Genomic DNA, 144,179 nt, shown 5'->3' with positions numbered 1-144,179 from the left:
TTGCTCAGGAGATGCAAGCACCCAGATCAACCCAGAAATATCACCTAACTTAGGAGACAGCTCCCTGTCTTTTCAAGACAATGGAGATCTACCTGGATTCTCACATAGCTTCACCAATGGACTTTTGCCACAGAGCACTTTTCGCTCCCCTCCCTTCCTGTCCTGTCCAGCTAGTCACAACCAACCACCTCCGCATTCTGGTTTACCACCCAGAGTTCATTCAACTTTGCAGCCACCTTGTTTAACCAGACCCGCGCCTTTTCCAGGTCATACGGGAACAAATGGCAGCAGACCCTCTCAGGAAGGCACCTTCTCATCCACCCATCCAGCTCCAGATTCCAGTTCCAAAAGCAAAGCTTCACCACAGTCCCAACTTAAAGCACCTACAAAGCCCATGTGGGTAGATGTCTCAGTGCTTCCTAAAATACCAAAAATTAAAAGGGAGAATTGCAATTTCACAAATGATCACACTAATCAAAGTAGCAGTAATCCAATTATTAGTAGTAGGAGAAGAGGTAGTAATTCTTCTACTAGTAGTAGTGGTTACAGCATGCCTGAAACCGGCATAAACAACCTTGCTGGGGACAAGAGTAGGAAGCAAAGTGTAGACCAGCAGAAGGGCACAGCTGGCGGGCAGCCTCATAGGTCTGATGGGGCAGGCTCCTCATCAGGCTTCTCCAACTCGTTCTCCTCTTCCTCCACTGCTGGTTCTTCTGCCAGTCAACCGCGTTATTCCTCATCTTCGTCAGCTGTCAGCTTCCGCATTAACTCCAGTGGGAACTCCTGGCAGTCAAGGCGGCTGAGCACCCCATCATTTGCAGCAAGTGGAGGCAGCATGCAAGAACACTGGAGAGAAAGGGAAGATGAGGCAAGAAAAAGACAGTTACGCAAGGATAAACAAATGCTACTTGCATCACGGACACTGGTCAGTAAAGAACATGAAAGTAATAATATTTATGATCCCTTTAATCCCACTTTGTCAGACTCAAGCAGTTCAGATGGTGAAGTTGAAAGCTCAAGTCTGGATAGCAGCTCCCAACATGGCACTCATGAGGGAAAAGCACCTAGTTTAGAAAACGACAGGTTACTGAAAAGTAATCTGGACCTGGATCAGGTGAAAACTGAGAGACAGGAGGTGAAGGTCTCGCAGGAAGAACCAAAGAGAGACAGTGCTCGGGAAACTGTATCACATGAGGTCAGATGCACAGAGGAATTTATTAAACTTGAAAAAGGATCAAGATTAGAAATTAAGGTAGAGAAACAAACAGAAACAATTGAAACTAAAGTTAAGAAAGAACGAGATTTAGATGAAGCAAAAGAAGATGAAAGAGGTTGGCACAACATGAAAGATTATATGAATTCAGAGACTGATGACACCACAATACCTGCTCCTCAAGACCTGGAAGTTTTAATAATTGACAAAGATGCTCTTGAAGAGGAAAGTGGACAGAGTGTTGGAACTTCCAGTGCTGCTCCCCTTAACTGTAAATCCTCTAATTCTGCTCACACAAAGAAGAAACAAAAAGCAGAACCCAAATCCGATTCAGTATTGTGTTCAAAGTCCCCATCAATGGATTTGCTCCTTAAGAAAAAAACCTCCAAAACCTTGAAGGATAAACGCTCTAGTAGTTCAGACACAGAGAGGGGCAGAAAAGGGAACCATCGTACCTCAGGCCAGGGAGAGAGGCAGAAAGAAAAGGAAAGTGAAAGAAAAAGGATTTTCAGGAGGTCAAGGTCTAGAGAAAGGAGGAATGTGCGCTCAACTTCAGGAAGTTCTCAGTCTAATTCTCCCGATAGGACTCGCAGAAAGAGACAGTGGTCCCGGTCACGATCAAAAGACAAGAGACGATCAAGGTAAGTATGTAACAATCTGTGTATCATGTCCAATAAATTGATCTTGGACATAATACAATGAGATCAATTGTCCAAGATCAAATATGACTGTTAAGAGTTTATTTTCAGTTTAGGGTTTGCATGTAATTGCTGATTTTTGTTTTAAGGTCTGGTTCTAGCTCTAGCAGCAGAGAGTTTTCAAGGAGGAAGAAGCATAAACAAAAGAGCAAGGAGAGAATTTATGGCAAAGAGAGAGACTGTGAGAAAGTGTCAAAGGACAGATGTGTTAGGTCTCGCTCAGAGTCTCAGTCGAGATCACGTTCCAGGTCCAGCTCTCGATCAAAAGATCGAAAACGTGGTCGATCTACTTCAAAATCGCGGTCCAGATCCAGGGAAAGGAGGAAAGATCCCACTCAACTACAACAACCATCTTTCTCTAGAGACAAGTTTGAGTCACAATTTAAAGACAAGAATAAACATAGATCTAGATCAAGTTCTAGAGAGAAGAAGAAAGATGATGGGTCATCCAGAGGTTTAAAGAAAACTTCACGGCCCTGTGTTTCGTCCTCTAAAGATACAAAGCAGTTACCGGAGAAGAGAAATGAGAAGGATAAATTTCAAAACTCCCAGAAGGAGGAATCATTTGCCAAAGCGAAAAAGCAGTCTTCCTCTCCATCCACCTCTAGAGTTCTAAAGGAAGACAAAAACCTGAGAACGGACAACCAGGCCACAGCAGCAGGAACAACACAAGAGATGGAAATTGTAAAAGAAATAAAAAAAGAAAAACAAATATCGTTTGATATGTTTGAGGATTCTTCTGTAACTACACCGTTTAACAAAGAAGAAATCGATGCATCTTCTTTAACCAAACAAATAGACGAGGAGGGAATCAAAGAAGATTCCATCGAGACTGTGATGTGTCAAATCAAGAGTGAGACTTTTGAAATCACCCCAATCAAATCCGAGCCAGGTTCTCCAGAACTTAGCCACTTAGCCCCTCTCACCTTGTGTTCTACATTAATTACACCTGTTAAAGGGTTGATGGCATCAGCAGAACAACCAACCAATGATGTGTTGACTGTAAAGCAAGAAGTTCATCAGCCCTCAGACTCTGATGATGACTTCTGTGTCGATGTCATGCTTGATAATCTGGCATACGTGAAGTCTGAAGACACAGAGGGAATTGGTGCATCTGTCCAATTGGAGAAAGAAGTAGAGGAGGGGAAGAGTGAAAGAGAGCCGCTAACAGATGCTGTGGGAGCCAAATCCAAGTCTCAAGTGAAAAGGGTTACCTGGAACATAAAGGAGCCTGAGGGGCCTCAAACAGAGAAATGTCCAAGCAGTAAGTGATAGTGATCGATTGTTCCTCATCAGTAATATTAAAGTCAAGTGATCCTGTTGGCTAGCAATTTTTAGATTATTAAAGGAGACGACAACAAATACTCTTGAATGTGGTATTCAGCTATTTTCTGAATTCTTTGGTACACAGAGGTGGCTTTGTATAAACTGAAGCTAAAACAGGAAGGACTCCGGAGACCTTCTTCAGCAGTTCAGACATTCAATCAGGTAGGACTGAGTTTCTTGCATCATATACTTTTAGAAATGCATGATCAAGCATACAATTTGAATAAGGGCCAGAGGGTGGCAATGTTAACCTAGAAGAAACAAGTGTATAAAAGGTTATTTGGTAGAAACTGAAACTGGGCTATTTTCGAGTAAATGAAAGTAAAAGCCAAACTCTGAGTACAATTTCTGTTGTCTAAGCTTTCACTGTATTCAAACTTTACATTCGAAATCTAATATACTGTATACATCTATATAAAATGCATTAAAATAATTTTTTAGTTATTAGCCAAATAATAATTTGCATTTATAATGATCTGTATCCTAATATTTTCACATTTAATTAACAGACCGAGGAGCCAGTTAGTTGACATCTCTTAAGATGAATGCCTGTAATGTTTTTGTCTAGTAATTTGCTTATTCTCCATGTAACATCTACTGAGTTTCACAGGACATTGCTGGAGCTGTCAGTGACCCCTCCAAGAAGGGTGCTGTTCGCAGTTCCTCTAAAATTGATGGTTTATCGACCACTGGGCATGGAGAGGCAGAGGAAGGGGATTTGTCGAGGAAAGACAGGGTGAATAGTTTTTTTTTGTTTGTTTTTTTGTTATTTTCAATATTTGAAGTAGCCATAACTCCTTTTGATTTTAAAGAAATGCATGAAAATTGGTTGTGAAATTTGAGATGTGTGTGATGTTTTACTCCTGTCAGCAGTATTTGAAAAAGCTGCACATGCAGGAGAGAGCTATAGAAGAGGTGAAGCTAGCTATCAAGCCTTTCTACCAGAGAAGGGACATCAACAAGGATGAATACAAAGAGATCCTACGTAAGGCTGTCCAAAAGGTGGGTACTAATGTTTGCAGAGATGGATGAAAGAATGACCAGCAACTTGAAACCTAATGAGCTTTTGAGTAAGAACCTCAAAATGGGTTTTTCTTTAGAATTTTGTCTGTAATTATTTTATGTTATTGTTGTCAGGTTTGCCACAGCAAGAGTGGTGAGATCAATCCAGTGAAGGTGGGCAATCTGGTCAAGGCATATGTGGACAAATACAAACATGCTAGGAAACACAGGAAAGGAGAGGACATAAATAAGGCACCAGAGGTAAAGACTAAGACCATTAAAACCTCTGACAGCTCATGAGGAGGTTGTGAACTACAAGCAAGAACAGCCACATCCACTGCAAACACTCATTTACAGTATATGTTCTACAGTTTTATGTTGTGACATATCTCAAAGACTCTCTGATACTCTCAATTTGAACGTTGACTAAAATCTGCTTATATGTTCAAGATGGAATATTTTTTTCATGACGACAAGCTTTCTAACGTTTTGAGGACAAGTTTTGCATTGATCAATTGAGCTGCACCTCTAGGGGTCTTGTGTGTGGACTCTCACTGTCAAGAACTGGTCTTTTTGTGTAGTACAGCTCAAACACTTCTTGGAACTCTTTGAGGTAGTGCCTTGAAGAGGCAAATCTCAAAGAGATTCCTATGGCGTGATAAATCAGGAAGCTTGTTCCACAGGGATATCACTGCGAGGGTGCAACTTCTTTTATTTGCATGCTTTTGTTATGGGAGGGACAGGGTATTTATCAGTAATAACTCATTTTGTTGGATAAGAAGTGGTTTAAAAGTATGCATAATAGGAAGTTGACATTTGGGTAAGACACTGTTATGCATTTTTTGTAGAAAACCTGTCAGAATAATTAAACAATTTTAGATTTGCTTGTAAATATTATAGATTTGATATATCCACTTATATGTCCCTGTCATCTGTGTTGCCTGTTGCAAACAATTGACAAATAGTTAGATTTTTTTAGAGTTGATTGGTTTATGTGTTGCCTCTGTTTGTCTTCCATATTTGGAATATCCATGTTTAATGAACTAAATCTAGTCCAGCATACCGCAGGTATATTCTGGCTCATTAGTTGCAAATTAATTAAGGAGTCACTCTTCTTATTAGGCATATTTTCTTTCTTATGTTCAGGAAACTACTTCTTAGCATTGTGACGTGTAGAAAAAACATTATTTACAGAATGAGGCAATACTTTTGTGCCAAACTAGTGATAATAAAAAAATGCGTCATTTCCTGGAATAAACGAGAGATTTGTTTGTATTTGTATTTGTTGATAGACATGTTTTCGAACGGTGAACACTACTGTGCCACAGAAGGTATAGGAGATATTTCCTTAGAATGAAAAGAGTTCTAGTACAAACATTGCGTTTCAGTAGCTGGGTTGTATCATCCATTAATTTTGTAAAATGAATAATATCTAAGTATAACTCCAGTCCAGTGTTTTCATTTTCACAAATATTTTACCTAGAAACATTTTAGGGTTTATAGTTAAATATTAAGTAAATTGTCCTGACATAGCCTCATGCTTTAGATCAGTTTACTGTCAATACATTAGAAACTCCATGGAACATCTTATAAGCCACAGCATTTTCTTAATTGGGAACATTAAAAGATATTTTTTTAGTTTTGACTAAAAGCTTCTGCAGTATTTCATTACAACTTGACACTGACTTTGTCTGAGTGTTTAGCTTAAGTCTTACCTCGGTGTTACTCTGTATTACGCATTGCTTTCTTTGAAAAAAAATGTTTATCAAAAGCTGGAATCTGCTAGTTCACTATGTTTTTTTTTTCTGTGTTGGTTATTTTGCCTGCTGTAAAAACTCATTACATGTGTGGATTTTCTTTAATTGTCCTTTGCTACGGCACCTAATTTTTAAAAGGCCAAGGAAGCAGTGTGACAGCATTTTAAAATCACGTTTATCTGAATGTGTTGGACTTATCATGCATTAACTTAATCAAACAGCCCAGGGTGGAAACACAATAACGTCACTGATTATCTGTCCTGTTGTAGTTTGTATATTTTTACAGATTTGGTATTTGAAGTGTTCACACCTATCACTAGGAGTACAGGTGTTGCTACATGCCCTTTTTATACTGAGTCACCAACAACAAAGGCAGCCTCTCGGGCTATTTTTAATAAAATAAGATGTTTTTGGGTTGTTGCCTACAAAAATTAAGCTTCAGAAAAAGAAAAAGTCCTTATCATTTAGAGCTATGGCAGTGGGTTGCAAAATAATACTTGATCATGCATTGAAGTTCATACATTAGTAACAAATTGAGAGGACCTTCAAGTTTAAACAGTTTATTTGGAATCCAAGTAAATTCTACGTCAGTTTTATCAATATAAAAAGTGCAAGATGACTAAGTATAAAAATGGTTACCAAACTCTTAGGTTTGCAGTTGGTTGTATGACACATTATGAGATTAGACACATCCAAACTCTTTTTTTGTGATCAGTAAGCAAAAAACATTACATGTTAGAATGCATTTACCACAATTATAGACAACATTTGGTTATTACATAAATAATGTTGAACCATAAATTAATTTGACATTTACAATAATTGCATAAAGGTTTCTTAAGGCAGACACTCCTATTGTTGAGAGATGCATTTCTGCTTGTGTAGTGCTTAAAAGGTCAGATTTTTGTCAGTGGTTTGTGACTAATGTGAAGATGAAGTCAACAGGAGATGAGTCCAAGCAGGAGGGTGGAATTCCAGTTGATAGTTTAGTCCTGCTTTACTTACTGTAAGACATTAAACACATTAGTGGACCGGCTACATATACATAAAAAGTGAGGTGAGGGCGAGATCAAATTTCACATGTGATGAAAGAAAGCTGCAGCTGCCCGTGCTGGCTCTTCAGATGTTGGCAGGCTAAAGACAGAATTAATAAGATCATAGAGGCTGTTGTGTGAGATCTGTAGGCTGACGTTGGCGCTGTGAAGAGATGAGGCCCCCTCCATTTGGGCCATCTCATGGAAGTGTTGACAGATCAAAGGTACCACCTACAGGGACAAAGGGACAGTAATGTTACAGCACCTTAAAAATTCCTCTGTGTCTTTGAAACAATGCTCAGGATAAAATAGGAAATGGGGTTACCTTGACAACAATAAGTTTCTTCTCCAGAGGTTTTCCATCAGGAAATTTCTCTCCAAAGCACATGTTAATGGTGTACTCAGGGGAGGCACCATTGTTCTCCTTAAACTGTTTTAGTTCTGAAATGATTTATTTTACAATGTTCAAAAAACAAGAACTTTATGCTGGGGTAAAACAAAATCTAGCAGTATTAATACTGTAAATAGGAAGACATTTTGTTCTCATAAATGAGAAACACAAGATCTACACCTACCATTTACATACTTCTCAAAGCTGAGGAGCTGCACTAACATGTTTTGAGGCAGTGTTTTAGGGTCTGGATGAGCCAAACTCGGATCACTGGTGCTGGCAAACACATGGCATCTGTCTTGCCTCAATGCATAGATACCAGTATCTCGAACCTCCAGGAGTAGACCTTTCTGTATGCTGTTTAGGATGCGGTTGGTGTAATCAATCTGAGGTATAAAAGGGTTGTGATTAGAAAAAGACATGAAACTTCATACTGTATAAAAACTTAAAGGAAACATTAAGAGATGTTATTTTGAATGCATTATAATAGTTAATAAAAGATTTATATGAATAAACAGATTTTTTTTCCATGAACTTGGTTTAAGTTTGTTTTTTGTTGTGTTTTGTTCCACTTTGAAAAAAAGGGAGGCTCAGGAGAAGCTCTTGCTTTAACACTAAACCAATGAGATCATACTCAAAGGGGAGCCAAATGAAAGGGTTTTACAGCCCTGTTTTAGAAGAAAAGAAATTTGACTGGTAAGTCTTATACACATGGACTTACCTCTGAACTTTGACCACTAGTTCTGCTATGGTGTATTTTTTGTTTTTGTGCATGTGCAGAAGCATGAAAAGCATTCAACGTATTTCTTTCAAAGCCTTTGGAAACACTCGAGTGTATAAACACACGTGGGTTGTGTCTGTGTTACCCCTTGTGTTTTTGTGCAAGTTAACAGCGGGAACATTGGCTCTGAGATGTGATAAAAAATAATACGCATGTTTATTATACACAGCACGACAATGACGTAAGCTCTACCTGTTTGTGGTCCAGCAGGCCACCAGTGGAGGGGAAGCAGAGATGATGCGCGTTGAGCCCAGGAACCTCGTGCTGATAGTGGAGCTGGAGACGACCCGTTGTAACTCTGACATTTAACATTTCTCTTTTCCTGTAGTGGATGGAGATGTCTAGCTCATATATAGATGGCTGCAGTGGTGAGCTGAGGACTGGTGGAGGGTTTACTTTAAAAACAAAAACACAGAACAACATCATATAAATCACTTCTTCCCAGATAATCATTTGGACGTCCTTTGCTCTCAAAGCATTCAATTTCACTACAGGAATCTTTACTTTATGGTGGTGAACCTACCCTCACAGTAAGACGGCTGATCTGGTAAAAGCTGTGAGTAGTCCTCATCTGCAGCAAGATAGTTTCCAGGGACAACTGGAATGGGCTGGGCATAGGTTTCTGTCCATGGTTGCTCCTCTGTCAAAAACAAACCCGATTGCATCACCTTTAACTTAAATTACAAACACAAACCAATGGACAGAAAATGATTAACTTATATGACAATATTTTTCTTTGCATAAGAAACTGTACCTGTTGGATGGTTTCCAAGATCTAAGGCCATGAAATTGTTAAGTAGATTGTTCTGTTTGAAAGGGTGGGAAGCATAGTTGTTATATAAAGGCAGTGAGAAGCAGTCCCAAGTAAATTACGAAAAAACAAATCAGGACAAACTGACCAACACTAAACAAATTAGCTTCAACAAGAAGTGAAACTCACCTCATTTCCTGTGGGGAGGTATTCTGTGGGGGAGCTGTAGATATCTGAAATCATGGCAAAATCCTCCTGGGAGTCTTGCGTTGGCAGTTCTTCGTTGTTGTCTGCAAATAATTACAGGTAACCAATGTTAATTTGCATTTAACCTCAAAATGGCTCCACAATAGAATGTCTGGCGTAAGTATCGTCTTACGCTCAGTGTTGACGATCTCATAGATTTTATGAGGGTCATCAGAATTCTTGGAATTATCCTTTATCATCTTGAAGCGCTCAGAGAGGTTGTTGAGAGCGCAGCGGAAGTTGGTTTTCCACCTGGCCTTGTCATTGGGGAACTCCTTAATTTTACCACTTGCCACTGCCCATGACTGTGGACCAAAGACAGGAGATTTGACAGTTTCTGTATTACCCACAGGTGGAAATTAAATATATTTACGTACTGGAAATGTACATTTAGCAAGGCTTTCTATTTCTCCTGCTGTAAATGTGATATGAAAATATTGCACTTTTTATTCCATTACATTCCAGGTAACTTTACAGATTTTACTTATATGACTGTCAGATTCATCTTCACCTGCATCATTTTCCACAGAAATGAAGGAACCTGCTGTCACACTAAATCGAATAGCACTTCCTTCAATATAGGAACTGATTTGCCTTTATTTTACTTTACCATTTTAACAATTTAAACTGTCATCATTGCTAATTTGATTTTACTTTGACTTAAGGAAAGTGAAAAGGCCACCACTGGTGCTGCAATGCTATATTTGCCCCTGGCATCCCTGTGTGTGCTGCCTTACAAGTGCAGTGTGACAATAATAAAAACGAATAAATGATAAGCAGCCCCTAACTTTTTCTGCAGAACCAGTCTGTGAAGACTGCTTATAGCACAACTTTCATCACTGTAAACTCAGATGCACTCGTTTTGTAATTACAGTGTTATTACAATTGCCTCAGACTGATGTCAACAAAGTCATCAACACTTTATCTAATCACCCTGGTCCAGATATGTATGTATGGGAGTGACAAGACGCGACTAAACCTACCCGGAATATTTTACTGTCTTCATCATTGCAGTCCTTCCTGGAGTTGTGTTTCCATGGGACTCTGAACTTGTTTTGGCCCACATAGCACAGGCCCGGGTACTGGCCGGTCTTGACCTGCTCTATGAGCCAGCTGGCAAACTGAGGCTTCGGAGAGCTGAGAGGAAACATGAGCAGTGAAAGGCTACAGTCAGCCAAGTCAACACACTGTCTGGCAATTCAGAAAGACGGAAGAGAGGAAGGCAGCAAACTGTATCCTAACTATTAAAGTGCTCAAGCAACATGCCTTATCGACTAGAAATTCTCGTTATATTATAGATTTTTTTTACATTAAACAAAATTACCTCAATGGATGTTTAGCGAAGCTACTAAACTTAACAAAAACATAGTGACGATCTTGCAGATGTGCGAGAAAGAAGAGGAATCCTCGTCTTTTTGTGTTTTTCCTACCTTTGCATTTTTGAGTAGATGTCCCTCTTTCTTTAGAGTTGTCGGACTTGTTCTCCTGAAAAGTCATGCAGCATTTATATCCAATCCACCCCCACTGACATCATGTGAGGTTTTGGTGCCTCCTCCTTCTCACAGGCAAAAGGGTGCATTTGATTCATGTAAGACGCTTTGCCCATGCAAATGGCGTCTTGCATTAATCGCGCAGTTGAGGTGCTGACGGTTGATAAATTGAACACACCCAGGTGCAGTCCAGGTGGGGGTATTTGTGGGTTGGACGATAAAGTGGAAACTATTTATTTCCTTCTTAGATTATGAGAGAAACTGAAAGTCGGAATCTCTTGCCTCATCACATCGTTTAGCATTTCATCATCCTAGAAAACGTCCACTCCAAATAGTTTGCGCCCATTTACGCACTGCGTCATGAATTAGATTTAGCATTAACATTACAGAGGCCAATAAGACCATACTGTGTCCTATTATAATGTTACCCTCCCTCCTGTATTTTACGTGGTTTTCATTACACAGTGATGTCATCTCCTTTGTGTAAGCTTGCATTGTTAAAACACCATTTTATCTGTAGCTGGAGCACTATTTCTAAAGTAAATGTGGTAAGGGATTTGTAGCTTCTATAAAATATACAGCTGTCACACCTTCTAAATAAAACATTATTAATGTTTAAAATAAGTAATAATTAATGTTTAACATTTATTTCATTCATAAAATGCAAGGTGCTCGTTTACAAATTTGAATTTTACGATTTTAAGAAATTGGGGCCCGTGGGCTCAGGCAGGTAAAAGACCCCACGCTCCCTTAATGCTTGACCCTAATCGTTCATTGATGCCACCGATGACGACATCCCTTAATCAGCAGCCATTCTCTGTCAGTGAAAACAAAGCTTAAATGGTAAATGGTCTGCACTTATGAGCAGAATCAATGTCCTTGAAAGAAAAACCCTGGGATTGGTGGACGACTGCTCTACCTCCTGCACCACAGTCACCCTAACCCTAACCCTTCACATCTTGTAATGTAGAGTCACAGATTTTCCTAACATGCATGTCTATGGACTGCAGGAGGAAACTGAACACAACATCTAAACTCCAAACAGAACGGCCCCAGTCAGAGATGTGTACATGCAACCACTCATTTCGTTACTATTATGGGGGTTGTTGTTGTTTTTTGTTCTTCCAGGCAACTTTGTGTCTGCTTTTTCTGTGTTTTTTGTTTGTTTGTTTGTTTGTTTTGTCTTTTTGGGATAGTTTTGAATCCTTTTTGGGTCATTTTGTTTATTACTTGAGCTCTGTGACTTTCAAATAAGACAGTAAGATGTTATTACTCAGTAGCCCCAGAAGTCAGAGGACACCTGTGCCTGGTCGGCCTCTTCAGTAACTCACCTTGAATGCAGACCTAAACAACTTAATAAAGAGTATTTAACTGTACGTCCAAATGAAAATATTCCTAAAAGGTGGTTTTAATATAAAAGTTCTAGGCTTCACTTCAACACTACCCAATAGCCAACACATGGTATGTTAATAATAAGGTTGAAGACCAACCAAACATTTTGTAAGTAGTTTTGGGTCAGATGACATTTGAATTAACTCCACCTGCTCTAATGTGAAGAAAGCTGTTGCTCACTAAAATAGCATCCCATGAAACCACCCATTTTCAGTGAATTTTGACACATTACATTAGTGAATGTACTGTAGTTTATACTTATGACTGTGGGGTGTATTCAAGTGTTTTGTGGGACTTTCAGAGTCAGAATCCTGCAGGTGTGTGGTTGTGTCATGTGTTTAAACAAGAAAGAATATTTCTAACCGCAAAGTGGGTGAGAGTGCAGTGAGCTTTCTCCCTTATTCTCCATGACATAGATTTTAGATAAAGATATTTTATAGATTCCCAGAAATACAGTGATTAGCTCTGAATGATTCTTCCCTTCCTCTTCTTCCCATGTTTTGTGATTTATAACTTTACAGCACATGAACACAACTGCAAAACATATTTTTCCTCTAGTCCTCTGAGGCCATATCTGACCTTTTACCATATAAAATGAGTCCTCACTATTGCATGAAGGTGCATGCTGATGGTGAGTAAACCTACTTCTTTTTATTAGTGTCTAGGGAAGAACTGCTTTCTGTGGTCTGACTGTGTCCTCACCTCAGCCCAGGATATATATCAAGAATAGAGAAGCGATACAGGCTGTAATGGAGCACTTCCCCTTCATGCACAGTGGAAGTACTGCTCAGGCATCTTAGATGGCCTCTGTATAAATCTAATGCTTCGTTAAAAAACGGATGTAGCCTGATTTCTAAAAAAAAACCACATGGAAGGTTTACATCCTATTTCACACTTATATTCACAAGGAAAAGGCAATATTAGTATCCACCGTGGATATAATAATATCAAATCATGTTTTGCAGAGCATGTAGCGGATCGTTTTTGCATGTGACAGAAAAGTCTGTTGCTTGACTCTGACTGCAGTATGTTAGCATGATGCCACAATGGCCTGCAAAAATATGGGTGAGATAATAGTGCCTTAGCTTGCCAGCCAAACACACAGAGGATGAGTCTTTGGAGGGAGATCATGTATTAAGTAACCACAGTTCACGTTGAACACTCTCTACTTTTTAAAGGATTGTTAGAGGGAAGTCTATTCCGGATTTTTCCTCTTCATTCATCTCTCTGTCTTATCACGTTCTCATCTGTGTCACGTGTGAAGCATTATGGACTCAGTACATTGTTTACTTCAAAAGCTGTGGGTGTCTGGGAGCTGAAGAGTAAAGATATGTTTTTTAAGGCTGCTACCGGTTCCAATAGACAGAAACACCTTTTGTTTGATCAAGACCTGGGCAGGCTTTAACTTTAATCGTTGTGTGGATTTGTTAGGCACAGAGAGAAAATAATGACCAAAGATGTGATGTTTACTCATAAGACCATAATCCTCTGTCAGGGTATATAGTCTTATTCTAGCCAAATACATTTTCACAAAGTGCAATCAACTATTGCCTTTTAGGTATAGCATAAGACATTTTTGAGACTACTGAAACTGTTTTTAATTTTCCATTATTGTAGGTCTAACAGATGTTTGTTTACCATACTCCAGATTCATTTCACCAACCACAGCCTTCACATCTCTCTGTGTGGTATTAAAGACTGTCCATGACTCACTGCCGAGAAGATTTTCCTGTGAGTGCTTCCTGCAACTGAAACATTTTGATTTGTCTAGAGTGTTTCTACAAATAATTCAATAATTGGCACAAAATCAAGATATGAAAAAGTATCTTCCTCAAAAAAGAAGTGTTAAGTGTCCCTCATATGCATGTGTTAGGACTATTTTGTATCAGATGCTAACTAAATTGTAGCATTGATGCAAGTGCTATTTCCAAATAAAGACACAATAAATACTCTAAAATAATGCACTGAATGGTATGTGACCAAATGTTTTCTCTCAGCACCCTCTGGTGTTGACAGAGGAAGCCCTAGCAGAGGTCAGAGAGATAGGGGAAAGATGAAGAAGATGAAAGTGGGGATTCCCACACAAAGCACTGCCATTTACTGAAGCATGAAAAGTACACAGCACTTTCTATACAGACACATGCAAACACACAGGAAAGGGCAATCTCAAAGTATGTGATTCACCCTTAAACCTCACAGAAATCAAAAATAATGGAGATATCCTCTGTAGGAGACTAATGTTTCTTGCTTATGATGGCCGTAGTCTTTTCATGACATTTATCAAATGTAACCTCCTACATTTGTAGTGAAATTATTTAAAATCCTTTGGGCATGTAAAATGTTTGAACAGCAAGATTAGTAGGAAGTGAAAAGTGACTCCCATTTTCTTTTTAATTGTATATGTACAATGATCTATTTATGTCAACACACCTCTGGGGTAAATTGGAGGGTAAGCCTGCCGCAAAAGGCATATTGTTTTTTCCTAATATTACAGTAAAGGTTTATGTCAGTGATTTGTACCTTTTGTAGTGGTCATTGAAAGTCTGAAAGGTGTTTTTTTTTTCACTCATCGTTGAGCTTTTTTGCTTAAATTAATTTGTGGTGTCTTTTATACCCACACATACTATAGTTAAAAGCTCAACTAGCCCAGTGGAAAATCGCACTGACTAATCACAGCAAAATTTTCAAATCGTTTTTAAAACTAAATAGTGGTCATGACTGACCAAACATACCCCAAAGAATAAAAAACACCCTGTATACTGTATTGACTGAGTATTATCACATTACGTCGAAATAGGATTTATTGCAGGACTGTTGTAATAAACTACGTGAGCTTGGAGTATTTAATAAACTAACAATTACTGTATAATTTTGTGAAGCGGACAACAACAACAAAAAAAACTATAAAATCCTTTAATTTATGGGACAAATAAGCATTACATACGCACAGTATATGTGGTTATGTAATGCAAAAAAGGGAAGGTATGTCTAATATTTTACCTTGTGGGTAAAAAAAGAAAAAAAAAGTAAAGTTACCACCGGTAACTGTCAGGGAATCCCCCTCTTCTGAATTTCATAAAATGCAAGACCTGAGTTGCAGGACGTAATGACACTGCATTGCCACCAGAGGCCGCACGTGTCCAATTCTTCTTTTACGGCTCTTCATCTCTTAACACAATCACTGCCAGAATTTGCTGATAACAAGACTTTTCAACAAGACAAGAGTTGCTATGGCTTTTGGCAACAATATTGAATGTATCATAGTCAGAATAAAACTAAATGTGTGTGAATTCATTCCGCTAAATTGGGAAACGAGATGATGGCGATTTGCATTTAACTGTCCAGTCTCGTGTGGTGCTGAAATCTTACTTCCACAGTGTGGTCTGCGTGAGTGGAAAAAAAGAGCACAAATCTATAACATCTGAGAGACTGTCTGCCACTCAAATATGAAATGACCTTTTCGGGGACAACTCTTCAAGCGCAGAGTGCTGCGTTGACAGGCAGCTGTGAACTGCTCTTATTCGGACGCCTGCTTGTCATAAACATGATATTTACTTTTAAATTAATCGCGTCCCTACGCGAGCTTTTTAATTGCCAATTATTCTGCACAGAGACACGCTTGCAATTTATTTAGCTCTGTAAAGCTGTAGCCTGGATACAGGAGAGAGCGTCCTTGGTATTTGTGATTGTAAAGAACTGGAGGAGAAAGATGGCCGAGGGGGGAAGACCGATAATTTGAAGACTAGCCAGGGGTACATTGTCAAATTCAAAAGGCATTTTAAAGAACCAAACCATTCACTTTTTCATTCTCTCTTCTTTTTCTTCTTTCTCTGTCTTTTTTCTACTTTCTTTCTTTTCGCACGGTTGCAGGCCGTTTGAATCCACCAATGGGCCTTCAAGTTAGAGACATTGGAATGTAAATGAGCCCAGCGCGTGCTCCCGGCGCAGTGAAAGCTCGGGATTGTTTATTGAGCTCCCGGAGCCACGCGCCTGGCCCGGGGGAGTCGGCGTGCAGAAGAATCACACAGCGGGGGCGGGGCCTCGCCGCGAAGCGTGCGTCTCCAAAAAGGGGTGGGTGGGGTGTGTGTTGGGGCGCGTGTTGAAAAAGAGGAGTGCTGCCAAAGTTTGGGTCAGATCGGCTCGTGGAGTAAGCAGTCAAGAGAGACTTGGACTAGAGTTAGCCACACGGTCCCCACGCGAAGGACACGAGAGCTGTACACTGCCAGCCCTTTTTTCCTGTCCATCCTCCTCGTCTTCCACTGTTCGAGGCCGAGCTCGCCCTCTCCATCCATCATTTCACAAGAACTGTCAGCGAGATGGAAACTACAACCATTACCACCGCGCAAACTGCATTCACCTTTGGACTTAACGAGAGACGCGCAAGTATCAGCCTGCACGCCCCGGCCCACGACTGCGCTGTCCCCGTGGCGCACGCCAATACCGGCGCTGCTGGCTACCAAAGCAAAACCAAGGTGCTGAAGAGACAGCGCTCCAGCTCACCGGAGCTCCTGCGCTGCAAGCGGCGCCTGAGCTTCAACGGCCTCGGCTACTCCATCCCTCAACAGCAGCCCGTGGCCGTGGCCCGGCGGAACGAAAGAGAGAGGAACCGGGTCAAACAAGTCAACATGGGTTTCCAGACGCTGCGTCAGCATGTGCCCAACGGCGCCGCCAACAAGAAGATGAGCAAAGTGGAGACGCTGAGGTCGGCGGTGGAGTATATCAGAGCGTTACAGCAACTCCTGGACGAGCACGACGCTGTGTCTGCAGCTTTCCAGTGCGGGCTGCCATCACCGACTCTTTCCAACAGCTACTCCGCAGACCCGGAGTCGCCTCACTCCACCTACTCATCAGACGAAGGTGGCTACGAGCCTCTGAGCTCCGAGGAGCAGGAGCTGTTGGACTTTACAACCTGGTTCGACAGGTACTGAGTCTGACAGCAGCGAACTCACACTGCAGCGTCTGTGCGTAATATCAGCTGACTTCCAGAAATGCCGACAAAGACTTGATAAAGGCATCGGATCAGTCTTGCCCGCCGTGCTTTTGGAAGTGATCTGTTGCCTCCCTCCCTCACCCGGGCTGCTTCTGAAGGAGCAAAGCAATAGTGACAACGAGAGAGAGAGAGCGAGAGGGAGTGAGAGAGAGAGAGAGCGGGAGAGAGAGTGTGTGTGTGTGTTTGTGCGTAAGAGAGAGACGGAGCATCTTGGCGCATAAGTAGTCGTCCTGAAGTCGCCACTGGAAGGAGGGTGTCCCGTTGACGCGTGGAAGTAAAGAACTCGATGTCATGATTAAATAAGTGCAATTAATACGCGATACAGCAGCGGGCTCTGCAGAGACGATGCTGTAGCTCCATGGGACTTGTTTTTATGAGGGTTTCATCAGAGCAGTGCTGCCTCCTCTGCTGCCACTTCTGTTGGAAGACACAACAAAGGTGATGCGTCAATAGACTTTTGTGCTGTACATTTTTCATAACAACATTGTATCATACGACCAGTGGTTTAAACACGAAGACATATTTTTGTATTTTAAGTCAAACAAAACAAAACGTTCTTGAACAAGACACTGCCACTTTTCCTGACGGGTGTAAAGTGTCAGAACCTGTTGTCAGTGAAACAGTGAGTTAGCATGTATGGGTTGTGTGACTGGAGAGCAATATCAAGGCTACTACCTGTGACAGATTGTAGTTGTTTTCTTGTTTTGTTTTAATATGTGGTATGGAGATCTTTATTAATGTATGCACTTCCGTTTCCCGTAGCCTAAAATGTAAATATTCGATTTTAACAGATATATTTTGTGTAAAACAAGTTTTATAAATAAAGATGAATCTATTTATATTATGTTTTTTGCATTGGTTTGGTTCTTCAGCTGGTAATGACTCAAACATGTGTGTGAGAGAGCGGTGTGTGTGTGTGTGTGTTGTGTGAGTGTTATTGGCGGCGGTAATTGAGCAAACTAGGGAGCTTCTCTTCTATTCAAAGGCCCTACATGACCTTTTCCCGACTTGGTTGGGCACACGGGGGAAAATTGCGCAGCTGGGTGAGCACTCAATAACCATTATAGAAGAGCACCTTCTACAGCGCTTTGTTTGCATTGAGGACGTGGAGATTAATATTACGTTTCATGCATTGCATTGTTTCTTTTGCATACTCTGCCTTTACCCAGAGGGCCTGTGGCGGAGGGAGGGGGAGACGGGGTGCAATTCACTCCACTCAAAGAGTATAGACACTTTGAAATATGGCCTGGGGAAAGTCAGCAAGACAATGAGTCGGGTCAAAATTCTTATTACCCGATTGAGATCAATCTAAATAAAACGTAGGGTTGTAGACTTGTTGCATCCCCGACTGCGTTTTTCACGGCGCACACAGCCCAATCAAAAAGCCCATCTCCTGCGAAATGGGGAGCACAACACCCCATTGTGAGTACTATTGTGTGCGCCTTAGCGCCTCATTATGCGACTTATGGAAGAACCTCTATTGTAAATAAACACTGACGCCAAATTCAGCGAGGCAGAGGAGAAATAATGAGTTTAATTTCACCTGGTGCTCTCTGTGGGAGTGGAAAATTGGGAACAAGAGAGGCTGATTGGAACTGGTCTTTAAGTCCTTTTATTTTTACTAGAAGATATCGTCAGAGCTTTATATGAGCCAACATAGGCCAAAATAAGTTAACAGGTAAAAATTACCTAACTTGCACTTATAGAGTTTTGAAATGTTATCAAACCGTAACTGGCTGAGAGATGATATACTTTTGCACCCGTGTGTGCCACATGCAAATGCAAATGCTTTCTTTCTCTCTCTAAAAGAGAGAGTTGAAAGAAACACACACACACACACACACACACACACACACACACACACACACACACACACACACACACACACACACACACACACACACACGCTGCAGCCTGCAGGTGTAAGCCACGTGCCTGTACTCGGTGACAAAGGCTCTGGTGCCCCCACCGGTTAATGGCATGTGAGCCCTGTCCACGAAGAAAATGACAAAATCAAACAAGTGATAAATGACGTTAATTACGCTCTGCTTTATAACGTCATACGTCACCAGGGCTCAAAAAGAGAAATCAACGTAGGGCTGAAAATACCCCGCTGCTCTATTATTACAGGAATGAAATGGGGTTTCTGATGTCCTTCAGTGTCAGGCAGAGGCCAGGGCACAAGGTGAAAATAAACGCTTGTCTCTTGTCCTCCTAAGATGGATATGGTATTTTCTCCTCAGCCATACAGGGAGAGAAAGTCGATTTATTCATGTCATTGTGTCCGTGGGTAATTTTCACTTTGACAATACATTCGGGAGATGTTAATGTTGGCCTAATCCTTCCTGAATAATCCATCACTCAGCTCATTTATGCATGAGTTTACTGTGCTATGTTTACATAAACTATGTAAGATGGATCCAAACTGGCTAATAGTGAGGAGGTGAGAGGTCATTTGTTGCTCTGGATGCTTTCTGGGTCAGTTTTGAATGAGCAAAAACTAGTTTTGGTATCCAACCTTCATTGCACTTTTATATTGAGCCCCTGGCAAAAACGTTTAAAAGACAATATTTACATGAATACAGTTTTACTGCCACTGTGTACAAAACTGTTTTCTCTCTCATTGCCTTGCCTTTCAGTTTGATTCCTTCGGAAACAAAACCGTTAAGGTATTAAAATCCAAATTGCCAAGATGCACTACAATGTGAGACAACTGAATCAATGGATAGTTTGTTTGTCCTTCATTTGTTGTCCTGCCTTAATTTGTTCTAAAAATACAGCTGTCCTGCAAATGACCTGAACTCGGGAAAACAGACTGGATTCAGTTTTTTTTACCAACAGCATTAAATATTTCAAAGAGGGAAGGTGGCTGAGGTGCGATTTGCATTGCACAATACATTTGGGTATAAAATTTGCAACTGTTTGTCCCCACTTGTTTGGGATATGTTATCATAGTTGATCTTGTATATTTTATTGCCCTTGAAAGTGACATATAAAAAGAAACAGTTCATCAGGGGTTCTGCTACGAACACTTGTTCACTTGTACCTGAGCCCCTAATTATAACATTTGGAATCATTTAACTGCATAGTTCAAGTTGACTTAACGCAACATAGATTGTTTTAGTGAAATCAATTATTATTTAATGAACTGAGATAAGAGGGTCACCGGGTTAAATCCCCAGTCTTCTGTGGACTCCTGTTTCCTCCCACAGTCCAAAGACATGCATGTTAGATTAACTGGTGACTCTAAATTGCCTGTAGGTGTTAATGTGAGTGGGAATTGTTGTCTATCTGTATGTGTCTCTCTCTCTCTCTGTTAGCCCTGAGACAGACTGGTGACCTGTCCAGTGTGTACCCTGCTTCTCTTCCAATGAAAGCTGGGAAAAGCTCTAGCCCTCCAAGACCCTAAATAGGATAACAGGTTACAGATAACGAATGGATGTGTTAAGATAAAAGTAATTGAAAAAAATCTAAATGGCTGCAGAAAGGCTGAGATGTTTTAGGTGAAGTTACCGGACGATGTTAGTTTCTGGCTCATTACATCTCTCCACAGTCATGTATAATGCAACAGGTGCACCAGAAACCACAAAGCAAAGTATCGGTCTGACACTGAGTTTAGAATATGGGAAAACCTGATTTGGTCTTAATTTGGATTAATTTAAACTTTTACATTAATTAATGTAAAGTTGCGCTGTTAAGTTGCTATAGATTACCAATCATTTTACCTTCTCAAAAACATACAACGCTATAGTACATAAATATGATAACAAGCAGCTGAGACAAAGCAAGGATGACAGCGATGTAGCTGAAAGAAGAGATTGCACACAACCTTGAGCGATGCTTACTGAGGTGTTAATGTTTAAGCAGAAGCACAGACATGTTTGACATAGACATAGACTGATTTGGTGTACCCCGCCATACAAACACACACACACACACACACACACACACACACACACACACACACACACACACACACACACACACACACATGCACAGGTCCATGCAGCTGTTCACAGACAAATCTGTTGACCCCTTGGTTATTGATCGAGTAAGGTCCTGCTGAAGCACTGTAGACACATTATTATTTGCACTTATTGCTATAGGCCTTTTGTGGTCTCATCAAAAATATTGCCACCTCAGTATGCAATGGAATACTACTATTTGCTATGGTGAATGACACTTGTAATTTGAAAGTAATGTATCATATGTTATCATATTTAAAAACTTGGAATGTATTTGGGAATTTATTAATGAAATGTCTGAGTTATCCAATGCACCAAAGTGCTGCTAAGTTGAATTCAGCATTCTATTTGAAGCAGTTATTGATCACTGTGTTTAAGGAACAGACATGTCCTTTAGTTGGGCCACTATGAGCCCATCGAATTAGACACATTAGATGTTTTTCTCAATACAAGGAAACATCATGGGGCCACTCCAGAGTGCTGAAAAACCTCTTCCTCTCACCAGAAGTCTTACTAAAGACTAGGAGTGTTGTCCAAGTCACTCTTACTTTCTGACAAAAAGTCAGTCATTCAACTCATGTTGTTCTTCTATCTTTCTAAAAAAAAACATTCTCTTTACAAATGAACAAAAATAAAGGAGTTTGAATTCATGCAGCTCAGCACTTATAACTGACACCTCTGTATGTGTGTGAATAGGCTCCAAACTTCAGACAACCCAGCAGAGGAGGAACCAAGCTCAGGCCTGGAGGGTGGAGAGATGGAAGAGGTGGGGATGTGTGGTAGGGTGGAGGTGGCGGGGTGCATGATTTGCATGGGCCATTGTGCTGCACAAGTTTGGGTGCTTTTTTTGGCCTGGGCCCTTTGGGCCATTTACTTCCACTCTGGCTGGCTGTGGCGGGCTGTGAATAGTCTCTGCTCGGAGGACACACAAAGGTGCTTTTGTGCTACGGCTGCACCATATTCATCATGTAATGCCTGTAAGACAAATCTGATTGGACGTCTCTGTCACTTTGATGTGGGTCCAGAGTGCGAGTGGCCCTGAGATTGCTAACTTCACTCTCTATTGCCTATTCTGCAGCATTGATATGGGGTGGAGGCAGGGGAGGGTGTAGAGAGGCTGCTTGGGGGGAGAAGGGGGAGGGAAGAGAGAGAGCAGGCAGGGGGTATTCCTCATTATTTGCAGGAGCAAATTCATAATAAATTTCCCCATTCTACAAAACCGGGTCGAGATGATTGACACTACTTCACGCCAGACTGAACAAAAGCCCTGATTTGAGCAGAATACCAAATGAATGGGGCGAGCGTGGACTCAATTCAAACAATTTTAATCTCCCCCTGTCCTCCCTTATTTCTCCTCTCCTCCTCTCTCCCCCTTTCCCTCACACTTACCCTCGTTTTTCAACTCCAACTCTCCTGCCGCTTTTGTCCAGAGCATTCTCATTTTACAGGGTAATTCTACTCCAACGGATGTGCTAATTGTGCTGGGTTAAACTGGATGCTGGTGGACTCCTGTGACACAGAGCTTATTCTTGCCTAATGACTGTAATGATGGTTCAGAGAGACTGCAGCCAGCAGCCTGGAGTGGACTGCTTGTACAGTGCTTTTTTTTTTTTTACTACTGTGAGCGGATGTCAATTATTAGGTGATGGTAAGACGACTGGCGAACATGATGGTGTGATCATAAGTTGCTGTAAGTTCCTGTAAAAGTGGCATGGAATTATATATTTAAATGCAGGAAATGTAATTGCAGGTTGATTTGATCTGGAGTCATTAAAGAGAGACTAAAACTGGATTATGGGAATAGTACTTGGTAATGGCTATTACAGTGAGACCAGGCAGGAGAAACATGCATGATACAAGTTTTCGCATACAAATAAATCCTGAAAGATTCTATGGTTTTCTTGTGTTCCCATTTAGAGCCAGGATTAAAGCTGGACCTGCATTTACTGTAAGTATAGTGCCAGGAATTTATTACTCTGACCATTTCACCAGATCATGATCCTGATCAACTTTGAATTCAAAACAAAAAAAAATTGAGCTACGGTTTCACTTTTAGTTATGAAAGCCATTAAAAAACAAGTTTGGGCAATTTTATGAAACGCTGGACAGGGCCCTGATGGAACAACCAAGAAGAACATCCCAGGTGACAAGCGGTAAACAGACACCTGTTATATGTCAGACATCCCTCAAATATGCCAGTCTTTTAAGCCCTAAAAGCCATTTCATGGAAGAATATGTTCAGGATACACACATATAAAATTAGCCCCAAACTTGGGTTTGATATAAGCTTGTTTGGAAACTTGAAAGACATGATATGAAGTAAAGTGCCAGGTACCAAGCACTATCCAAAACCTTTGACCAACAGAAATACAAAAAATAGGTGTAGCTGAGCTGAGTCGAGTTGAATCGGTACTAAGCCGTATAACAACACTGTATATAAAGTTGTGAGTTAGTCCACTCCCCTTGAATGAGTCAAAGTTCTGTTTGGCTCAGCATCTAGTGGCCAACGGGGGAACTGCACTTTCAGACCAGCGGAGGCAGTGGTGACTGCTCCATTCAAACTTAACCCATTTTATTTATGGACCATGTGCAAAATTACACTTCCTGATACACATCCTGATTCTAAACATTATTCATTATCACTGATTGCTGTTCTGTCAGGACCTCACCCATGCTATCTTGTCCTGTCCTCACTTGTGCAGTGATGACACATGTAAAAAAATGTAACTCCCTTTTGACTGTCTCTCTAAAAACATGTTATGTGTGGGCTCACTGTTTGTGTGTATGTGTTTTTGTCTTTTAGTGTGTTTAAATAGCTTTGATCCATTCTTCTGTTGAGATCAGGTGCATTCCTTCACTCAACAATACGCTGTAATCACTTAGTTTGTGTGTGTGTGGGTCGGTTTATGATTGTCTGCATGTCAGAGATCAGTGTGCAAACCCTGAAACCACTTTCCTACTCTCTTTTTGTTCAGTGCTGTTCCTCCCTGCGCACACACACACACATGCACACACAGAGAATCATGTCCCAGGGTCCTCAGCAGGTTGGAGCTTGCCCCTGAAGAACCTGTTCAGAGTGATACACCATAGCTTCATCGGCCTCTGACACGCATTGCGCTCAGCTTCAAATCACACGCTTCATTCTCCTATTGTTTGATTCTGAAGGTCGGACACTTAGATATTTTCTTTTATATGTCTTGTGAATATCTTTGTGAGGCGCCATAGAAGTGCCTTATTTATGCTATCAAAGCTTAGTGTACACTTGCTCTTGGTCATGAAAGGGCTGTGTGTAAGAACTCAGAATGGAAACATGAAAGCACATGCAGGATCAGAACTTAAAATAGGCTTTTTATGTAAAGTTGGTCAAAACAATGCTAAGTTTTGTCTGATTTTTGTGGTTTCATGGCACGGATGGCCACATTTTCTGTAGATATTTGAATAACATCAATGATATTTCTATTTTCGTATTCTTTACATGCATTTAATTAACACATTTAGCACATTTGCAATTATAATATTTAATACAGGCAATTTTATGTACAACTGTCTATAAAATACCGTACTGTACCAACCAAATCAAAAAATTAAATGTTGGGTAAGCAATTATGTAAAATACTGTACATAATAGAGCACCATCTTGCCCGCCTAATCAAAACTTTCATTTTTAACACAAAGTATATTTTTGTTATGATACTAGTGAAAAATATACTTACTACTCTCATCTTTTTACTCTCATCTGTTAGAAACAGTTACCAATAACTAGAGGACTGCTTCACCTCACTTCACTCCTAAATGATGGAAGATTACGTAGAGCTAATTTGCATTGGAGCAACTGAAAAGATCTTGCAAGCCACAGTTTCACTTGTTCTTTGAAAAATACTTTCATGACTCAGAATGTGACCAAATTAGAGGTTGAAATTGAACACATCTGCCACTCTTTCACTCTCTTTCAGACACACACACACACACACTCACACACTCACATACGCACATATACATACAGACACAAAAATCCATAGTCCAGGTCCCCCTGCACCCCACAACCTATTATCAGTAGAAATGCCCTGGCTTATAAAGTCCTGCCCCCTCCCTAAAACAAGGTAAAGGGAGGATTAGTGAGCACCATTCAGTCCTCCATTTCATTACATTAGCTTGTGACCTCTGCAGTTAATTATTTTGATCTGGCCAAAGGCTTGGCCTGTCTTTAATGATCCTGACTGACTCACCGCCCCCATCACAACACACAATACTTAACACACCCATTGAAGGCAAGGAAAAGGAGGAGTGAAAAGGGAAGAGTGGAAAAAAAAGAAAGATTGAAAGTGGCATTTACCAGTCACCAGGAGAGGTATTATGGAAGGCAACCCAGTGATGGCAAGGTAGCATAATTCCCTCACAATTTTTGTCAGAATAGACATTTGTCCCTCACTGATGGAGTGGCTTTCCTTTTTTTAAAGGGTGAATTTGGTTTGCTGCTTTAAGGGGATTTCAGAGAGCAAAAAATAAGAAACCTTACATCTCAAGTGCCATGTCCCTGAGGATTTGTTCAGATATTATAGTGGCGTTAGCAATACAGTTTTATGATGAATGTTATATGCAAGGCTTATTTGATAGACAGCATACACACGACAGATGATAGAACTAATGAAACACAAAACAAATTCCTTTCATGGAAATCTTCACACTGGCTGCAACATCTCTTCTTCGGTCACTTTTTGACCACATAAAAGTAACTCTACAGACATCAAAGTATAATCTTATTTGTTTTACTGGTTTTATTAACCAAATCTCTCCTCTCCCATCCTCTCTTCCCAGGCCAAAGGGATAGCTTAGATTTACCTATGGCCACACAGCTCCACATTGAATGCAAACACAACTAAATCTTGTGCTATTTAACACCTACGAATGCCACCCGATACATTTCTCGTTTGCTCTAAATTGAAAAATTTTAAGTTTTAGAAGTGGAGCATGCGGATGGTTCGGTGAGTCTGATATTTCTGTTTTCTCTTTTTTTTCGCTTCTCTCTAAGTCTGTTTTTGTGCCTTGTATTTACTGGCAGTGCTGCTGGGCAGTTTACTCTGTCTGGCTATGCATGTAAAGAGTGTCCCCTCTTTGTTCCAGCCTTGGGCTCACAGCCAAGCTCCCCCTTCAAAACTTAAGCTACATGCGCGCGCGCACACACACACACACAAACACACACACACACACATACGCACACGCACACGCACACACACACACACACACACACACACACACACACACACACACACACACACACACACACACACACACACACACACACACACACAGAGACACAGTACCCTGCACACCCCTTTTTACTCTCTCAAACAACTCTCTCCCTCTCCCCTGTGCTGCCCTTAAATTGCAAATAACAAAAAAGGAGGATAAAACTGCAGAGACAAGCATCACTTTAAAAAGCAGGTGTCCAGAACTTTTCAGCGCTCGTCGATTGCAAATGGACACCCTTTAACCTCTGTGCTTTTCTAGCTGGTGGCTGAGGTAGCCAGTCAGAAGCCTAATCAGTCTCATCTGACAATACTGGGAGGTTGAGGGCTGTCAGTCCTTCTTTCAGACAGGGGCTCAAATGAAGCCATGGCAGGGGAACCTCTGATTGATTAGTGCCTCTTTATTGAAGTGCATGTGTGTGTGTGTGTGTGTGTGTGTGTGTGTGTGTGTGTGTGAGTAAGAGAGAGTGTGTTTCTATAGGGGCCCAGCCAGAAACCTTTATTTAAAACCATCCAGAGAGAGTACTATAATTATGACTTTTTCTTTCTGCTGGCCGGTTAAAGCTGACACAGAGGGTTCTTATGACTCACTTCACCCTCTCAGTCTCCTAAAGAGGGAGAGATTATTACAGGCCCCAAGAGCTCGGGCCAGTCAGCCTCATCAGTGTGGCTTTATAGACCTGAGAGAAGGGCCAAGTCCAGAGCAGGACTCCAAAAAGGCAGAAAAAAGGGTGGAGAACTGAAATGAAGACAAGTCACTGTGTAATCCTATTTCAGCGTTATTCATGATGCCAGGGGGGCCGAACAATTTGTGTGCCCAGTATTTCAAATAAACAAAACCAGACAAACGTCTTACCGAGAACAGAGTGCCAGTTCGCTGCTATCACAGGCAACAAACAAACAAACTCAAACAGAAGCTGACTGGGGGTCAGATAAATTAGTAAAATGTGAGTGATCCTGTGTGGCCTTGTTAGTAGGAGGTCTTCCTTCTCTCACTCTGTCTTTGTTTTTATCAGCTTCCTCACTATCAGTATGCGTCTGTGCCCCCTCTGCTGTCCCTTCTGTGAATCCCTGTGGTTGCAGCACTGGCTGAGCCTCCATTGTTCAGTGACAGCTCCTATCTACTGACTATTTCGAGTTATGTGTGTGTGTGTGTGTGTGTGTGTGTGTGTACTCACCTGCTCTGTAGGTGGGCTGGCTCATAATTTGGACATTTTACTTCACGTTCACCTTTATTGCAGATAACCAAGTAAACAATTACTGGCACTGAAAAACGAGGCAGAGGGGTCACATGTGGGTAAAGGGAATAAAGCGGCTGCAGTGGCTTAATTAATAAATGCTACGAGAGATTACATAGAAACATTGTAAGACTGTAATTTTTGACAGAATAATGTTAATAATTGAATGAATAATGGAGAGTGATTGAATTTTGGAATACCTGTAATAACATTAATGATAAGGTGGGGTATTCAGCATGTACTTTGTACCATTACTTATGTATTGGTACATGCTGAGTAGAACTATATGTGACTAAGACTGGGATAAAAGTATTTAAATTGTTTTCACCTTTAGGTAAAAGCAGTACCCACATAAACGACATAAAATAAATAAAAATCTGGTACTGTTGAAATGTAATTTGTCACGTGCAAGTATCTTACTGATGTAGTTGGAGATTTATCTCATTTCAAAGCTGCCACAATTCATCATATGTTTATGTGAAAAATATCAATTCCTAGAGTAAATACTGTAAGTACAGTATTTTCCTCTTAAATGTAATTAAAGCTGCAGTGCACAGAGAATCAGCCCTCTCTGTTCTGCAACAGAGCTGCTTTGCTCTTCACACTCCACTATGCACCGCACAGCCGTTCAACTAGTCGTCATTATGAAATAACAATAAATAAAAATGCTTCAAAACTTGCTGAAATGGTTGCTCCTCTCAGATTTTTTGAAAGGTGGGCCTCAGCCAACAAACTTCTGTGCACAGCTGCCGGTGATGTTGAATAAGTCTGTTTCAAAGGAGGCACTGACAACACCGCTGCACAATAAGATTAAAATTAAGTTATGGAGTGTCTTTCTCTTTGTGTAGTTATTGAAAAAAAATACTGCAGTTTGTAGTTGTAAGTTTAAAGCAGCATAAATAAAAACACTCAAGTAAATTACACATCCAGAACTCTAAAACTGTAGTAGGGTAAATGTACATTGTTAATATTCCCAATTTGTAGAGGTCTTTTCAGTTTAGCTTTTCCATCTGGTCACTGAGTGTACATCCATATGTGTGTTTCTTTGGATTTTATTATGTCTGTTCACATTGTATTTGGACCATTATAACACACACCTCTGGGCGTGGTGAGACTTTAGCTTTACTGACAGTGTCGTTGCTTGCATGCTCAGACCTATAACACAGCCACCCCTTCAGGTTATCCTCGAGTCCTTGAACCACATTGTGCTGCCGTCCTCCTGTGGTACAGACACAACACATCACAATTACTGTCACTGCCTGCACCTGACCACTTTATTGTGAGTTGCTACACATTGATGTGCACCTCTGTGAAGAGTTTCGGGATGATCTTTGCTCTCCTGGTATTGTGAGAGAAAATGACATTTACCAGTTTTCCCAGATTCAACAGTTTCTTGCTTGTGCTTTTGTAATAAAGCTCCCTTACAATTGTAGTGCTTTTATCTTGAATCACCTTATTTTCGTGTGAATAGGAGTCAAGCAAAATTTAATGCAGTCACAGACCTCAGTGTCAATATTTAGATTCAGGTAGAGAGTGCTTGGCTTTCGCCCTTCTGTGTTTTTGTTGCTGGCAGTAGCAGTTTTTGGCCCATGCTGTCGTTGTGAACGAACAGGACAAGCAGCTCTTGTCATTTGACTCCTGGGATTAACAGAAGCAAAGAGTGTAATCCCAACACTTTGAAGTGTGTAAGATCTTATTATCACACATCACACCGAGCAGCCGAAAAGCCTCTCATTGTAACTGAGCTAAAGAGACAGTCCAGCCTTTCAGCTTTGAACATCACTTGATTTCTTTTCTGCTTTTTACTCATTGAGAGGAATGTCAGAGGCATTTCTTGGAGTAATACAAAGAAAGACAGACAGACAAAAGTGACTCACCACATTCATTCAATTTAATTATCTGCCTCATAATAAGAATAAACAAAATTTCTGTCTTTGAATTTTTGTGTGCTTTTGTTTTCATTTATTTTCAGTGGCATGTGTCTGCAGGTCTACTCCATTTACAATTAATCACAGTTTGTTAGATAGCAACATCATTCTCTTTCTTTCCTCATTATGCCCTGTCCAGGTTCATGGCCACCCCGGGTATAGAGGATCCTCTGGTAAACACATAGACACCATTACACACATCTACACCTGCTTAAGCATTAACCATGTCACCCATAAGTGAATAAATGCACAGGTCCTTACATATAGTCTATCTCTCAAACACACACACACACACACCTGTGTTTAGCAAGCCTTTTAGTTAGAGGGGGAAAATTCCAACATGAGCCCATTTATCAGGGGGAGAAGGCAAGCGATTAGATATTGGTGATAAAGTCAACATCCTGGCAGGTGTTAAGCGCTTTTTACTGCACATGAATGACTCCACTCTTGGATCTTTATGAGCAATAAACGATGTAACTCTTCTTAGTCCTTCCATCCACTCCCATTTCTCTTCTCTGAGTAGAGTCCAGGCTGGGGAATTACCACCCTGCCAACACCAACTGTCACGATCCCAGACTTTTGTTTGTTTTCATTTTGTGCTTCCTGTTTTGTACTTTTATTTTGTAGCACCTTACTTCCATTTCCTGTTTGTCCTTTTGGTTGCTTTACCAACCTAATTAGTTCTAATTGTTGTCTAATTGTCCCCTGGTTATTTAAACATAGCTATTCCCACTGTTTGTCCTGTTTTGTTTTGACTCGCACCCCTTGTTCAGGTTGTTCGATCTCTGAGTTTTGGTTTCCCGTGTCTTTAAAAGCTGTGTTTAGTCAATTGTTTGATCCTTTTTTAGTATTGAAGATTTATTATTTGCCTGTCCCGGTCTGTTCACTTCTGTTTTAGTTTTGAAGTTTGGTCCTTGGTTTGTTACTTGCTAAGTCATGTTTAGCATTTGATTCTTTGTTTTGTCTCTATTAGTTGGTCTCTGTATGATCACTAGTTTTAGTTTTGTGTGTGATTTATCCTGTCAGATTTTCTGTTCGCCCTTGTTAGCTGGTTTTTGTTATCCCTATTTTATCCCTGTACGTTCCCCTTCATAGTTTATTACTAATTATTTGTTTTTTCACATTGGTAGTTCTGTTATCATTTGCCTAGTTTGTTTTCCCCTCGGTTAGTCTGAGTTGTCTTTGGAGCGAGTTTTTGTTTGCCCTCTGTTGTCTTTCGTTAATTAATAAAATCCTTTCTTTCAATTAACTCTTTTTGCTGTCACCTTTCCTGGGTCCTTTAATATATACAACCTCATTAAACCAACCTGAGGTTGTGGTCCAATCAGCCTACACACCACTGTCCCTGTTTTTGCAGAGTTGTTTGCGACTCAACCCGTTTGTCTACTTAAGATTCACACTGGTTGTAACTTTCTATGTGAAGGTACCCCTTTCAAAGGCCAGTAAACGCTGGGTATGCATGCTGTGATATTTATTACTTGCTACAGTGTAGTGTACCACTACAATAAATAATATTAGGGAGTTTAAAGACTTGAAGAGCTTTGAAAATTTACTGCTGGCACGTTGACTTTTAACAGCATAAGAAGACAAAAAAATCAAACCGACATCCACCTTTCTGTAAAAACATCAAAGGAAGAATACAAATATTTTAAGTCAATATATCACCAGTTCATTTTTAAGACTTGTTGGCTCATAACTCCTGCAGAGGAATTGAGAATATGATCCCTCACAGGACCCCGGGAGCATATATACAGTTCATGCTGTGACAGGTTCCAATTCACTCAGCTGAAAGCATGTGACATACAGTGATTTAAACTACTATTGCTGGTGAAGATTAAATCAACATCTCTTTGAGCCAATTGAAATCAACCCATCGCATCACTAAATAAGAGATGAACTGCTCCAGGGTTTGATGCAAACAGACGTGTGCAGTTTTTCTGACCTCGTCCAGTGTCACTACAATGATAAGCAATCTCTTTGTAGATACGGGAATGTGTGTCATCTCTCCAGGGGGGTCCACATTCATCCACCTCAGAGACGAAGACCTACAGCAGCAACAGAAGTGGCCATTCCAAGATGACACCTACTGAAACAGCCACTCCATCAGACTTTGACAGGAATGAAGCCACAGGCCCTAGAAATTAACTAAGTTTGCAATTCTGATGCCAGTCTGTGCAGAGAAAGGCAGGCAGGGACAATCTGGTCCATTTGTTCCCTGATCAATCACAGTCCATTCCTGGCCTTCTTTTTGGTTTGGGATCAGAGAATTAGCTTGGATTGTCTTCCTAGTAACCCTTTCCTGTGATAGTTTCATCACAATAGACAACAGAAGAATGCCAGTTGGTTTTCCTGCAGGGATCCTTTTCTGTATTGGACAAATACAGATGGATGGACAGCATGGACGGGGAGCTATTGTTTCATGGTGGGGAGGTTGTCCTGCATCTGCTGCTCAATGGGACCTGTTACTCCACCAATAGTCCAAAAAAGTCCATTCATTCAGGCATTGCATGTTGTACATGTTCCCAGTGTTTGTTCTTTAATTTTAGAATAGGTATTGTGTAAATAATATATTATTCATGTCTTATTATTCATATCTTACGTTTCATAATATTCAACAGATATTTATGTCCGAATCAAACAAGTCTTTTCATTCTTATTTACCACAATTTTCTTCTTCCGTTCTTCCTGGCCTCATTTAAGTGAAACCACCTGAAGACACAGACACACACACACACCCATAAATTAGAGAGACACAACTTTATTAGCTCTCCTAAAGATAACAGGAGGGCAGGAGAGTAAATAGGAATGTGATAAAGCAAAGAGGAACCAATAGCTCTGGGTCTGGTGTGCTGCCACCGTTTGCTTAATGTTAAACCAATAAGATAATGCAGGGACCAATTCGTCGGGACTCCCTGTATTCAGAGATAGAGCTTGGACTGGTTGCTGTGTGGCGTGTGGACTCAGTCCCTGTATCAGTGTCTCTGATTTTCAGTTAGATAGTGATGCCAAGATGTGTGTGTGTGTGTTTTAGTGAACAGCTACAAGATAGTGTTTTCTAAGCCTAGCCATTGGCAGGTGTGAGCAGAGTGATCGGACTTGTGAACTTTGCTCCCCACACTGTGAGTGTCTGGCCTTTTGGTGAGGGTTGAGGAGGGAAACAAGATGCCTAAGGGGGAGAAAGTGCTGATGATAATATGTTAGATAACATATCACCAAAATGAAGACAACAAAGATCCAAATGAGATGTGCAGAGTAAAAGATAAAATGCCGTCCTCCCTCAGACACGCTGTACATCCATCATTTCACCGTAGAAATGACCACCCTGCTCCTTCGTAGTTTTCCACCCCACAACTCAGCCCTCTTGGCTCGTGCTCTATTTCCCCACCACATTTATGCCCCCTGGGGATGTTCCATGTGCAACCAAGTGTGCAGGATCTTGTTAAATTGTGACCTGTGTGTAAGAGAGGGGATAGCAGTCAGGGCTGGTGGGGAAATCTGGTTTGAGGGAGCATTGAGTTGGTCATGCATTGGTCCTTCGTATGACAGACATCCACAGCCTCAGAACTTTGGGGCCTTAAAGAAAAGTAAAAATAAAGTGGGGAAAAGTGGTTGAGACTTCTATTATTTGCTGATCTTGTGCATCTGATGATCTTTACTATGAAAATGAATGCAATGCTTAATATGAGTTTTGGCATATCTCATATTTGATTTAGTAATTTAATTTGCATGCATAATAAAGATAGTGCTTGCTCAAACCTCCCACTTTGTGTGTTTGTCTGAACACCAGTTACACAGAGGTACACAGTGAAAAGAAGAGTGTGTAACCTGATGTTTCCCTAAGGCATCAACACACACACACATGCACACATTGTTGTTTTCCTCCAAACACCTTGGGATTTTGTGTTGTTGTCCTGGCAAATCACGATTCCTAAGTACCAAAACAAATTTTCAATTGGAACGCATGTCTTTGTTTATTCCCTGCTTCATTCAATTAGCCCCTCTTTGGTTTATTTAACATTTCATACTCATGATCTAATTTTTTGTTTAGTTGCTCTTCAGATCTGTAAATCAATGCCTCAGCTGAGTGCAGAAGCTGCATGTGGTGTAGAATTCATTAAGCCTTCTTGTCCCCTCCATGTGTGTGCACATCACAGAATGACGGCATCCCCAGAAACGGTGTTTGTTCATGTATGTGTGTGTGTGTGCGCACACACGCGTGCGCCTGTGTGTATACATGTGATGCTACGGTGAAAAGCACCATCTGTTCCATGTGACAGTAATGAAGTGAGGGGCATTGTGGTACAAAGCTTCAGACCTATTCATCACAGCTGCAGGCAGGCAAAGCATATTCCCCTTGTCTTACTGGGATACCTCCACACACACACGCACACACACACACACACACACAGCAACCTAACTGTATGATACCAGTTTGCTATTGCTATTGTAATGCTGCATGTATGCAGACACTTGTAGAACAGTTTTTCTGAAGCATTATCAGACAAATCTTGACCATGGCTTCATTTGCATGTTATCTGACATATCTGATGTACTGTTCAGTCTCATTTACCAGACTTACTGGAGCAGGAGCTGTCCTGCCAGTTAGTGTGGGGTCAGTTTTGAATTCGCAGTTACAACCTTGGGCTCCCTCTATACTAAAGAGACTTAAATTATTTGAATCAAAACAAACAGTTCAAACATGAAATGCAAATCCCCTTCAAAAACAATGATGCCCTTATGAAAAAAAAGAAAAGATTCTGTTTAAATGCTTTCACACCTGTTTTGTTAAATTTTATTCATCTTTTTACCCGAACCTTTGACTAACTCTTCCTGACCCCCTTTCTATGATAACCATATATAATGAGAGGATCCTTCTGTATGCGTGCATCACATCACATTTTAATTTTTGAAATTAAGACATATAAAAAGACAACAAATAATAATAAAATGATTTTGTATGGAACGTGGTGGTTTTCAGTTATTTTGCCTACTTTGACTCTTTCTCTGGACTGTTTTAGAGTGTAAAGAAAAGACTGTTTTAGGATGTGACATGTTGACATTTTAAACGAGGAAGAACACATATGTAAATAATTTAATTATCTTACCTTTCTACACCGGTATGGTTCAGCTCTAGATGCTCAAGCATTTTAGCGGAAAAAGTACAAGTACGGTTTTCAAGAAAGTGATTTGCCTAGGCATCCTTCTGACTGAGTGACAAAAACAAATGTTTAATGTTCAATAATTAATAATAAATTAAACCTCCCTTCATTCTCTGCAATGATCATGCAGGATATGGAAAACTAATCTAAGACCAAATCACATAAAGGGCGATGGAAGCTTGGAGTTTTACTTCACAGAGTTGGGCCAGTTTAAGGTAATTCAATCTCAGCAGACTTTCATATATTATAGCGGAGTGATTAACAACTGCTCTTGATTACTGCACTGCTGATATTTAAGTTATTTGGTAAAAACATTAACTAGAATATTTTACCTTTTATCAGCCCTACAGTTAAGGATTAGTCCTCCTGGCTTAGCAGAATAGATTTTCCACTCTTTTCCCCACTGGTCTGCTGCTCTTCCTCCTGTTACTATGCAGCATATTCTATTAGCCCCACAACGCACCTGATCTAATAGCTTAACTGAGGCCGGCCTCATCTCTGTAGAAATGATTAGAATCATTGTTCAAACATTGACATCAGCTGGAAACGCTTTATTTCCCTTCTCTGTTTAACCAGACAGGGCTTCCCTAATGCCACCAACACTAATATTGACTCTTACGTCCTAATCCCTCAGCATCTTGCCTTGTCTCAAAACTCTGAATGCTGACATCAAACAGACCATTTATCATATTTTCAGGGATGCTCGAGGTGTCTCTTCTTTGTTACCAGGCCGTCTCCTGCCTAGTGATTGTTTTGTCAGTGCACCATTCACTTCCAGTGTGCACTTTTTTGTTTTGTTGTTTAGTTTTAGACACCCCCCCTCCCACCACCACTACTGCCTCACTATGCATCTCCCTAACGAGCATACAATGAGGTTCCTTCTTTCTACTTGTTGCCTCTGCCTGCATGAGTTGCTTGTGTGTCTTCCATCTTTACACTATATCAACACACGTTTTGTATATAACTGCCCACTGTGACCCCAGACTGAGGAAACCCCCTTCATGTGGTGGCCCCCCCCTCCTCCACACACACATTTGCATGCCTCCATAACCACACATGATTGTGCTCGTATTGGTGTTTTACACTGTGTGTTTGTTTATGGGCGTGTTTAGAACAGTGATGTCTGACTGTGGGGACCCTGTGTGAACTCTTTCACACCCAACTTGGCGTGAAGTGTTGGTCAGTTTGTCCTGCACAGGTTACCGACCCCACCCCCATTCTTTTGAACCCTCCCATGTGTTTTCTCATTAGACTCTCATATTTGCACTCATATCCATATTTGCTTTACTGTGTAGGGAAACAGAGATTTTCAGGAGTCACCCACTGTATCATGTGACACTATAAAAAGCACTTTTAGCACTTCAAAGTACTGAAATCTCTCTTTCTGACTGTTAATTTATCATTACAAACTGGAGCAGAGCAGAATGTTTGCAGAGTGAAAAAGTATAAAAGGAAGAGCACCAACCAGAGATAAACTCTTTTTTTCATGCTTGCAGAGCATTCTTGTCACTTGGAGTTTTACGAATTGCTCCTCACATCTTTTATTGGTTCTCTTCTTGGTCTGTTGTGAGAGAGTTTAATTCTCCTCTCTCATCATCACCGTCCTTTACTCCCAACCCACCCTCTGTCCTCTTTGCCTCCTCCTCCTCCTTATTTACTGGGTCGCTGGTGTGCCTCATGCTCTGTATAGGGCCCCACTTTGCATTTTCCTGCTTATCAGAGAGTTTGTGTGTGTGTGTGTGTCTATGTATAGGAACCCCCCCTTTTCCCTCTAGCTGAAAGCGTAGATACAGCGTCCCTCTCCTTCAGCCCTGAGGATAAGTCTACTATCATGCTAATGCCCATGTCCTGAGACTAATAGGTCCTTTTACACTGGAGGTTTTCATTCCCCTTGCCTCACTAAAGGGTTTAGTGCCAAGGCTCTTTCTCTTCCTTCTAAACTTTTAAACAGGATAAATATTTCTGTGATTCCTCCGCCTGGATGATGGTTTGGAGTCCGTTCTTTGTATAATTGGCTCGAATGCCCTTGTTACGCTTTCTGTAAATACACTGGGTGAAATGCAGGATCGCACAATTAAAAAGGCTGATCAAAAAAAAAAAGAACTGACACACACACACACAGGATTGTACTCTGCATTTGTGTCCATACATTTGTGAGTATCTATGTGTGTGTGGCTTTATGTGCATGTGGGTGTGATTGAATGTTTGTGTTAATGTTGGAGTGGCCTTGGCTTTTTCACTCCTCTTTGTTCCTTGTAGATTTTGGTGTATCAGCTCCCAGCAAATACATTGTGTTTAAGTCCTCACTCACAAAATGCAAAATATAACATATTAAATATCAGCAATACATAATGACCTAAGTGTACACTAAATTACAGTTAGCTACAAAAGCATCAATGACAAATATGCAGTACAGGTGCATTGTTCAGACACAGAGTTTGGTGTGATGTCAGGTAAATCAAAAGGTAGGACAGATCCAGACCGGTGTTTAGAACAACTTTTTTTAGGACAGATTTTTTTTTTTTGGTCTAAGTGCTTAGCAAGCTGTGGAGGAGTTCTGTCTTAACAATTTATTTAATATTAGGAGTGAGGCTGCTGAGTGTGCAGTTTTGTAGTTCATTTCGTCATCATGGGGCCACTAAGATGAAGGGGCTTGCTTGGGTTCTTTTGCTGTGTGGTGAAGGGACCACTAGATGCTCTTTGTTGGTTAAGTGCAGTGGGCAGGAGGGATTGTAAACCTCAATGAGTGAGTTTAGTTAGGAAGCTAGAGACTGAGCTATGAACCTGATGTGAAGCTAGTGCAGGGACTTAAAGAGTGGTGGGACTTGTCCTTTTTGACTGATCATTGTGGTGCATTTTGGATCACCTGGAGGCGTTAAGTTGTCCATGCTGGTAGCCCCGACGACAGCACATTCAGTAGTCAATACGGGATACAGCTGGCACAATGAGTAGGGAGCGTCTTATTTTTCTGCTCTTGTAGTGAGCAAATCTGCATATGAAGAATAGTTGTGGTCGGTAAAGCTCAGTAGGTCATCAGTGATGACCCCCAGATTTCCTCAGATCTTATGTTGATGCTGATGCTGCGTTGTATTGAAAGTCTGGCTGGGAAGAAAAGAGATTGTCTTGGAGAGGCTGAGTTAAACAGGAGAGACAGGAAGAGGACAGGAAGAGTTGTAGCATAGCAATGATAAGAAAAGCCATGTGAGTGGCCTGTAGAACATAAGGATGTAGTGGAACTGAGCCCTATTGCACGTTGGTGGAGAAGCTATGAGAATTAGAAACTTACCTCTGCCAAGATACCTTGATGGTTTGTCTAGATAAGTAAGACTTGATTCTGCACCACAGATGCAGAATCAGATTTCTACATTATTTCAAGTCATTCCTCTTTCCAGCCTGTTGACCTTTCTGCATAGAGTATTTTCCTTTCTGTATGCTTCAGTGGGTTTCCTCTGGGTGCTTCAATTTCCTCCCACAGTCCAAAACACCGGTTAGATTAACCAACAACAGTTAGATCAACTTAAATTTTGGGGTGGCACTTGTTGTGGTCAACCACATTTTGCGGATGGCCAGTGCCACCACAGGCCATGCCTCTCATCTCACCACTGGGTTGGGCTGAAGTAGTGGTGAGAAAACATGGTTCAAAATTCCTCCTGAACATTAGACAGCTCTACTCCACAGCTCCAGGAAGCTCTTGTTTGAGCTTATTGTTGCGAATAGTGGTTCAACCAGTTATTTAAACGCTGTTGCCATTACTCTTTCCACCACCTCTTGGTGTTTTTAATGGGTATGTTTAGTAAAGACAGATCATGACTGTTTGTGTTGTGTCAGATCTTATGACCAAGTTGAGCAAAAAACAAGGAAATTGCAAATAATGCCAGTATTTTTTCCTGCGACACCACTCTCATACCTGTCCATCAAAGGTAAGACGAAAAACACCCATTTAGTTAATCAATAACACTGTGATAATAGCTACATTGGCTCTGTTCCAGTCCATCCACCAACACCTTTAAAGCTCAGCAGTTTCCTCACAGTCATGTTTTGACCTCTCCAGGTCTCTATTCCCTTAAAGCTAGATAATCCCTGTCAACAAGGCATGGTAATCAAACTGCATCAAAATGGATGCAAACAACTTGCACTGATTTACTTCATCCCACAAGTGAATCTACTCTCAGTAATTAAAATGTATTGATATTGTTAAGAAAAGTTTAATTTGTCAAAGTATTACTCCCTCCTTGAACTTTACTTTAGATTCTAGCCAACGATACGTAGTTTAATCAGATTCTGCATGTCACAGAAATATGTTGTGTATATCATAGAATGCCACAGATTGTTTTATGTTCACCACTCAGCCAATCCAAATCTACCCAAGGGGCTTCAATGAAATCACCTTGACAAATTATATTGCAGTTAGATCAAGCAACTAAGAGCAGTTTAAATGAACAACTGCCCCCCTCCCCACCCACTCCTCATCCAATTCAAACCAATGGCCCTCAGAGAAACTGAGTGGCATTCCAGACAAAAGGATGAGCGTTAGAGCCTGCTGAGCATTTACAATGTTTTGGATTTTGCTTATCTCACTGTACAGTAAACAAACAGACAAGGTGTTGGCAGCAGACAATCAAAGTGTAGGCCAATAGCTCCATCCGTCTCTGTGTGAAGCTTCCAGACACACACACACACACACACACAGTGAATCTGTAAACCCTGCCGGTGTTTATACTTACATCAAGCATGAAGAGAGAGTCAGATATCGGTGTGTTGTTGTTGTAACACGCCACTGATGAAGATACCAGCCTGGTGACTAAACATGATTTTTAGTTTGTTCTTTGGTGACATCCTGACCAACGTGTCTCTATAAAGTTATTTTTGACATTTTATATCTATAGCTAGCTAAGTAATCAGTATGAATTATGAGTTTTATATGTGGCATTTATGGAAAATGATTGAATTTCAAGGAATGTATTGTGATAGTTGCTGGGCCTGATTTATGATTGTGACCCTTTCGTAATAGGTTCAGTTACAGAATACATAGCTGAAGGTTATGAAATGCCGTTTGCATGTATGTATAAACACGTTATCTGGATTTGTTATACAAGCACATCGTACATACACATGCTAGACTTTACATTTATGTACACACAACACATATTAGCAGTCATCTAGGGGTGCTTGATTGCTATAATTTAGTGTGGGGTGTGAGAGGCAGGTCTGATCCTGTCTAAGTACAGGGCGAAGAATGAAAGTAGCCCGAAGCAAGGATGGATTTGACTCTCTAACCATGTGTGTCAGAGTCAACACAATGTTAAGTAGAGAACACGAGGGAGAAACAATATTTTTATTGTCATTGCTTGGCTTAACTTGCAGCACTCGTTTAAATGTCAGTGTAGTTAAATTTTCTTCATGAAGTAAAATATTTAGTTTGGACTCCAGGTTCTCTCTTGACTTCCAACAATGATGTGCGTTAGCGTGACGAGCATGTCATGGGATGGCTCACAGGGCCTCGGATCGTGTCCCACTCCACTTACTCGTACTGTCAGGTTCTGTATGTTTACAAGTCTACCATACCTTTCTTTGTGTGAGTCTGTCTGTCCATAAGGATTAAGACACCTCCCAGGTCTCATTCTTCCATTCTTTGATGGAAGAATGAATGCCCTGCACTTCTAAAAGAGAGACGGGGGGTTAACAGATGCATTCTGACAGCTCTGTCAAGCACAAGAAATGGCTGCTGGCTGTCCCTGATGCTGGGTACCCCCACCTTGTTCGCATAAGTGTGTCGATGCACAGACTTGCATCCATACACATACTGTATAGAAATGCAAGCTCACATCATGCCAGCATAGCATAGAACGAATTATAGAACAAATATAGATTTGTTTCCTAAATAACTTCACTATATCTTCATTTATTTATTTTTCATCTTTTCTGTTTTTATCTTACTTTTCATATATGAGAACAAGCGAGGCAGGTTAAAACGGACTTACTGCCCACTTCATTAGGTACACCTGTACAAACTAATGCAATCCAATACAACATCTCTGCCGTGAATTCTACTTTCACAAGGGAATAATTTCACAGTGTTTAATTCAAAACTCTCAGAAAGATGATAATTATACTATGTGTGGGTGGTGGAGTCCTTTGAGGAGTGCATTGTGTTAAGAGGTGGTTTTAAAGTTTTGGCCACCCTATTTTAAATAACTGAGGGGGCAAAACATTACCTACCAAACTCTCTCTCTTTTTCTCTCAACAGAGTGACACAGAGGGGTGCACAACACACCACACCACAGCGTGAACATAATGCATAAAAATATGTTGAAACAATTTTCTATTCTGCAGAAAAATGTGTCAACAGGTTTCATAGCATAATTAACAGTGATACCAGATTAACTGTAAGATCTCCATTAATATATCTGAACGGCACAGAGTTCAAGAAATGACTTGAATGTTTTTCTCATCTTTCACTCCGGAGCTATTATACAAGTGGATCACCCTATGATGCAAATAACTATCTAATAGCAAGGAAAACTAGAAATTCTCACGTGCTAGATATACTGTACATGCATGCCTGCTGTCAGTTGTTTTGAAATGTCATGCTCCTTGTTTAATGTTAAAGGGTGCACACAAAAAGGTGAGAGACAGGAAAGAGGGAAAACTAGAAGATACTTAAGAAGAGAAAATGAAGTGACCCTCTGGGGAGTTATTCTTCTATTTTCCCACCAAATCCTTCGCAAGGTGAAGTATGCATCAGTGTAGAATAACAGATTACAATGTCCTTTGCTTTACATTCCAAACCTTTAAACTCAGGATTAGCTTCAGGGCATGTGTGAACTTTCACTAAAAATGCTAAATTTATATTTGAAAAAAAAAAAAACAAAAAAAACGTATACTAACAGGCAGTTACACCAACAGTATCTTATCTGTGTCAACAATATGATGATATACATTCAATATATGTATTACTATAGAGCAAAAACAAAACAAAACAAAAAAAAGGTGTTAAAGAATACAAACAACTAAACCCATTTTCAACTTGCTACCAATGGCTCTAGTTTGGTGAGTTCATATTTACAAATAGTATTCAACTTCCCCCTGTTTTCCCAGTTTGAAAATACAACATAATTTGGAAGAATTTTCTCTTCAGATTTTTGCTCATCCAGATGAGATGATCTGAACTGGTAAGACACCCAGATGATGGCACCTAGAGGACATTTATATTTTTGGCTAGAAGCAGAGAGATGTTTTAATAAAAGGAAGTAGAGGGAAGTTTAATATCATTCATATATACTGTATGTACTCTTTCTAACCATAGGAAGCAAGTGGACAATTGGAAAAGTTTCCTCTTAAAGGACAATCATTAAACACATTTCTATCAGTATATAAGATTTATTTATTTTATGAGTAAAGTCCAACTTTTGTAACGTTAATTACAATAATAATATTTAAATTTAACTCAAAGGAAATGCAACTATTACTGCTTTATTTTAAAATGATAGTGACACAGAATTACAACAAATTTGGACTGGAAAGAAAGCTGATGAGCAAAATAATGAATTTCAGTCAAACGTCGCTTTAAAAGACCTTTCAAAAAAGGTTTGATGTTACCTGTGCATATGATTGAGAATATTAGGGCTGTATGAACACTAATCCCTAGTTTACTCAACAGTGTTGGGGGGCAGCCTCTGTGAGCCGTGACATGCTGTGATTGACAGGTAACCTGCAGGGGACAGGGCCAGGTATGCACACAGCTCTTCCCTCCACATCTCCACGCGTGTGAACACTTGATAGCTAGTGACAGGCAAACCGCACATGCACTGAACAACTGTGGTCTGTGTATGTCTGTTTGTATGTAAATATAAGGTGAAGATCCTTCCGTCAACAACAATCCAACACTCTCAACTTCATATTTCTTTAAATCTCCACTTCAATGAAGACACAGAACACAGTGAACCCCTGGAGCCTGTGAGTGTCTTCGGTATGGTTTAGCTAAGGATTTCTCATTATGGCAAGAATAGCTGTGGGCCTGGTAATCCTCACACAGTCACACAGTTAGAAGCCATTAGCCCTCACATACCATTCTCCAAGACAGCGTGAAACACACACTCATACACCGTCTAACAGAAAGTGTATAATTTACTGTTTGCCTCCCTGTGTCGTCAGATTATTTGTGTTAACAGATGCTTGTCTCCAAGTCTGTTTATATTAAACACATGTGCATGTGCACACAAATACACACACATTACTGTGACCGTTAACTGCTTTAAGTGTGTGGTTTCAGGTACTGAAGGGATGGGAGACAGACATTAAAGGGCAATACAGGAAAGGAGGAGGGACGATGACAGGTACAAAGAAAGTTTTTCTTTGTGTGAATGAGATATATACGTCATGAGACCCAATGTAAATGTATATGCAATAATTAAAAAAGCTTGATCCCAGAAGTCTGACATTAAACGGTCTAATTTTCGTTTGTGTGTTAGAGCAACCCACACAGGAACTTAATTACAGTACTGTATAACGGTGACAATGTGAAGCGAATGACAGATATCAGCAATGTATAATTTTGCAAGGAGATCACAGAGCTGGGAAAACAAGTGCTGCACAGGAAACTAAAGTTTGTTGGGAAAGAACAGCCTGAGTTCCTCCCTGAGGGCTGAATCTGCTGCACGGCTCTCTATTTTAGAGTGTTTTTAAACCCCAGAAGGGGAAGTTTTAATAGGTTTTTGCCTGCCTTGCACTCTGCAAGGTTGCATACTCCAGAAAAAGTATGAGTTTCGAAAACATTTACTCTTTGAGAAATTTCTTAGTGTAATAAAACACACAGTAAGAGTGCATTTTCTCAACCCGGAGCCATTAACAGGTTTTAAAACAACTATTAAAAATTACAATTAGAGAAAACAATAATGGGTGCCGTGTGTACCACTGTCCCAATAGTGAGCAAAGAGCAACATTAGAAGATTGCAAAGTCATCTTTTTATGTTGTTAGTAACACCTGCACTGTTCATATGATGACAAGTCAAACTGTCTGCTGTGAAAAAGGTGCATAAGGTCTAAATGTTGTAATGAGGATCAATGAATTGACACAAGAATTGTTAGAGGTAGTAGTAACGACGGTAGTGATCAGTGACATGAACTGTGCAATTATGAGGCAACAAAACAACAAAGCAACTCGTCATTTTATGCCCTTTATAAAGTAGGTCACTGTATAATTATAGCTCTTGTGTGTTGTCATTGGTACTAGAACATGCACTTCTGCTGTTGTAAATGATATATTAAAGAGATACTCTATGAAATGAAGCAGTTATGTATAAATACATGTACATGTTCCTGATAATCTCTTGATAAATATCCTTTCAGATCCATCTGATAAGTCAATTCAAAATATTATTAAACTACAAATTTTGAAATTCCCTAAAAGTTAGAGGCCTGTGGTTTAAACTGAAAGCACCACATGCTGTGTTTTTTGGTCTTCGGTGTGTTTGTGCACAGCATATACTGTAGCTTCAATTGTAATACGTGATATTTAGGTTTCAGAGTGAGTTACCCATATGCCCTTAATGAACTGCTTTTCTGAATGACTACATCACTACTGACTACACACTACTCATTGTGTATTACTTCCTGCTTCTTTTCTCAAAGAAAATAATTTGGTAAATAAATGGTTATCAAATGGATTCTGGTATTAATATAACAATTTACTGCACATAAATCTGTTAAATCTAATTAATTAGACAATTTCTTTCTTTTCCCCTCGAGTAATAAAATTATGGATTTCATGACTCAATTTTGCAGTTGGACTTCAGTTGACGAGTGGTCTGTGGAAAAGTGTTAGCACTGAGCTACCTGGACACTGCCTGGCCATACAGAAACTGAACTGAACATGGAAAAAAGAGACTCTGATGCTGAAAATGTAAAAATAAAGCTATTATGCTTGTGTTTCATCATCCAACATTAATCTTGTTTTTTCCATAACACACTACAGTATTTTAGGGGTTTCCCCTCCACGCTATGTGCTGTATTAACCTTTATTGTTGCTTCTTAACTTTGTTGTGTTTGTGAGGGTGCAGTAGTCTGACCTCAGGCAAAACTCTTTTACTGCCTCATTTTTATGTCACACACCAGAATGGCTGACCTCTGGCCCCGCTGTTGTTTACTTTTCACATTTTGTGGACCATTGTGGTTCAGCTCGGTTTTCCCCAAGTGTAGACTTTGATACCGGGCCAACTTCAGTTAGTTTCAAGCAGATAAAAAACTGCCACTCCTTAGAAACACAGACACCATTTCAAAAGGTAGGCAAATGAGATGACGGGAAGAACAACACACACCTTTTCATTACTGTAAATGCGTCTCGGCTGTTTGGTCGCTGAATACATTGAGTCACTCTGATCCATTAATTAAAGCAGATCACAAAAATTACATGGCGTGTTTAATGCTATGAATCCAGAGGCTATATCATAAACAAACAGATCACTTGTGTTCAGCCCTCATGCAGTGCTATGTTATTAAGACGACCTATAAGGGCATGCTGTCAACATGTGGTACATTAGCATATCCAGTTACTCTCTCTCAATCTCGCTCTCTTGCTGTCTGTGGTTGATGGAGCTGATGTGAAAGTAGACAGATGGGGCTGGCAGCCAGACAAGAGGCTGACATCCTCTGCGTCTGTTAGTGAGTTTTCTTCCCTCGCTCCCCTGCATCCCATGTGCCATTCTCTTGACCTGCTCTCCCTGTTGCTGTCTTGTATACCCTTTCCACACTCACCCTAGCTACTTTTTACACTTCTTACCAAAATATTTATGAAGATGTTTTCCCACTTATGTACTCTTCCAATTTTTTTTCACCCCCTTCCCCCTCAATCTATTGTTCCACCCAGAACCATTAGGGTCCCACGCTAGCTCAGCCCTTCATTAAATGTCAATTATACACAAGAGACCACACAGTGGACACAGTGATTTTTGACCCCAAAAGGTCAACATGCTTATGGGTATTCAGCCCTTGTTGGAGAACAGTCTTCTCTCTGTGGTCGTAGCCGACTTTTAGGCATCTGTAGCTGAACAAAAACGCAACTTTGTGTCAGAAATCTAATCTTTTGAACTTTTGAACTATGGTTTTAAAAATGTAAACTTCACAACACCCCAAAGGAAGGAACTTAATTTTGTAGATGTCACTAACCGTGAAAAAATAAAAAGAAGGATTACATGCAGTGTTTCCATATGTGTGCAAGCATGGGAATATTTTAATCACACATCTGTGCACTCTCTGCGCTCCATAGCAGGTTGTTGTGTGCGGGTTCATACAGCGGAGAGGACCAGGCCAGATGGTGAGTGTTGGGAGGGGGAGTGCCATGTTGTGAGTCTCCATTCAGACAAGCTGTGCAGTGTGGACACGGCTTCAGCTCTAAATAAACCTGTGGCAGCACCCAGCATGGATCTTGATACACAGAGACCAGTAGATAAGGGGGTGAGGTGGAGGATAAAGTGAGTTTATAATAGGGTCTGTTGTTTGTGTTGCTTTGGTGGCATACTGTATCCTGAGCTCTTTGTATGTCTTTATAGAGTCTTTCACCTTGGACCACCTCCGTCCACTGATGCCATGTGGACTAAATTCCATTGATTGTTATGTTTCCAAACTACATGAAATTCTTTGCACAGGACTTTATGTTTGTGTGTGTGTGTGTGTGTGCGTGCGTGTGTGCGTGCGTGTGTAATGCGTGTGTATGTGTATGTGTATGTGTATGTGTATGTGTATGTGTATGTGTATGTGTATGTGTATGTGTATGTGTATGTGTATGTGTATGTGTATGTGTGTGTGAGGGCAAGACATGGGAAAATGGCGTGGATTTGCAGAAACAGATTGGGAGACAATAAATGTGAGGGAGCGACAGAAAAATAGAGAGCCATCTGGCAATTTTAGCAGACTGCGATGAAAAAAGGGGGGCAAGAAATATTTGGTCCACGGCCCCAAATGACGGTAGTATATTTCTGAAGGAATATAACCCACAGTAAGAGTGAAATTCAGTTAATTTCTGCCAGAGCAGGCTGTGTATAGATAAGAGCACCTCTATCACAGGGAAGGTGTACCACTGGGACATTTATGGGGAAACTTCCTGGGGCATATGCAAACCCACCGGCACAGCAGTTTTATCTTTTCCCCTTCTTTCCAGGGAAGTACTCCCAGATTACTAATGCATCTCCCTGTCAGCAACGGCTGAAAATAGTTGGGCACTGACCCATTTAATCAGACTTGTACTGACCCCTAACTAAGGTGAGAGCAAACATTTGGTCAGGAGTTACAGGAACAGCTCAGATCATGCGTGCCCTACAGTCTTTCATCTGAATTAAAATGAGCTGAAAAATCCAGGTACCATCTGATTGGGGGGTGGTTGACTTTGGGATAATCTAATGTTTCAGCACAGAGGTCATGGTATCCCTTTTGCAACACTTTCCCAACCTCCCTGCTCATTTAAAGGTAGGCTAAACCACAGAATGTTTGCCCAGTTAACTGGTTTAGCACTTTCTGAAAGGTGGAAAGATGTGACAGAGCAGAGATTGTCGTGGGAGACTGATGGTTAAGTTCAGCTGGCTCATTGACCCACATCCACCCTCTGTATCTTTTGCTGTGTCCTTGTAGATGCCCCTCTGTGGCCCCTGGTCACCACCTCTGGACCTCTGGCCTCTGACGTCCACCCCCAGTGTGCTCCTGTCCACCCACTGTGTCCCCTCAAAGAACTCCTGGGTCAAAGCAGCAGCATGAAGGTGAAAATGCATCTCTTCCCTTGCCTGTTTGTTCAAGGCTGCCATTATGCTGGGTGTGATCAAGCAACCAAGTTCAGCTCCAAGATAACCCCCCGTTCTCCTCTCTTCCCCAGGGAGATGCACCCCCCAGGAGTGTCTTCTGTCTTTTATTGCACTCACTCCCATCTCTGGCAGTGGACCGGTACTCGTCTTTTGTATTCTCCTTCCTTTCGCTCTATCAAGCCTGCACTCTACTCTTTCTCATAACCTTTACCCAGTTTTCAGTTTTTCCATCTTCACTTTCCCTCCTCATCCCCCCAACATTTATTTCACAATTTCACTATGCTGCTGCTGCTTTATTCCTATCTCATTTTCTCTCGTTCTTTTATCTTTAATCTTCTGTCTCTCTATCTCTTCTCTGATCTTTTTACCTCCTTCTATCCCTCTTTCGGTGTGGCCGAGACACCCTCTAGTCTGGAAATTGGCCCATCCCAGTCTTGCCCCTGAGGCCCTCCGCACAGCCCCGCGGGTAATGGGCATTGTATATTCCCACTGATCCCTGACGGGGCCATATTGTGCCTCGGTGGGATGTCAGGAGCACAAAGCCAACCAGCCTGCCACATTGTCTCACACTCCAAATGAAGAAGTTCCTCCTCTGGCTCCCAACACAGCCTTGAAATGTCAGCCGAGAGGGAGGAGGTGTGTAGGGTGTTGGTGTTGGTGTGTGATGAGGTCTTCGTGTTACTCATTAATGCACCAACACTCCACTCATTTGTATCCAAATCCTACAAGCAACCCCAAGAGACACACAGGCCCTCTTGGGTGCTTACTTTGGATCTTAAAAGAGAGCAGCATCCACACAAATGCACATGTTGAGCTTGGATATGAGTGAATTTACAAGCAGGAGCTCTTCTGTTTTGTAAAATTTCTTGCTGCCAACAGCTAATAAAACAATGTACATTTCAGAGCCAAAAATTAAATCAGAACAGGTTAAAACAGTGCAGCATTATCTATTCACCCATCTAAGGTTTCTTTGAACTTCAGCACAAGTTCACTAGCAATCAATCAGCTCAGTCATGTCAACCTTCGTTGCTGTCACACTTACACACCATGACTATCAAAGGTATGATTCAGATGCTGGTGATGTGCAGCTAGATAAACACAGATAAAGAGCTTCCGAGGCAGGTCTCCTCCTTCGCAGCTATCACAAAGCAGGAGTGATTGGGAAGAGACGTGCCGTTCAGACGTTTCTGCTGCCCTGCTTCTGTCTTACAGAAGTCAATATTAACTGTCTAGGGATAAGGGGCTACTTCAAACTTGGTCCCTGCTTCAAATGCCTTGCAGTCTTTTTTATACATACTGTATGTCTGTGCTGGTTTGATGTTAAATTTATTGATCGATTTCAAATTGCTTGTTGCATCATGTGTCTTTCAAAAAGAATTTCATAAAGTGACTTTGTGCTCAGCAATACTCTTTTGAATCCCTAATGGATTACAGTTTCACTGTAGCCATCACTAATGGGTTAGAGGCCTGGATGTACAAAGAATAAAACTGATCTTGTCGTTTGTCTATACCAACATATTAAGAGTTAAGTAGTTTTACTTCCCTAAAATCAAGGTTAGATTAGAAACTACTTTTCAAAATAAGTAGATTAAGGAAGTCCAGCATATTAAATATACAACATTACCTCAAATATCCAACACCCACATGTTGTGTAGAGTGTGTTATATTATGCTGAACATAAACTTTGCCATTGCTCAGTGCTATTGCTTGTAGCTCTATAGAGTTACCTGCTTTTTATGTCCCGGGCATTAGTGGGGGGACAAGAATTGACTTGCGAATCGAGCTTCATTTGGTATTACTAATGTGTCTAAGTACAAAATTAGCAAAGCAGCCCCTTAATCAAATTATTCTTGTCTGTTGACATTGTACTTCACACAGGAATGTTGATCTCATTCTAACATACTTTCACATACTTAGCGCCGACCCATTCCACTAAATTAGTCAGTACAAGGATGATGTTTGTGTAACTCCCAGTGGCATTTGAATGTACCATAAGTACATATATGTTTTATTTATGTTGTACTTCCCCAACAAACTCACTTCAGGAAGGTTAATGAAGTGATGTTTGTGAGTGAAAGTGTAAATGTGTTTATTTCACCACCAGCTGGAACAGCCAGGTCAATGGGATGCCCACGGGTGCAGCCTGCAGATTGAGCAAACTGCCCCTTGTGTGTGAGTTGTTGACAATTAACACAGGTTGACTGTGGTTTATATTTAATATGGATAAGGCAGTGAGCTTGGTTTGGTACAAACCCTCTGCCCAGTTGTTCAGATGCCTTAAGACAGCCTATCTGCATGTCTAGGGTTGAGAACACTAATCCTTGTAGTACAAGCCACACAAAAACCCACTTTTAAAAGTGGATATCGTAAAGTAAAGTACAACCCAAATAAAAAAAAAAATGGGAAGACGTGTAAAATATAACTATAAACTGAATGCAATGATTTTCAGATCTTATCAACCCATATTTTATTCAAAGAACATAAACACCATATCAGCTGTTGAAACTAAGAAAATTTGCCATTTCATTTCATTCAGAACACATCTCAAAAAAGTTGGAAAAGTGCGATATTTACCATTGTGTGGCATGCCCTCTTCTTTTAACACCTGTCTGTAAACACAGAGGAGAGGAGTGAGGAGAACAGTTGCTAGAGTTCAAGGAGAGGAATGTTGTCCGATTCTTGTCTGATGCACGATTCTTGTTGCTCAACAGTCCTTGGCCTTTGTTTCTGGACTTTTTTATTTTATGATGCGCCAAACATTTTCTCTTGGTGAAAGGTCTGGACTGCAGGCAGGCCAGTTCAGCACCCGGACTCTTCTCCTGCAAAGCCATGCTGTTGTGATGGATGCAGTATGTGGTTCTAAGTGCTATTAATTTTTTTTATGTCTACCGGGCTTGACACTGGCACTGCACGGGATGGGGATGGGCTGTTGGGGGTTCAGTGTCTTGCCCAGGGAAACTTTGACATGGAGGAATGGGACGTTAAACCTCCAACTTTGGCTACTCCACCAACTGAGCCATTATGTTCTATTATGAATAAAATATGGGTTGATGAGATTTGAAAATCATTGCATTCTGATTTTGTTTGAGTTTTATACATCGTCCTACATACAACTGTTTTGAATTGGGTATGTAATTTCTTTCCCCATTTTTTATTTTTTTTGGCTAACTTCTGAAAACTGTTTCTTCTACCAGTGCATTTAGTATCTTCCCCCAAATCCTGTCTTATTCCTCTGAGGGTTAATGTAAGCAAAACACTAGTCTACTCTGTCCTATTCCTCCAATCACAATTTTGACCCTTTACAATTAACCACCTGCTGGCTCTACTCCACCACCACCACCACCAACATCTGTACTCTCTGGGATCCTCCGTCTTCCATGTCTCTCATACTGTACTTTTATATGAATGTAAGCTTAATGAAGATGCTTTGCAATAATGGACTCTAATCTTAACTCTGTAAATTTTGTTATCCACTTCCATTTTTTCTTTCCTTCATAGGCTGCATGTATAAAAAATTCAAAAAGGGGAAATTCCTACTCCACATAATTACCTTAAACATGCTTGTTGACTTTGTGACCACTGGTAGCACTAAAGAACTTCCTTTATGATTGCATTTTATGCAAACACACAAGGTTGAACACGCACATTTCACACTTTTGGACACTTGACAATGTGCCAAGAAATTCAGTGATGTTCCAGCAAAAGAAGAAGATGATTGCAAGCTAGTAACTGTGAAAAAAGCAATCCAAAATTTACAATATTTATAAAAAATGGCTTTAGATAGATTTTAAGGGAGAGGTAATTTATATGATGTGTTTGGAAGTCCTGATAATAACTGCTTTCTCTACAAATAACCCTGGCTTACCTGGGGGTGGGGGTTATGTTTTATAATTTTGCTTCTTGTGTTTTTTTTTTTAATCAAGCATCTTTTCAGTGAAGTTGTTTACTCCAATATCTCACTGATTTACAATAATAGTGTTACCAACAAAAAATATTGACCCATCTACAGAACAAAGAGTTTAATAAGCCATAGTTATCCTTTAATAAAGACAAAATGTCTCTACACTAGAACTGTTAATGTGATTTATGCTATTTTCCACACCCTGAGTTACTGACTGTTATCCACATTCATCTCTTACAGTCAAATTTACACCATCTTTACATTTTATCAGTCCCTCAACTCTCTGCCTCACTTCCCTTCTGTCCTTCTCTATCTTCTCTTTTCTCTGACTTATCTTTCCATTCTGCAGTAATGAGCGTGCTGTAGCTGCAGGCCTGTCCAGGCTCTGTGTTAATCCTTCCTTTCAGCTTGAGGGCCATTTAGAGCACAAGCACCCAGAGCCTGTTCCAGAATTTAATTAAACATTCTTGGTGTCGCTGCGTTACCTTGCACTCACACTTTTTTCTTTTCCAGATATGCACATGCTTGCATATACTTACACATACCCACTATTTTCATCACTTTCTTTTTTTACACAATTCCCACTCAACAGCTTCATGTATTTGTGAAAGCATCAGGTTCCTCCCGTGCACTCTTTACCCCCATTGTCCAAATAGTGGAATTAATGCACATTATGTTTACCTTCTACGCTGGCAAAAGTCATCCCTCATACTTGTCTGTATGGTTGATAGGTTCAGTCATCTGTCACGCATGGCTGAGCTATTTAAGTTTCCATTGCATAGGGATTATAAATGCAAACTATTAAATCAACAGCAGCCAGTGATGCAGATCGGGTAATCAGAACGGATGTTAGTTTTTGAGTCATCAGCCCAAATGTTTATTTCGTTGTTTTCCGAGTGACATTTTACAGGTGCAATTGGAGATTTATCTTACGAGAGAGTTCAGCCAAGATGGAGTGTTGCATAATGGTCATATTATTCCTCTACTTAGTGATTGGAGGAGGGCATGTTACAATTTATTCGACTGCAAGGAATTTGTTCCAGGCGCCTCTGCAACTCTTATACAGGTGATTAAGTCTGAACTCTATTAAATCAAATCAGAATGTTTGACCACATCTTAACCCAATGGCTGATGTATTGTACACAATTTTAAGACAACCACACAAACAGTTTTCTATTATGACAGCCAACAGTTGGGCAGGTGTAAAACATGACCAAGTCAGTTACATTTAGCAGCCAATGAGGACAGTGTGTGGTTCAAGATAAATCATTTCTCACTAGTCAGATGTTGAGGAGGGCCAGAATACACAATGCTTGTTCCCCCTCACTGTGACTAAAAGTGTGTTATCTTCCCTGGACTAACAGAGGCCCTCATTCATACTCAGGTCTTTATAACTGGCCAAAGAAAAACTAATTTGGGTGGAGTTTTTTTTTTGGCACAGGGGCAAATGGGGGAAAATGTATTGTTTGCCTAATCCGCAATGACTGGGAAGTTGTACGCTATGCAAATAGTGCATATTTGAGCAGCTCTTCTCCAAAGTAAAGCCCCTTCTGCCCCAAACGTTGAGATAAGCATTGGACTTGATTTTATTCAGAGAGAGATGTCTTAACGGTATATTTTTTGGCTGACTCCCATGCCATTTTTTTGTTTTTAATGCGATAGAGTGGGGAGACTTATGCTATTCATCTTTTATTGAATAGCAGAGAGTGTAGATTGACAGCTGATATATTGTATGGAAAATAAAATGGAAAATAAAAAGTGGAAAAGTAGTGGGCTTCAGCGGGACCCAAATTTGTGCAGGAAAAAAGTCTCTTTTGTGTTGTTTTAATTTTTTCTAACCTTCTCTCTTTGTACCTTTTGTTCCCAACACAACATGAGCTCATTGTAAGAAAGGAACTTTCAGATGAAGTCATTATATCATCCACTCATCTCTCCTTCCATCCATGCATCCATGCATGATAACCAGACCAGTCAATCTGCTGACTGGATAAAGTCCAATTCCCTGAGTCTCACCGCAGGCAGAGGGCAGGGTGAGGCACCACTATAGCGTGGTATGTTGTACCCTGTTAGTTTATGATGATGTGCCACAAAATAAAACAGCCTATCCTTTCACAGTCAAGAGAATACATGGATGAAACTGGGCTCTGCACTGTGCATTTGTGAGGGGGCAATCAGTTTGACGTGGAACAGTCAGATTCGTACCATGGCCTCAGGCTGTGTGCAGTGTTTCGTCAATGTAAATCTAAATGTTCTAATGCACTGCAATTTTAAGTTTCCTTTCACATAGCCTGAGGCAGACTGTACTATGTTGCACACTATTTGACTTTCAAATCAGTCAATCTATAACATTACCATAGCATTGGTTTTCAAACACAGCAAATATTCTGCTCTGGAGCACATAAGTCAAACAGAGTGCGTTGAAAGGTTTGATAAGGATTTTAGGACAAACACTTAAATCAACTCTTGATTCTATTTCAGCTCAGAAGGCTCAAGAACTCCAGACAGCTGCATCAGTTAGCGCTGTTGTATTACTTTTTGAATTATTGTGATAGATCTCTGTATCAGAACTTTAAAGGGCTTGTGTAGTGCCGGCCTTCCCTAATCTCCCCGTCATCTGCATAGAACTGCATAAAACTACTCCTCACAATGGCCATGCAGATCCACACCAACAAGGCTAACTTGTCCAACAAAGTGCTGCTTTATTTCAGCCACCCTTTAAAACACACAAGATATAATCTGTTGGGGAGTGTTTGGATTTGAAGTCTGAATCTCTCAGTGATCCCCTTTCTTCCCTTTTTTGCTGTATTGAGGAATTCCCTTATCTTGCTCCACCAGTGGTGTAGCACAGAAAAGAGCAGGCTGCTCCATTGTCAGCCCCTTAGAGTTCCAGTCTTGTTTGATAGTGTTTTCTGCGGGTCAGTTGACACCCCCTCCTTCTTTTTTTGGACACCCCTCTCATACCCCTTCATTGTTTGCCTCTTCTATTATTCCCCTAACCAGATTCAGGGTGTTTTTGGGGTGTTTGGAAGGGGTGGGGGTCAGTGGGGATATTGAGAAGTGGCTTGAAGGGAGGATAGGGAAGTTTGTCATCGGGATTGTAACAGTGAAAGGCCTCAGTCTGCTAGCAGCCAATCAGGGTGAAATGAAAAGCCATGGAACCATATGGAGCCTCTGCACAATCAAATTACTTTTTTCTACTCTCACTTTCCTCCCCCATTTGTCTTTTTTCCTTTCATTTCCTTAAAGAAATTATCCCAGACCTTTGCATTTGCCACCACAAGGCAGTGATGTGACAAAATTCCACAGCTTTTAATAAGTTAATGAAATAACAAGATCAACCCCTTATCCATCACACCCTAAAGAATTCTGGGGAAATGCCTTACTCCAAAGGCGAAGACTTCTAGGAGGTCAAATATTCAAGCCCTCCAAAGAAAAATCTGCTCTTTATCGCGAAAGGATGTCTAGCAAAAACAAAAAACACCAATTACATTTAAAACTACAAATAGATAAACGTGAGGTATGGATTGCAATTTGTCTCCACTTCTCATAGAATTAATGCATCTTTTAATCATATTAACTAAAGCATTTGGCTGCAGTGACATTGTCAAGTTAAAAAATATTAACTATGGATATTCTCAGCTTAGGCTGGAGACAGAATTATAGCCAATGTAAAGAGTGACGGTTTTTGCACCTGTGGCAAAATGTTTTTCACCATCTCCTCCAGGAGCGGCTTCAATTTGCCATGGTAACAACCCCAGTCACCGTCATATTTAAATGGTGAGAGGTGAGTGGAGAGTAGCCAAGGGGAGTTTCATGGGATCGAGGGACACGCACGTGTTTTGGGGTAGAGCTCACGCCAGAGTCAATGCCTGGGTGGCCAATTAGCAAAAAGGAAAGAAAAGACCCTGTGCCATCAACCAATGACAACTGGAGGCAGAGAAGGGGGAAGTTTTTTTAATCTGTTTTCCTCTCTCGTTCCTCCCTCCCTCTGTTCCTATTTTACTCTCTAACTCTGTCTGTCAACTTGGTGTGCACAGCAAAACTCAGTCGGAATACCCAATGAGGATTACTACATTGGAAGCAGTGGGATTTCTAGAGTTGTGTGTGTCTGTGTGCGTTTATGCATGTATGCATGGCCTTGTGTGTGTCTCACTTGTTTGTGGAACAAAAATGTCCTAGTGTGTCCCTAGACAGATATTTGGCTGGGTCCCATTGGCCATAGAGGATTACAAACCCTCTCTTTGCCTCTTCACACTGGCCCACAGTGCTCCACTCCCCCTTGCTAATGACCCAGTGAGACACATTCATTCCTTCAAACAGAAATCAGATCTGGGTTCGTCCCTCATATTTCATCAACATTAAACATTTCAAACAGGGCCCGATTAGCAGGAAAACAGCAAAATTCAAAAATCACATTCCTGAAGTTCTCTTCTTTCAAAGTTGCTCTTTCAGATTTAGCCAATTTCAAGCTGCCAGAAGCAGCAGCTAATGATGGCTTTTATTAGTTTTGCTGAGCAACAACCAAGTATTTTTGAAACCACAGAGTCGAGACTATCAGAATTGATATCCCAAAAAAATTGTACCTCCAGTCTATTATTGATGCAAAGTGGTTTTCGGAGGCCTGAACACGAACGCCACTGGCTACTGGTTGCTCTAAAGCTTTAGAAGATCAGTAAGGTGGTGGTTAAGCACTTTTGGTCTTGTTCGTTCTGCTCATTAATGATTCAGGAGTAGATGGAGTGTAAGAGAGACCTGTGGGAGCCTGTCTTCCAATCTCCTTCGCTTCAGTCCTCATCTTTTCACTCTGCCCCTGCAGATATTTTACAGAGCTGATTCTCCCTGACGCCACTCCAAGCCCTGAGCATGTTTCTGCCCTTCCAGCAATAAGGCCTATTTTTACTGACAGTGGAACACTGCCAATAGTGGGAAAAGCTAAGTGATGCAAACATGAGATTATATCAAAGACTCATTTTAATGTGGAATTTGAATGTTTTGATTTTTTGTGTTTTAAATACGGTCATTTGTTTTTACTAAAGGAACAAGAAAGGCTGAAGCACATGTATGGCTGGTCTACAGTTTTACTGTACTACTGAGCAGTACTGCATTTGATGCCTTTTTTGCATTGCATCACTTGTTATCAGTTTGCTACAGGGTAGAGTTTTTATTGTTTTTGCTAAATTAAAAAGCTAAATTCTCTTAGCTTAGCTATATACCAATTAATCTTTCCTACAAAAGATTTGTAAATGCATTGAAATGTACTGCTGCTTCTTGCGTATATGAATAGTATGTGCATATGTGTATTAGGATGAGTATGTCTGCACATTGCAAGAGCAGACAGTTTTAATGACTCCAGGCCTTTGAGGAGGATAACTAATGAGTGTGTGCCAGTGGGTGTGCGTGCATTTGTGTGCAAGCATGCAATTTTGTCTGTATGGGTGTGTGTTGAGAAGCACAAGCCTGGAGTGGGGTGCTGCTACTGCATTTGGGTCTTTGTGGCTCTCTGTGAAGCGGGGTCGACCTTGTGGGGCTCTACTCTGGGGCCCAGACAAAGCCAGCGTAGGATTATCCACCCTGGGACAAAGTGTGTGATTACCATGAGAAAACAGCCAGCTCCAGCCTCATAGCCAAGGACTGCCAGGCCTGCTGGAGAGGTGGGTTGCCACTCATTAGCTGCAGGGAGATGCTGAATGCAGGCGCACACTCACCACTCTACATGCACACACATGAAAACACAATGACACACACGCAAACAGTGACACGCATGCTCATGCTGAAACACATGTGCAAGTACTGACAAATGTAATTTGTAGCTCATGCACACACATGTGCACACAAAACATTCAGGTTTATTGACTACATTATTATTATTATTATTATTATTATTATTATTATTATTATTATTATTATTATTATTATTATTATTATTATTATATCTTTTCATAATATGACATAAACATGCTTTTGGTGTGATGTGTACTTGAAGCTCTGGCAGGAAGAACTTTTTTTATCATGAATACAAAGACTGGCGCAAGTTGGGACTGAACCAGGCCTTTCTGTATGCCAAACATGCAAAAGCAAAACTGACCCTAACCTTTGGCAAACTTACATATATTGCTTATCTAGCAACTCCCATTTTGTACTACTTTTATGAAAAACTGTGTCACTTTATGAATCATGTGATCATTTGTGTTCTCACTAGTCAGATGTTGAGGAAAATCAAACTTTGTTGCAAAATCAAACTTTTTATAGGTCAATGTGGCCTGGTTGAATGACTTGAATGCAAATAATTTTGTCCAAATCAATTATTCAAAGTAAATTATCATTAAAATTACATAATTATGTAGTCTAGAGGTTTATAATTGAAAATACTTTTGGAAAATGTAATTTATAACAGTTGAACACAGCTCGCTCCATTCAACTGTAATTCAACGTTCTTGTAACGTTACATACATTCACCATGCTATAATATGAAAGCTAAGGTTTTGAGATTGATGTCAGCCATGATGTGGGTTATGTGTGTTAGCATTATCACTTTGAGTGGTGAGTAAGACAGAGATTGGTGTCCCAACCTGAGGTGATGACTTGAGCAACAGGTCTTTTGTGGAGTTTGCATCTTAAGCCCCTGATCAGTGGATTTCCCACCTCTTCACTGAAGAGTCTCTCTGTCTACCCTGGATTAAAGGGATGAGCTCACACTCTTATATCTCCTCATCTGTCCCGTCTGTTTCCTTAGAGGTGAACAAGAAGAAGATGTCTTTTGTTGGAGGGAGGTAACCTTCTTGAGTTGAGATGGAGAGGGTTTGTGATAGAGGAGGTTTGGGGGAGGAGAGGAGCAGAAGGAAGGAGGATGATCATTGATCAAGACATTTTTGTAAAAGATGCCTAACAGGAGGTATCTCAAGCTAGAGGCACATGCAGACACACACGCACACACATGCATGCTGAGAGGGAGGGAGAGATTATAAGTGTATTGTTTTAACTGGGTGTCAGCTCTCGGTCATCTGGGAGGTCAAGAGTTCGGTCCACTGCCACTTTGACCCCTCACTGTTACAACAGTTTTTTGTGTAAAGCAACTCTTTTATATGTCTTTGTCTTTTACAACTTTGTGCTATTTTACAACCTCTCTGTTTTCTCATTGTTGGAAGCGCTAGATGTCGAAGTGAACTGAATGAAATGAGCTGCTGGGAAAATGCATCGCTCCATACAAATGTGTTACTGATAATGACGTTTGACGTCACTTATCTCTCTCATTTATTTAGGTGTTTTTTGTCTGATTCAGTCCAGTTGCCTTTTTCTCTTTTCCTCTTCTTTCACTTATCCTTACGGAGCAATTCTCCTCCACTTCTTTTCTTCTTTGAGTCCGTCTCTTCTCCCTTCCTGTTGTCCTTTTTCTCTCCAGGGTGGGAGACATGTCACAGCTGTAGGGGGACGGCGGGCCTGTCACGTGTTGCTTTGTCTCTGCCTTCACCAAAACATACCGCCACAAGTTACCCTGGCAACTGCCTATTCCTTTTGACCACCCTACTGTAGTTCGGAGGAAATGGCAGCGTCCCTCCTCTGGCCAGTAGTCTCCAGTGACTCCACAAAAGGTCACTTTGACTTTTAATTTCTCTCCTCTAGGGATAATTCATGATTTAAGCTCTTATAAGGGCTGGTTGATGTTTATATTTGACTTCTTGAAGAGCTTAAATAAATTCACGTTTGATTGAACAATCAGCTATTTATCTATGTGAAAATGGCTGCCAAAACACTAGTCACTGAAGCAGGAATTACTGAATGTCACGAGAGAGAAATGAATCCAAGTGAGGAGCTCTATAAATATTTGACTCTCCTTCCTCGCAGCCCTTACTGTGAGAAGAGGCTCTTTCCTATTCCTGCTCTCTTTACCGGAGGGAACGGGGTGGCAAGCTGTCTGATTAATTGACACATAGATCATGTTTTTTGGGAGACCTAGAAAAAGTTTGGGCCTATCCTCTGTATCCTACAGAACCTCTTATTCAGCAGTAAATTTGAGCCTGTTATCAGTGAAACATTACACTGCTAAAGCCTGCCCCGCTTCTTCCCACATTCCTTCGCAGTGTCTTTTTTAAACTGAGACATGTGTGGCTGTAGAAACGTATTCTCTCTCAGTATCTAAAATCCTAATCGCTGTGTTGCTTTTCAACCTGGGCCTTAATCATTCTGACTCTGGGTTATTTTAACTTTTCAAATAAAGCCAGCTCTGAGGCAGAGTTTTGGTAAACGTGGCATTTTGTTTAATTGATTGTCCTAAAAGTAGAAACCCTGTTTTCTATGTTTAGATTTAGAATTTGGGGAACTGAAGCTGAAGTGTCCCAAGGCTTTCCATACCTTTAAATTAAATGTTACATAAATAGCTTCCAATATTTTCTTTGCTCGTGCTGTTCCTTGCAACGAGCTTCCCAATGGAATGACTTTCACTTAATGTGTGTGTGTTGTTCGTGCACACCATGAGATCCTCTGTGAGTGTCACAGATGGCTTGGGGTCCCTTTGCTGACATGACTCTCATTTATAACCATCAGGGGTGGATGCTGCACCCTTGCCTCTCTACCAAGCTCATTTTCCTTCTCTCTCTCTCTCTCTCTCTCTCTCTCTCTGTCTGTGTGTGTGTGTATTAGACACTCTCACACATGCACACACAAACTATGGACTAGTGCACTCTACCTAGCAACGCTTCACACTGAATGGCATCACACTGCTCTGTGGTCCAACTCTATAGTCAGTGCAATCAATAGAAAGGCTGATGCTAGAGGATCTGGCTGCTGTCCACAAGGGGGACTGTTTGTCTTTGCTGATCTATCATCACAATCAGTAAAGCATTATGTCATCTTGTATTCATTCAGATGTCCAAACTGAAAATAAAAAGTTGCATAAAAGATCATTCTTGATCCTTTTGTGAAGAATTCATGTTTTTTCTCTGGTGTTTAAATGCAGATAAAAGGATATTACATATTCTTTTGGAAACTCATCCTTTACTCTGTTCAGTGGTTACTTTGAATTTTTGAAGGGAACTCAACAAGCTGTTACACCACCAATCCCCACCCCCTGCCTTCCTATCCTACACAGCAACCAGTGCTCATTGAAGAAAAAGGATCAGTTCCTTCTGGTGTGTTCCCTTGGCCCGTTTAGCATAGGTCCCCGACCTGGGGCCTTCGGGCATGGCTCTGTGCCCTGACACTGGAGTCTGGGGGAATGCACACCCTGCTGAATGCTTTCTAATGGCTCAGAATGGTCTTTAATGAGCTTGAAGATGCAATGCTCCGTATGGTGTTGTTCACCTGGGAAAATCACAATCTGTGCAGTGGACGACCGAACACAGGCCAATGCATACAGTCCCACACACACACACATATGGGCGGCACAAACACGCACACTCTCTCACAGACACAGAAAACCAGAAACACACATTCAACTGGCTTTTTGCAGCCTCAACACACTATTGTCCTTTAAGTGAATAGATTTGGAACATGGTCGGTCACGGTTCCATTAGGGTGTGTTGTGTGTTTAACAACGAATGTGTGGCTATGTGTGTTTGTGTAAATGTTTATTGTGTTACTTTGTATAATTTTGAGCTCACATTTTCCATTCTTACAGTTATTTCCCATTACATCCCCTTTTGTAAATACGTCAGAGAATAAATATAGTATTTAGCTGATACGAATATTTTCAACAAACGGATTACTAGAGTACACAAAAAGGTGCGACAGCCCCCACCTCTCTTCACACTTGTGCTGGGCGGTAATTAACAATAGGGAGCCACATATAACCCCATTCGTTCCTGCTCTCCACCCCTCCAGCCCTCTCTCATTCCACCAGTCTACTATCTCTCTCACAAGTCTCTGGGGTCTCATAAACTAGCACACTGATTTTGGACAATCCAACGTGTGCTTTGTTTTCCTCAGCCAGGGTTGCCTCCTCATTAATTATTCCCTGTTTTCTAACCTTTCCTGCATAAATCTTTCCCTCAACAGTGCTCTAGGTTTGTTTTGTACAGTTTATATAATTTTACCTTTATGGGTTTTATTACACTTGTTTTTTTTTTTTTACTTTCTTCAAACTTTTCTTAAATGCACTATTTTTAAACCACTCTATTATTGTGTTGGCTTCTGTCTCATCTTTTTCTTTCCTTTGTGCCCAAGCAGCTGCGACACTTTCTAACATCCATGACCAGCAAAGAGAGGTGCTCTATCAGCAGAGGGAGTGGACGTGACCAAGCGGGGACTTCCCTCTTTTCCTTGGTGTACAAAGGCAGGATGGCCTGCAGCAGAACATCAGCACCAACAGAAAGGCACCTGCTTTTGTTTGCTTTTAATGGATGTGGCCCAAGCACTTATGTGCTCCCCTTCTCTTAGCCCTTTTCATTTTGGCTTTCCATCTGTCTTTCTGCAAAAGCTACACTATGAAAAGGTTTTCTCTTTTCTTCTCTCTTTTTCTACTTATTCAGAAATAAAATCTGTGGTCTGGCAGCAGTACAGTTCACTGCACATATCACACAAGTCAAAGGTGTCTTTGATGTAAATCCTCTACTTTATCCATCAAGGTTCTCTGCAGATGTGCACTCAGCCCTCCTCCTCACCTGAGTTTTACTGTTCCACTTCACAGACCATCACTGGTCAGGTTAGCAGAGCACAGTGAGCCTTGGCTTGTGGGCCCCTCAGTCAGGGGTTCAGGGCCCCTACTGCCCCCAAGAGGGAGTACCCTATGGACACAAGGGGAGGGCCAGGGCGGCCCCGATTGACAGCTCAACACACAGGGTCTGCTGGTGACAAGGGGGCCATCAAGGGGACCAAACTATACTGCTTTAGATTGCACCACACCCTGGTGCCACCCCCCAAACCTCTGGGCTGTTGTTCCTCTGGAGAAGAGGGTGTGTTTGCAGGAGAGACGAGGCGAGGAGAGGCAGGGCCAGGGACAAAAGATGGTTCTCCAGGCAGCACTGTTCTGCATGGTAGCGGCTGTATTCTTCGCTCCTCTTTTTTACCTTTTCTTTTCTTTGGTTTAGATGCTTTTGTGGGGTTGTGATGGAGGCTGAGGGGCAGATATGATGGATGGAACTGGGGGGCACGGACAAGCCTGGGGTGGGTGGGGGGGTGCCGCAGGGAAAATGAGGATAGAAGGGCCCAGTGTCGTGCTCCCTGTCTGAGAGGAACGTGCGAGGCATGGGGTTGTCTTGGGTGGTAGGCGGACTTGGGCTGGGGGGCGGGTATGGTTTCTATGTTTTGTGCGTTTCATTTTGAAGGACTGTGGAAAGAAATGGGGGAAGGGATGCAAACCAGGATGAGGAGAAGTGTGTAAGGGTCGCAGCAGTATGCTTAGCTGAGGAAGTTTGTGTGAAGAAGGTCGTTCCTACTGGTGGGGAATTGTTGAAGTTCAGAGAACATGTTAAGGAAAAGGAGTGACTTTTTAGCATCATGGGGGAACCAGCTCTTCTGATGAATGTGCAAGAAAAGTCCACCATCAGCAGATCAGTTCTCAAGCTGTTATATATTGTCCACTTTTGCTAAAATGGTGTGATTGTTATTTAAATGATGAACGTTAGTGGCAAATATTTACATAAAATACAACAAATATAAGATAAAAATAAAGCAAATCACTGATGTTTTAATAAGAGCAGAGTTTAGGGTGTTTTACTGGGAACTGTGCGTCTGCATGTGTGCACACGTCCTGGGTGCTGTTGTATGTGGAGCTTGGTTCTCTGGGGGTAAAAAGACAGATGAGGATACAGCATTGGGATGAGACCACAATAATTCATTATGGACAGTATAGAACCAGGGCTGGATAGGTTGTTTAAAATAATCATGACATGGCTATCCTGTGGCCAACAACATACGTATAATACCACACACATAGTATAAGATGATGTAATCAATACTGAAGCTTGACACTGCTTTTCTTCCTCTTGGTTTTCATGTTACATATTTACAGAACATCGTCTGCTTTATTTCATCAAATCATAAGGGTCACGAATACCAGTATTCCCGGGGGATTTCCTCCTCCTATGGCCTCTTTATTCCACCTTGCACTCTGGAATGTCCTCAATGCAAATCAATGACAGACTCCTGAGTTTACTTCCCTCTCCTACTGTCCACTGTGGAATGTCCTAATCCATAAAAATACATAAGTAAATGCTTGTAACCACAGGAACACCTTTCACCAGTTTGCATTAAAAAACAAATCCACATTTAACAATAGGTTATAATCTAAGTTTAGAATTTCATGTAGTTTGAAAAACAAAATATTTATATTAATTGTATATTAAGCTGTAATTAAGTCTTTGTTCTGTTAACCAGTTACTTGTTTTGACCTTATCTGAAAAACTTTGATTGTTTTTGAGGTCACAGAATGAGGCTTTTGTTGTCACATTACAGTAACTGAAGCGCTTTGGTTGACACACACAGACCACCTGCTGCATGACAAAATGCCCCTACGCCACGCTTTCACTTTCCTCTCACCAAGAAAGATACCTAACCTCCTCCTGGTCTATCGCAGGAACAAAAAACAAAAAAGAAATCAGGAGAAATGCCAATCTTTTAGCCGTCAAATACCAATCAGGACCTGGCAACCTGCTGGCATCCCTCTGGAGGACTGAGATCTGTATCTGGCAACATGCTGGTTGTCCAGTAGCAGGCAGCCTGGTGGCTGTCACCCAGTGCCCAGAGAGAGACATCCTCTTAGGGCTGTGACAAAGGTGGCTGGTCCTCAGGGATTACCCATTAGCATGCTAGTCTATGTGTTGAACACTGGCCTGAATGGAAAGGACAAGAGCCAGCACCCTGGTCTATTCTTAAACAGGGAAGTGTTACTGTTTCAGCTGCTAATGCCAGTCTGACTTATGCATATGTACGCATACATGCATATATATGAGAGGAATTTATTTTTTGTAATGGTATGCTGACTAATATGACAACAGTTCTGCTATTTGAGGTGAAATAATATAATAAAAATAAAGATTTAAAACATTTAAAGTAATTTATTTAAATTATTAATCACAAAAGATAATAGACCTGCTGGTTGCCTGGCCTTTTAAACTTAACCAAAAGGCCTGTTTTTGTATTCATTCTAGTGCAAAAACAGATTTAAGACATGGAATGTAAAACTAGTTGTGAGGTAAAAATATTACTGATTTTGTAGTTCAGAGAAACCAGCAAGTGACTGAATGGTAATTTAGCTCTGTGTGTGTTGCAGTGACCATTTTTCTATGCGTATGTGTTAACCTAATGATGTGTAAAGATGTCTGTATGGAAATGTGCATTTGTAATTATACTCAGTCATTGTGTTGTTCTGTGTATGTGTTATTGTGATTGTGTGAAATGCTTCTCATCGGTGCTGCTGTGTGTGTGATTATGTGCTCAGACTCGCTGGCTGGTTGATGATAATAACACAAGAGGCCGTGTGTTTGTGGATTTCTGGTGGAGGAGATTCCCACCGTGCTCAGTGTGTCTGGGCTCTGTGTGTTTCTGGGGTTTGCACGCGTGACTCTGCCAGCTGTTCTATTCTCCTGTTGGCCCCCTCAACTCTACCCGGCCCTTGTCCCTGGTCGACCCCTCCTTCCCTCAGAGGCCTGCTCTTCATCTGATAAGGGTCGCACTGGCCAAACCCTCAGCAGAGCTCCTCAGAGCCCCTCAGAGCTGCTCCATGCTAACAATGCACCCTCCTCCCCATCCATGCTCACACCATTTACATGTGAAAACACTGCGTCTTATCTCCAGTTCACTGGAGCTATGGTACAACAGCGAAATAAGTGTGGATGTTCGTATTTGTGTAAGTGAAAGTGGTCTTGAGATAGAGAGACCTGCATAAAAGCAAAGTGAACAGTAAGCAGTTGTTTTTTTTCTTGTTTTAGAACTTCACCTATGCTTGACTGTATTTATCCTCTTTTCCAGACAAGAAATAATGTGAAAAATCATAAGCAAGTAAAATGAGGAAGGGAATTAGAGAATTATTCTGACTAAGATATTAGCCAGTTTCTGCACTGTATCCCATAACAGATATGTTATGGGATACAGCATCAGAGTTTAATAGCCAAGTAAGACCACAAGAGAGAAAAAACTAGTCTCTCTGCTCTTGCGTCTTGGAAAACTGCCACGGTGTTTATAAACAATTATCCACATCTTAACATTAATGTCAAAACTTTGTCTACTCCCATGACAGCCAACCCAACAACTGCCCCATATTCTCTTCCCTTTTTATTACTTCCATTATCCTTACTTAGTACCATTGGGCTTGGTCACATCTAACATAGGATATAAATCAAGGGGTCCAACAAGACATTAATTTGCATTATAGGTATAATTTCCCTTCTGCCAGTGACAGCTGCCAGGAAGAAAGGCACAGACAGCAAAAGAGAAGTGTGCAGGCTTTTAATTAAATTCTGTGCAGTTAAGAGCTCGGGCTAAGCAAACACGGGCTTCCAGCATCAGAGTTTAACATTAGGTAAAGGAGCGTGGGGTAATGAGAGAAGGGTAGGGGGAGTGAAAATGAGAAATGGAAAGGGTGGAAAGATAAAAGACGAGCAGCCGGAATAAAGGAATATTAGGAAGCGTGGGGCAGGTAGAGTGATGGGGAGGACAGGAGCGGGAATGGTGTGTGTTGTCAGAGGTGTTATAATGTTATCTGATTTACCATAATGTGATGCGGATATTGGGGTGGTAGTGGTGGGTGGGTGGGTGGGTGGTTGGGGGTGGAGAAATGTGGATTGTAAATTACAATTGAAATGGGGGCAACCTGTGAGATAATATTCATGTATTCACAGAACTAGAAGTCAAATGTAGATAGTTGCCATGAAGACAAGATATATGCAGATAGGAGCTTCATTTTTTTTTTTAAAATTTTTAAATAAAGATAAATTGCTTCTTTGACAAAACCTGATTGTAACTTATAACATCATGACAATGTAGCAGAACAATAATGAAGAGCTTCACATTTACACGCTGAATGAGCCTGCTGTTACTTTAGTCCATTGTGGTGACATGGTGACATCTATTGGTGGAGATGTAAAGCTGCATGCCTGCCTGATACAACATCATTAATGCATAGAGTTAAACCACGGATCCTTGAGCAGACTCGTGGGGTTCACAGCTAAATGATAATTTCTTAAACTGTCTCTTGACTAGTGCTTCACAGAAGCAGAGGACTATTAAAGGAGTTTGAGATAAATGATTTTACAGGTGGAAAGTAAAGACATACATTTAGTTGAATATCATTATAAAGTACTAGATTTTTACTTTTGTAATTTTTGTATTTTTTCATGTTATTTATGCATGTACTCCACTAAAATACAAGGAGAGAAAGTGAACTTATAATGCATTTGATTGACATCTATAGAAAGTAGTTACTTTTCAGACCAGGATTTTACATAATAACCCTGGTTAAACATAAAGGTTTCCAAACCTCTTTGCCTTCTAAAAGTTATCAACACACACACACACACACACACACACACACAAAGTATTTGGTTAAGTCTACTATTATGTTTCCATCCATGTGCTGTTAGCAGTCCCACCTGATATTGCTTTCAGATCAAAACCTCCACATGGCCTAAATAAGCACGTGCTTCTATAGAAAGTACACCTCAAAAGTTCACCTCATTAAGCTACAAAAGTAAAATGCAATTTGTGCAATGATGCAATATTATATAAGATGTGATGTAAACTGTATTTTCTATAGAATAGTCACTTTTACTGTGATACCTTTAGCAGATTTATTCAGACTTTTACTTATAATAAAGTGGGGGAACACCATTGAATAATTAAGGCTCAGAACGAAAAACTCCAAACTTTGTCATAAACATATTTTGAAAGTCTATCAGTTTTAGGAGAAAATGTATTAGGTTTCCAGGAAGACTCACTCACACACAAATCTGAATCTGAATTTTATGTTTCTTTCAATGTAGGGAATACACGGGATAAAAAGTTTATGATGGCCAGCAAACATATGAAAACAAATGAGAAAACAGGAATTTGACCTTAAATATTCCTTAAAAAAGATATAAACAACAGAACAGACAGACTGGCATAAAGTTTGTCCTGAGAATGTTTTCCAGTTTTCCAGCAAATAACACAAATTACGTTGGCCTCAATAAACTGCAAACATTGATGTACTGAAGGTATAAATATTACTGATAAATAATCATTTTTTGGAGGGCAACACCCTTGGGGAAAAGCTTAATAAAGAATAATAATGATTATCTTTGGTTTGTTTTGTCTGCATCATCACTGCTGGCTATAAGTACAACAACACATCACTGGTCATCATTCAACTCTCATTTTAAACTGACTAGTTTTCTATATATTTACTTTTCCTTATCTCCTATGCACAGTTATGAGAAAACCAATTTAAAATTAAATCACACTTATAAACACAGATCCTTCAGTCATGGATTTCAGCATTCTCTGACACTACTAATAATCGTTTTCCTGAATGAAACATAAGCAACTGTACTGTATATACATTACAAATCTCATGCAGAACACAGTCTACTACAAGGTCCATCCATTCAATATCTGTAATCAGGCTGGAGACTATCCCTGCTGTCATTGGGTGAGGCGGGGTACACCCCAGACAGGTCCAGAGTCTCTCTCAGGGCACAAAATCCTTTGTGTTAGCATTTTGTTTACATAAAAACATAATTGGTCTTCAGACAAAAGTATAGAAAAACTTGCCAACAGACGTGGTTCTTCTGCTTAGAGGAATGCTTTATGGAATTCATTTAATAAGGGTATATACTTTTAATATCATTGCTGCCTAGCCTTTATTTAAAAAGATCTCAGTGACCCTGTATATAATCAGCTCACTCTTCACGTCAACGCTGAAACAACAGGTTTAAATGACCTCTGACTGGGCTGCTCTTATACACTGTATTACAGTTGCATTTGTTTCGATTAAAAACACGTTATGACATTCCTGTACTGTTTTGAATTATTCCAAAATTGTATCACCTTTAGTAAGATTTTTATCTAGCATTTAGCTGTTTTAAAACAAAAAAACTTTAAAATGCTTTTATAAACTTTATAAAATATTGTGGATCCAAAACAGGAAGTCCTGTTTGTCTTACAGAAAGAATAATAGTACCACTCTATTTTGACTATTATATAACACACATGTTATAGTCACACACATGTTATAGTCACTGTTAGGTGTCATACACAGTATTATTTGAAGTGACCACAAGATCACCTGAACAGATTATAAGGTGTAGAGCAGCCATGACCCCAGCAGGGGGCGCCCGCACACAATTTTAGTCTCATTGATGAACTCATCTCAGTCCAGTGCTACACTGTGCTGTGTGCAGTGTGGGCAGTTGGTTCTGGAAACTGCTCATTCTGGCAGTCTCCGTTGAATCTCAGGTCTTGGTTTTGGACTGTCCCGGCCTCATGTGACGTGGCCCGGCTCCCTGACCCATCAATCCTGCAGTTCTAACCATTATAAGTCTGCAACTAGAGTACGGCTACAGCTCGTCTGACTCTCCTCTGGAGCTAGAACTCAGCTGTGTGCCTGAGGCCACAGTTCTGGGTGTGGAGGGTGCAGTACGCTGCACTGTAGGGTGGTTCAAAGGGTCTTGTGTGGCCTCGTATGTAGGCAGCTCACCCTCTGATGGAATCTCCTCATCTTGGAGGTATGGAGGAGGAGGCAGATCAAACCATGGAGGCCGACTAGAGAACAAACAAACAAAAAAGAAGGATAAGATGCCATGGTCCATTAGAAATGGACTGTGCAAAAGGAAATACTGTGAATATGTGAGAAGCTGTTTTTGGGATGGTGGAATCTGGTAACCCTGACTGATGCTCATTGTTGCTAATCTGACTTACATTATCACTTACCCACTGATCTATACGCACTCATTCTGAAGGAATGAAAGAAAGTGTTTAAAATTTAAAAAAGCTGATTGTATTAGATAAACAGCTAACACATGAACAAAATTACATTATACTTCTACAGCTTTCACCACCACTGTTGTTAGTTTTGCTTTAGTCATAATTCGCAGTTCAAGACTGACTTTAGCACTACAGATAAATCATAAACAATTATTATAACCATTATTCCTTTTACCTGACATCCAGAACAGCTTGTGAGTATGATGGAGGTGCGTCCATGGACAGTCTGGAGGGATACAGGGTGCCAGACAGCAGCTGCAATGCCTGAGGAGTAGGGCTGTACTGGCCTGCAGTGCAGGGGGAACTGGGAGATAGACCTGGACTTCTGGGATGGATGTGTCCCCGGTCTAAGATGACCAGACGAGACAGCAGCAGGGGCTGGTGGTGGTGGTGATGTGAGCTCCCTCTCACGCTTCTGGGCAGCAGGACGCTTCTCTTTCTCTGATGATGGAGCACCAAGGCCAGCAATGCCACCACCAGGACAAAGATGACAGCGCTGCCTATTATGGCGTAGGTGATGCTGGGGTAGTAGCGCAGACGGTAGTCCAGTGTGACAAAGTCCTGGCCAGGAGCTTCTGCAGGAACGAGATGCAGAGTAAACTGGGGATGGGTGATGTACGAGGTTGGGGAAGGGTAAGATGAGTGATGGTGAGGGACACACAGAGGGGAATGGAAGAAGGAAGGATGGCAAAGAGCTAAACAGAATGCGAGACTGAGAAAATGGCAGGATGAGCTTTGTAGTTGCAGAGCCAGGGGAAAGAGAAGAGAGACAAGTAGACAGCTATGAATATCAAGCAGTAAATTGTGTTCAGGTTCATTTTGAAATATGTTCTGTGTAATTCAATAGAGGCAGCCTCTCTTGGAGATGAGAGTGCCACATAATAAAAGGATAACAGCAGCTAGACTCTCCCACAGAGTTGGCATAGACAAGGAGAACAAATGGAGCATCATGTACAATGCAGAGGCTACTTTCCAGCCCCCAGGACCCAAGCAGGGACCTCACCCTGTGTTATGAAGAAAGAGAAAGAACAAAAGAGCAAAAGAGTGTTGGATAAAACCGAACTTTAGTTGCTCTGTTCCGAAGATGAGAGAAGGCAGAGCAACACCATGGTCTGGCACAGATTTCCATGTTTGTCGCAGGGAAAGAATCCAGGGAACTTAATGCTCATGGTGCTGTGCTGCTGGGGCTAGCAGTAAGAAACTCAGAGCAGCCAACCCACTGCCTGAAATGAGAAAAGGGAGTACTGTAATGCCAGAGAGCACTGCAGCTTATTATTGTAGATAGGATGAGGGAACAGCACTTAAACATTTTCGCTGACTGATATTACAGTTTGAGAATTTCAATCAGGCACTCAGGGTGAGGCTCATGTAAATGGTGTTTCAGCTGCTTACTGGCAGACAGTACAGTTGTACTAAGGAGAGAGGACGGGAGAGTAGAAAGCTATTTATTAAGGAGCTGCAGAAAGCCTCTGTTAATGAGGAACGAGCTACTTAAAAGTATTTTACAGTTGCTGTTTCAGTTCAAATTACACTAATGCTTCAGGGGGCTGTAAAGATCAAACCTGTATGTGCCTTGTAAAAAGTTCAAAACACTCAGTGGGATACTTTCTATGTTCTGTGTTTGAGGATTTAGTGTTGCTGCCTAATACAATGTGTGTATTGAAGGTTCAAATACTCATGATCACTTACATCTCAGTCATACTGCAGACTGTTGAGGATATTGCACAGAAAAGAGATTTGACATATCTCAAGGTTGAATCAATAGAGCCAAAATGCTTCTGTAAGGATTAGATCCCATGAAACTGCAAAGCAGGCAGGACTTTTTGGTGCTTTTTGAAGTGCTCCGGGCTTGGATGGGTTTACAGGCTTTTGGGGGATGTTGTGTTATCACTGGGTAGAGATTCTCCCCAAATATAAGCTATAGCTACTGTATAGGGTAACTTGTGTAATGCAGTGAGATACATGTCTGATCACTTTTCAAAATAAAGTGCTATTGAAAGGAAACCCAACCTTTCTGATTTCTATAAAATCAAGTAAATGAAATATATTGGAATTCAAAACATGCAGTGATAGTGGTCACAATGTTAATGTAAAGGGGTAGTTTGTCATTTTTCATTAAAGCTAAAGGATGCACGATTTTTCTAATATTTCTTATTGAAAATATGTTCCATAACGTATCTTAATGTGGATAGGTGCTGGGAATCCTCAGAGCACTTTCAGAGCAGGGAGAGGGAGGACTGGGCATAGCAGAGGGGACTGAGCTCATTTCAGCTTTAAAAAAAGTAATTATCTGGTACATAACCTCGGTAACATCACAATGTGTGGTTTGTTGTTTAAGTTTTTTTTTACAGAATAAACAGAAATGTGTTAGTAAATGGACCGTCTACTACCTTCTAGCAGAAAGACACTGGCTAATGCCCTACTGCTTATGCTAAAGTGAGCTTAACTTAATGAACAGACAGGACCATAGTACCAATCTTCTTATCTAACTCTTCACAACAAAGTAGATGTGGATCTTTTTTTCTCTTTCTTTCAGACACCACGCTGCATGTTCCCTCTGCCTACCTGACCTTGAATTCCTGCGGGGTTTTTCAGCAGTGTGTGTGCGTGTGTGTATGTGCGTGCTTGTGGATGCACATACTGTTGAATTTCCAACAACAACCAGCCTGGCATATAACCTATTTATGTACCAGTGTGTAGTCAGGGGCCCCATGCCTTAATTAAGTCTAATCTAATTCAGATTCTCCACCTGCCTGCTGCCCCAACGAGGCACCGGCCAATAAAACAAGCCCCCACGACCCCTGCCTTGTGATTTCAAATTGGCTAGTCCTTCACGCTACCAATTAATTATGAACTGGACTCTCAGCAGAGAAAGGCCAAAACAAAGAAGAATTATTTCCATAATTACATAGTAAAAAAAAAGGACAAATAAAGAGATCCCACCACTGCCACCCTAGGCTGCCTGTCAGGTTTCAGTGCAGTCTTCTGGGAGCAGAGAGAAACCCACACAAAAGGAACTCATAATGCTGTAACATTAACAATGGGAGCCTACTTGGTACATTAGCAATAAAGGCCTGAAAGGCTGTTTCCAACTACACAGGAGATGAAAAGACAGGGAGAAAAATAGAAAGACACTGAAGCAGGCTCCATTTCTGTCAGAGGAGAGAGGTCCCCCCCACCAGTGTGTGATTTGAAACAGCTCTGCATTCTGTGTTTCAGCTCATTTTGTGTTGTTAGTTGTAGTTATAGCACAAAGAAAGGGACCATCACAGACAAAGATAGGTGAAGAGGTCTCACATAACAAAGAAAATAGTCTTAATTACACACCCCCATATCATATCAGTTCATGGCAGCACTCTCAGTAATAATAGTGATGCATATTATTCTTTTCTATTCTTCCTTTTCCTATTAAATCTTGCTCTTAGCATTTACCTGATAATTGAATGTCTCTGAAGAACAGATCAAAGTGCTGAATAACTGAGCCAGAATCAGTCATGTTCATGTTACGCCATGTTATGTTTAAGGTACATGAAAGGAAAATGGGAAAAGCTACATCCTAGTAACTCTGATGCAATTAGTTATTTAAAATTTTGTAGACATTTTCAAGAAAAAGACAATCTACCTGACATATCTATCTATCCATCACTCTAGTGTATCGTATAAAAATCATCGAACTTCAATGCATTTTACAGCCTTTCAAACATTCTATTTGCTGTCACACAAATCTCCCTGCTCACACTCCATGAACTCAAACATGCCTTGTCGGACTAACGTTTCTGACAGTGTTACATTATTCTGAATTCATTTAATGGAAGTGTTACGATCAAAGTTGAACATCAAACTCCCTAGAGGTTTTCCTGTATCATCAAAGTTGACATGAAAGGATAAAATACGTTTGGGCCGTCGACCAATAGCAAAGTGGCTTGGACGGGGTTGACCTCAGGGGGGTTCAAAGTGAAGGAAGTTTTCCTTTTACCTCATTAAATTTCATACAAATCTTGTGGAGCATATGTCATTAGCTAAACATTAATGATCTTAGAGCTTTAATATGAGACAGGAAGACCAGCTGCTTTACACAAGATTTGTTCAGTTTGAAGTTCAAGACATAATGGTTTTATAGTTTATATAGCGAAATAATGAAATGCATAAACACTAAGCAGACCTTTTGGACTTTGGTTCCAAAAGAGTCCAGTTTGGTTCAGTAAAGCCTATAATAAAATTCAGTTCATGGTACTGCAGATTTTCTACACGATGGTTTACGGTAGCTTGTGATCAAAGGGTAAAGAATCAAAATTAGGACTGAAGCATGAAATAATGTTTAAAATATCGAGCTCCAAGTGGTAGTTGACCAAATGTGAACCTGATCAAACTGACCTGAACACTGACTATTCAACTGAAAGGTAACAATAGTGACACTTTGAACATTTGGGTGAAGAAAAAGAGGCTGCAGATGATGGCCTTGTGTTAAACATTATTGACCCAACTCTGCAGTTCTCCCAGTGACACTGACACCTCTAACAGCGCTTCTATACTGTCTTCGACTCATAAACCTTCCCTATGTGCAGACTCAGGGAGAGGGGCAAGGTGCGGTCTTTCTACTAGGCCACTTTAATTACAGTAAAGTGCCTTCTCCCCACATCTCTCCATCTAATACTCTTCCCTGCTCTCCCCTCGTCCTCTCCTCCCCTTTCGCCACTGCTCCGATACTCCTGATGCCATTTCTCCCCCCCGTTTCTCCTCTAATGGCACCCTCTACCTCACCCTTAGCTTCTAGAGTTCTCTACTATCCTCACCACACTCTGTCCCACTCTGCTACCCTCTTGTTGGTAATTCACTGTCATAGAGATGACATGTACCTTGCCTTTTTAATATACTGTACAACAACTGCACTCTGCCAGGATTATGCACTCAATAGAATCCTTATCAACAGCAAAAAAGGAAAACTGAGACTCTTTCAATCTTTATCCACTTTCTCTCTCTGTCCTTTCACACAATCCCATCCAGTTCCCCATTTTACTGCCTTTTCTCTCTAAAAGTCTACCACTCTTTTTGCATTTCATTATCTCCTGCCTGCATCAATCTTATTACCCCTGCATGAGGGGAGAGAATTATAGGGACATAGAGAGGTCGCAGACAGCACAACAGTGGACAGAGGGGAGGAGCTGAAAGGGTACAGAGCTAGAAAAAGATGTGGATGTGCAAAAGGGAGAGGGAAGGGAGATTAGCATATTGTATTTTTGTTATATGCACACACCTCATTTCCTCAGCCACCAAGAAAACTGAACTCCACACATGCTGCTCCTAACCGGCTCAAATCTATTACAAGAGCCACAGTCACACAGAGCCCCTGCTGTATGCCTTCAGTACCAGGAATGAACTCTTTGTGGATTAAGTTTTGCGTAGCTCTCTTTATGGTGTCACCATGTGTAAACTTTTCTTTGATACTTTCTGTTACATGTGTGTGAAATAAAAGTATTAGTCTGGGTGCAAGTTTTACTCTGTGAGGTCACACCCTCTAAATTAGACAGTGAAAAACATATTTACATGACTGGTACAATTAACCTATATTAGGTTGGCAATGATACAGTATACTGTTAAGTACATATAGATATACATTATATATATTGGCATAGATATCATGCAATATAATTTTGACAGGAGTAACGACACTGGAATGATTAACCTGTAATAAAATATTCATGATAAAAAAATATATATCCAGAGTAACTTTAACCAAAGGAAGGGCAGATGATAGTGTTTACAACTGCATCTTTGTACGTGAGTTGGTGCCTTTCAAAATTATTTTGTACAGCAATGCCATTGTTAACATTTCTTAATCAAATATATGTTTAAACCTAACTGTAACATTACAGATTCATTATGTTAGCACACCAGTTACACACACTCTCCACTGAGGGATCTAGATAAAGTATCTGAGAGCTGCTGGAGAGGCTCAGAAAGTGTTATTTTGTTCACACGCTCTGTGTTCTCCTAACGTTTCGGATCTTTGGCATTGTGTAATATAAAAACAGTTCAGTTTCAATCAGATAGCATCTTATTCAAATTAATCAATAAAAAAAACCCTAAATACTAAATAAAATGAAAAAAAAACTATAATTAAAATAAACTAAATGTGTTCATTTTATTTTTATTTTTTACTACTCTGGACAACACCACGACAGACAACCCCAAGACATACTGTATATTGCACTGTAGCACAGCCCAGGGGCTAGAAGAGAGGCAGCTTTCACATCAGAATATTTCTTGAAATCCATCCAAAACAGAAATCCATTGAGACATGCTACAGAACAAGATGAGACAGAATAGTGGTGCAACCATACACATCAACAAACATAGAAAACTATATGTAGTTACTGAAGCAAAGTGAAAGCTGCTGTTAGTGCACAATGGGCTATTGAGCATGCAGTGATTAAAACAAGCTCTGAAGTACTCCTTTGTCTGTCTTTAATCAAATTTTGCTGCAGATCAACAGAACACATGCTGTTAGGTTGCTGAGATACAAGATTTTTTTTTAATGGAGCACATTCCTTTATCGTGTTCGGCTACCTGCCCACGAATATGCTAAATGACAACTGTCTTAGTATGTTTATCTAACGGTGAATGAGCAAAATTAAATCAAAGGAACCTGGGCCAATAAATAACTCTGCATATCTTAATTGCCGCGCTCAGAACGCCTCTCTATAAAGAGAAAGGAGATACCCCCCCCCCCCCGGCTCATTCCTGAAGGAAAAGATAGGGGCTGCACAGATGCTGTACTGTCCCTATGCACTGAAGACTCATTTCCTATTCACAAAGTGCCATCTTTAAAAAGAGTCCAAACTGAGGGGGAAAAGTAATCATCGTCTGGCTTCAGCATTCCTGGTTTTGCTGCTACATGTCGAGTACGGCTGTCTTGAGCTGACAGTAGCTGGACACAGATGTGCTTCCTCTTATTGCATAGTCACTTTGTCTGACATAATGGGAGCAGTCGGCTCATTTGGCAGCTCTTTTGCCACAGGTTTGCCCACAATGACAAAACCAGATAAAGTGAGGTGCAAAAGCAGTGGTCAGCTTATGGCTCGGCACATTCAGTCCAGTTTGACTGATTGTATGAATAGAAGCGAGAGAAGAGAAGCAAGGTAAAGCGTGGAGAAGAGAATTCCACCACTAGGGGGCAGACAATTCACACTTTTACTTGGAAACATCCACACAGACAGTATGTACACACTTCATGTGTTGGTCTTGGGCGGACATCCAGAGCAAGGGGGAGAGCACTGGGTTGTGTGGTATGTTGAGGATCTGGCTTCAACCACCTCCACAAAAAGATATAAACATGTGTACCCAACTACCAGTCCCCACTTAGACAGTGCAGACTAGCCATGCGCATACTTGCGAATATACCTTACAGGAGGTATGGAGTTCAAACACAGTCACACACAGGCTGCCTTCAGATGTACCAACTAGTAAAAACTGCACTGTAAACAAAATTGTGCTAATCCTTTCATCCTGGTCCAGAGCAAGATGGGTGGTGGGGTTGTTGGATGCACTTGTGCCCTTACTCTGTTCACACTGCACTACCAGCCAAATAGGATGAAGAGGTTGAAAAACAACCTCTTAAAAGTGACTGTGGTGGTGATAAACTTTGCTAAAAAAGATCAGCTATGCAGCTTTTACTGTAGCATTGTTCTGACACAATTGCTATTGAAAACGTAGGTCTCCATCTGGAACATAACACCTTCGCTCCACTCTATTTTTTTTTTCTGTCTGCATTCCCCCCGCGTTACATTGTGATTTAGTCACATTTTTCATGCACACTATGCAATGCGGGTGAATAAGAGAGGAGGTGGAAAGTTATATTGACAACAACAGCCATACAGGCAAGGTGAGGGCAGACTATACTTCTTTCTCTACAGAGTGCATTGGGAAACAAGAAGCAATCGTGTTTTGCAGCAACTGTGAATGTTTCACTGTTTTCTTCAGGATGAGAAGTGGCCTGGCTGATCCCATCACATGCTGATAGGGTTTGTGCACAGTTGCACCTTCCATTAACATACAATCTTCTTTATCTAGATAAGACACACAGATACAGATCCAAATTTCTTTCCACACATATCTGGGGTTCAAGCCTCACCGCCATCTGAGCTTATATGTTTTCACTATTGCACCTGAGATGTATGTTGTAGTGTGTGCTGTATCTTACAGATGAGACATGTCCACTCAGGCAACACTGATAAATGGCTTTTGATACAGGCCCCCCTGCTGAGAAACTGTGAAACACTAAGGTGTGTTTTATCTAACAGAGACTTGGAAACACTCAACGGTACATGTTTGACCTCTCGAACGGCTTTGGCTTTTCATTAGGGGACTGCTTGCTTGACAAAGAGCATTTGTGACAAATTAATATTTTATCACTCTGAACTACACCCACTGCCAAAGCCTTTGGAGCAACTGCCTTTGAGTAATCATGTCAGCCTGCCTGCATTTTAAACCCAAGGAGTGAGAGCGTAATTTATTCTACTTTACCGTCAACACACTTAACTTGTGGATTTCGGAATACAGGTGGCTGGTAGCAAAATTGGACTGGACTGTTTGAACTCTAAGTAAGCACTCTTACTCCCTTACTCTTTAAGACCTTAAGGGGTTTGTACCCTTCACTTCAGTGTGTGATCAGCCTCTTTGTTCTATCTGATATTGTTTTTCCTAAACCCGTGCTGCCAACAAGCTTCCCCTTGGTAGGACATGAAAAACTGATTGAAAGCCGCACTGCCAAGCCACACTGGGAAGCAAAGGCACTGCTCTGTGACACGACTGTTCCCGATCCCTTCACCACACCAGTGTTAATATTCATGTGCCATGCTGTCACCCTGTTCTTGTGCCCTGTCATGTACTATATGTCTGTTCTTGTTAGGATGCAATGAAACAGAAGGAATTAATAGGCAGGGTGTGTGTGTGTGTGTGTCTTTATGTAATATTGTATACTGTAAGCTTACCTATCTTTGTTAAGAACTGTATGGTTTTATGCTACCTTGGAAGAGAGCAGTAGAAGTGCATCTGTACTTCTGTTGTATGTGTTTGCCTGCGATTTAGTCTCTGTTTTCATTCCTGTCCTGCCGTCTGCCTGTATATCTCTCGGCGCGCGTGTGTGTATGTGTGTCTGTGTGAGCAGCACTTTGGGGAAGGGAAGTTTTCATGCTTCATCGGGCCTCTATTTGCCTGTCCTGTAATAACTTGTCTGCTCCATTGCTTGCCACTATAAGACCCCCCACACCACCCCACAACACTCAGTCACAGCTTACTGTGGGCAGCTAGAGGAGTGGAGGGTAGGTGGGTTGGACTTAATGGATGACTTCAGAGACAGGAGAGGTAGGTTGAAGGGCAGATGAAAGACGGATGAGCAACAAATGTGTGTAAGGAGGTTCAAATACTGACTGTAAATAATACAGAGCGAGGTTGGGCTTGAGAAAGTACTATAGCTGAAAAATAAAGAGAGTACTGCTGCAACAAGTATTTCTAATAACAGCACATGAAACTAATTTATTAACCTCTGACAATGCTAATTAACGTTACTGCTTTAGTGTAGTGATGATTCTTCTATGATAATGATAGTACAGTGGTTGGGGCTCCATTCATCTTATCCCTGACATTCAATGAAAGCTGCCAATGTTTGGTGCACATTTCTGCATTTATAAGGTGACATAGTGTATGTGTTTTTGAACACATGTGCCTACTCAACAGTATATGTTTCTGCTGTTCTGTATGATGTATAGCACTTGGATGCTATCGTACCCCATGTTTGAAATAAAATTAAAACAAAAGAAAAACAAAGCAAAAGGCCATTAGTTAAAATAAAGTTTTCACTAGTGCATCTGCAGTACAAAGCTTGTGCTGTAAAAGCTGTCTGTTAAGGGAGGATGGGGGGAGCAGTGAGAAGTGGGACAGGAGGGCGGCCACTGCAGCCTGGTTCATGAATAAAAGGCTATGGGTGCTGGTGAAAAGGAAAAGGCTATGAATATCATTTTGGTTGTGAATCCTCAAGGTTCAGACTCAGCTGCAGCATCAAACATTCCTCACTTATTTTGTGTTTTTAACATGTCACATGCTTCCACTGAGTGTTTTAACGGCTCTTTAGAGACCCTCTCAATGGAGAGGTGTGGGTGTGAGGGGTAGGCACTTTTTTATTCCCGGAGGTAAAGGAAGAATGGAATGGTTGAGAGGTTACACAGGATTGTTGAGAGGCTTTGACTACAAGCCCGTCCCACCAAACCTGACGGGTGCGGTCACCATGGCAACAGTTCTTTGGGGCCGAAAGGTGACTTGGACACAAACGCAACTCGCAAATGTTGGACACATGCGCACAAACAGATAACGTCCAAAGCTGGGATTTGATGGAGATGAGTGGTAAGACAGTGATCTGATTCTGGGATCTGCAACCAGCAGCTAGAGGGACAAAACAGCAGGCGGGATGATGGCATGAAGGAGTCACAGAGGAGAGACAGACTCATCTGTCAGCATCAGTTGCAGGAAACTGAAATGTCATGACTGACTGTTAAAGGAAAATTTGATTTAGTGACATAAAATGTTCACACAATGCAGCAGGAGAACTAGTAGAGGTTGGATGTTAAAGTGGAGCTGTGGCTGACATTCACAGAAAAAGCTGATTTAGTTCCAATGTGAAAACACAGAATGTGAATAACCTGAATAACAAAACGAATGCATTTTTTACTCTGTGTGAAATATATATTTCTGCCATGACAATAGGCTGACAGCATAAAGTATGCCATAATCTGTTAAAATCTGAGAGCCCAGCTGTGAATGTAAATTAGCTGCTTCCACATTTATCTGCTGTCAGTCCCGGAAGAAAAACTAACATTTTGTACGGACTGCGGGTAAGCATCTTTCAAAAAACAAAACATGTTCACAAAACATTTTAAGACTAAAAGTAGCTTTTATTTGGCTGAATTATGAGCAACTCCTAAAAGTAATGGGTGTGTCAGTCACTCCAGGACAATTTTTAAAAACTCCTAAAATCCTAAATGTCTTTTAGGATTAAACATAGCTCAGTATGAGAGAATTTCCGTCCTGCTCACCAAGACCTACACAAAATCAGTGAGGATCACCAGGATTTTTCTGTAGATCAAAACTGCTATTCACACTAATTCACACAACAGTTAAGTGCAGTGTTCAGTAAAATACATATTCTTCAACGTGTATCAGACCCCATCACTTTCTGCACATTTTGTTGTGTAAATGAACAAAACTGCTATTTTGTCCATGTACTACCATAAACATAGACATGCCCCCTGTCAACCAGTTACTGTAGACAATGCCAATATTTTCACTTGTGAACAGTGATGTCACCTATAGTCTCAGGAGTTATCTCTGTAACAATTTTCAGTTAAAAATATTGTTGGCAGCTTTGTGAAAAGATCTTAAGAGAGAACTTAGAACTTAGAACTCTTAGTTAAGACCTTTAAGCATCATTTAGAAGGACCCTATGGTAAATTAAAACTGTAAATATCTTCCCTGAAGTATCACGTATAGTAAAACACCACATTTTCTTTCCATCCCATTTGATTAGGAGTCAAACACGGAGTCAGCTGAAAAGGTAAATGGTGCCAGAGGGAGCCTGACCAAAAAATTATGATGAAAGAGCGTGTCTGATGCAGAGGAGGATAAGGCTGAGTTGAACAGCAAATTATGCTGTCATGTGCTTATTTGGAGAAAAATAACACAACTCTAATAACTGCTCGGTATAGCAGTGAGGACTTCACACCACTGCCAGCGTCCCACATCTCTGTTCTCATTGTACTTATTCTCATGCTTATTTCTCTATTGTCATTTCTTTCACTCTTAGCATTGTCTTTTGTTCTGTTGACAACTAATTTCATTTTGTTTCTTGCAGCCAAATCCTGTGCATTTCTCTGTAAAGCATACAGATGTGTGTGTGTCATCCAAAGCTTGAACTGAAAGGCTTTTTCAGTTTAAAAAATGTGCTTTTTTTCAAAAGTAAGTGCTAAATTTCCACCTTCTATCACTAATTATATTGATAGAAAGTACTGTATTGGTGATTTTTAATCTTTTGGCTAATTATTCACAAACTGATAGCTAAACATTTTTGCTTAGCTATGCTTCACTGTTGTCAGTGCTACTTCATAACCATATTGTGGAGATGGGAGGCTTCTTTGCTACTTTTCCACTACACTATGTTTCATTTTATTTTTTATTGCTTGTAACTGTTGCATGCAAACTGTTGAACGGGGTATGTGAATATTGTAATTTCTTCGCTTAAAACCTGATTTTTGGACTCCACTCCAATCTTTTAACCACCTTAGATACACTAATAAATCGGATTCTTGTTGTGCTAGGAGATCAATTTAGCTTCTGTCAGCAGTACTGAATCGTGTGCAGGACAGGCCTACAAATAGTAAAACAATTGGTGCAGTACTGAAAAAAAAAAACTTGCTCTAAAGGTACATACAGTATCTGTCAGTGCTGTCTGAATAGCCTTGTGTGAGTGCCTGTAGTTAGACTGCTAGTACTTATCCAGCTATCCCCCACAGCCCACATACTGTAGCGATGAAACTGGAGCATGTTATTGCTGCTTGTTTTAAGTTGAGTGTGCAAGTTCCCAGTGTAGATGTCAGTTTTATTGATCAAATAAGTGGCAGTTAAGCAGTTAAGTATGTCAATCTCAGGCTGCCACTCACAGGTTCACCAGCTGTGTTTGTCCCAAAGTGCCCTGCTGGTTGGCAGGTGTGCAGATGAGGTTAAAACTGGTTATAAGGGCTGATATGGTGCAGGTTATTGTACTGTTAAAATGATGACACACTATGATGCAGTGTCTAAAAATCCATTTGTGTGAGTACTATGTGACATTTTTTTAATGCTTGTGTAGAAAGTAGCAATACTTGGAACTGCCAGTTCCAAAGCCCAAATATTTTGCATTGCTCAGAGTAAATTAATGTAACTTTGTGTCAAGATGTGTCTGGAGCAGAGCTCAAAATGTTCCTATCACAAATACACAGTGGTATTTTAAATCAAAATCCAAAAACCTCCAATAATAGTTGGGAAAAAATGTCAAACTCTATTTTCACACTGGATTTTTATAGTAACACATGTAAATGTCGAGTTTAACTCTGACTTGAACTGTGCACTCTCAAGAAAAATACAAGCGTCCTCTCACAAACACACAAGAACATTCATGAGTGCACAAGTACTGCATTACTCTTGGCAACTTGATCTACTGAGAAGAGGACGCGACAAGTGACAAGTTTTACTGAGCGAGGTTCCAGTTGAAAGCACTTGATTTAGTTCTCAGAGCAGAGATCATAGTTACACAGGCAGGATTAATTAAAGTGTGTAGAGACTGCTGTCTTACTTGCCATGTAGAAAACGGACAGTGCGAGGATAATTTATTTTTCTACCTGGGAGTTATTTCCTAAAATATATCAGTGAAATCAGTGAAGACTTTAGAGTACATTAAACATCATCCAAATTTTAGATGGATGTTTCACTTTCGTGTTGTATATTGCTATATAATTTAAGGGCTTTCAGCTTATCCCTTCAGGGGTCTCCTCAGGGGAACGTGTTCCGCACGTTGATTTGGCATGAGTTTTTTTTTTTTTTTTCACTGGATGCCCTTCCTGCTGCAACCCTCCCATTTTATCCATGCTTGGGAGCGACACCAAGGTCACCCTTGGTGGCTGGGTGGGGCCACACCCAGTGGGTGGTATTCGAGGCCGCAGCCCTCTGCATCCCAACCCAATGCTCAACCACTGAGCAACCAGCCCCCCATATTGCTAACTAATTTGTTCTGCTTAAGTACTTTAGGCGTGTATCTATTTGTATGCACAAGAGCTGGTGAGTGCCGTTCAAGACCAAAGGCCAACATGTGCAGCTTGTTCAAGAATTATCTGTCAAAGGTACAGTGAACAGTGACCCTCCTGCCCCATACCACAGGCCCACTTTATCCTGGCAGGCCACGCTACGATAACTCTGAGCTCAGAGAAGAGAGCGAAGTCAGGCCAGGATCTGGCTTCAGATTAAGTGGGACAAACCCTGCAAAGTCACACTAACAGCACAAATCCATACATACACACACAATGGTGGATATATGGATACACAAACATGGATACACTCGTGTGTCTGCAAAAATAATTAATGTACTCTGCTGCTTTGCAGATTAACACGGGGACATACACTGAATATCAGTCCCCATTTACAATGTCAGTTCTCCCTTGGCTTCACTTCTGTACTGTTCTCACCTGGTGAAGAAACAGAGCAAGACCCCTGATTCCCCTTCCATCATTTAATCCCCTCTCCTTTAACAATAAGCCTGGTCAGGCTGGGGGAAGCGTGAGTAAGCCCGTGTGTCTTTTATCAAAATCAAACAACGGAACAACACGGCCCATGGATGAAGGTCCATGGCTCCTGCTCATATCTCCGTGTTCAGCCAGAGTGGAATCAGTGAGCTCTGTCCGAGTGATAAGAAGTGGAGCATGATGGTCAGTTGTGCGGCTTGTACATATTTGCTCTTGGTGTAACAGTTAGGGCTGAAGAAGCATGACAAAAATGGAAGATCAGTGCAGTGAGGGAAGCTGGTAGGTTGAGGGTCAGAGATATGGCAAGTCCCAAAGCATTTTCTCAGATGTGTCATAGCCTTTTATGTAAAGGCAGACAATGGTCAAGCAGACTGTTACAGCAGGTGTGGTCAAACTATAAGGACCTGTGCTGACAAAAATAAAGAGGAAGTAAAAAAAAAATTGTATAAACAAATCCAGCAGGAATCATGGTTTGCTTCACCAGGAGGTATAATAAGTATGTCACCATTTCTTTGAGGTGTTTTGCATACTCCCTAGTTATTACTGCATCTCAAACTCTCACATTATTTTCCCTCCCTGCACATCCATTTGCATCTTCTTGTTCATCAACTGAAGCGCACAACTGGAAATAGGTGACTGACAACGTTCTTTTGTCACTGGCTCTAAACTTAACCAGAAGGCAATAGAATAAAGTCCGCTTGTTGCTAAAAGGGAAAGGCTCTAACACAACATAACCAATTAGAATCATTGCTTCTAAAACAACTATTCAAGTATTATATAGTATATCTCATGTATGCACAAGACCCCAGTGGTGTATTGGCTGAATTGAAGCAGTGGGACTGCAGTGTGTGTTTAACCTTTATAAGGCAGATGTTTTTCTTCAAATGCCCTTGCTGTACAGATTACTCGTTCAATATCTTTTGCTCCTTCCTTCCCTTGCGCTCCAAGTCTCCCACCGCCTTGTTTTGTGTTTTTGTTTTGTTTTGTCCATCTTTATCGACTGCATTATTTCCATCATTTGGTTAATAAAAGCTCAATTAATGTTTAGCTGGCTTTTTTCCTGCCTGTTGTCTTTTTTCACAATATTGATGAAACAATGGATGTCTGTGCATGCACTCACACACACCTTGGGGTTTTTTCTCTGTAATTAATGCACATGTATTGCTGATTTCATCCATTAGCATCTGACTCAAGTGTGCACATATTCTGCCACACAGAAACACAATCTCGCACCCACGCAACTGCTGATGAGACAGACCGCACATCAAGCTGCGGCATACAGTGTAACTGAGTCAATGTTATGCCTGGCTAATTAATAATGCAGCTTCCAGCTATGCATCCTCTGTAGCCACAGGGAGTTGTATGATACAGTGTTAGGGAGGGTGATTGTGTGGCATACTGTGCTGGGTTTGTGATTTGAGAAATATACCGTCACAGATGCAATTATAAGCAGAACAAAGCAGAAAAAGGAGTTAATCTAAATCTGCACTTGTCTTCTGTAAGTGTGAGCTATCACCAATAAAAAGGTTTTTTTTCACATATTTAATGCATTGGAATTGTTGAAGATCTTTTTGGAGCTGCCTCACCAAGTTTTTTGTGCATTTGCAAATTACTGCAAAATACTTATACAATACACATATGTAACACAAATAAACAATGCTGACAAATATGGACTGATTAGGGGAAAGCGGGCGTCTGTGCAGACTTTGCGTTGTTTCTGTTTTTGCTCATTTGATGTCTGCTTTTAGTCATCTCTTCTATTTCTGGATGTTTTGTGTCTGGCTTTGGTAATGAGTGTCTGTTTGTAGCTGTTTTGTGTCTGATTGTAATACATTTGTCCCTGCCTTTGGTAATTTGGAGTTGTTTTTGGTCATTTTGTATAGTTTCGGGTCATTTATCACTTTTCTCCTTGTGCTTATTTCTTTTTCCAGTCTTTGTAGTAATTTTCAAAAGGCCTCAAATAACAAATACAAACACTACATTCAGAGACTCTGGCCCTGCTCCCTGACATTAAGGGCTCCTGGGCCTAAGCCCTGTAGAGACGTTCAGTAACACATTCATACTGTCCAGTGCTATTCTGACCTGTTTGTAAAAAGCATCACCAATTTAATTTTTTTTTCTTTTTGGGAAATATATAATGGAAAATATAAATTATATTTGTACCAATAAAAATAGCACCCTATCTAAGGTTCTTTACTTAGACACACCCATCGATAACACTAGCATTAGAAATAAATGTTATAAGACAAATTTCTTATGTATTATTCTACTCTCACTTTCTAAAAAGTAAAGTGACAAGATATTTCCTGTTTCTATATTGTTAGAAGACTTTTTTGGTGAAAAACAGATTGATAAAAGAGAAAATCACAGGCTGGAGTTGTGATGATATTTCTATGAATACCATCACCAGCAGATTGGCAAAGCTGGAAAATGCTGCCTTAAAAAGGCAGGCTAGCAAATATAATGAAATATCCCTCGAAAGCCACCACTGAGGAACACGCCCGTACAAAGCACAGGAACATAAAGAAGTGTTTCACAATTAGAATAGTAAATACCTGCACACTATAGTCACTGTGAGTTGCTTTTTATAGCCAATTAGAGCCTAACATTTGCAAATACTCAATGACAGATAGCCCTTTGGTAAGAACACTCTCTAAAGAACTGTGAAGCTCCACTGTGTGTGGCTCTATGTCTGATTTAAATACGTGGATGGTAGCTATTTTTATAAAGGCAATAATCCTGCAGGGAGGAAAAAGAGGATGGTCCTTCCTCGTTATAGTTGGATCTTCATGTGCTTTCATCTGAGTTTCTTGTTGGGTACAAAGCTGGTTTTGGAGCCCACACATCAGAATGACAGATATGCAAGGTTTTCTTGTAGTGAGAAAAAATGTCACTTTATTTTGATATTCTCTAGCCAAGGTAGCAACTTGTAGGCCGTGTCTGTTCAGTATCCATCCTGCATGAAACAGTTGTGAAATGTGCTACTGTTGCTTTGTACTTTGATCTGCTGACAAAGAAACTGACTACTAGTCAAACTCAAGTGTTTCAGTTGTTCAAATGCTCAATCATGCTTATGCTAGACAATTTTAAAGTCAGGAAAGCTGGAATATTTTTCAAATCTGTACATTCTGTTTTTGTTTACATTTTACACAGTGTTCTGATTGGGTTTCTTAATTATAGGAATTAATGTATGGATGAATAAATATCTAAAAAGATGCAATGGCATTTATGTATTTAGGAAAATATAAACTTGATTCGTTTATAGAGCATTTCTTAAAACCCAGCGTAGAGTGATTCACACAAGGCAGCACATGGAAATCAACACCACATGTATTTCTACATGCTTCAAGGGCCGCACATAGCTCAGACTCAGAAAAGCTTGTGATGTATTCTTTAGATAACAGATCTTGGCAGCTGGGAAGCTTATTATAACAGCAGACCAAATATAACTGCTATGCTGTATTGATCACTGCTAAGCTACTGCAACAAATGCTACATGTATGTTAAAACCTCTATGTCAGTGGGAAAATGAGCAGTGAAGGATTACTGCTAGTGTCAGTGAAAGTCTGGTACTTGGTGGGCAGTCAATTGTTTACCCATCAACAAAAGATTTGTGTTGTCTAAGGTAAATGGTACAGTAAGCCCTTCATTTTATTTCTGTATCTTTGTCACAAAAACACATTTGATACTGCCCAGCAGCTCAGTTAGTATGTATACACTGACCTGTACACATACTTTTTCCCTCTTCCGGGCATAATTCTTTTCAATTGTTCATTGGATCTGCTGCTCCTGTTCTTTTTCTATTTCAAGGCTCTCTCAGTCTAGGTGGTTTTAACATGCCTCTGGCACATGGGCGTCCATATGTGAGTTAAAACACGAGGAGAAAGAATGGGCGAGGTAGAGAGAGGGAAAAAGGGAGAGGAGGGTGTTGGAGAGGATGATAAAAATACAAAAAACAGCACAGCAGAAGCACAGTGGTATTATCATCTCAAGCGTGGCATTAAAGCCTCGCCCGTCTGAACAAAGCAGCCACAGGCTGCCAGAGGAATCAAGATCACAGAACAGAGGCAAAAGAAGAAAGCCCACGATGAGGGGCATAAGGAAGTGAAATGATAAAAAGAAGTGATGAGAAAAGGGTACAGATGGGAGACAAATGCCTAAACTAAGAGAAGTAACAGGAAGTCATTGGCACATGAGCAGAGTGAGACAGAGAGGCAGAAGGGAGATTTACTGTATTAAAAAAAACGAAACAAAAGACTGCAATTAAGAGGGATGCAGCAAGATTCAGCAGATTCAACACGCTCTTGCCCCACAGCGTCAGATAATGATGTTTCCCAAGGCATCAAATATTGCAGCTTTATGTCCTTGGGCATCTCACCATTGGATGCTATGGGAATGACTTCAGACGTCCCTTCATGAAATGCTCTTTTACAGTTGGAACAGTTACGTTCAGCTGTACTTGATTGATAGCCCTGTGTGTTTCACACTGATGCAAAGGGATACCTTCAGCGTCAGTGTGTTACAGCAAAGGACTTAACAAAGTGACTGTTTTTGACACCTTGGGAATGAGATTGGGCTGGTAATTAACATAAATAAGACCACTGTTGCATGCAGTTACTAAACCAGACTCTTTATTGACCCACCTTGAAAATTCGAAACCCGCTCACTTTTTCTCTCGTGGCTCCTCTCCACACTGTTTGTTTCTTTCATCCTTACTTTCTCCCTTCTTTTGTCTCCCCTGTTTTGTTCATTCCCACCTCACCACTCTAGCTTAACTTCAATCCCCTCATCCTGATCACTTACTTTATTGTCTATAGTCCCCTGCGCACCTCTCTGTTCTGCTTCCTCCACCTGTCTCTAAGATTTCGGCCTGTTTATTCCCATTGCTGCAGCTACCTTGTTTGCAGCTTACTTTCTCATCTTTTCCTCCACTCTTTTCTCTCTTTACCCTCTTAAGTGGATTTTCTCTCTCTACCAGCACCCATGATCCTTTCCCCAGCCACCTTTTCCATCCCTCTGTTTCCCTCCTTTTCTTTGTTCTCCACCTTGATTGAATGTCTTTCCTTTAACAATTAATCCAGAGGGTTTTATCTGTTTCTCCTCAGTGGCTTTGCCACTCTCCCTAATCCCTCATCTCCATCAGCTTCCCTGTTGCTCTCTTTTCCTCCATCGTCTCCACACTCATTTTTTATTTCATCGCATATTCTACTCCCTCAGCCTTTCTCACCGTCCTCTCACATTTCTCTCTCACACTCCCTGACATGGAAGCCCTCTTTTCTTTCTCTAGGGCACTCTTTTTCATTTGCATTCATTCTGCTTAAGACTTCTTTCTTTTTTTTTGGCAAATCCCAAATGGACACACATATTTGGATGCTCATTGTTCCAGAACACAAAAACCAGTGCAATCTCACCTTATTTACCCCTAAGACACACATCTGCATTCTATCACAACTTAATAATTGCTGTGGCTATTTGTCTGTTAGGTAAGACCTTCAGCTCAACATGATGGGAAAATACACATTCACAGCATTGACAGAAAATGCTTTTGCAAGAAATAACTTGACACATATTGCATGACTCAATAGTATCTATTTAGCTGTGCACTATTTTCTTCCAATGCCACTTTAGCACATACGTGGTGTAATGCTGCTTCCTAATAATCTGCAATACCATAGTTTCTTTCTGATAACTTTCTGATAACCAATAAATTGTGTATGAAAGGGTTTTGCAGCATTCAGAACTGACAGTGCACAATGGAGCGCCCGATGACCCTATTACATATTCAAATCTTTATATTAAGCCACTCTTCAGTCTTGCAAAACTAGGACCCTAACACTGACATTGTAATGCTACTAAATGACTCACGTAGATGGGTACATTAGACATATCTGAAGAAAAGATAATAAAAGCAAATAGAGTGGGGGAAATTAAATGGAGCTCTGGTCACATAAGAAATACTGTGTCTAAATTGCTCCGACATTCATTCTATACGAGAGAATGAAATCCTTCAGTAACCTATTCACCGTGCTTTCATAGTTTGAACTTTTGATCCCAAAGAGGCAAAAAAGATAGAAAAAGAAAACAAGAACTAATGTACTTTTAAGTTCCTTTTGCAGCATGTTAAACCTATTAAGGACTTCATTAACATCTCTAAACTTTTACAAAGAACTAGTCAAAGTATCTGCTGCCACTTTTTAGCAACTGTGGACTTTTAGCAAGATGACTAATGAGCAGTTGATATCTGGCATTGGTGCAGCCTCAATACCTCTTGGTCTGTCGTTAATGTGATATTGTTCAAGAAAGATAATGGCCTTGTGAGCCTCATTGGAGCTTGCACAATGCAACCACGCAGGCACAATTTTCTAAAAAAGCTAGTGTGCTGTGAAGAGAGTGGAGGTGCTGTAAATGACTGAAATGATTTAGGTTAGATGCAGAGATGGAAGACTAAAAGAGAGAGAAAGAGAGAGAGAGAGACTCATTCAAGCACTGCACAATTTACATTGTGATCTCACCTCTTTTCTGCTGTCAGCCAACCACTGAATGTGCTCTGAGGGGCCAGAGAGGGGCATACTTTCAAGCCAAGTGTCGATAGAGCGGAGAAATGCAGTTGAGGCCAGGATTAACAGACTCTAATGGAAATGAGAAGCTTGTAAAAGCACAAATAAGTCAGCTAATGAGCTTGTTTTTGTCCTCTTTGGGGTTTACAATTTATAGTATCACTGAAGTCATCTAATGGTTCAAAACAAGCCAAATGAACACGAGTCAATGTTTTTGGCTGGTGAATCAACATCCGAAATGAAGCCAGATCATCCAGAGACTGACACTTGTGCTACTGTATGTCACCACTTATTGGCAAACCTGAACCTTCCTGAGATTCATCCAGCCACATGTAGATGGAATGGACATAATGGACATAACAATGAGTAGTTGAAACACAAACACAAACAAAAAGCTCAAAGTACGACTCTACTGAATCGCAACAGTGGAGCTATTGTTCAGACTGAAATTCCTCCCCTAGTCTGTGGGTGCAAGTCCACCACCATCACCATGGTGACTGAATAAGGATCAGTTTAGGAGGGAAAGGTTGTTAATTTACAGGAGCTGGAACCTCGACAGCTGAGTGGCTCTGATTCAAGGACAGGGATGATTCATACAGGCTCCCAGATCCCGGGAGTGACCCCCCCTTTGTGACTGTAGCCAATGGCAAAGAGGGCCTTAAACAACAGGAGCTCTGAAAAGACTGACACATAGCCTTGGTGAGTGGGAGAGCGAGTGTAAGAATGACAAGAAATAAAAAATTAAACACGTGCAAATATGTTGTCAGATAAAGTACGGGAAACAAAAACTGAAAGCCCAAAACAGTAGCAGTACACATCACCAAAGTATTCCTTTCCACGTAAGAACAAATGGATAGTAACCAGCCAAAGTAGATTACTAGTAGTTACTACCAGTGTTTCCCATTTGAAATTCACTCTTACTATGCTGCATGTGCAGAACTATTTAAATTAGGTAAGTAGAAGGCAACACCTCCTAAGTTGCCAGCAGCAGCTTGGAGCATCTTGCCAACTGCTGGGCTTTCCTCTCCTGCAGACCAAGAGCTGAGAGCCCTTCAACACTGCTTTGTGAACATGCTTTAGGCTAACAAAAGGAAAAACCTGAAACTTTTTCAGAGTTCAAATCCATGGGCGGTGACATGCGCAACCTCCCCTATTTGTGCCTGTCAAGTGTGGGTTGGGTCTGATAAACTGGCACTATTACGTTCCACTCCCACACCTCAGTCTATTGCCATTATATTCCCCTATGCCATTTCACGCTCGCTCCCACACCTTTCTCTCTCTGCCAGAGCTCTGAGTGCTGCTGACGAAGGGCATGAGCTGACCAACATGTCAGCATCGCACACATCTCTACCACTAAAATTGCACATGGATTAACTTGTCATTTTAATCTATAGCACCTATGCTGCACGGACCAAAAGTCTGGCAGCAATCAATAGGTGAGGACGTGGCTGTGTGAGAAGCTATTAGCAAGCTAAAAGGATTCCAATAGTAAATTCAGACTGAGGGACTTTTGATCACTCTGACATTTTTTGTTTTTTATATATCAGACTGACACTATATATTAATGTCTAGTTTACTGCCAACACTAATAGAGAGGCAGGAGTTACTGCTGGGCCTCAGTCACTGTATACACAGCCACCATCTGAAATACTAGTATTTGTTGGCCCTCTAAATGGCACGGCTGTGAAGACAGGTTGTTGAGTACTCACTGTAGTGCTTATGCAAATCAGTAGATGCAGTGCTAGTAGATCTATTGAGCAGTTCTTACACAGCCTTAGGAGGATATAACAAATAGAAAGCTGTAGATTACTCTCTGTGGGAGGGGAGCATCCCTGGAGTATAAAATGAGGGATTTGACTTCTCAGTAAAGAAGCGATCCATACACAAAACAGACGCTTAAAACTGCTATTGTGCTGTGTGATAGGAATAGAGAGCTTTTGTGGATATGTAGCGATGGTGGTCGAAACAAAGATTATGAGCATATTAGTGGTTTAGTTGGACAGACTCTGTCACAGTAAGCCAAATTCGTTTGAGCAGCACTGTGAAAACAAGTGATTCTCATTGAGAGGATTATCAACACGTACTGAAAAAAGTGGCAGGTTCAGCTCTACACATTCATTTTCTCTTTTAAATCCAATAAGAGACCATTATGTTATTTTACAGATTTCAGACCACGTTCAGTGGTTGGGCCAATTTTCATCAAAGCACTCAGGGTCGGGGGTGACGTCAGCTGCCGATATTTTGACAGTACTCTCATGTAGCAGATAAATGTTAAGTCAGCTTGTTGTCCCAGATTTCACTCTGGTGGCAGTGATATGAGAAGCTGCAGGCTGACGAGTCATCTGATGGGGTTACTAGTACAAGCTATCATGAAAGAAATAACTTTGTGGCAGTTCTTTGTCCTAGATCACGCAGGAGCCGTCTTCAGCTTGCTAAGTGACTTCATTCTAAATTATTGATGCCACAAAGTACACTTTCAGGCAGTGTATAAACAAAGGTTGTGCTTAATTCATCAGAAGAGTTATGATTCCCCTGAACAGAAAGACTATAATAATTTAGTCTATAATACATTATAACGCAAGACTAATTTTTCTTTGACTTACCCAACTAAGTATACCACAGCAGATCTTCTAGTACACACATTTCCTAGGCACATTGTTGCCCTTTACTGACAAAGACCTTCACATTTTGCTTGGCTTGGCACCAGCACTTAGAGGGCACAGGCTTGTGCAGCCTCAGTGGCTGGGTTTTTTGGACAGCTTGGGAGGTTAGTGTCTTATCTATGGACATTTCAGCATATGGCCAGAGGGGGAGCTGGGCTATGGACCACCAACCATGTGGTTGATGAGCAACCACTCCACCTAGTGAGCGACTGTCGCCCACCATTATAGTAATGTAGAACACATGTATATAGCTTTAATAAGCACAAAATGTAAATGTGAATGTGCTGTATGTGAAGATGTGTCTTGAATGTCAGCATGCCTGAATCATTTTGGTGTGCAGAATTGATGTCTCTCCTTTGGTTCAAAGAAGAAGCTTAATTGATGATGTGAAGCTTTCAAAGTCTTTATGAGTTATAACATTTATTTGCCTTTTATTTGTCCAATTATCGCAGTGTTATTAAAATATATTGAGTCTAGAGGAGACACAGCGGCGAGAGCATTAATCTTCTTCGTGTGATGTGGAAAGCTACTGTACAGAACAGTACATCTTTAAACCTATAATGCAGGATGAGCTTAGCTGTCAAAGCTGGAAATAGATTTTATTTACGAGGACATAAAGAAAAAAAATTAGAATTATTTTGTCAGCTACTATGCTTCTAAAACAAAAACCTTTGATGCTTGTAGCCACACAAAGCTCGCCTTATCTTCAAAAACACACAAAGTCAGTTGAGAGCTTTTGAAGTCCTCAAACCATCCTCTGTCCCTCTGTTCCTACCTTCACACCATTTCCGTTTTCTCTCTGTTGCTTTTTTTCTCTCTCAGAACAACTTGAGTTGAATAAAAAGGCCAGGGCAAAGCTTGTGTGAGACAGAGGAGATGTGAGAATTAATCACACACTCTCCTACAGTCACCACATCATCTGAAACTCTTCGTCTGCTTGTGTTAATTAATGCAAAATGAGAGACGCTGATGTGTGCATTTTAAATCAATTACTTTTCTTAAACGACTCCAGGGGGATTCTCCACCACTGTTCTATTTTTTTTTTTTTTTTTTTTATACAGCTACTGTGCTCATCACTTTTGTACTGAGTTCTTAAACTTGTCACTGTGACCTTCAGAAAGTTTCTTCTGGAGCTTCTTATTTGAGGTCAAAACTGTAACTCTGTGTCAGACTGTGTGTGTTAAGCGCATGCTTCATGTGGTTGCTTTCTTGTGCTTCCTGCATGCTCTGTGTAGATGTTTCAACAACAATTTGTTGTAGGGGCAAACATCCTCTCCGTCACTGCAGTCTCCTGTCCCTGCTAGAAGAACACTGGAAGTCTGTGGGAGACCAAAGAGAAGCTCGGCTCTACAAAACTAGCTTTCATGTCATTTCTGTTTCCAGAGTTACACTGCTAGGCCTCAGGGCTCGACTTGAGATGGATGCTGCTCTCATCCTCTCCGGCTTATCGCTAGTCCTCACTCACTTCTATCCAAATCCCTGCCTTTCTCTGCCAAATCACCTGTCTCTCTTTGCTTATTTCCATCTTCTTGCCCATTGCTATTCATTGCTTCTTGCGACTTCCTTTCTGGTTCACTATATTATGTTTATGTGGTGTGCTTTCCATTTCTTTATCGCCGTTATCCATTACAGACTCCACATCCCCACTTCTATCTCACTGTGCAATGATGCACCAATGCATCTGTAGAAGATTGTGTATTGTTACATTGCACCGTTTGCCACTTTGCCACCTTTCTGCTATTTCAAAAATCAATTACCCATCACATAAAATGATAAACAATGAAAGCAGCTGTGTGCAGATCTGTGTGTGTCTCTAACAGTGGCAAATTTGGATGATGGAAAACAAAAACACCAGCAGTAAAAAAATGCCTGGAGATTGTTGCTACTTCTTCAGGTTTAATTATCTGACACCTCCAGGTCAGGAGAACTAAGTGCTAGTCTGTTAATGGCACACTGATCTGACCGCTGACCATCTGTGTGTGGCTATTCAAACAGAGGAAGCAAATGTGGAAACGTTGAAGCAAGTAATTAGGGGTAAGGAGGAAGAGAGGTAGAGGTGTAGGATAGAAGGTGAGGAAGGAGATGGTGTGCTCAAGTGGCTTAGAGCGGATATTGTACGCCTTATCTGTCACCTGCAGGTCTGTGCTTATTATAGAGAGAGAGTCAAAGTCAGACCAGAATGTAAGGTGAGCATGTGTGTGCAAACAGGAAAGAAATGCAGAGTCAAACTGCAGTCATGCTTTCACCTCCATTAAATCACAGAGGAAGATAAAATAAATAAAATGAAATAAAATGAAGCTTACTTCTCAACACTTGCACTTTACACAACACCAAACAAGGAAAATAAGTAAAGAACAGCTAGGTTATTTGTGCTCCATAAATACAAGTAAATACCACACACAATTTCAGTGCAGAGTCTTTGGAAATGTGAAAACACATCCAGACAGACTCATTTCTATGAATTGTAACCATGCAGACTACTCCTGAAACATTTTAGAGATGAAGGCTGCCTGAAAGGCTTGGCATACAGTAGCATCGCTTTAAATAAAATTGCCCCAAGATGAAACATTTCCTCTTTGTAGGAAATGGAGTAAAATAACTGTACTCATGACTGGCAATATGCTGTATCGTATAGCAACCCCCTTAGATCTTCACTGAGCCCATTTTGAGGTTCATGAACATTTTATTACATATTGTATCTGAGTTGCAATGGATGCAGAATGTTTTCTAGTGCACTTATTTAAAACGGCAAGGGAAAGAAAAAGAACTACCATACTGTATCTATTTTTGATACAGCTACTTTGTTATTTTTATTGAACGGTTGAAAATATTTTTCAAATTGATGCCAAATTATTGTTTTCTACTATCAGTGAGCAATTCGATGTTTGTTTTCATTTGGTGGGATCATATGCCTCAAATACGCAGCTAGATTCTGACAGTATTGTTCACTGTCAACAAGGGAATGGAGTGCAGGAGACACAGATATCAGTCAGTATTTCTTAATCAGTATAGAGTTATATTCAGCATTGTGTGACTGCATTGAGTTGTGGAGGAGTTTAGGAAAGAGAGGCGTGTGATGATGGATGGAGTCTGTCTTTCTGCCTGTGTGACAGACAAACCCACTCAGGTTCAAATTATTTTACAACATCAACAGTGTTACGTGTGATGGTCAGGCTGTCTTTAGGAAGTTTGGTAATTATAACATTGATGACATTATGTGATGTAATACATTGTAATTATAATAAAACTAATGTTGGACCTGTATATATTCAGCAATCTAAGAGACCTTTCTGTTTATATTAGAGAGTAAATAATGTTCCTCCACTGTAGGAAATGTTTTCCCTATTGAGTTTCATCCACGTTTTTGCTGACGCTGCCTGTCTCAGTACTGGTAAAAGCATTACTATGTTACAGGTTACAGATGCTGATACTGTGGGTTACTGTCAACTATTGTTGTACTCTGTACTTAGTCTGTTTTCAGTTTTGTAATTTCTGGCAGACCCTTCTTTCCTACTGAACAAATCAATGTGACAGCATCACTTTGACAGTGTATTGTTTTTTTAGGAATCACTGATAGTGGGCCACATTTGGTTGCCTGGGGCTATATGCAGAAATCAAGTTGTGTCATAGCTTTGGCAGTGAGAAGTGAACCTGCCAGTGGAATAAAAATTGCATAGCACATGTTAAGTGGTACCTGCCAGTGAAGGAGACATCCTATACCAGAAGACATCAGAATCACTGTGAGGGATGATACTACTGCTTGTTTGAGTTTCAGTACAAACTCTTCACAACACCATCAATATCACTGAATTCCATAGCATTTTGGTAATGGTGCCATGCAGTGTTTCTCTGTGTAAAACAGCTACTGTGAGAGACATTCCTCAAAATCACGTCTTCTTGATATAAAGCTTAATCTGTCAGAGGCTTCGCTGCATCTTTCTGAAACACAGACTGTGGAATGCATTTCTTTAGTAATTTCTCCACAAGCACCGGATGATGTGAGATAACAGATGACAGAACATTCTACCTTTTCTATCTTCGCTTTATAAGTACATAGACATGGGTCAGCGGCTATGCAGGGCCATATGCAGCAAGCTGTGTTCTGTATTCCCATGCTAACCCTTTACCCGCAACAACATTAAAACTACCAGGTTGTATTAAAGTTTTGGCTGACCTTGGAGACTGAGTGGCCTGATTATATTTAACAGTTGGTCATAACAAATGAAAGCCCCAGTCTCCTCTTTGTCTTCATCTTGACATTGTTTAATTTCAGCAAATTAACTCTGAATGACGTGAATGAACTGAATGAAGACAGACATGGCTATTTCAAGACTTTCCCTTTTTTGCTATGAGAGAAAACTCATCCAGCATAATTAGTGTCTCTCTAGTTATTTCTGGAACACTGATTCACTCTATGTTAAGGCGTCAAGTGTGCTCTGTGTATCTCCATAAAAGGTGAAAATCTACACAACTAATCTTGGTACTGTGTAATTGGAGTAGATACATATGAAAAGGGATTGTACATTTCTTTCTCTGAATCAAGTTATTTTTTGTAATTACTTTTTTGAACATACACATATAAGATATTTTCACACAAGTCATTCATTCTTTCCACTTCCATACAAAGACCTTTTTAATAGCACATAAGACACATTTTTAAACATTTTCAAAAACAATCCTACAAATCTAATGACTTATTTTTGAGATTAATAACATCATACATACATCAGCACATAAATAACCCTGCTTCCTCCAATAAGCTTTTTTCAAACTGTCATGTGAATGAAAAACCTGATTTCCACAGTCAGGGGATTAGAGAAAACTGATTTCCCCAGGTACCTCATAAAGTAACTCTGTATACGTACATTTAACCAGGAAGGTAAAGTGCACATGCGCAGGAAAGAAAACTGGAGAGAGACTATTACATAGAGCAAAGCCTTCTTATATTTAAAATCCACTCAAACTTTTCTTAAACTAATCTAAGAGAGGAAACTTTTATATCACAGTACAGTATCTAGGAGTTACTGTACTGTAAATCTGCTATGACAGCCACAGCAAAAAGGAAAACAAGGCAGGAACTTATTACTGTACAATAAAAATCTGTGATCCATGCTTCTCAAAAAAGCCCAGGATAGTGGAAACATGATTATTGATCTGCTGCACATATATGCAGATTTCTCAGAGGTGCCTGATTTTCAGGTTGTGGTTAGATTTCATTGCTGCGTTCATGATCATGTGTGTAATTTAGTTGCTTACCTGCTGTAGTTAGGCAGAGTTCTTCGTCACTGTTGTCCTGACAGTTGTCCTGGCCGTTACACAAGAAGCTGCGGTCCAGACAGCGTCCATTTCGACATTTGAAGCGAGCCTCTGAGCACACCAACGGGTTGCCTGCTGTTGTTTAGTCAAAGCAGAGGTCCAGTGTTAATTCAAACCGGCTTACGAATGAAGGTTTTCAGTTCAGAGGTACCCCGAGAAACAGGAGCAAGGGTGTAAGCGACTCCTGCTCTAGGAAACGAACTTCAGAGCATAAACAAAAACTGTATTCTGTAGTAAAAGTTTGTTCAATTTTGATTTTGTATGCTTGTTAACTCCATCCCATCCAGAACGCTTTGGCACAGTTAAATTAAAGATAAAAACAAGGGATTGGATTGTCATGGAGATTTTCAGAGGGGGAATGAACAATGTGTGTTAGCAAAGCATTTGTTCTTCTAAAAATCAATTCCACATTTTCTATAAACTTTCAAAATGCTGCCCAGCACTACCTCTACTTTTTAGCCCACTTTCTTTTTCCTTTTTGTTCTAGCTTCGGCAAATAAGGCTGAATTATCTTGTGAGAAGATCCAGACAATTATACAGTTGTGACGCAATATGTGCTGGGAACATGGAGTAAAGCTCCATTTGAATGGCTAGATTAGATTTGGTCCCTGCAGGCTAGGAACAAGGAATCTGACAATGCTGAGTGACTGTCTTGAGGCAGGTTCACTGAGAAAGCAAGAAATGGGCTCAAGTGAGGGCAATGTATGTTCCAGATGAAATAAATTACACCAGGATCCCATTGTTCCCCTCATGCTTCCACATAGTACAGCACAGGCTACAACCTTTCTACTGGTGTGTAGATGTTTTGAGCATATATTAAAAGCTAGACCTAAGGGCGTATAGCCAGAGGTTATGTGCAAAAACGTAAGTAAGCAAATGACACAATTTTCACCATAATTTCACAATCTTATTCAAAGTACATACACTGTAATTTGGTCTTTGTGTGGTTTGTTGATTAAGCCAATTTTTAGGTTAAAGGGTTATTTCAGCAATTTAGTGCAGCATTCGTGTGCTTACAAACAAATGGTGTCAATTGACACATCATAGCCCTATATATATCTCAGTTTTTCATTCATTAGTGTGTGTGAAGCCCTTAAAGCTTTTCCCATCATGCAGCAAAGAGCATCTTTTCATAAGACCTTTCTCTATCTCGCAGTAACTCTGGATTTCTGCAAGCCCACATTAAGATAACTCTGATTACACCACTATGACATCATATGGGTTATTTTCTTTAGCCAAAGAAGAAACCATACTGATTTTACAAGCCGGGGAGTAAATATGTGTAAAATTGCTGAAAATCCCCTTAAATACCTTGCTCAAGTGTTATCGTTACCTGAGTAAAGTACATTTAGTATTTTACCATCCACCAGATATATGATCAGCTGTAGTATAACTGCTATGACTGGAGGACAATAAATAGCTGAAGAGACCAACACTCATGGTGACCATGGTGTGAGATAGAATGCTTTCATTGGATTTGGTGACTGTGTGAAACTCACTGCAGTTCTCCTCATCACTCCCGTCGGGACAGTCGCTTAAGCCATTGCAGCGGAAGCGTCCGATGATGCAGTGGACACCATTATCGCAGGCGAAGAATGTAGGGGCGCACTTTGATTTGACCTTGGCTAATGACAGATGGCGAGAGGAAGAAGTTGAGAAAAGGTACAAAAATTGATTAGTTTATGGGCCATTAGGAGCCGTGCAGCAATTTGCATCCTGTTTTATGACAAAGTAACTTTTGATTGTAAAGATGGTAAAAAATACAAGTGTGTGTTCTAAAATGAAAACAGTTAACAATTCATGCAATTCATACTGTATAAGGTTCAAACAGTCAAGCAGCTGCCAAATGATAGAGACCAATTAGTTATTCAGCTCATTCTGTTTTGTAATGCTTATCTTCACGTTGTCCTCACATTTGACACCTAAAGGGTAAGATCCCAAGCGCAAAGTACTGATAAAAGTAGAAAGCAAGGTAATGACAAAGACAAAGAGCAAATCGTATGGGAGAGCGTTTGTATGGATTCTGCCATTGATCAACGTAAGCAGGCCAGGGGTCTTATCTCCCAGGACAGGCCTGACACTGAGTGATGAGCCTGCAGAACATCAATGCCTGGTATCCTTCGTTTAGTGCTAACCAACAGTCTCAACTCAAACACATTGATCTTCCCTTACAGACGGAGAAAAACAAGATAGCAGGTAGATGCAACCGAAGACATAAAAAAAAAAACTTGTTTGTTTAGTCTGAGTTCTGAACTATGACTTTTTTAAAACTATATAAACTATTCCCATAAAGTAGATTGCATTATTATACAAAAGCTTAAATGTGTGAATGTCTTTGTGTGAGCACCTGACTGGAGCCGAAGAAAAGCTACAGCTTGTTAAATAATAGTTGCACAAAACTTTCAGAACAAATCAATTAATAAATATTTTAAATACTACAGACCAAACGAGCCCCACATTCATTTAAACACAGTGGATACTGTACAGTAGATATTTCAAAGCAAGCCACCAAACAGCCTTTGACGTTTTCTCTCTACTGAACACGAAGGGTGGAATTGGCCTGCTCATAGGTTGGCACTGTGACATCTCAAATGCCAGGGGCACATGTTTTTCCCTCTACAATATATTGTGGTAGGCTGATTTATGAGCTCTTTCAAGCTGCAGCGATTATGTGTAGCGAGGGGGAGGGCTAGGCACAACAACAACGAAGGTTTGGAGCGCCGGTCTCCAGAATGAAATGTAATCCGCTGAATGCGGGAGGAAGCTGGGATTGCGCCTGATCTGGTCCATAGTATGGAAAGCCTATGTTTACCTGGACAGCGGAGGCCTTAACCACACAAAGCTCATTTTGCATGGTATATCACATTTACAAAGACGGTTTTAAAGCTGTGGCGACACATGCTGTGGACAGGGTAAATTAAAATCCATCTGGTCACAAATAAAATGCAACATCATCCTTTATTTTCTACTTTTATTGCCAATATTCAAACTTGGCTTTCCTTCTCTTCTTTCAGTCTTTTACAATGAACTTATGTTCTGAACATATCAGAAACATATTCTGGTCTCTTACAGAAATACATTTTCTTCTTTTCTTCTTCTCTGAATGGACATGGATCCTCACTGCTCTTTAATTTGCTTGGCATCCTCAGCTACAAGAACAGCTCTGAGATCGCCTTCTTCTTCATCTGAAGCCTCATCACCACTTCCACTTCTGGCAGGATTCATCTGACCCAGTGTTTGTTCCAAAAAAGCTCAAAAGTCATGTGAAGGGCAGGTTCATGAAGGGAACTCTGTGGGTGGGAGAGATCTGCGCTGGTTGGAAGCAGAGAGCTAATGTGCTTAACTGTATTTTGGGGATGCATTGCCCTTTATAGCCTGAGCAGAGCAGTTTTCAGAGAATGATGACAAAAATAATTAGGAAGAGTAAGTTGAGGGTTGACGAGGTGGCAAAAACACAAACTTAAGTTTTCTTTGATAATCCTGCCTGATTTCAAGATCAGGACTCATTGAAATTTCGGAGCTGTTGTTGATCCAGGTAATGCTGATTCATTTCAGCAACCGTGCCTTACTTTTCAACCTTTAACCACCCACCTCAATGATTCTTAATCCCTTCTGTCCTCGCTCTGTTTCTGGGTTTGAACTTCTTTAATTTTGTGCCAAATTTTCTTTCTCTTCTCCATGCCTTTGGGGAAGTTGTTTACGAAAAGCAGACAGGCGTTGGATAGCTTCCAAACTTAGTTCCAGTGTTCAGCTCAGCAGCACAAATGAAAACGAATGAGGTTAGGAGTCGAGCTGGTTCCTTGAAGTAAAACTATCACTAGCAGAAAAATGTGGCTGGATCAGACTGAAACGTACAGTTGTAGGACAAACAATCAAAGGCAATAAAAAAAACAAGCATGCTCCATGTCTCTTTCTTTGTAGGGGTGCAGAAAATGTCATTCATTTGACAATTTTACACATTTTACATCTACACTGATCGGCCACAAAATGAACACTGGCTTGCGGCAATAATGTAGTGGTCAAGAGGGGCCAGCATGCAGCAATGATCGACAGTTGTATTGTGTCTCCAGTTCAGAATTTGAAAATGACACAGAAGGAAAAATAATATTTATATTTCTATATTCATTTGTACAGAGTCCACATCCAGGCCTAGGCGTATGGCACAGCATATTTGGTTTTAATAATAACCTTTTTGAGAATCTAACATGAAGCTGAAACATTTTACTATCTTTTCTTTATTTCTCCCTTTCAGCATTCATGTCAGCCTGCAGCCGACAGCAGAACTCCAGTGACTTTGCACTTCCCCAATATGCACCTGTGTTGCCCTACTCCACACTTCTCCTCCCCCCTCCCACCCCTCCTCTTTTCTCCCTCTCCTCAGATCCCCAGAGACGGGAATAACTTGTTCGGCACAGGTAGGTTCAGTCGTGATGGGCATGCAGGATTGACAGAGTGAGGGGAAGGACTGGAGGAGGACACTAACAAGAAAGAAAACAGATGAGAGCGAGTGGGAGACAGCGGGCGACTTCAAAGGTTTCTCTGACCTTGCTGAGCATTTCTGAAAGGAGGAAATCAATAGGTAATGGAGTCAGCATGTAAGCAAGAAGGGCAGGGGCAGTTGGAGTCTAGAAGGGTTGGGCATCAAAATAATCATTCTGTACATTTCAATGTCTGACTTCTGGATGCTAGTTGTAAAATGCAATAACAGACTATGTGCAGAAAGAGGCATTGGAACATTGTAGAGGTGCCTTTGTCTCGAGGGCCAAGTGGCAACTTTCATACTGCAAAGCCATCAAACTTCATGCTAGATGAAGGCGTAAGAGCAGTTTGTTTACCAGGCGCATGTACAAAATATCAGTAATTTTTCAACAACTTCCGATAAAACAGGGGAGGGCAATGAAAAAGTGAGAGGACTCTGCCAGATAATAACCCTGCTGCAATATTTGTCATAGAAAGCAACCTTCTGCTAAAATTGCCTTGTTTGAAATCAAGGCACCAAACACTGTGAAATGACAAGACAGAATTGAATATTCCTTTGAAGGTTCTGAAGCAATCATTTTACCTAATTTCTGCCTATTGATCGAACAAGGATATAATTCCATTTAAAAGATACTCTAGAGCAAGAGAGTCAGAGTGTTTGTAAGGCCCTTATCAATATTTCATTGCTCTTACTTGATAGTAATTACACAAGCTCATTGATCAGTTTACCATTAAGCACCGGACTGAGTCTCATTAAACTTTCCCCGCTTTTTCTTTTCCCACTATAACTGCTCTATACGCTCTCCATTTTCTTTTCCTTTCTTTTTGCTTTCTTGACACTTTTTTCTGAGCCAGGCTAAAAAATACGAGCAAACCAAGACCTGCTGCAGTTTAGGTCCCCAAAACTCCTCCAGTACCACCTGCTCTTTTTTTTTCCACACTAAGACACAAGAACAGTCATCAACATCTACACGCATTGAAGAGCATAGCAGAACTAACAATAAACAGAAAACAAAACACATTTCTCAGCAGTTTATGAGCCAGTTTATGTTCTTATCATATAAACACACACTTCTAATCTTAGCAACCCTTGTCTGTACCCATTGTGGCTTTGGTAAATAATTGGCGCTGAGCGAGCCATCGTATCTAAATCTTAACCAATCTATCTCAGCAGTCTTTTTAGCTATTTCTACTCCTGAGGTGAACAGTGTTGTTGAAACGCATTTAGTGACTCTTTTAAACCCAATATCTCATGGAGACTTTGTGAAGGTCAGTACACACACATACTGTACACATACACAAAAAACCCAAGAGGCTTTTGGTTGTGTACAGAGAGCGATAATGCGATAATATAAGAGTAATCCAATAAACTGGATTTAGTTTGCTCCTAATTGTTCGGATGAGCTGAAAGGATCGATAAACACTGCATTGAGTAATGAAAACTCCAAATGGTTTTTTCACTCACTGTTATGAACTCTTGATAGACTTTCAAACTAACTGACAAAACACCAGCTCTTGTGTGAGCCTCCAGTTTACTGTCCTTCTCGTCTGACCCTCAGTGATTGAATAAAGCAAGCCTGAAGTGACAGCAACTTGTGGATTATACAGTGCCTTTCACTGTGTGTCCACATAAGTCTGACTTTGCAGCAAATCTTATGGCATAAACAAGCTTTACTTAAAAGGAAAGGTCAGGTCTAATATGTCTGTGAGTGGTGAAATAACTGAATATTGATACTTTCTAAAATGTGTTGGTCAATCATTAAGTTTGCAATGTCAGCTCCACAGATGTTTTTATCTAAAGTTGGAAGAGAGTTGTTCTATTTGCCACAATAAGGTAATGGTTAAATTAAAGTAGAAGATGTTATTATTTCTTTAGTCAAAGCTTGAAAGTAAAACTGTCCAGTATTTCTAAACCAAAAAATTTTTTTAAGTCAGAAGTAAAAATAATAAATAAATATTTTTTTTTTGTCTAATGCGTTCTGTATTTTCTAGATTGTTTCCTGGATACATTCCTCATATTGTCCCAGTAAAAATCTGGTATTCAGATGTTAAGCATACATGATTGAAAATGGACATGATAAAAGTTCAATTATTACAATTAAAAATGATCAGCTCATTATGTTTCCGTTTTTTTAGTCTATAATGTAGTAGGAAGTGGCAATTCAAAAAAATGCATAACTATTCATAATACTTTCCTAGTTCCAGGTGGGGAAAGTTTGGGCGTTATGTTTTTGTATTAATTGCTGTAAATATTGGTGTATTATTTGTTAAAATCCAGGTAGTTTACAGCTAAATAGCAGCTATTGTTTAGAGAATATGGGTCCTGTCAAATAAAACAGTCTAGATTTCTTTTAAGTTGGAACCATTGCCCTGAAGATGGGCGGGGTCAAGCAGCAATATCCTGTTTGTGACTATCATAATAGGAAATCTGGTTTTGCAGATGCAAAATGCAAAACAAAAGACAACCAATTGACAATGCAGGAACAATGGCCTTAATTAAAGCTGGAGCAATCCTTTGATGAGGGTGATGTGCTCTGGGCTTAGTTCTTTTTGAACCACTGGCCTTCTTCTAGTTTGAAGCAAAATAAAAGTTGAGGCTTCCCAGAAGTTCATAAGTGGAGAGTTCTGAATACATGAATTCTACCACACAGAAAGGCCATGGCCTCAGCCTGCAGGACTGCTATTTCAGAAGAGTGACTGCTTTGAAAGGTGCTTTTCTATGTTTTCTCTCTCTTCTAACCACATTTCTGTCACCTCATCTTTGATTCCCCACTTCTTGCTTTATGCATCACGCCCACTCACCCTTTCGGCCCCACTACGCATCTCTTCTCTCTAGCTCATCCCCTGCCCAGACAAGGACAAAGAGGCTAATCCTGGCTTTGAGGTCCAGTAAGCTTAGTTAGCTCTTCTGCTTCTCTTTTCTGTCAGTATCCATTTCGTCTAACACTCTTCCAGGCAGTCATTATGGACACCGGATAGGAGAGTGGTACTTTTGACCTCTTTGTGTGAAAAATTAGTCAGCAGCCTGTTACTGAATCATTGCTAGAAGACCACCCAGATCTGCCATCATATATACATACATCTGCACACCCACCCAGGCCAGATGCACTATCTCAGAGATACTGTAACAACTAAACATATGTTTTTATCTAAAATTCAGTTAAATGCATGTAGAGTGAAGCAGAGGTTTCACATAAAACATTGCACTTGATAAAAAGTATCTGTAGCAGGCCTGGCCCCAAACAGCAGGACAGTACTATAATAAGTTGCATCTGTAATGCAATAAGGCTGATGCTATTGCCTCTCTTTTCTCAGTCCAGACTGTTATTTAAGAGCCAGCAAAAAGTATTTACATGACTCTTGATGACCCCTGTGCTGGACAGAACTGGAAGAACAAACAAACAAGAGAGGGGCAGTGGGGCTTGGGATGAAGGGAGAAGCTGCGTTTTCTAGGTGGATAAGCATTTCTTGACTATGATGAGAGGATTTATGTCCCATGAGGTGTAGCAGACTGGGACATGAAGGAAAATAAATAAAGAACAGAGCCAAGCAAATGTAACTTCCTCTTGCACAGATAGCACTGCAATGAAATATTGTCAGGTCAGAAAGGAGTTTATTTCTGAAGCAAAGCAAGTGAAAAATGAAAATCTGCCACAAAGTGTCATTGTAAGTTCATGTGTGGGTGGTTCTGGCTTGCAAATTTTATACAGTTTGGACTGATGCACACCAGTAAATGCAAGTGAATGAGATTGTTGGTGTTTGTGCAAAACAGTGTTTGAGTTTTACAAATTTATGACACATTCAAAATAAAATAAATGTTTACATGTTTGCAAGACTGAATTGATTTGTTTTCCCGTTTGCTACATGGTTTCTGAAAAAAAAAATCTGATTAATGAGACACCAGGGAAATGTCACCACATGACCTTTTCCTTAGGCTCTGCATAAGTATGTCTTGGATCAGAGGCACCCACACCAGCACGTCCACATACACATTGTGCTGGCTAAACAGCATTGGCCTCAAAGTGAATCTAACTACAGTGGACTTCTGGTGCAAATACACTTGGTAATAACAACCACTCTTCCTTGGAGCAAACAATGTACCCGAGAATTGTTCACACATGCATACTTTAAATGCATAACGTTATTGTGTCTGTATGCAGGCATGCAAAGCACAAAGTGCCCACACCTAAATGAAGCAGAAAGGGAAGCATGGGGTTGCTATAATTAGAATGCTATTATGATGAAGTCCCATTCCTGGCACCTTTAAACTAAATAATTAATAAAGGAAGTGGTCAAAACTGTTTAAAAAAGCAGTTAACATCCACATTAACACAAACTTAAAACACATGTTCTTGGTAACCTACTGAGAGAAGCTAACCACTTATATTCCAGATGGGAGGAAATTTAATATCCTGTGGTGGTCAATGCTCCTCTGCACTGATCACTAAGGAAAGTGGATGAATGTCGAAAGATACCCTGTGTGACTTGATCACAGTATTTCACTAAATAGAAAACAAACAAGATTACATGTTAGCTAATTTACCATCTGCCTCTGTTAAATAAATGTACAGTACAGTGCATCATTCTATTTACACAGTGCTGCAGTCTTAAAGTTTCCAAGCACTGTGTCCTCCTCACATAATAGAAATCCACACAGAACTCACGCTGTAGCCACCATAATGAGTCCACCTCTCTGCCTCCTCTTTTTCTCTGAACTCCCCGTTTCCCCTCCCTCCCTTTGTCTGCCTGTCTTTCCCTACAGAGCTTCCAATGGAGCCCGAGGTTTGTCTGCGAATTTCCACGAAACAGTCGCCGGAGATATCGACAGACAACTATTCATCTACTGTATTTGAGGATAATAAGGCCCACTTACGCCAGAGCAGATAATGTAGACGTCTACAACAAACACAAATAGTCCTCTAGCAACAAGAGTGTGATGGTTTATGATAACTTGCTTACATCCTTATAGGATAGGATGTACTGTCAGCAGCAGACAAAAAAAATCTTATCTGGAACTACTTGAGTTGAATTAGAGAATTAGAGTAACAATGAAGTGAACTTTGTGATGAGAAAAAATAGGAAGACTTAATGCATTTAACTCTGATGCAATTAGTCCATATGAATCTGAATATAACTTTTTCAAGTCTGACAGTAGCTGACAGTTTAAGGCCACTGAGTGATGAGAATCTGGGGCAGACAACCCATCTACTTAAGTAGTTCAGTAATGCAACAAACTTACAAGTTTGTCAGTAGTAGAAGTGTACTAAAGAAGACAGCCTAGGACAGCAACTCTCCCATTGTATATATAACTTAAATGACCAAGTCATTATAAATTCAGACACTTGACGACTGACTGTGTGTATCTGTGTGTGCAGGTATGCTGTGGGACACCATGTTGTCAAGAATAGTCTCCCTGTTCCCAAAGCTGTCAACAAGAAAGGACATAAGAGAAGTGGCTGCTGGAGGAGGAAAGAGCAAAAAGAAGAGAATGGGGAAAAGTATAGGCATAAGTATAGGCATATAACTCACATAAGCATATGTGACTTTTTTACAACGGAGAATTAGCCTAGCTAAAAAAACAAATCAGCTTTCTAATTGAAAACAAGTGTGAAGCAAATTACAAACCAAAAGCCAAAATCATCAGGTGAGATAAACACGAAGACAAGTGAAAACGGGAGAGCAAGACATTTAGAGAGATTAATAAATGGGGAGGAGCAAGAGTTTCTATTCAGTGTGGCAGGGCCTCAAAGTCAATCTTCATCAGCAATCCAATCTTTCTGTGGAGCTTCGACAGAGGGAGGGAGAAGAAGGAGGAGCAGCGGACCAGAAAGATCAAAGCCAACTAAATGTGAGTATCAAAACTGAACTATTACTGTAGCCCTACAGTAGAATTATGCATGTGCTACCATTACTGCACACAGAAGCATTCAGCCTTGTCTTTGAGGGTATTAAGTTCTACCCTCGTTCTTAACTGGGGCCGAGGGTCTAAAGGGGAGGCTAACGGGCACGCGCAGTGAGCAGGGACTGAACTGATGCTTGAGGAGCAACGTTCATTTAAGTTAGCAGAGATTTAGGTTTAAATGGCCCTTTTGGCTCTATGGATAGGGAGAGAAGAGGAACTACGACTGCAATGCTGAATAGCAAGGGGAGTTCAGGAGTTGAGAAAACATGACGTGAATCTAAATGAGCTATCTGGCTTCACTGCTTTAAGGCACAACTAAAAATGGGTGTGATAATGGAGTCTAAACTGGACTTACGGCAGCCTTTCTCGTCGCTCTTGTCAAAGCAGTCGGGCAATCCATCACACTGCCACCCACCTGGGACACACTTCCCATCTCCACACATGAAGTTTCCAGGGATGTTGCACTCTGTGGTGAAGTTATTCCCTGGAAGCAGCTGGCCATCTGAGAGATGAGCAGATACAAGATACAGAGAGAGAGAAGAGAACAACAAAAAAGAGAGCAGACTATTACAATCTCACTCTATAAAGAAATCAAACAGGTACAGGGATATTGGATTCCAGTGATATTCATCACCACAGACAAAATAGAAGACTGTTATTATCTCCATTCTCTAAAGATAGAAAATATTAAAGGCAGAAGCTCTATTTAAAAAGCCATATCAATCTATGGGCAAATAAACAGGGGGTGATCTCATGAATACAAAAGCAGAGGAGGTCATTCAGTGTTAACAGCATTGTGGGTGTAAGCATCACTGCAAACTTGGACCATATCATAATAAGGAAGATAAGGATACAAACACCAAACAACACTCACATACAACCAAAGCACATACAGTATTTATGCCTGGACACAGATGCACAGATAAACACACACAGAGCAGAAATAAACACATTCAGCACAAAGCATGTGCCCTGAACTAGTTCAGGGCATTTCTCGTTTACGCAGTGCAGCTGCAGTATAATGGCCTGGAATGTGAAACATGGCCTTTTGGCTGAGGTTTGACACTATGCGGCGAGCAGTTTAACTCATAAACAAAACTATGGGGCAGTAATGAGGAGTCCGGGACAGGCTGGGGAACACTTTCATTCTATAGCTGAAAGTGGGTTCAGCTGGTAGGCCGCTTACATTCAGGACGCAGGTGCTGCACTTGCTGCCAAGAGGTTTGGACCTTTAAGCCTTAAGTGACGGTGTGGCTTCAGCAGAGCACTGACTGACTGGGACACACATTAGAGCTCTATTTCTAAAACAATTACATTTGGGAAGCAATGCTGTGAAAACAAGAAAAGGCTGATGGTTAACTTTTTAAATGAAATGCTGCCCTAAGGCTTAAGTCCTCTAAATCATATACTCACAATAATATATCTAAGGACTCAAATATGAGATCTCATGTTTTAATGGACGAGGATGACTGTGTTGAAGCAGATATTTTCTATTAGTGTCAAAATTATTAATAATCTGCCTTTAGAAAAAAAAACTTGCACACGTCTGTGTTGTACATCACTTTTCTTTTGTGCTTTAAATCAGCACATTTTCTAATCTGCTGGATCTAGCACCGTATTAAATGTTAGAGACAGACACTAATGTCTCCAAAAATACGGTACTGATATATGTAATATATTAATGTAATACACAAATTGTACCGTTTAAATCTGTCATATTTCATAGGGATGCAAAGAGATTAAATATCCCACTGTGCTGCCTCTGTTCTTACAATATTTCAAAATAAAGAAGGAGAAATGAATTCACTTTGTGCAGAAGAAACACGGTTTGTTTCTGTATTTAATCATTACTGAGACACAATTTTGACTAGCCAGTATTCATTACTAAAGAAATCATTTCACTCTGTTACATACAGAGAGCTTTGACCTTTGGATGCTTGTGAATTCACAACCACAGCTCACAGGTTTAGCATTGCTGCCAGTTCCAGGAGTAAAACGCACTCATAGAAATGACTGTTATTACATCATCTTTCTGCTGCTGCCGTTTTTTATTGCAGTAGGTTCGTGTCTTAAATGAGACAGCACGGCCCCTCTGATCCTGGACGGGAATGATGCAAACCCCTCTTTTGTCTCTTGCAATGTAGAAAAAGGGAAGTGAGGGGTCAAGAGAAAAAAAACTAGTAATTTGCGAGGACTAGAAAGCATTTCAATTTGTATTTCTTTTACTTGCAGGAGGATCCTACAAATGTGACAGTTGACGAAGAGATTTAATGAAAACTGCTATGTATATTAGTGACCAGTGCCTGGAAAAAAACTCGACTGCTTGTGACTTTACATATGTGGTGGAGTATTTATGTAAGTAGATTTGTACCAGCCCCAAATATTGCTACTAAGATAATTTTTGTAGACAGATTTCAGCTCTGGTGAGCCTCTTAGAATTATAAAGAGCTATCCAAGTATGTTTGGAAATTGTCAAATGTTTTGTTATCCATCTGTTAAAGAAATCCCCCGGGCTCTTCACCTGCCGTTGTTTGCTCGGCATTTCTGACAAAGGCACTCAAATTTGTGCATTTTGGAGCGAAACGAGAGATACAGGGGGATAATTAAAACACGGACAATAAATTGGCATATATTTACAAAGTTGACAGTTAGGCCAATTCCTGTCATGTCTCTGACATATGTAATAGACCATTTTCAGGCCAGTGGGCCTCTGGGTATCACTGATAAAGATTAAGTTCATGTCACATACAACAAGTATATAAATGTAGCTTTTTTACCTGTTCTGTCAAACTCTTTATAAATCAGGCGTAGTGTAAACAACAGATCCCTCAGCAGCTTTTATGAGCATTTACAGATCCACACACTGGTGTTGACAACAAAACTGAACAAAATACCAGGGAAATGTCCATTCAGACTCACACTGTGTAGGAGGAAGCCATTTAAAATGACTTCAAAGGACTGGCAGCTCAAGAAGCATCAGGTTAATTGGAGAGCTGCTTTGAGAGCATGAGAGAGAGAGGACAGAGGGAGGACTGTGTTCTGTGTGTGTTTGACAGGAGGCCAAAAAGAGTCAAGAAGAAAGAACATTGACAGATAGCTCATCTTTTCCCACGAGTCTCTTCCATTGCCAATAGCAAACCATTTGCAGCACTTTATCCAGGATGTGAGTCCCTCTTTTCGGCAGCTTTGGCACATCTTATTCTAATGCCCTTGTGACTTTATCGATACAGTAACAAGCCTGAATAGTTACAGTGGTTTACCTCTGAGATAAAGAACATGCCCACCTCATTACCACAGTTTATGTGTGGTTACACAGCTCATTACAGACTGCTCCATGAGCTTGTTAACGGAATAATAACTCACTACACTTCTCTAAAGGCACTGCAACACTGCCAAGGTGACACACAGAATGTTAATGGACATGACAGCGCCTGTGCACAGTGACGCACTCATTCTTCACATATGCTTTAAACGATTATGTTGTGGATAACTTGGGGTATTATGCAGAGCTGCACAACACAGCAGTGTACAACTATGGTAACACAGAGGGTGTAGGAGGGAGAACTGGAGGAGATAAGGCAGGGATGACTTTGGACACCTGTGTATCTTGCTGGGGGAAGTGTAGACCAATTACTCAGGGTAAATATTGACTATACTATTCTTGCCTCTGCACAACCTCTTCCATTCCCCCACTCTTTCCAATCTTCCCACCATGTCTGTGTCCACTAATGACCTCTTTAGACTTTTAATTTGTTGGTGTATCAGGCATCGGTTGGATACTTTTAAAACTAGCATTTACATTTTCTGCTTTCACTATTTCCAGGAAGTTTCAGGTGATTACTCAGGGCAACTTTCTTCTATCTCTATCTTACAGCTCAGCTGCTACTGCTGCCACTGTACACAGACTACACCTCTCATGCCTCACTTACAATTTGAAATAAAAAAAAACTCTCAGCATGAATTCAGTACACCGCACAATACCAGCTTCTTTATTAGGTGTGTTGGAACCCCTTTTGCCCTTAGAACTGTCTTTGGATCCATGCTTTTATGTTGTTTACACCAAATTCTGACCCCGTCATCTAAATGCTGCAGAGGCCTCTGGCCTCTGGCATCAACAAGACATTTTCACTCATTGAACTGGTAAATGCTAAAATGGTAAATGGAAAAACTGCCACTCACTAGCTATTTTCTCTTTTTCAAACCATTCTCTGCAAACCCTAGAGACTGTTGTGTGTTTAAGATCCCAGTAGATCAGCGGTTTCTGAAATACTCAGACCAGCCTGTCTTGCACCAACAAACATGCCAGAGAGAGCCACTTAAATCACCTTTCTTTCCATTGTTATGCACGGTTTGAGCTTCTGCAGATTTTCTTGTCCATGCACACTGTAAATGCCAAAATTCATTCAATTGCTGCCATGTGATTGGCTGATTAGATATTTTTGTTAATAAGCAGTTGAACAGGCGAACCTAATAAAGTGGCTGAGTATAACTGCCCAGCGGTTCTGAATAACACGGAAATTCAATAATTACAAATATTTTTGTTCAATATTTATACAGGAAAAGACATCTTCAATCTTTCCTCGTCTCACGTTGAGCTGCAAGTGACAAAAATTTTGAAAAAGACTGTTCTGCTGTGTGACACTATATTCAGAAAATGTGCAAGAATAAAAGCGGCCATCAGCTTTTGTATGTCCTCATTGCCACAAACTTGTTTAACAGCACATACAAGTATGCTTCTTTGAAATTTATATATTTTTGCCAAACAATATACGTCCCAAAAATGTTCAGTTAGTTCAAAATCCAAAAGAAATCTATATATGTGTATGGTCAAAGATGTTTTGTTTATACAGTAATGTTATATTGCATAACACAACTTTTCTCTTCCTTTATTGAAAGTCTATAATGAGTTTATGTGCTCTGGGAGCTTCAGGTTTCTAACATCACCTTTGTGTAAGCTGCATGTCACATCATGACTGGCTTCTAAACAAATTATGCCACAAAATCACCAATCTATACGTCTAGAGAGAAACTTTCCATTATTAAGCAGAAATTCAAAACAGCTTTAAAGGACAACTTTAAAACACCTCTTGTGGAGTATCTGATTACTGTTAGTAACATTTGCCAATAGGGCCCTATTTTGTTTGGACAAAGAACCAATATTACTGCTCCTAATCTCCATCTGTTCAGCTTTAGCATTTTTGCAGAATTCAACAAGGAATCTTAGAAGTGCACATGCTAAAAAGGATAAAGAAAGGAGCAAGAACATGGCAAGCTAGCAAACATAGTTAACAACTAGTTGTGAAACTGTTTTAAGAGTAAGAAAATGATTGTTATGCTGAGAGAAATAAAAATACATAGCCTTGCAACCCTATAGAGCACCTTCAACCAAAACAAACATTTTGGAATAAAATGTGAGCTTGAAAAATGACAAAAGCATACAAAATCTAATTTAAGTCACACGTAAATAAATCATATGTTTACTGTAAATGTTGTTGGCATGGCATCAGAAAGATCCAGAAAACATGTACCCACAGCCTCTTAAAGGGATTGTCAGTTTTTCAATATTTGTGACCACTGTTACTCATTTGAATTAGAAAAACACAAGTCGGTGCATAAATGGCAACCTTCCAAGTTTCATTCCAAGATTTCCATGGGTATACTACATACATAATGATTGTTTAAATGGCAGCCTGGAGACTTCAGTGCACCCAAGGCTATTCTCTGAGGCTATTCTCTCTCAAAGGTAGCCTACAGTCCAGCCACCCACATCTGCCACTGTCTCCCAAGTCTTATGAATATTTTCATACTAAATGTCAGCATGCCAAAACTGCCCCAACACTGGACAGCTACTTTGGTAAAAAAAAAAAAATCTATATTACTCTCCACAGAGGATATTGAAAGAAATATAGATCTTAAAGCATATAGATGAGTACCCCTATCAAACTCTTTTGGTGAGTCTGGGCCTTGGTTGGGCTATTAGAGAGACTACGGTGAATGTCAATTGAATACTCAAGAAAGTGTTGTGTGGGGAGAAGCACCAAAGATGCAATGAGGAGCAAAATAAAAGAGACAACTGCACTAAAGAACATGAAGTAAAGACTCGTAGATGAAAGTAGGAGATCAAAGTACAGCTGGACAAGAGTTACATGGAGCAATTATTGAAGAAAGGGTTAGATTTGTAGGTAATAACAAAGAAACTGAGAGGTGGACAGTAACAACATTTTCTGCCCTCAGATTCCTAGTAATAGCTGCCCTAAGCAAGTTCAGTTCCCTGGGCTCTGTGCACGAAAGGTCAGAGATATAAATCTTTATCTGAGATGACTTTTGCCTTGGCTGTTACTGCTCTAACCCTATCTACCTCAGCAGACTCAGATATCTGACTGGCATTGATTAGCTCTGGGTGAAAAGTTGACTCTGAACTGAAACAGCACCAAAACACTGATTTATCTTTGTATACTTTATTTAATAGATTAGATGTGAAAATTATTAAAAAGCCATAGGATAAGTATCAAAAAAAAAAATTGTAAAAGGAGAACTGCCAAGTTCTCCAGAGGGGAAAAGAAGTTTTTGTTCTTAAAAATAATCCTACATTTTTTTGACTCTTACCTCATAGGGTTTTTGTCCTCAGTAATACACTATGCTAGGTAAAACTCAAGTGGATTTTGTGAAATTCTGTTTGAAGCTAAAAAAAGAGAGAGTCAAGTCACATTACAGTTTGATGATGTCCATACAAACATGGGTTATAAGATTTAGTGGTGGTGGAGGTTGAGGGAGGAAGGAATCTATATGTCCTAGTTCTAAGTAAAACTCTTTTTCAGGCCTGAGGATCTTATTTTCAATCACATGTTGCTCTTAATGGGCAGGCTACACGAGCAGGCTCTACGGAGGCTGGAGGTGATTTGGCTGTCATTCTGTGTGTGTGTGCCTGTATGTGCGTGTGTGTGTGTGCGTGTGTGTGGTAGAGAGAGAAAGAAAGAGCTCCAAAAGGAGAAGAAAAGATTCTCCAGCCTGTTCCCTTGGTTCATTGAAGACTTCAGTATAAATAAGCACAAGTGTGAAGAACCTGTTCTGCATCATTAAAAAGGACCCATACAGGCAGACCGATACTCAGGGACAACAGCATTGGCACAGAGAATCAGAGCAAGCAAGCCCATAATAAAAGAGAAAAAGAGTATTCATGCTTGGAAATGGTCAGCAATCCCAGAATTATATGAAACCAGTTACATTTAAGCTTTTCAGCTCGTAACAACCACATGCAAATTATTTCCTGGCCGTAGGTTCTGTATTTGTGTGCATTGAGGCAAAGGGGGAAAAGGTTTCACCTGCTATGCAGTGTCTGACGTGTTAACAGTGAGTAACTGAGGAACACCCACAGTTCATGTTATATTTAACTGTAATGAGAGAGGAATGTAGCTCTTCAAAAACACTATGGCAAAGTTAGTTTGTTAATGTCACGGAGGTATGCTGTGCATGCTCCCATCAATCTATAATTAAATCCCCTCAAAATCATCAAGAGAGTGTAAATACCTGATTAAGGAAAAAACAAAGCAAAAGCTGATTATAAATGCAATTAGACCTAAAAAAAAAAAAGTGAGAAAATCAAAAGTCAATAAGGAATTAAGCCCCTAAAGGCATCTGTTATTTTGTTAAAGTATCTTAATGTTAGGCAAGTATTTGTATGCTTTTATTTATTTATTTTTGTCAAAGCTATGCTATGTTCACTTATTAGCATTACTAGTCATTAGAAATAAATCCACATGACAACATTTGTAGGACAGACACTTTATCATCAGTGCATCAATAAGCTCTCTCTCTTTCTCTCCCACACAGACACACACACTGCTTATTGCAGTGGGGTAATGCATTCTCTCTATGAACCCCTGTAACTCAGCACGGCAAATCAGACGTCTATAAACCAATCAGCAGCAACATTGACCCTTGTGGTCTTAAGGGTACAGCTGATTTTAATCAATTTATCTGCTGACAGGTGGTTAACCCATAATGACCCATTATTAGTTTTATTAGATTTATTAGTTCATAATATTTTCTAAAAGATGATATCATATTTTTATATTAAAACCACCGGGTGGTATTAATGTAATGGCTGATCTGCTTGAGTGAAGAGAGTGGACAAATGGGGATTTGATGATTTAAATTCTATTCAGTTCAGTTCAGTTAACACAAAAAGACACTGATGAATAATTACAAAGAAAGACTCACCCCTACTGGGTGTCAATATGGCATTAAGTATAACAAGAAAGAAAACAATACTGTATCTGCTGTGTGTAATTGTGGCTTCTCTTTAGTGGGATTGACCTCAATATACAACAACAACTCAACAGTTTCGTACAATTTTTCCCTTAAATCCTAATTTCTCACCAATATATTAGTGATCCAATAATAGGCTTCTTCTGCTAGCTAAATTTACTAATAATACAATTGTTTTCTTAGTTTCTGTGATATTTAGTATCAAAATAACAACCCACCCGCAAGGCCTCAAACTAAAACAATTGTTTAGAGTAAGACTTAAAAAATGTATTACATTTCACATATCCCTTCTTGACTTCCACATGTTCTAATTTCTATGTGTATCTGATATATTTCTACATTTTCATTTCCAGAACCCCTGTGAGATTTAACAGGATAAGTGGTAAAGATGCTGAATGGATGGATGGATAACATAAGGTTGTGTATACTGTGTATACCAGTCAGCCACAACATTGATACCACCATGTGTTTTAATATTTACCTCTGGTACTAGAAGCACTGTCTTTTTGGGGAAATCATGTCAACGCTGTGTCATCGGAGATAAGGGGATTGTTTGTTATTCACTGTGATGGTGGAGGGTAACTTGCACATCTATGAAGGCACCATTAGTGCTAAATGATATATACACGTTTTGGAGCAACATGAGACAACATGTTTATGGGGAGGATTTGAAATGCCAAACCAGATTCTGGCTGCTAAACTGGCCAGTCCAGACCTGTTACCCACTGAAAATGTTTGGTGCATTATGACACAAAACTCCTGTAATCCCACATTGAGCAAGAACAGAGAATTTATTTAGCTTTCAAAACTAAACTAAATGGTCTCAGCTCCCAAACAAAGTTTTATTAAAAGAAGAAGTGATGTAACACAGTGGTAAACATCCCCCTGTCCCAATTTTCTCAAAATGTGGTGCTGGCATGGAATTCACAATAAGCATTGATTTTTCAAAGAGCAACCGAATTTTACATTTTCAAAAGTTGATATGTTGTCTTGGTACTATTTTTGATGAGTTGTTTCATTTTTGAACATTTTCATTGGTGTACATACATATATACATATGTACATACATGTACATTCCAATGTTTTAGGCTTCTTCATTTTTAGATTTCACACTTTCAATGATTAAACATTTGGCAGTAAATTGTACGTCCTCATCGTCCTGTATAGGCTAATAGATTACCATCAGCAGGATTTATGGTCAAAACTGTAGTTGCAGTAGAAAAAAAGAAGTGACACTTGGTCACCTTAACCATCAAACAGCAATTAGACCAAACTTTTTTTCCTTTGGTACATTTGGTATTTGGCCTTTGGAGTGACCTTTTTTTACTTTAGGAGGTTTGACTTAAATTTTCTCACAGTTTGGAATTTCACATGCCTTGCAATCCATGTCAGTGTTACTACTAAGGGACTTGAAGGGGCAACAGACAGCATGTCATATAGTGATGCAGCCATTTGTTTATACCTTCAAAAGTATATTAAAAAAAGTTAAAATGCATCGTTGTCTGTGACTGGAGGCACACTGAACAGGAAAGTTAAACAAAAGCAGCATGGTAGATGCAGAAAAACAACGATTTAGAATCCTGCTCTGTGACTGAAGTCAGCAGTGTAGCAATGTTGCACTTTTACATGGCACTCAAAATATTCATACTACAAAAGGCACTGTGGTTTCTGCACCACACACACATTTGTCTGTACAACGGATGACATGAACATTTGAGTTCACATATGCAAACATCCTGAGGAAACTGAAATGAATAAAAAAAGGGGCTTTCTTAGGGCACTCATTCTGCTGAATACTAAACATCTGCAGACCGCATGGAAAACACATGTTTAGAAGCAGAAGTGATATTTCAGATAAAAAAAGAAGAAAAATGTAGTTTGTGTGTAATCAGACCATCTACACTACGGTGGTGGATGTGACACAGCATGCCACAGCACCTGGAGACATCTCAACATTTGCATAATTATAAATTTGGGAATTTCTGATGAGGATCAAGGAGTAGATGTACTTTTAATCATTTGCATGAATTTAACATGAACAAGAACATGATTTTATGTAAGAAAATATGCAAAATGTAGGGCAGTAGTTGAGTGGTTAACTCTGCCACCTCACAGCTAAAAGGATGTTTACATGTTTTCACTGTGCATTTATCTGAGTACCCTGGGTTCCTTACACATACATACAGCTACAAGTTAACTGGTGACTTGCCCATAGGTGTGAAAGGCTGCATATCTCTACATTCTCTTTCCTCAGTGTACCCTGATGACAGCTGGGATATAAAGAAGGCTCAAGCACCCATACAAACTTCAACATGAAAGGCAGTAGAGATATTGGATCAGTGGAGTGTTTTTACATATTGTACTTATCCTAAAAAGCAAATCCAAAAATGTTATAAGACCAGCTGACATTAGACTACAAGCACACCTGTGAATTCATTGATGCACACGATGCGCTGTGAAGGGTGTCACAAAACCACCTGCTGCTGGACAAAACCTAGAGACCTTAAACAAGTGTGGTGCCCGATCCTGTGTGTGTGTGTGTGATTGAGTATGGAGAAGAACAAACAATCGACACTGGTTGTCCTCTTGACAGGCTAAAGAAAGATTAGTCACCAGCCATGTAGCAGATCATGAGGCAGTTGTTTGGCTGGAGGATTTAGCATTGGGTGTTAAACAAAACATGGACACTGATCACATTGGTAACAGGCTCTTTCAGCCTGTTTTATGCCAGATAAATTACTCCAGGAAGGGTATTTGTATTCTGATCATTTCTGACTTTTATAAAGAGGAGGCAGAGCAAAAAACAGGACATGTTATATATGTGAACCTAAAAGACAAAATGATGTATTTCAACAGTCCCATTGCTTTAATGGTCTAATATTTAGTGGGTTTTCATGTAAAGCTTTTCAAAAGAAGAATAACATGACAACATCATAACACAATCAGCATCCAGGAGCACACATTATAGCCTATAGATTCTATTTTAGTTTAATGCATTGAGTTTTACTGTCTTACAGTCAGTGTGGTTTTCGGTCAACATACCAGGATAAATGGAGGTTTCCGAGCCTCCTACAGCTTATGTCATTGTCACAGACATTGAGAGATAGCCATGATTTCAGAGAGCATTACTCAAAAAATAAACAGGCTCTATTTTCTCAAGACTCCCTCCTAACTAATCCAAACACACCAACACACACATATACCCATGCTCCACACAAAATTAAACAGGCCGCACCACATGGGCTTTGCCTGAAAAGACAGTTCACTGACAGTGCAGCATGAGGTTATGTGGGGTTTGCAATGCTTCACAAGCCTTCTGTTGTCTGCATAGCAATGCAAACAAAATATGTTGAAGAAGACTATGGACATAGTGACTGGGTTTCCTTCCTGCTATAGATGCCATTTCATTTAGCCTACAGCTATGCAGTGACTGCTCAGATCTTCACATCCCTGGCGAGACAGTGGCTTTTGCCTTTTGAAAAAAATTTCACATGAAAAAACACTTGAGACAGATAACAGGAGTCAGGGAGAAAGAGAACAGCAGCTTGAACAGACTGAGAAAACATGAGTTTGGACAAAGATCTGATGCTTAATGTGCAATATTATTGAAAGACTGATAACAAAGGGCAGGCAATTAAAGTAATCTATACAGGAGAGGACTGTTATGTTTACATTTTTTATGCCCTTTGATAATAAATTGTTTGCTTTCTAAAGGATTTCATTTTAACATTAAAGTGAAATCTAAACTAATAGGACACATCAAAATTAAATCAGTGTTTCCCTTCTATAAGTGGCTGTTTAGTTGCATGGTATATGTTTGTAATAGACAACTGTAGTACGCAACTTGCAACAAATATTTCTGTTTCATATGGAAACACTCACATATACAGCTCTCTGGCAACATAGGCACAGTACTGATTGCTTTATTAGCCTCTGCTTTATTATTATGTATTCGTTTAGCAGCCTCTCCTTTATCAAATAAGCCTTGCAATGACTACCTTATACTGTGTCTGGATCATTAGAGCGGTGACTGGCCAAATTAGTCTGGCTTGGCTAAACAGGGCCTCATTAATCACCCACCCACTGGTCTCCCCTTAATCTGGCATCACAGATCACACTGAGCCTATAATCCCATAGCACTGGTTTATTTTGGCTGTTTATAACCACATCTGTGGTCAAATTAATATGGAGATTGGAATGTTAATGCATTGCAATGCAAACTCATTACTGAAAACATACCATACCAATGTTGTAATATTAAGACCAAAAAATAAAAATAAATTCTCTCAGAAAAGTGGTTTTGTTGCAGTAGCCTCCTTGGCTTGGGTGTGACAGAAGCTATTGTCCATCTAATCCTCTAAGAGATGACAATGGCATTTTCAACAGCATCCCAGCCTATTAACATCACCTTGGGATTACCTTCACAGAGAGAAGGAGCTGATAGAGATTGCAAGGAGGAAGGATAAAGAGAAAAACAATGACTTAAATGGGATTTAGATGTTGGTGATGTGGGCAACTGCTCAAAATCACACACACAAAAAAAGACGTCTGATTCACAGTAACACAAAAATAGACGAGTGCACACACATAGGTATGAATACACACAAAGCCAGGGAGACAATTATTATTCTATTACTCATCAGACCAAAGGAGAAGGCTTCTCCTGTCAGCCAAGCACATCTATCCCATTAATTCTGACTCCCCACGCCGGCCCATCAGCAGCACGAAACTAAATGTCAACAATCCCCTGTGTCTCTTTTATCATGCAGTCGACTGTCGTGGGACACACCGGTAAACGGCACACACCCTTCATTCGAGGCTATGCTGCGAGGCCCCTCACTGAGCAAACTGGCATTTCCACAGAGTCAGCCAGATAGTGAGAAATGATGCCAGGGCTAACCTTATGTTACGCCTGTGAGACTCGTGCTATTCAGTTTGCTTCTAGTCACAGAGCTTGAGCACCAAACAGGACAGAAAGAAAACAGTGGCAAATTAAAGGTATCACTTTTTTTTAAAAGAAGACACTGTTTAAATAAGGTAAACAAAGAATGAAACACTTAAGCTTTTTAGATGCTAAATGAGACAGAAAATGATATGCAGAAGCTTAAATGCCAAAGGTATAAGAGTTGAGATTATATTTAATTTGATAAAAACAATGCATAGGATATGGAAATTAAACTATTAATTCTCCTTAGCACACACAGGCTCATTATGCACTGTAGAGAAGATGTACTGTAGCAGAGGGTATGATGAGGGGAGTGAGGAGGAGGAGGAAGAGAAATTGCACCCTTTTACTTAAAAAGTGCCTAGGGAGAGAGAGATAAAATGATGGAAGCGGGGAGCGCACAACAAAAAAGGCACAGACTGCCTTTGTCTGTCTTCTAGTCTGTGTATTAGCAAGTAATGAGCTCCTAATTGTGTAGCCAGGCCATGGAGTTACTGCAGGGGTTGAAAAGCTGTGGGATTTAACTATATCTGCCAAAAACACTGGGGCAAAGAAAGCGATTGAGGAACAAGAGGAGAGGGTGCAAGGTGAGTAGGAGAAGAAATAAAGGGATGTGAGGTGGAGACACTGCAATAAGACGAAGGGGTAAAGTGGATATGATGGGGGCATTACGAATGAAATGTTTATTTTAACAAAATGCAGATGAAGGAAAAGAGTGACAGGAGCCCCTGCCTGGGCTTTCTCTTTCTCTACATCTGTCATCTCTCTCTCCATCTCTCCGTATAATATAATATCTACTCAACTGAATAGTAATGAGCCAAAATGGTAATAAGTCAAATGGATGGCCTTGGTTTAAAAGGTATCGGATGTGTGAACAGCTCACACCATGGCTTCGGGTGTTGTAGCTAAAGGTCATTCCAATAGGATTTCTGTCTATGAGCTATCTGTAAAAGGCCAAATTAGACACAGAAGCAACGTGACAGGAAAAGACATGAATGTTGATTAAAAAAAAAAAAAAGGCCACGATAGAACAGGTTGACCAAGTTTTCAGCAGTTCACACTATCTCAAGTTCTTGTACTTTCTGTTAAGCTTTTCTCTTTCATTTGTGTGATGGAAATTGGAAGCGTGGGAGATGTTAATTTGTGTGTTTTGCTGTGCGTTTGTGCATCTGCGTGCACTTTAGCCAGTGTGGGCACAGTATTTGCTCTTCCACTGAATCCCGACATGATCGCGGTGTCGACAGCCCCCATTATGTCTCCTGGTTGGCTCTCCGTGTGAGCCTGCCTCATCTGGCTTCACTTCCTCTCTGAAAAAAACGTCTGCATTACTCAGACACGTAATTCTGTAACAGTCTCTCACATACAGAGGCCTGGAACTCTATGTTGTCATGGTAATGGCTAAAAAGTACTCTCACACTGCATTTAGATGTTATGTTGTTTTGAAAGCTTGCTATGAAAGCCAGCCATTTCCTCCTCACTGCCGACTATGTCAGAGCTCCCGGTTCTTTCTAACACATATGAGCAGAAATGCACTGCTTTGAAATCTTCTCTATTTTCTTTTACATTTTACATTTTGTTTTCATTGTTTCTGATGCCTTTTGTGTCATTTTAAAAGCAGGGGAACATGCAATGACCAGGTGAATGAACATGCATCAAACGGCACCGACCACAGTGCTATCCACCTCCATTCTCCTCACTGCAGCTGTGGTGTGCTGTCTGCGGTCATGTAATGAGGGGTGGTGGTTGTGGGTGGAGGCGGAGGTGGCTGGTCTGACAGTGACGCACTACTTAAAGTGCTCTGCATGGCACCAGTAAAGGCGACAAGCCAAATAAAAAACAAACGGGCTGCTGTGAAGGAAGATCCCACTTTTTTAGGCTTACTTTTATACAATAGGTTTTCTTTACTTTCATTTGAGTATGTGGTGAGTTAACTGTGTTTAATTCAACATTAAATGGTACTGATAACCTCCATATGGGTCATGTTGGGGCACATTGCATGGTTGTGTTGTAATGTATGTGTACGCATGACCATATGTTCGTAGGTGTGCAGACCTAACTTACCAGTGTCCTGCATGTCTGTCCTTCAATGAATGCATGCTCCCACTGCAACATGAGCAATTATGTGTATGTTTATGGGCACACTTTATTATAGGGTATCAAGATTTATGTATATATGTTTACAGTCATCTGTGGCCATAAAGTTATATGTCTACATGTGCATGCATGCAAGTGCAGTGAACACTGTGTGCTTGGCTGCAGAGGTCAGTCAAGGAGGAATCCATCATAATCCATCATAATCAGCTGCTGTGCTGTTCCTTCAGGACAGACGAGCTTCTGACCCATAGCGGACACGGTGGAGATGAGAATCACATGAGGGTGAAATGTGATATTTACCAGCTTGACTGGTTTCTGTATAAGACATTTTCAACTCTATCAAAGGCTGGATAGACAATACAAACAGGTCAAAGCATCTTCAAAAGTATGAGATCACTGGGAGAGTAAAGTAAACTTTCTCTGCTCATATTCTACAGCACATTTATTATGTTGAAAATGTCACTTGGGGAATAGTGTGTGTGGTCATTCAACGGTTATACTTTGGCAATTTTGTTTTATTATATTCACCCCTAATTAATCAACACCCACAGGCCTGCTGTCTTCCCTTCATTTGCTTCATGACGTGTGTGTGTGTGTGTGTGTGTGTGTGTGTGTGTGTGTGTGTGTGTGTGTGTGTGTGTGTGTGTGTGTGTGTGTGTGTGTGTGTGTGTGTGTGTGTATCTTCTCTTACAGAAGCAAAAATAATGCATACTACATTTGATTAGTGGCACAGTGCATGATCAGGGCATCAAAACCTTTGGAATTACATTACACAAGTTCCTGGGAACACTAACTCTTGAAGTACATTAATACAAAGCTCCATCAAAGTCTTTGGCAATCCCACCAATCCTTCATTAACTATCTGGAGTCATTAGGTGCAGGATGGTCAGGCTGACATATCATCCTGGGCAAATAAGGAATTAGTCAAATCTTAGGCCTGCAGCTTCTCATTAGAGCAGACTGCACAGACTCAATTACCATCTCTGACACACTAGACCCTGGCAAGAGTAATAGTTCTTGCCCATTAATGACCTAAGTCAGCCTGAACTTCCTGCCCTCTCGCCCACTCCACACAGCGAAACCAATCTCCTCTTTCATTTGGCTTTTCATGTCTCTCTTATGCTTTCTATGTTAAAATATTAGAGTAAATATGGGTTCCTGCTTTTCATTCCTGAGGTGCAGGAACCCCTTTTCATCTTTGGTATTCATTGATCAAGTGAAAAGAATTCATTTTGTGGCCCACTGCTGGGGGCTGCCAAGCCATGGTTGACAGGGAAGCAGCATTAAGGCAATTAACATGGGCTTTGCATTTGATTTTGGCTGGCGAGACTGCCTCTGTAAACAGCAGGCGGGATTGGATGATTAGTTCCTGTGAAGATGAGCGCCTTGCCTTCCCTGGTCCATGTCCAAAGGAGGATTACTCTTTATATATATTGCGCATACACACTGCACCTTATACGTACACAAACAAACAAATACATTGACTCAAAGGCAGAATCTCAGCTGAAGGAGGAAGCAAACAAGTGCTGGGGAGTTAGAGTTTTAAGACTTAAAGAAAGAAGCAGAGGTAAGGAGGTTTAAGCCATATTTGTGACATGACAGAGGTGGAGTTCTTTCTTCCCTACACATTAACTTCCAGCTTCTGCACCACTTAACCTCTCCTCCTGCAAACATACAGGCGCATTATCTCTGCCTTCCTTGACCCTTTTAACACCATTTATTCACCATCCATTTAACACACAGACTAATTCTTGAAATTCAGCTCCATTTAATGAGCAGGTTTTGTGTAATAGGTATGTAATAATGGAAAACTCAATATCAATATCAGTGGGTCTTGAGTCAGAGCTCTGAAATTAATTGTGACAAATAGGCAATTATTTCAAGCTGGCCAAATTGAGATTGATCTTATTTGTTCATTTAAGCACTTGCCTGGAGGAGCAGCATCAAGTGCATAATAGTTTTTATGTCCTTAGGTTGAAATTTCACCTCAGAGGTTGGTAAATCAAACAAGTCCATTTTAGTGAGCACGCAGTAACAGGTAAAGGTAATTCTATTGGCACTGTCATCTAAATGTCAATGTGGTGCAAAGAGATGGGTGGGTCACATCTCTCCCTTGCACTTTTTCCGCATGGAGATGAGTGGATCTCATCTAACTGGGGTTTTAGCCGTCTTCCACGCTTGCTCTGTCATGCCTCGCCGAATACTCCTGCTCCCAGAATTAGATTACTGAAATACGGCTCATGAAAGCATGCAAATACCTCTGTGACATAAATATGGCATGCAATCTTCACACTTAAACATGGAGAAAGATTACTATCACAGAGACAGCTATATTATTCTCAAACGGGGGAAAGAAAATTCAGCGCTGTCCGAATTTCATTGAAGTTTCACACTCAGCTAAACCTGCGTTATAATTGTGACTTTCAATTTCAGTGAACGGCCTGTTTCATGAACTAGCAGTTTTTCTTTGTAAGCCATGGAGTCTGCTGCTGACCTATTAAACAATCCTAAATAGTGTTGGATAACAGAAGTAGAAAAAAAATCCACCAAAGGTCACTGTAATCCTCAAGATTAATGTAATCCTGCTGATAAATGCATTGGCAGTAACGCTGCACCTCAAAAATGGGTTTCACCTGCAATGTTGTCAGGACAATTTGCATTTTCATCACACATGACATGGAATACTTACATAATCACAAATGGGAAAAAATAATAAATGCCTATGTGATTACAATCAAAATTCTGAGTCTATTCAAAATAGCCATTTTAATTATGATTAGATGTGTTAAAAATTGCATCTGATTACAGCAGTCAATGCTGGTAGATGGAGCAGGGCCACTTACTGGCACTGCCAGAGCTGTATCACAATTACAAAACCATTACGACTGAGGCTAAAGGTATATCCACAGGAAAGTTTAGTGCAGCATAATCATCACCACCGGCATAAACTCCCAATGCACACATTAAAGCGCGGGCTAGTTTTAAATATCCTGTGAATGTAGAAATTTTTTAGACAGCTTTGTTTGACCTGCAACAAGTGTATACACAACATCACATGTATATGTTCATTTGAAAAGCAAATGCTAAACATTTTATGTTTTACTTCACTTCAATTCCGATAAAAATGGAAATGTTTAGATCTGCTTCTAAAAACAGCTTCTCCCCCACAATGTGGTGATGAGTCACAGTGGTAAAACATATTTGGTCTCTTTGGTCTGTTGCATGTCACCGTTGAACACGATGAGATGTACACTATAAGACATTGAAGCCAGGATCATGTCAGACTGACAGTGGCTGCAGCTCCTCTAGTGCTCACCTTTTTGATGATTGACATTTCCCTTACTATTTGCCTCTTAGATACATAGCAGGCTGACAATTTTAACGTTTACGATCTGTCATATGCATATAAATATACATTTTAATTGTACATACAAGCATTGTGATCCATATTGGGACTGATTGGTCTCCCTCTCGTGAAGTCAGTGCCAAAGGCTCTTTTTTTAAGGCAGTTCTACACCCTAAGCTTATAATAAACTCAGTATCTCAAGGGACAAACCAAAGTCATATGAAGATCCAAATATATAAAAAAACTGCAAGCCCACTATGTATATTTTCACCTAGGTTGACAAACAAACAGAGGATCAGCTGCCCTGATGCTATCTGTGTTTTTCTTTGGTTTTTTGTTGACCTTTAAGGCAGTGTTGTTTGCTTTGACAAACGGATGCTGCAATTTCAGTCCAAAATAGCCTGTCAGTGTCCATACTTGCTGCCACTATAGCTGTGAGACACAGTACAGCAAATGACTGCTGATCACGGGGGACAGCAGTGGAGCCAGCTGTCAGCCTGCCAGGGTCCGTTCCCTGTTTGAAAGCAGGCAAAGCAACACAGGGGACATTACAGTGGGACATTCTTCTCTCCTGGGAGGGGAGGGGCATAAAGGTGGGGAAACCAAGGTGACTGGGCAGGGCAAAAATGAGCAAATGTGCTGTGTAAGCTCTGAACAAAATAATCCATAACTCTATAGCTGCATCCCAGTTCAGGGCCCAAAGTCTGAATTTGATTAGGTGAACAAGTTGAAGGTCAACCATACCAAAGGCTCACATTTAGACCAACAACAGTACACCCTGCTACTGATTATATTATTTCAAATATTCAACAACAATTCAACATCAGCTTGCGAGACCCACTGGATAAGTTCCACTCAACTATAAAATGCAACAACATAATAAACAATTAAATGTTAAACAACCTTGATATTTAATAGGCAGAATCTGAGTACAGTCAAAAGCTTGAAAACCCTCATGGTGCACAAATAACAGCATGGTTAATTAAACATTTAAACTGCAAAACATCAAGGAGCCTAATGGGTGTGGCAATAAAGAATCATGCTCTTCCTTCCCTCCTTCCTACCTACTATACACTGGGACACAGCTTATATATAAGATTTGTGATTTAATTCATACTGAAGATTGATGATTTCAGGGTTCCATACACACACACAGCATCATGATGCTGGTACATCTCAAAACTTGTGGGCACCGGCACCTCAATCAGCTGGTTTCCATCTTTGTTTCCATGCTTGTTGTAGTTTATTTTCTTGAATAATACAGATGAGTTATAAATTAAATACACAATAAATATCAGATGTGATGGGTTATTGCAATGTTACTGCAATGAAATTTTCAACCTCTTTCAGTTGCAGTTGATTTAAATGAACTTTTCCCACTGCTCTGCCTGATCATATCTTCCTGTTTCTCATGAGTAGTTTGATGCTTTACAGAGATAATGATGGCAGGGCTGCAATTCCTTCTCACTGTGCACAGGACATATTTATCCTAAAGGATTATTCTAAACTTGACAAACAATGTATATGCTGTTGCACCTGAAGAGAGAGAGAGAGGGGTGGACTTTTTTTAGACATCTCTTCAGCATTGACAACTAGAAAGCAAATGAAAGTGGATGATATGCTACTGTGCACTATGTGTGCACATATGCATATTGTCCCACCAAGAGATACACTGTATACAGCGTACTGGGTACAGGACCTGCTTAAATGCAATATTTCGTGAAAACGAAGAGTTTCATATCTTTAGTATTCCAAAAACATCTCTCTTCAGTAAATAATCAGATTTATCCAAGGTTTGATCTTGGCAACCAAGGACAATTTTGATCAATACAAAGTAACCATCAGGGATTAACAAAACCTCCACTTGACTGCATGGCAAATTAGTGAAGATCAATCCAAAATCAATACATAATGAGCTGGCTTCTAACTTTTTCCACTACATTGTACTCCTCTCTGTTTCACTCTGTCTGCTTCAATCCATATATCCCAAGGTTTCACAACATCCCAACATTTACCAACATGAATGACAAATCCGAGATGCTCCGAGAGAATGGACAGTGGACCTGAATCACACACAGACAGACACATAACATGTATTGTTGAACTAAGTAATGATCAAACAGAACTCATTCAGAAGGCATTTTTTTTTTTTTTTTTACCAACTCTGGGAATTAAAGCCACACTGGCCATACTTAATCCCCGGCCTTCCCTGTGCCACTATAACTGAAAGCATAGCAACCATGTCGACCAGCACAAAAACACACAACATCTCATTCTTTCTCTCGCTATCCTGTTCCAAAGACATGCGAAGATAAGCACAGAAACACAACAGTTAATAGGGCCAACTGGCTGCTCTCTGAGAAGCCACGGTGCAGTAATACAAAGCATAACAAGCAAGAGACAATGGTATTCTGATGCCGATAGTCTGTCTATTTATGACTGGAATGACTCTGCAACCTGACCTCTGTGTGTGTGTGCGAGAGAGAGATACACCATACAGCACACATTAGTTGATTGAGGACAAATTTAGTTTGCATTAAAATTGCATCATTTAAGACAGTATAAATAGCACAGCCTTTTACAAACAAGTAAAAAAAACAAAAATCAATGCAACTAATCAAGTCCACCTATTCATGAAAAGTGGAAAATGGTTATAAGAGGGAGTATTTTAGATCTTAAAAACACGAATGTCGTAGGTGTCGCTGCATCAAAATCAAGTAGTCCAGTTGTTACTGACTGATTAGACTCTTAGCCTTGTAGCTACAAGGCTAAGAGTTTAATCCAGAATCTGTACAAGGTCTTTTAGCATCTTCCCGAAAGAAGCGGGTTAGGGTTATCACGTCATTGTTTGCAGATCTGCAACATTCATATCTGCAATTATGTACAGGTAACAAAATTAGATTAAGATTCTTGAGTGCACATCTGGAAAACAATGCAGCTTGCACACAAAGCATGCCAACCCGAGAAATTTGACTTCATTCATGCATATTTCAGTTTGTTATTTTTAGCACTGACTCTTTCTGGGGTGGGAGGTTCTGCCAAAGTAATTTTATGCTGCCATATCACAATATTGCAATATTGTGATTATCATTTTAACAGGAATCACCCAGCCTCAAATAACCAAAGAAAATGTATTAAACCATTTTATGTCCGGGATAAATGTGACATAAAATACAAAATAGCATGACACAACGCTGAACTTAGTCCTAATATTACGTATTTACGTGTAGGCTACAAAATTAACAGATAGCATTGTTCTGTAAAAGAGAAAATACTGGTTGGTATCTATTTTCTATTGTCACATGTTTAGAGCTAGACATCATTGCAATGCACATGTACACAAACACAAAGACAGACGGACTGACACATAGACGGACACTGGTCACGCTTTGAGGTAAAAAAAAGGCTGAATCACAATTTGTTTATTCAGAGCTGACTACAACATAAGCAGCTCTGAAGGAAACAAACTATGGTAATATTATGGGAGAACATTTTTGATATTAATATAATGTACATGCTCCTTAGCTGGTGCTACAGAGCAAACTGGTTTGGGATTTGGCAGCTCACACTAAATCTCAGTTCCACACCTAATATAACAATATTTACAGTTCACTCTCAGTGACAATGGCAAAAAAAAAATAGTACTGACATTCTCACATCAGAGCACTACTAAATGTCTGTGTTTCCTGTGTTTGGTGGTACGTTTAAAACATGACAAACATTTCAGAGTTCTTAGACAGAGTTTAAATGCGTTTTAAGGTACAGTATATCAGAAAAATAAAATGTCAACAATAGGCCCTTTTTACAGCAGACATTTTGATTTATCCTATTAGGATATCACCAACAGACTGAAAAGTGGTTGATACCACTTCTGTTCTTGTCACATACCAAAGCTCTACTGGGATATTGCGATTCAATAATGGTATGCCACTTGTTTTCCACTGACATACCGTTTGCTAATGACACATGGCAACATATGGTCAACAGTAACCCACACAGGACTGTCACACCAGCATCTCTCCACAGTAAATATGCAAATTTTGAAAACAAATTTGTGCTTTTTTTACATGCATCGCCATAAGCCTTATGCTAATTTCTCCCGGACAATATGTTATCACCATAATGAAATGATGTTACAAATTATTTCACAATGACTGACTGAATCACTGTCATCAAACATAATCTACCAACTGATCAACTTCACCTTCATTTATTTAAAGTACATTAAACATTATACTGTCAATCAAACGTTTAAAAAATGTGCCCTACACAGCAGTAATGACAACAATTTTCCCACCAAATCTGCATCTACGGAACCACCAGTTTTAAGTGGCATCTGCTGCTTGGAAAAACAAGTGGCACAGGCTAAACCATATAGTAAAAACGTAAAATGTTTTGGCATATGACACCGAATAGAAGTGATACCTCAACATTATTAATGGCTCAAATATCCCAGTAACCCTGTGAGCCAGTACAGTACGAGGATCACAAAAGTGTAGCAGGTAATTGATGACATTATTTACACAAGTGTGTGATTCTTTTCAAAAGGGTCAAGGGTAACAGAGACATTTTACTCCAATTTCATGCTCCTCATTAGCATATTTGGATGAAAAGGAAACACTGTAAATATGACCTCAAAGAATGTTGTCAGAGTGCAACCAATTTATAGTTACATAGAGTTCCTTCAAATCCACTGAAACTAACTAAACCCTCTTAGCTTTACGGAACTCTTTCCAGCTGATGAATTAAGCGTTTTAGATATAGATTGATTGCAGCAGGTTGTTAATTTTCCTTCTAATTCATGAGGCTGGTCCCCTCTGAATCCTGATTACCACACAGGTGTTTTACATTTTGCAACCCCTCCCTCAGCCCACTGTAATAACCAGTGGATATGTGGCGCTGATTAGAAGAAATACCAGCTCAAACTTGCAGCTGCACGGGTAAAACAAGAAATGTGATGTCCAACTTTCTGTCCCATAGAGTCCTGTAGGAGTGTCCTCCTCCACCACCAGGCCCCAGCTGCGGTGGCGACGCTGAGAACAGATTGACTTGTCAACACTGTCCTGTCAACAACCTCTGGGCCAACTTTTAGCCTGCAGCAGAGTATACGAGCTCATCTCCGGCGTGTGTCTGTGTGTGTGTGTTCGGTGTGTGCAGCAAAATATTCGTCACTTAGAAGTGAAGGGGGCATGCACCCTGTGCAACGCGTTAGACATGCACGACAAACTCTGAAACTGCTGCCTCGGCTGCTACAACCAACAATTCCCAGACAAGAAATCAAAAATGGGGAAAAATAGGGGGAGAATTTTCAGACGATGTAAACGAAAAGTCGGAAAACGTCCTTTTCATGGAGGTTGCTCCGATATGGTTGAGCAAACTCGTGCAGAGAAAAAGGAAACACTGAACAGACATAGCAGACAGCTCCATCTGGTTTTACATTGCCCCCCATTCTTTCTCCAGCCCGTACACACTGAGCGTTTCCTGAGCTGGTTTCAGTCTCCTTCTAAATAAACTTACCAACAGTTCTTGAGCCTGACCCCGAGCCAAGCAGAAGGTACCAGATCCACATCGTACGGTCTCGGTTTAACCCCCCGGCCTGCCCTTGCTGTCCCACCCCACCGCGGGGCCAAAAATGGGGGAAAAGAAGGAAAAACTTCTCCGATGCGACTCCGTCCTTTGGTGCTTTTCAAGTTAGACTCTCTCTTTTTTTTTTTTTTTTCCAGTCTTCCAGCAGAGTTGAAAGTGCATTTGGTGTGAGAGACGTGGGTTCCCGGTGGTGGGGAGTCCGGCTCGGGAAAGGGGGGAGGTTGAGGGGGCTTCGGGGTGGCGGCAGGCTGACTGGAGAGTCGGTCGCTGCTGTGTTGGTGCCGAGAGGCGGAGTCGGAGGCAGAGACCCGGGGAGCACAGGGCGACCAGTCCGGGACAGGGTTTCCCAAAGTTCCAGCGGTACTTAAGCAGGAGAACCAGGAGTTGGGTGGTGTTTTTAATGCTGCGCTGATGTTCCATCGACATCGGGGGATAAAAACATGACATTCATTCCCATAAACCTTTTACACTAAAGCCACTAAAGAGGCAACAAGCGCTGAGAAACAAATAAGAGATTTTTAATAACCCCCCTTTATAAACAGCTCATGGCATTTTAGGTCTATTATGGTAGGTCTATTATAAAGTAGGCCTACAGAAGATGACTATATATACTATAAGTATTACACAACTGCATTCTTTAAGCAAGGTTTTGCAAATCTTTACTGTGTTTTTTGATAGGAATAAACATATTTTGAAAATGTTAAAATTAATTGATGTGGAGGAAACAGATGGCACGGGAAGAAATTGTTTGGAGGCATCTTTTAACAGATGGTTTGCATTGATGAAAGAGGCAAATACTTAATATATATATTTTTTGGTGTTGGAACAGAAAAATTGAAATATGACAATTCAATCCATTATTTGATTGTTTAAGTTCTGGTTTATTAAAGGGCAATTTTTCAGGTTGCTTCCAATGACTCTTCTCTGCTTTCGCTGTATTAAAATATATCTATTCCACTAGCTGGAAAATGCCTCCAAATGACATCATCTGGAGGAATATTTCAGTTAAGATGATGTCGTGTAGTTGCTCGTAAAATATAGTTTGTGGTCTTGGTTGACATGCAGCTTAGAACTTGTCTCTGATTTTACCCGGAGGATATTTCCGGGTACAAGCATTTTTTAATATAGAGAAGACAGACAGATGTTTAGAAGCATAATATACATATTATGTATATTACGTATATTATGCATAACCTAACCCTAACCTAAAGCAACATAAGGAAAAAGTGTCCTCGTACTTTATTTACTGTTGTGTCCCTATTGAATTTTAACAGAATTAGAGAGAGACAGAGGGAGGGATAGAAAGACAGGATGCTTCACCTATCAAACCTCTCCTCTTTATCTTAAAGCCGCAGCTGTGTGCAGACAGGCAGCCTTGCTTCAAACAAACCCCTCCTTATGATAGCATACTAACCTGGGGCATATGATTGGGATGAGTCCCAGTATCAAGCTCCACCAGCTCACTTTTATTCATCCACACACTGTCTTATCAAGCCAAAGCCTTGTGCAGACTCAAACTCCAAGGAAGGATTGTTGGCATGTCAGCTGGATCTGTTAAAATATTGTCAAAGATTTCAGCTTGATAGCAGTGGCCTGTTGTCCTCATGTCCTCCCTTTGTTGCTTGTTGAGCCTTATGTACTTCAGTTTGTTATGATGAGTCCTGATGTTAGATGGTTGTGCAAGTACGCTGCGTAACCCCTCTTGACAAGCCTACAGTTGGCAGATATGAATATTTTAATGATCGCTGCAGTTAACAAAAGGAGACACAAGAATCCTCAACACAAATCTTGAATACAGTCAACAATAATAAAGTTAAACGCTTGTTGAGGAGGAAGAAGATTTGTCATTCAGAGTTAAATGGATTTTATAATGCTCGCCGGGAGTTATCATTAATGTTAATACTGAGCTGTCTCACAAATTATGCATCAGGATCCATGAACCAAAACGCTCTAATCTGTTTTTAGGGGATCTGCATGAGAGGCCTGCAAACTAAAAACAGAAATGGGCAAAACTACATTACTGAATGACACACAGTGTTGCGGCAATGTTCATCAATTAGTTTAGGCTATCTATAAACAGCTCAGACCTAATTAGCCCGTGGCCAACAAATGGACTCATTAGGGGACATTAAACTCTAATATGAAGGTTGTTATTGACTTAATCACAGGAGAAGCCCAATTAGTGGCCAAATTTGGGAAATGACTCTGAGGTAGTGAGATGATTTGATTTGAAGAGAGCGGGGAAGGTAGCACCCTGGGATGACTTTGCCTGTGGGTGAGTGGTGGTGGCACCATGAGAAAGGGAGAGAGATTCAACAAAAGATGTTGTGAGAGGTAAGGAAATATATAATGGGAGCAATACAAAGGCGGCTGATGTATGTGTGTGTGGGTGGCTGTGTGTGTGCCTGTGTTTGTGTGTGGGAGGGTGTGTTTGGGTGTGGAAGGAGAAAACAACACTTACAGAGCAGACAGAAAGGAGAATGAGAAAGAAAGCCTGCAGCAAGAAATGTGGATAGTGGAGGAGGACCAGGAAAGCATGAGATGAAGAAGGCGTGATAATAAAAAAGACAGAAATCAGAACAGGGAAGAAAATGAAATACAAAGAGAGGAAATGAGAGAAGTGTATTTGTGCAGACCTCTCTCAATACTTAACTAATTTGATATTACGCAGCATTACTGTTTTTACAACCTGTGTGTAAATATAAAGCTGAAACTTTGCCAACAAAAGTAGCTGCGAGTATAGTCACAGAGAGCATTGCTAATACTGTACTGTATATCATTTTATCTAAGGGGGGAGCTAATATAACTCCAGAGAGCTTCAGGATGACATGTCCTTGTCATGTCAGACTATCACTGAGGTAGCTGTGAAATGCCAAGGCCACTGAAGGGCTGGCAATCACTGTTTTACTCTGTAGTGTGAGTCTCTTGACATTCATCTTACATTTAATAATCAGCGATCTAATGTGAAGGACATGGTTGTGAGTGAGTGTGTGTGAGTCAGAACGCATGGAGAGAGAAAAACAGAAGAGATGATACATCAAGGGACAACGCGCTATTGATTTCAGCAAATGTTTCTGCTGGCCCATTAAGAAGTTGACTTTAGGGGCGAATATTCTAAAACACCTCAATCAAAACAACACACACACACAGGCACATATACGTACAATAGTTATACATAATAACATACTTGCACAAGTTTGCCCATGCTCATGTTCACCCAGAGTCTCCTTCATGCTCCTCCAGTTGCATTAATTGATAATCATTCCGTTTTTTGATCAGTGCTTTGTTCCTTTGACATTAGTTAGCAAAGCTGACATCTTGCCTGGTGGCACTGCAGAAGCATCAGATAGGCATGGACAATTGAATCAGAGAGAAAGTGTGTGTGTGTGTGTGTGTGTGTGTGTGTGTGTGTAACTGAACTGTCAATCTATAAGGCTCAGGCTGAGAACAAAATGAGGAACAGATATTGATTTGGGATTTCAGAGACAAGGGCCAATAACAATTTGATTGAGAAACGCCTGAAGCATCAACAGTTATTTTCTTAATTAATCTAGACAACATGATGTCAAGATTCAGTGAAATGACAATAGCACAATAAAAGGGTGATAACAAATGTGGGCAAATTAGCATTGGAGTATGTGACTGTAAAAAAATATAAAGCTTGCTGTTTCTACTGCACATGTTCATCCCTAATAATGGTCATTCATCAGAGAATCAATTATAGCACGATGAGAGCAATGATAATATACTGATTCACATGAATACATGTGATCATAATCAAATCAGGTCCCAAAAGCAGCACCACCACGTTTTCACATTTGGTCACCAAACAACAGGCAGAGGCTTTTCTAAATAACAACCTTAAAGTATGTCAGGTCCAGCTGAGCAACGGGCAATCTTCTGTCACCTAAACATAATTAGTAGACATCAGCTAACTGTGGGCGCCCATCAAGGTTTCATATTTCATGTCTTGTCCCTCTAGTTAGGCAGAACAATCAAACTGTTACATACACAAACTTAGATGTCACTCTGAATTATAAAATTATTATCAACTAACTTGAAGTGATGGTTGATTAGATAGAGCAGATACTGTGCACCAGTGTGTCAGAGTGACACTGTTTGAAGCTATATTTGGCCACAGTGGCGCTTTGAGATAAATGTAGGACAGCTGAGGCTAATGGGAATGCTTTAGGTTTTGCAGGTGTTAGGTCATAAAACGGACACATGTGTATTCTGTCTTTATGATGGCACTGTATGGGAAGTAAGGGACTTACCAATGTTATTATATATTAAGACATGGGAAGCATAAATGCGTACCAGATGTAATTGTAACCCCAAATATTTTATTCGGATGTAAAATTCTCAGCTTGCTGGCAATACTGTGCACAGCCAGAGGATCACTACAGACTTTCTGTGTGGCAATCCACACAATTTAGCAGATGAACACTCAGGGGATCACCAAAGTAATAGGATTCATCCTCTGGGGAACCTGAGTATACAGTATAAAGCTATACAACCTTTAATTCTATTTGATCTACGATGCGTAGAAAATGTATTATGCCTCTTTGAAAGTTTGCTACTTGCAGATTTACTGCAGACAGACAGTGCACCTGTTTCTTCTTATTTGTGCCATTTAGTTGTGCATCAGCATGCTTTACTCCACTGTTCAAAGTTTATTCACTTCCACATTCAATTCTAATCATTCACTTCTGCAATGTTCTGGAGAAGTTTATAAAAGTTGTGCAGAGGCATCTTGCTTTCAGTCACTGTAAGACAGTAGCAAAGGAAGAAAAAGGCTTCTATATGTAGGCTGTAGTTATGCATCGCTTATAAGTAATAAAAGTAAAAAATGTATATATTGTAATACCCTGCTGCAACAGAAACTGTTGCTCAAGTTCCTCACAAGTCAAAGTGTTAGAGATAAAAGTGCATATTAAATAGCAGCTAGATTTTACCTGAAGGCATGTCAGAGACTGAAGTCAACTGGAAGGGGGTGCTATAGTCTGATCAGACTGCTTGTCAAAGTGTTCTTGGGCAAGACCCTGAGTCCCATGTTGCTCTTAGCATATGTGTATGTCCCTCACCTGTACATCAGTTTGGATAAAAGTGTCTGTCAAATGACAAGCTGTATATTGAATCCAGTGAAATGTAGGAAAATCCTGGAGGAAAGTCAGGTGCAGTCAATAATATGCGACTTGGGAGAAAATTTGATTTTTAGGAAAAGAAAGCAGCAAAGATACACTCAAATGATTTGCGAAACAATGTGAATGTTCTAGAGTGGTGAGAGAAGTACTGCTCACTTACAAGCCCTATTCAACCTGACAGACCCTGAGTTTTGCAAAGAAGAGGGAAACATTGCAGTGTCTAGATGTGCCAAGTTTATTGAGCCTATCCAAATTGGCTGAACTGTTTAAATGCTGCCGAAGGCACATCTGCTTTATACTGAGTTAAAGGGGAGTGGATATTCTTAAAAATCTGTTGTCAAGAGTCTGTTGATTCAATAATAAAACAATGATGGTATTCAATGATGGTTTGGTGTTGTAAGAAAAATGACAAAAGGTGAAAAAGTGGGGTGAATGCTTTTTATAGGCACTTCTCACTACTTTTCAGGAGATAGAGGCATGGATGAGGCAAAACTTCCTGCAGCTTAAAATTTCTAAAACAGAAGCCCTCCAGGTTGGCACCCACCACCAGCTCCAGTCTTCCCCCATCATCTCCATATCATTTTCCGGCCACAACATTTCCCTCCACCCCTCGGTTATCAACTTACGGGTCAAATTCGATTCACAACTCACTTCTGAGAATCATATTAATCATATCTGCAAAACCTCCCTTTTCCATCTCCATAATATTGCCAAAATCCACCCTTCCCTCCCTGCTGCATACTGCTCGTCAATGCCTTTGTCTCCTCCAGAATAGACTACTGTAATGCGCTCCTCATCGGGATTCCTGGCAGGACTGTTCAAAAGCTCCAATACGTACAAATCAGTGCTGCCAAGATCCTGTTGAGAGTGTTGGAAATAAGAGCATATCACCCCTATCCTCCGCACACTCCACTGGCTCCCGATTCACCTCCGTATAGAGTACAAACTCCTATTTCACACCCATCTCTGTCTGTAGGGTGATGCCACCACATACCTCAAAGAACTTCTCACTCTACAGACCATCTCTAAAACCCGGTCAGGCCAAATGCACTTAGCTCACCCAGGACAAAACTCGAAACAATGGGGCACAGGGCATTTGAGGCTGCCGCTCCCCATTTGTGGAATGCACTGCCAGTCCACCTTAGGGATCCACAGATAGCGGGTGCATTTTAAAAATTCCTAAAAACCTTCCTTTTTAGGAAAGCATATTTTAAGTGTATTCTTAGATCATACTATTGTATTGTTGTTATTTTCACACTTTTAGTTTTACATTTGCATCTTCCTTGTTGCACTTTGTAAAGTGAATTACAAATAAAATGTAATATTATTATTACTAAACATTTTATACACTCACTGAAGAATGAAACACATATAAAGCATGTGTAGACCTTAGGCATAAAAGTCTTAAAAATGTATCCCCTGGTGACCACGAATATCTATACCGAAGTTCATAGAAATTATACTATTGTACACAATCCAAGCAATTCATCCGTTTTTCATATTGCTGAAATCTTAACGGTGTTCACATTGTAGACTAAATGTCTAGTTACAGAATTAAATAAATCTAAATCTGTTGTCTAATAAACAAGACCGGGAATTTTCAGTTTTGCTTTTGGTCTGTTGTATGCAATTCTGGCCACACGTGACCAACTGCACAGACAAGATCAAATGAAATGTTAAACCACAGGGGTGGTGATATCAGTGCCTGAGAGAGAGAGGAGGAAACCACAAGGAGAGATGATAGCATTGAGGGAAAAAAGTCATGTGACAGAGTGATGCCAGGATGAATAGAGGCACCAGCATTCCCAGCAGGGTTGGCCTGTTTTATAGAAATCGTTTTAGTTTGGCCCACAGCTTACACCCGCAGGCTGCCTTCAATTAGTGGACCACCAACTGTCACAGGTGTTTTTTTATGGGCCAAAGTGGGCCACTCACTCCCTGCCTTTCTGGCATGCTGTGGCCCTGTTCTGCATTTTTCATCAGCCTGCTTAGTGCTCGAGGCATTTTGTGGGAGATAAAAAGATTTGCAAAGGGGTAAAAGTGAAAGTAACCTTGAGAATTTCACAGCAGCGCTGTATGTGTATAAGATGCCAGAATGTGCAGAAATGCATAGCGCAGGAAAGTGAGTGACACGTTTTGAGGTATTGAAGTGTGAATTAGAATAGAAGGAGCAGTGGACACCATTTGGGAACAAGTTGGAGCAAACAGGGAAGAAGGAATTGGTTTGTACTTAAGATTCAGCAGTCAAGAGCATAAATATAAATGTGTGTGTGTGTAAAGGGGGTTAGGAGGAAAGGGAGCATGAAATATCTTAACTAAATGAAAAGTTCTGGGTGTTAAGAGAGGCTTTGTTAAGGGTGTTATAGAGTGTATCATGTGTGGAGTTGAAAAATGTTCAAGAGACTAAAAACAGATCCGGATGGCAAAAGGAATGAGAACTGTTAGGTTGTACAAAGGCCAGAATTGAAACAAGTCTGGGTGCAGCATGAATAGAGTGGCTGGGTTTGGAGGGGTAGAGTCAGCACAGTGAGGGTTCACCAGTCGGGTGGGACCAGCAAGATCTACATGACTCGAGTATAATAAGCAACACGGCCACTGGGTTATAACTCACGCCTGGCTGCTCTGGGCTGTGATTGGAGCAGCGAGAAGAGGGGAGGAAGGAGAAAATGAGGGGAACAGAGAGAGGCTGGGAGGGGAGCAAGCTGAGAACCAGGCCTTTGATCACAGGGTGAAGAATTACCAGCTCAATGCCCACTGCTGCTGGGTCTCAGCCCCAAAGCACCACAGGAAATGTTCATATTCAAATGTCAAATATTCTCATCACACACGTCTCATTCTTTTATAGGCAAGCACATAGAAACACACACATGTAGCCTATTTGCTGAAAGACAGACACAAACAAATAAATTGCTTTGTTTTGTTGCCTTGCCTTGGGCAAACTCCCATCAGAGTCACTCCTGTGGAGCTTTGGGGATCTGACACACATTGACACAAGGTGATCAAAGTCTGCACCCACGTGACTGAGCAAATGAAAACAGTGAGGAAATGTGAGAATTTATTCACGATGAAAGAAAAACGAAGCAGTATTTGGTTGAGTATCTGCCCTTTCGAGCATGCCTGAAGCTTATCCCACTGGCTGATGCGTTGTGGGTGTGTGTGAGTTGAGTGTGTGTAGGTGTGTGTGTGAGTGTGTGTGTGTGTGTGTGTGTGTGGGGGGGGTTTAAGGGTTTCCCACCTGCTGTTAGGAGGGGAAGAAATGTGAGTGTTGAATTATCTTTGATAGTTTTTTTAATCCTCAAAGGGGGGCGGCCACCACATCCGCAGGGGAAAAGCCAAATCCAGCATTAGGAAGAAATGGTGTTTGTGTGTTGCGAAATGCTTTCGTTGCTTAACTCATGCACACTAGAAATGAATATTTTTGCGCTAGTGTCTGTGATGATGACATTTTGAACAAGGTAAAGAACTATCCATTCTCCGTAACATTTAATGGCGCGACAAACTGCCTTTTGCTTTAAATGAAAGCTTTGTATTGTTACTACAAGTACCTTGGTGACAGTGTTGTGTTCAGGTTCCTGCACAATTTCTCTCACTAGAAAGATGAAGGAGATCTGGCATGGTGCCTCATTGGTTAGCACTGTGACTTTACAGCAAGGAGGTCCTGGGTTTGAACCCCAGAGCCCAATTGGAATTAATCTGTCAACAGCTTTCCTCCAACTTCATTTAACAAGGTAATAGTAATACCTCGATCATTACCCTTGACCAAAGCACTGACCTACAAACTAGCTTTCACTCCTTAGGGCTGTAACACAGCTGTGCACTGGTGCTAAATAGTTTGAATAGGGCAGATGCAGAGGACAAATTTCCTCACAGTGATCACACTGAGTTTTCTATTTTAAGCCTGCATAATGTTAAAGATAAACGTATTTTGGCTTTAAACGTGTGTTTAAAAATGTCATAGAGGTTTTTTTGCAAAGCAATTGCGTTATTCTCAACTTTGTTTTTTAATGGCTTTTGTTAAATGGTAATTAAACTGCATCTCCAGGAGATCTGCTTCTAAAATTAAAAATACAAAGGCAAAATTATATTAAGTCTAGTTCAGAAAGAAACGATCTGTTCTATTTCAAGATCAGCTGCGCAGTTTTGGTCACTCATCTTCACCCAAAACCTACACAGTATTCAATAAAGAGAGCTCATTCGTAGTAGCAGTCAGTAATGTAGAAGTGTTGCTTTTGGTCTTTTGTAAGATCAATCAGTCAGAGACAAGTTGCAGTTTGTGTTTGCTCAACTCAGGTTCACTGCCTGTAGCATTCAGTTGTTGTTTATACAGTCAGTAGCCAGATGGAGGTTTTGAGAGGGCTGCATTTGTACTCATGAAATACACTTTGAAAAAAAAAAAGAAAAAAAAAAGCAGAGGCCACTTAATGCATAATTTCAGAAATTTAATTAGTTATTATAATCTCTCACACTTATCATAATTAGTGCAAGTAATTTATTGCTTGTTTGAAATAAGAGTTTAGACCATTTAAGATGAGAGTGGAGCTTGACATCAAGTCAAGGTTTACACAGGGAAACCGAAAAATATATACAGGAAATGATAGACATAGGAATGTCAATATCAGTAAGGATTTGTACAGTCAACATGATTTTATCTATTTAGTTCTTTACTGACATGTAGTATCACTCTCATGTCCTTGTACTTCCCGCCTACATAAAATGCTTCTTCAGCAGACTCTCCATGGTGACCGCTTAATCAAGATGACAAGCAGCATAAAAACCAGATCCTAATAGGATGCGGTAATGATAAGACATTAACTAAACATGCACTCTGTTGTGTATTTTCAAAACGATTCTCCTTCTCAACATGTTTTCCCTTATACAAAAATGTCCTTGAGTAGAACTAAGTATAAAAAGCCAAATGATGACATGAATTTATATGAAAAGGTTCAGCCTCCCTGCTGTCATCTAGTCTAAAATCTCTCAGTTTTATGTTGATGTGCCTGTCATTTCTCTGGTGTTGCTACCCTGCTCCAAGGCAGGTACACTTATAGACCCAACACTTGCAGGTATGGGAGATGTGCTAATGACCTCTATTCAGCAAAGAGGAACTTTCTGTCTGAACTTTCTGCCTCTGCAGCAACACAAACACTTTCAACTGCAAATCCAGACTTTGCTGCTGCTGTGCGACTGCAATCAATACAGTGCAATGTTATGTAGTATTTCTGGGTGGCTAATAATGTAGCCCACAAACTCCCAATGCACATCTATTCACTTGTTATTTGAAAGTATAAGCTGCAAGATGAGAAATTTGATGGCTTTCACCTAAACCGGAGCAGCAAATTGGCAGAATAGATATTTCAGTCAGTTATGTTTGTGATTGGGCTTCGCCTTTTTAAGAGAGAAAATAAAAGTACGGTCTCTAGGGGTCATATTTTTTTGGAAGAAAAAGACAGAGCTACATTGCAGGCAGAGGGAAACATAATAAATAACATGTGAAATGAGGTGCGGCTTGAAAGGCATGAAAGGCAGAGAAGCAAAAACACAAAACAAAGCATGAAGCAGATTCTGCACCTGAATGCTACTGCAAATATGAAGCCTTATGATGTGGGGATAGACCTCAAAGCAAATACAGTATAAAGGTGTTTATGCATTCAATGAGCTATAGATTCAGGTTTATTCAATATATCTTTCCAGCTTGGTAGTTACCTTTCTGTAGGTAGCACAGGAGTCTATATTCATTCATCCTTTAGCATATTTTATTTGTATTTGAAATGGGACATAGGACTTATAACGAAGGGCAGACGGTGTGGAGATGTAGCAGAATGGAAAGTAGTTCTGTTCTCCAAACTGACTGCAGTAAACTTACACATCAGGGGTACAGTGAAACAACGGTGGGAAGCAAGCTTTGCCTTCAAGAGGATGAAGAGGCTGCTGTTGAATTCAAATCATGTATAAATACACATGTTAGCACAAAAGGATTAAGTGTGTTTGTCTTTTTCCACACATGTCCACTTATGCCACAGGAGCCTGTCTTTCTTCGATTTCATTGTCTCTCTAAAACAGGCTAACACCCATTAGTGCTGGCAGGCAGGGGATTGAGATGAATGTGTTCCAATTTTAACCACCCCTCTGAGTGCCCCGCAAAGTCTCGCAGTGCGCAGGAGGACTGTTCAGTGATTGCTGGTGGTGTCCCAAGGTAGCTTGGACTGTTTCAGAGTGGCTTTGTGATCCCTGCCTGTGGGTGGAATACCAAACGCATCTATGAATGGCTTGTACAATTTCATATAAATAGTTGCACAGAATAGTCTCTATTTCTTTTTTGAGCTTCCCCTCTCATGTACACAAAGAGTCTATTCCTTGAGAGGACTCCATC

At 40.5% G+C, this 144,179-nt stretch overlaps 4 protein-coding genes and 1 long non-coding RNA gene across 8 annotated transcripts in view; 3 read left to right on the top strand and 2 right to left on the bottom strand.

The window, feature by feature from the left end:
* phrf1 (PHD and ring finger domains 1) overlaps positions 1-7,955 on the top strand; it is a 16,943-nt gene extending 8,988 nt beyond the window's left edge. For 2 of the 3 annotated variants that reach the window (XM_067499851.1, XM_067499850.1), the window contains 6 exons: positions 1-1,854; positions 2,001-3,175; positions 3,323-3,399; positions 3,848-3,973; positions 4,108-4,239; positions 4,375-7,955. The exon at positions 1-1,854 is cut by the window's left edge and continues 16 nt beyond it. In XM_067499851.1, coding sequence (XP_067355952.1) covers positions 1-1,854; positions 2,001-3,175; positions 3,323-3,399; positions 3,848-3,973; positions 4,108-4,239; positions 4,375-4,539 — 3,529 coding nt within the window. In that variant the 3' untranslated portion in view covers positions 4,540-7,955. The remainder of the gene's footprint in view (positions 1,855-2,000; positions 3,176-3,322; positions 3,400-3,847; positions 3,974-4,107; positions 4,240-4,374) is intronic. The other variant, XM_067499853.1, reaches the window with a different exon arrangement.
* irf7 (interferon regulatory factor 7) lies at positions 6,541-10,787 on the bottom strand. 2 transcript variants are annotated; one of them, XM_067499855.1, is made up of 10 exons: positions 10,630-10,787; positions 10,183-10,336; positions 9,333-9,504; positions 9,143-9,243; positions 8,957-9,008; positions 8,726-8,842; positions 8,395-8,597; positions 7,606-7,807; positions 7,356-7,471; positions 6,541-7,261 (listed from the first exon to the last, which is right to left on the bottom strand). In XM_067499855.1, exons 1-10 carry the CDS (start codon positions 10,635-10,637, stop codon positions 7,073-7,075), a joined length of 1,314 nt encoding a protein of 437 aa, XP_067355956.1. In that variant the 5' UTR covers positions 10,638-10,787; the 3' UTR covers positions 6,541-7,072. The 2 variants fall into 2 exon arrangements, with proteins under 2 accessions (XP_067355956.1, XP_067355955.1); XM_067499854.1 differs by lacking the exon at positions 10,630-10,787 and having other exon boundaries at positions 10,183-10,350.
* A 4,742-nt stretch (positions 10,788-15,529) lies between these two features.
* Positions 15,530-17,892, top strand: ascl1b (achaete-scute family bHLH transcription factor 1b). Its single transcript, XM_067502817.1, has one exon. It carries the CDS (start codon positions 16,398-16,400, stop codon positions 17,007-17,009), a length of 612 nt encoding a protein of 203 aa, XP_067358918.1. The 5' UTR covers positions 15,530-16,397; the 3' UTR covers positions 17,010-17,892.
* A 5,059-nt stretch (positions 17,893-22,951) lies between these two features.
* On the top strand, positions 22,952-62,334 carry LOC137125980 (uncharacterized). The gene is made up of 4 exons (XR_010914248.1): positions 22,952-22,984; positions 47,229-47,353; positions 47,467-47,534; positions 61,458-62,334. It is a non-coding gene; the product is annotated as an uncharacterized lncRNA (long non-coding RNA).
* Positions 62,335-67,173: 4,839 nt separating this feature from the next.
* ldlrad3 (low density lipoprotein receptor class A domain containing 3) lies at positions 67,174-133,135 on the bottom strand. The gene is made up of 6 exons (XM_067502008.1): positions 132,597-133,135; positions 108,782-108,928; positions 99,545-99,670; positions 97,986-98,120; positions 69,364-69,763; positions 67,174-68,966 (listed from the first exon to the last, which is right to left on the bottom strand). The coding sequence occupies exons 1-6, from the start codon at positions 132,646-132,648 to the stop codon at positions 68,762-68,764; spliced, it is 1,065 nt and encodes a 354-aa protein (XP_067358109.1). The 5' UTR covers positions 132,649-133,135; the 3' UTR covers positions 67,174-68,761.
* Between the last annotated feature and the right edge of the window lie 11,044 nt (positions 133,136-144,179).

The sequence above is a fragment of the Channa argus genome, chromosome 4 (assembly GCF_033026475.1).
Source record: "Channa argus isolate prfri chromosome 4, Channa argus male v1.0, whole genome shotgun sequence".
Classification (NCBI taxonomy): domain Eukaryota; kingdom Metazoa; phylum Chordata; class Actinopteri; order Anabantiformes; family Channidae; genus Channa; species Channa argus.
The sequence above is the reverse complement of the archived record's forward strand: the minus strand, read 5'-3'. Positions and strand labels throughout refer to the sequence as shown.

Coding starts and splice junctions, on each gene's coding strand:
- irf7 (XM_067499854.1), bottom strand. CDS start 10,350: ATGTTTCCTCTCAGCTCTCCGAAGCCTCAGTTTGCCAGCTGGCTCATA. Junction 8,843..8,956: donor TCTTGGAAACCATCCAACAG/GTACAGTTTCTT, acceptor TGTTTTTGACAG/AGGAGCAACCATGGACAGAA. Junction 7,262..7,355: donor AGAAACTTATTGTTGTCAAG/GTAACCCCATTT, acceptor TTGTCCCTGTAG/GTGGTACCTTTGATCTGTCA.
- ascl1b (XM_067502817.1), top strand. CDS start 16,398: ATGGAAACTACAACCATTACCACCGCGCAAACTGCATTCACCTTTGGA.
- ldlrad3 (XM_067502008.1), bottom strand. CDS start 132,648: ATGTGGATCTGGTACCTTCTGCTTGGCTCGGGGTCAGGCTCAAGAACT. Junction 99,671..108,781: donor GAGCGACGAGAAAGGCTGCC/GTAAGTCCAGTT, acceptor ATCTGTCATTAG/CCAAGGTCAAATCAAAGTGC. Junction 68,967..69,363: donor CAAGCTGTTCTGGATGTCAG/GTAAAAGGAATA, acceptor TTTGTTCTCTAG/TCGGCCTCCATGGTTTGATC.